Source organism: Mya arenaria, chromosome 4, assembly GCF_026914265.1.
Source record: "Mya arenaria isolate MELC-2E11 chromosome 4, ASM2691426v1".
In the NCBI taxonomy this organism is placed as follows: domain Eukaryota; kingdom Metazoa; phylum Mollusca; class Bivalvia; order Myida; family Myidae; genus Mya; species Mya arenaria.
In genome coordinates this window covers 68284119-68428297 of record NC_069125.1, presented here as the reverse complement: position 1 = coordinate 68428297, position 144179 = coordinate 68284119, and the positions used below count along the sequence as shown (strand labels likewise).

Genomic DNA, 144179 nt, shown 5'->3' with positions numbered 1-144179 from the left:
TTGTTCACTCTGTCTTGCTGCTTGGCCTTGTGTGCCTGTTGCGTGTGGGGAAGAATGAGCCGTGATGCGTGATGCAACAATGGTGACATCCAGGTTATGTGTGACGCAATCGCACCTAGGGTTCGGGCATGTTACTGCTTGCATCGTACGTGGAGGCTAGATTAGTACGTGGAATGCATCGCGTATCGGTGCTTAAAGCTCTCGAGAGCTTGTGTTGTCCTGTTACACATTCCGACATCGAAAATAAAATTTACTTGACTTGCGTTCATAAATCGAACCCTGTTCCTTCGACAGTTTATTATCAGCAATGAAAGCGATCTGAAATAAAAGAAAATCAAGAAAAACTATACAGTACATCAACCACCAGTACGGTAATGACAATAGTGAATACATACACAGTACAAAATGTATATATAATCCTGAAATTTCCCCCTCGTACGGGCGTCTTCAATCACTATTCCAAATAAATAGTGCCTTTTAGCCACCACCGTTACTTCACTTTTTCTTTGACGCTATTCAGTAATGTCTGCCCCCAGCAACATTATTATTAAATAAGTTGTAATCTTTAAAGCAACTGAAAACGATCACAATGTCATTATATTCAAGCCTTGTAGGTTCCCTTAACAGGTTAGTGAAAATATTTTGCTGTCGTTCTTAGATGAGTGCCTTGACCTTGATTGGATTTTGTGAGCGGAAAATCGGATATATAGATTTCGGATAGTCACGCATAATGTTACCATTTGCAAATGGCAGCTACGCATATTTAGTTAGGTGCTTTGGTAATGACCAAATTGTTCTGTTGTATTCAACTTTCGATATTAACTGTTGATTCAGTCACGTCTAAAATAGCTAGCCAAAATGTTTGATTTGTAAATGCTCCTACTGCACTAAGTCTAAAAACAAATCAATATTAAACAATATCACAGTCATGTTAATTTTACAGATTATTGTTTTCCAATACATTGGGGTGTACTTCAAATTCAGTTCAAACCTTATAGTTTACAAATGTATGTCACATTTCTCCTTAGAAAATTTACTGACCTTAAAGTTTAGCACCGTTAATTTTTTAAGGAATCCATGTTGCATCAGGCCGGAAGACTAGTCTAAAATAATAGACATCTTGTATGGGATTCTTCCAATCACTAACGTCTAAACGGGAATGTGCAAAAAACAGGGGTGTTTTGTTCCTGATCGGAACAACTACCCACTTTTGATACTAAACAATTTTTACGTGAAGGATTTGCCATATCAAAAATCTAAAAAAAATCCGTCAACTTACAATTATTTGGACTAGCCGGAAGACATCAATGTTCAAGACCAGCAGAAAAAATTTAATCCCTGAGATATTAATGATTTTCTCTCTAAGTGCAGGTATTTGACCCAGTATAAAGTATGACAACTACAAATTGTGTGCATCACTCGGACCTATTTTTAGCTCCCCTGACATGAAGTGCTGAAGGTGAGCTATTGTGATCGACCTGTGTCCGTCGTCCTTCGTAGTCGTCGTCTGTCGTCAACAATTTGACACTCTAGAGGTCACAATTTTGGCACAATCGTAATGAAACTTGGTCGTATGTTATGCACCAGTCAATTGTAACCACGGCCCTCAAGGTCCGGGGGATAGCCAGGAAATAGGCCGTGGTTTTACCTTCCAGGTGGCCTCGCAGTGCTGGGTGAATGCAGTGGTTTTGTGTTCGCAAAAAAATAGCGGGAATGGGCCTTACCTAAGGTCCCTTGGGTGCGAGAAATTTGGTGGGGGTTTTACCACCTGTTCATCCTTGCAGTGCGGGGATTTTACCCGGGGTTGGCTGGACCGAAAGTCAAAGTCCCCGCTATTCCCCGGACCTGGGGGGGCTGTGGTTACAATTGACTTCAAAGGCGTGTGGTCCTGATGATTGTCACCCCTTTTTCCTGAAGCAGTGCTCAGAGGAACTGTACAAACCATTGAGTACTATATTTCAAAAATCAATAGAGAGTGGTCTTTTACCTCAAGACTGGAAATTGGCAAATGTTTCTTGTATATTCAAGAAAGGAGATCGATCAAATCCTGGGAACTATCGCCCAGTCTCTCTAACTTCTGTAATTTGTAAAATGCTGGAAAGAATCATTAGACAGAATATTGTTGACCATCTCAATGAAAATGGATTATTGTCAGACTGCCAGTTTGGGTTTAGGAAAAACAGAAATACTATTCTTCAGCTCCTGTCGCTACTTGAAGATTGGACAGAGGCGATAGATAAAGATTTGCAGGTTGATACAGTTTATTTGGATTTTAGTAAAGCGTTCGATAGTGTACCGCATCATAGACTTCTGAAGAAGGTTGAATCATATGGAATATCAGGAAAAATACTAGTTTGGCTTCAAAGTTTCCTGAGTGATCGCTTGCAACGTGTTGTATTGAATGGCCATAAATCAAACTGGAATTCAGTTATATCCGGAATACCTCAAGGATCTGTCCTGGGACCAATTTTATTTATAATCTTTGTAAACGATCTACCTGATGTAGTAAGAAGTATATGTAAGATGTTTGCTGATGACTGCAAAATTTATACTCCTCTTTCTTCGAGAGTGGATCAACAACATCTTCAAGAAGATATAGATAACCTGTGTCAATGGAGTAAGGACTGGCTTTTAAAATTTAATGTGCAGAAGTGTAAAGTAGTTTCTTTTGGTCGCAAAAGAGTTGACACCGACTACCATATGACTGACAGAGATGGAAATATACAACAGCTTAAAAGGGAAGACTCTGAGAAGGATTTAGGAGTACTGTTTACTGAAAGTTTGAGTTTTGAAAAGCACATCAGCAATACTTTGAACAAAGCCAACATGATTATTGGATTAATAAGAAGAAAGTTTACTCATATTGACAATGCTCTATTCCTGACCTTATACAAATCACTGGTCAGATCGCATCTGGATTATGGAAACCTGATATATTTCCCAATAACAAAGAAGTGTAAACAGATGATTGAAAACGCTCAGAGAAGAGCAACTAGATTAATTCCGGATTTGAGGGGATTGACTTACAACGATCGCCTACGAAAATTAAACCTCCCATCTTTAGACTTTAGAAGGAAAAGATTCGACATGATTCAAGTGTTTAGAATAGTACACAATATTGATGACATTAGTATGACAACATTTTTCACCTTTGCTGACAATAGTGGTACCAGAGGACACAATTTGAAATTATTTAAACCTAAAGCAAGGAAATCATTACGTCAAAATTCTTTCAGCAATCGTATAGTTTCAACTTGGAATAATTTGCCACATGAATTAGTGAACACCACATCTGTGAATGCCTTCAAGGCAGGTCTTGATAAACTTTGGAAAAACAAACGGTTTGATACTTCTGAAGTATATTAAGTCATACCGAAGGCGGAGAACTTACAGACGAAGCAGTTTAAAGGGATTTACTAGCCTTTTAGGGCCAAAGAAGTTCCCTAGATCACAAAAGGTAGACAAAAGGTAGACTGGTGCATTACCCTCAATAAAATCTTGGACGAGTTCGATATTGGGTCATCTGGGGTTAAAAACTAGGTCACCAAGTCAAATTAAAAGAAAAGCTTGTTTACACTATATAGGTCACATTTATGACTGTATCTTCAGGAAACTTAGTCAGAATGTATATATTGATTAGCTCTAGGCGAAGTAAACTTAAAAACTAGGTCACCAAGTCAAATTAAAAGAAAAGCTTGTTTACACTATAGAGGTCACATTTATGACTGTATCTTCAGGAAACTTAGTCAGAATGTATATATTGATTAGCTCTAGGCGAAGTAAAGTTAAAAACTAGGTCACCAAGTCAAGCTTGTTTACACTATAGAGGTCACATTTATGACTGTATCTTCAGGAAACTTAGTCAGAATGTTAATATTTATAATCTCTAGGTTAAGTTCGGATCTGGGTCATGTGCGGTCAAAAGCTAGGTCACCAATGTTAATAATCTTAAAGTCAAGTTAAATCTGGGTTATGTGTGGTCAAAAACTAGGTCACCAGGTCAGATCATAGGAAAAGCTTGTAAGCACTCTAGAGGTCACATTTATGACTGTATGTTCATGAAACTTAGTCAGAATGTATATATTGATTAGCTCTAGGCGAAGTACGAATCTTGGTCATGTGCGGTCAAAAACTAGGTCACCAGGTCAAATTTAAGGGAAAAAAAATTAAAACTCTAGAGGTCCCATTTATAACTGTATCTTCATGAAAGTTGGTCAGAATGCTTATATTAATAATCCCTAAGTCAAGTTTGAATCCGGGTCATGTGTGGTCTAAAACTAGGTCAATAGGTCAAATCATAGGAAAAGCTTGTTAGCACTCTAGAGGTCACATTTATGACTGTATGTTCATGAAACTTAGTCAGAATGTATATATTGATTAGCTCTAGGCCAAGTTTTAATCTGGGTCATGTGCGGTCAAAAACTAGGTCACCAGGTCAGATAATAGGAAAAGCAAGTTAACACTCTAGAGGCCACATTTATGACCATATGTTCATGGAACTTGATCAGAATGTTATTCTTGATGATCTTTATTGGATCAGGTGAGCGATACAGGACCTTCAGGGCCCTCTTGTTTTGAAGTAGGATTCTCTATTTTAGTTATAGAGGGTATCCTGGACCACATCTGGGCACTTGGTGTTTAGTGATAACAAACCTAGATCACCTATGCTTGTTTGTTTTTTTTATCAAATATTATAATTATAATAACATCTTCATTTGCAATTGGTAACACATTTGGATACAAGTCTAATAACAAAAAATCTAATATCATTTTCATTAAAAAAATACATAACTTAAGTTTAACGTGGCCATCTAAATGAAACAAATAACAGAAATAATTAATCAATGAAAACAACACATTAATAAGTGAAATTTGAACAATAAAAACATTTGCATGTTTGCATTTTTGCTGAAGTTCATTGTAAGTCCAAGGCTACGTAAATCCACAAATGGTGAAAAACAATATTAAATGATGAAGTAAGTGAGGCCAAACAAAAATAGTCTGTGTTTTGGGCAGTCTGACCATACACATACCTTGTGAAACTCTTTTGACCATAAAAAATTATAATCTTAAACTGATGTGTGTATGGAAGGCATTTCTTAAAAATTGTGTTGATAACAAGTAAAAAACATAAATAAATTAGGTCAGATTTAATATACAACATACTGAAATTTATCAAAGCATTCACAACTCGCTGTTTTGATTGGACTTGATAAAAAAAAAACACACAAAGAAAACAATAAAGCTTTGTCCCTACTCTACAAAAAAACACCCATTTTGTCCCTATCACGGCTGATTTTACACAATCTGAAGTTCACTTTAAAGGGTGGTGACCAAGACTGGCAAAAGCAGTACAAAAACTTGGGTTTACTTATGGAAGCATTCAACGTTGTCTTGCTATGGGTGGTCTGATTTGTGAAAAATTCGCTAGGACTACAGTTTAATATCAGCAGTAAAAAATAATAATATAATAGCTTTTATTTTTTATTTTTAGGCTGCCTTCAACAGTCTGTCTTCTATCCAGACGCCCTTTTACTACAAATGGTTTGTTTATGAGATCATGTTGGGACATTGTTTAGCTTCAATTCTTAAAAACAAATATTTAAATATGTTTATCCACATGTATGTAACTGTTGATCAGGTGTGATAGTTGCACCATCATACAGGGAGTAATATAGATTATAAATGATGAACAAAGTATGAAGGACATCATCAAGTTAATGATTTCTAGAAATAACAATGGTATGCTGAAATGGGCTGTTAAAACTCTTATTTTCAGTGGTTATAATTGATTCTTGATATAAGTTCACCATCATTGCCTACCACTATCATGTGTACCATTCTCATTTACCTCATTGTAGGACCTATTCAGAAAATTTTGATCGCCAACAGAGGCGAAATAGCCTGCAGAGTAATAAAAACAGCCAGGAGTCTGGGAATCAAAACAGTCTCTGTGTACAGTGATGCTGACAAAGATTCCCTCCATGTTTCTATGGTAACGAAAAGTTCATGTTCACAAATTGTTGATACATTTGTGTTTGAAGGTTGTTTTTTAGAGTAGAAATTGGTGAATATAATATGTTTTGACTTTTTAGGACATCAGCAGAAAAAGTTATAAGAGACAGATTTTGAATAATAAAAGTTGGTATTTACAGTGACAGTAAAGAATTGAATGGTATGATTTTTCTTGTTGTATACTTGCATAACAATACTTATTGTGCTACAATTCTAAAGACATTTTGAAGATAAATGTGTCTACATATAGGCTGATGAAGCATACAACATTGGTCCAGCTGCACCAAGCCAGAGCTACCTTTGTCAGGATAAGATCATGAATGTGGCAAAACACTCCGGTGCCCAGGCCATTCATCCTGGGTATGGCTTTCTCTCAGAGAATGTTGAGTTTGCTGAACTGTGTAGCAATGAAGGAGTCATCTTTATTGGACCTCCATCCACAGCAATAAGGGATATGGGCATCAAAAGGTAAATAATGTAAACGTTTAGTTGAGGTTTCATTTTAATATACATATGGAGGGTATAAATAAAATAACAGTAAACTTGAAAAGGTGAATTTGTCATAACTGTCTAACTATTAGAATCAAAAGAATCAAGCATTGTTGAAGAATGAATGTGCCATTAAATACCAATTTGAAAAATAGGAACTGTAAAATGTTGTTTTCTGACAGCACATCAAAGGCGATAATGTCAGCAGCAGGAGTGCCTGTTGTACATGGTTACCATGGTGACGACCAATCAGATTCCAGACTCAAGCAGGAGGCTGCTGCCATTGGCTATCCAGTCATGATCAAGGCTGTGCGCGGTGGGGGAGGCAAGGTTAGATTTCAGAGAGAAAAATAATTCTAAAGAGTTTTTTAAGATGAAGAATTTGTTAATAACTATCCCCTTTTAAGCTCTTTTGTTTTGGAACCAGTATTATTTCGGTGTTGTTAAGACATCATTGGAGTCAGAGATATCTTTGTCAAGGCACTATTTAAGAAATTTGTATGAAACTGAAAACCATTTGTTGAATTACATAACACATACATGTACTTCAAGCAATATTTATCATTATGACAAAAACCATACGAACGATAAGCATCCTCATGGTCAGGAAACAATATATATATGTTAATGGGTGTTGGCTTGTTGCAGGGCATGCGTATTGCGATGACTGACTCAGAGTTTGACTCCCAGCTGGAATCCGCACGGAGAGAAGCAATGAAGTCATTCGGAGATCAGGTCATGCTGATTGAGAAGTTTGTGGAGATGCCCAGGTGAATACAGTGTATATGTCAACAGTTCTCTGTTTATTACTAAAAAGAAGCTTGAGTACCATTCTGGCATGCCTTTTGTAACATCTTTATCTAAAACTTGCTCATAAGCTATGTATTTGTTTCCATTCTCCAATCATCATATGTTCTCCGCTGTTTGTTGCTTAAAGAAGTTTAGTCAAATTCTCTCAAGAAAGCAGTTCTTATGTTGGCAGAAAACAGTTTCAATTCATTGGTGTCATTTTTTGACAACATGCATTTACGGTAGTGGGCACTTAAAATTTCAGACATGTCGAGGTACAGGTGTTTGGTGATCACCATGGCAACTATGTTTACCTATTTGAGAGAGACTGCAGTGTGCAAAGAAGGCACCAGAAAATCATTGAGGAGGCACCAGCGGTGAGACTTGAGATTCTGTGCTCTAACTATAAATCTTTATTTAACATACAGTTTACTGATAGTGTATAAATTTCGGTGAATACAGGTTCTTTCTCCTTGATTTTAAATAAAAACTTAAAGGTTGCTGTTTCTTATTATTAACCAAGACTCAGTTACTTTGTCTGTGGTTGAGCAGCATTTTATATCTAATGTTGAAAGCGTATTTAACTGTTTACAGCCCGGACTGAGTGAGGAGACAAGGAGGGCAATAGGAGAGGCGGCTGTGAGAGCTGCACAGGCAGTCAACTATGTGGGAGCTGGTAAGTACTGGTGCCCTGGGTATTCAAGATGGTCTGCAAAGTGGTATTTTGGGCCATCTAATCCAATTAGCGGAGTGGTAAGGCACTCGCTTCTCATCAAGGCAACCCGGGTTTAATTCCCAGCCTGGAAAGTTGTTCCTACAAAACCCAAAAACCTTTGCCAAAGCTGACTTAATTTTAAAACGAATATAATAACTAAATAATTCACTACTCAGAATTATTGATACATACTAGCGATCATATGTCATGTGCAATGAGGAGATGGCCAGCCCCCTGTTCTGAAAAATATTTATTGGTAAAAAGAAAAAGTTTTATACAAAAAAGGCTTCTGGCTTTGTTGGACAATGTATATAGTTTGAATCACTGTCTGTTGGCTTTAATGCATTTGTTTAAACAATGCTAGTCAAATCACACTATTCATGTTGAAAAACAAGATTTTAAACTCTTACATTTCACACTCAAAATCAACAGAGTTTGAATAAAAATACTGAACTTCTTTTGAGGTACAAACCAGTAATTATGTGTGTATTCCAGGCACAGTTGAGTTTATAATGGACCGCAATGAGGATTTTTTCTTCATGGAGATGAACACTAGACTGCAGGTGGAGCACCCAGTCACTGAGATGGTCACTGGAACCGACCTGGTACATTGGCAGATCAAGGTAATGCCTGCAACTATTACACATTAATGTAATATGTTCCCAAAGCTTTTGCTAACCTGTGTGTTTAACATGAAACTCAAGACAATTAGTTTGACATTATGTTATGTGGAATTATTTATGCAATCATTATGAATTAGCTGGTATTTAACTCTCTAACAGAAGAAAAGCTGATTCTTTTATAGTTTATAACAGTTTTCATGTGATTGACACTGAAATTGTCAGAAAACAGTCAATAGCTTGAATCCATTGCTTAGCTTCAAAATACAGAAACTGCCAAATCCCAGGTTTTCAGTAGCATTGCTTTTGGTATTTTCTTGATTTGATCACACATTTTATTTTTACAAAATGCCAAACTTCAAAGTACAACAATTAAAGTAAATTTTTGAAGTAACAATTTCTGAAGGTTCTGTGAAATGTACAATCATTGTTCCGCATTTCAAACATTGGACTATTTATTCATTTTTTTGCAATTAGATGCGGCTCACCTTTATGATTTTAGTTATGTTAAGTTCCGAAACTGGAAAAGAATGCAGTTTTGGCATTTGAAGTGAGCCAACAATATACAATTTATATAAAAAAACTGTGTGTACATGCATTATGTTCATGTTTTCCTGTCCGTTTTCAGTGTTCACCTTGTTCTTATATGGATCTTTTGTCATTGATCTTTTGTCGTCTAGGGAACTTCTTTAGCCCTAAAAGGCTAGTAAATCCCTTTAAACTGCTTATATTAAAGTGCTTTGTGTCCCAAGTGATGATTAATCTCTGTGCCACATGACATTTACACTCACAGGTAGCTGCAGGAGAGAAACTACCAATGCGACAGGAAGAAATCAAGCTGCACGGCCATGCGTTTGAGGCTCGGATCTACGCGGAGGATCCAAACAACAGCTTCATGCCCGGGGCTGGACCCCTGCTCCATCTCTCACCACCCACCACTGACGAGAACACCCGTATTGACACTGGTGTCAGACAAGGTAGAAGGACTTTAATTTATTTTTATAGTTTCAAATATTCAGTTCAATTATGTCTCTGAAATATGCATATAGTAATCACATTGTCCATCTGTTATGTTACAACCTTGTCTCATCATTAAATCAATAACTGTCTTACAAGTGTGTCACATACGATTCATGCTCTTATCACAAAGGTCAAGGTCACATTTGGAGGGCAATGTTATACAATATGGATTTCATGGCAATAAATTGTATCTCAGCTTTAACTTTTTAACCAGGTTTTCAACAAAAACCAGGTTATTAGAGTGAGGTTGTCGTTGGGCGGGCATGGGCATTGCGTCAAACATTGGTTTCTGTTCAATAACTTTAGTTAGCATTGATAGATATTGATGAAACTTGGTGTGTAGGTAGCTTATGGGAAGAGCTAGCTTGGGATTGCTTTTGAGGGGGGTGGGGCTAAGGTCAAGGTCACTGTTACTAAAAATAGAAAAATGATTTCTGCCCAATAACTTAAGTTAACATTTATAGAAATTAATGAAACTTGGTGTGTAAGTTGCTTATGTGAAGAGCTAGCTTGGGATTGCTTTTGAGTGGGGAGGGGCTAAGGTCAAGGTCACTATTACTTAAAATAGAAAAATGGTCAAGGTCACTGTTACTTAAAATAGAAAAATGGTTTCTGCCCAATAACTTTAGTTAGCATTGACAGATATTGATGAAACTTGGTGTGTAGGTAGCTTATGTGAAGAGCTAGCTTGAGGTTGCTTTTGAGGGGGGTGGGGCTAAGGTCAAGGTCGCCTGTTACTAAAAATAGAAAAATGGTTTCTGCCCAATAAATTTAGTTAGGATTGATAGATATTGACGAAAGTTGGTGTGTAGGTAGCTTATGTGAAGAGCTAGCTTGGGATTGCTATTGAGGGGGGAGGGGCTAAGGTCAAGGTCACTGTTACTTAAAATAGAAATATGGTTTCTGCCCAATAACTTTAGTTAGCATTGATAGAAATTGATGAAACTTGGTGTGTAAGTTGCTTATGTGAAGGGCTAGCTTGGGATTGCTTTTGAGTGGGGAGGGGCTAAGGTCAAGGTCACTATTACTTAAAATAAAAAAATGGTCAAGGTCACTGTTACTTAAAATAGAAAAATGCCCAATAACTTTAGTTAGCATTGACCGATATTGATGAAACTTTGTGTGTAGGTAGCTTCTGTGAAGAACCAGCTTGGAATTGCTTTTGAGTGGGGAGAGGCTAAGGTCAAGGTCACTATTACTAAAAATAGAAAAATGGTTTCCGCCAACAGTAATTTTCAGTTCTGTCTCTTTTTGATAAAAGTAAAGATAAAGTCATACAACAAATTAATTGGCTATAATATCTGATTGCCCATAACAAAAACCTGTTTTCGTCGCATTGCTGCGCTTCTAGTTTTAACTATTATTCAGAATACAATTAATTTCAACACATCTGTCGACCTCCATGGAAAGGTTTGTTGTTCATACAATTTGTGCTCTTGTTTCAAAGGTCAAGTTCACACTTGGAGGTCAATGTTATACAATATGGATATTGATTTTATAGTACCGTAATAATTCATGTCTCAGCTGTAACATCTGAGAATGTGTGTTTAGATACATTTTGATAAAATGAAAAATATGTCAATATGTCAGTTTCAACCATCAATTTAATTCATATTATACAAATGAATATCACTCTGACAACTCCAAAGTCGGGTATATGTCACATTTCTAAACAAATGGTTTTACAATTATCTGCTGCTTTTAGTGTCACCTATGAAGCATGGCAGAAACATAGGGATAACTTTGGCTGGCAATTTCTATGTCCAGTTGTCTGCTGCATCACACTTTTGTTTCGATTGATTTTTGTATGACATAGTGTAGAATCTTTCAAATTGGTATGTACATTGATTATGGTCTATGCATGACTCCTATTGATTTTGGGGTTAAAGGTCAATGTCATGGTGACCTTTACTAGAAAGATAACAGGTGTGATTGTTTTCAATCAATCACTTTAGAATAAGTTGGTGTTGAGTCTTTAAACTTTGCATGCATTATTGGGCTTTGTCATGATGACCCTTATTGATTTTGCGGGTCAGTAGGTGGAACATCAAGATCATGGTGACCTTTATTAGAATGGTACAGGCACTTTCATTTCAATTGATAACTTTTCTTATAATATGGTCACTGTCAGTATATGGCCCTTATTAATTTTGGAGTCAGGTGACTTTTACAACAAGGATTTCGGATGTGTTTGTTTCCAATCATTAATTTTTATCAACTTTGATGGAATCTTCAAAATTGGTACGGTATGTACATTGGTCATGGTTAGGAAATGACACCGATTGAATTTCGGTCGAAGAGCAATCTCATTAAAACCTTGACTAGAAAAAAATATGGGGGCTCCCAACAGGTGACACACCGATTCTTGAAATTTTAGTCTGAAATATAGCCATATTCTCTGTAAGCATTCCCTTTCATATCCTACTTGGTTTTGTATTGTCTGAATGTTCAGTAGCGTTGTTAGCAGCAACCTTGTCATTGTTTTCTGCATTGTTGTTGTCAGCAATACACTTAAGTTTCTGATCAATGATTTCTTAACCATTAGGTGCACATTGGTCATAGTCAGTAGATGACCAGTATTGGTTAGGGTTAAATAGGTCAAAGGTCAAGGTCATGATGACTTTTACTAGAAAAATGATGGACACTCAAGACTGGCAACACATTCCATTCGCAGAACTTTGGTTACTAAATTACACACATTATATTACCAAGGTGATGAAGTGTCAGTGCACTATGACCCAATGATAGCCAAGCTGATTGTGTGGTCGGAGGACAGAGACTCAGCATTGAGGAGGTGCCGAGCAGCTCTCATGGACTACCAGGTTATGAAAGGGCCATATTTCTGAACTTAAATTGATTTGCCTTTGATAATACTTTGTCTTTATGTTTTTGTCTTTATGTTGCTCTTGAAAATTAATGTTTTTCTATAGGATCCCTTATTACAAGCTGAAATCATATAAATTATTCTTTATCAAATATGCATGATGAAGCTTTGTCTTTCTTGTACTTTTTAATTGTGTTATGTTGTGCAGGTTTTAGGACTGAACACAAACATCCAGTTTCTGACTGACCTTGCCCAGCATCGGGAGTTTGCTGCTGGCAAAGTTCACACAGATTTCATCCCCCAGCACCAGTCAGAGCTTTTCCCCCAACGGACCACCAGCCATGCGGCCATCTGCCAGGCAGTAGTTGCACTTGTCTTGCAGCAAGCTGAACATAGTCAGCAGCTGGCAGCTAAAACATTGGGTGAGAGTGCCGAGGATTTTCTTGAGTTTGTGACTATAAACTTATGAACCAAATCACCTAACATTAGATAGCACTATCTGATGTGATTTTTTTTAAAAACATATTCAAAATGGTTGTCAAACTTTTAACTATCTCATTTGTCTTACAAAAAAAATGTTTGTATTTCATCAATTAGTTTTGACATATTTGTTTCACAACAATTGTGAAACAAGTTAACTACAACATTATGTAAATCACTCTTGTTGGCATGATGTTCCACAAGAGAGTGGTCTTGTGTTGTGAAAACCTACTTGTACAGCTTGGTGACAACCAACTTTACCATTTAAGCTTCCATTCGCTATTGTTTACAGATCCCCATTCCCCTGTGTGGATGTGCCACGCTCTGCGGATCAACCAGAACCCAACCAGGTGGATCAGCCTCATGGATGGGGACAGAGGTATAGTTTACTAGTTTACTTTGAACCCTTGTAATGAAATATTGGGCAGTCAAGTTTTGAGTATAGATGTTGATGACATCAGGGATTAAATGGATCTTTTAAGTTTTAATACATGTTCCAGTCTTGAATTTCCTCGCTGTTTGTCAAAACATCCTTGACTTTTTCTCTTAAATGTTCTTGCATTTCTGTGGCCAGAGTTGAAGATCCAGATCGTGACTAACAGAGATGGGTCCTACACTGTGATGTTTGATGACAAGAGCTATAGTGTGACAGGCCAGCTGGAGAAGCATGGGGAGAGAACCAGCATTGTCACCACTATAGATGGGGTCAAAACACAGGCCTCCGTTGTACAGTTGGGGAACTCGCTCCACTTGTTCACAGCTGTAGGTGGCCTCATGTAAAAAGTAGAATCTACTTGATGTTTTCTTTGGAATAGATTTGTTTGTTTAAATCAGTTAATTGAAGCTAATGATTTTAATATACTGGTGGTGACAACCGTACATAAAACTTCATTGTTTGTGGAAGTAACAACTACAAGTACATGTATAATAACATTTTCTAGATTTCCTTGATTTACCTATGTCAATTGTTACCAATTCTTGGCAGGATGGTCAGCGAGAACTGAGCCTGCCAGTGCCAAAGTTCATGACCTCGAGTGCAGATGGTGGAAGCCTTGGAGATGCTGTAGCCCCGATGCCTGGGGTCATAGAGAAGGTCAGCGTGGAGCCAGGCACTGCGGTAGAGAAAGGAGACCCTCTCGTGGTCATGATTGCTATGAAAATGGAGGTAAGTAGATTTTTTTTGCTTGCCTTATCTTGAAAAATTTGCCTTAGAGCTTGTTTCAGGAATGTCAGCTTTTGCAGGGTCATGCAAATTGTATGCCCATTTGATATCACTTAAAATATAATATTGTTTATAAAAAGAGTGGCTACAGATGTAAATAAAGTGTTTCAGTTGTTTTTTAGTAAGAATTGAATTGAAACAACGTGACCAAAGTTCAATTAATATTTTCAGTACGTAATTCGTGCCCCTAAGGCTGGTGTTGTGGAGTCAGTGTACTACAAGACCGGGGACACTGTACAGAAGGGTGTAACTCTGGTTCACTTCCAGGAAGAAAGTGGTGACAGTTCAAGCTAGGGTTGGCAATAACTATAACAAAATATATCATACTAACAATATGGCCATGAAGAACAATCATTTATGAAGACAGAATGATGACAATTACTCACCTGGTTTAGATTGTGTCAAGGAGTGTAGGATAGTTGTGTGTAAAACAATGCTCAGGTATCATGCCTTTCTTGGAATATGAAGATATAAGTGATCTGTGTTGTTTTGTTCATATAACCTTTTTTGGAATATCTTGGTTTCTGAAGGTTGACATTGCTCAAAACAGTATGAAATTGGCACTGGCACCGGATTTTCAAACTCAATCATTTTTTAAAAAATCAAAAAAAATCTTATAATTACTCACTAAAAATTATAATACCGAATATGTAAAAAAATATTAATTTTTTTTTATTTTTTTTAAATATGCACTTTGTTCTGTATAATATAATAACATGGTATGTTAGTATAATATACAGTACAAAGTGTATATTTAAAAAAAAAAAATTCAATATTTTTTCACATATTCGGTATTATAATTTTTAGTGAGGAATTATATGATTTTTTTGATTTTTTAAAAAAATGTTTGAGTTTGAAAATCCGGTGCCAGTGGCATTTGTACATGTTTGCCAAAAAAATATACCATGGTATATCAATTTTTGAGTACCAAACAATCTTTGGTTGAAAATTAGTTTGCTAATTCTCTTGTTTCTGATAGAGTGAGTGACACAGTGTGTTTTGCTTTAAATTATTACCAATATTGATAAAAAAAAGGTCTCTGTGCACATCTGTCTGACTTTGGCTTACTGGGAAGAAAAAAATTATGAAATTATTAGGAAAAAATCTGCAAATTTAACAAAACAAAGTCAACAAAATTAAGCATTTATTGACGGCTTACTTTCATGTTCCTTGATTGTCAATGATATTATTTATAAGTGAATAAATTATTTGTTTAAGAGGCATTAGATATAATATTATGTTCATTGTATGTGATATATTTTAATTTGTATTGAATAGAAATTAAAATGTAAAATGTGATATTTTGGTAGCTTTTTTCTTGAAAATTTGAACGTGGCATACTTCCTATCAACTGCCATGTTGCAGCAAGGTAAGCAATGAAACAAAAAAGTATTATCAACAGCCTTACAAACATGTGTTTATACCCATTTGAAAAACCATAACCTGTAACCCATCAGTCTAGAAGCTACCTCCCTTGAAATTGTGGACTGAGATAAGATACCGGTAACAGCTTAGGGATATGTTATTAAACAAAATAAAATGTGTTCACATACTTTTTACTTGAAACAGATGACTAACTGACTTTGGACACAGAATAAGAACTATAATTATTGCATCACAGACATGACTTTCCATATATTTACTGGGCCTGAAAATCGCCTCATCTTCAAGTGTGTAAGACAACTCGGAAGTCACAATGTGCTATCTCAGAATGATATAATATTGTGATATCAATTAAAAGAGAGGTGTTTAAGAAGGGCATAGTAAAAATCATGACATTGACGTCTGCTCACAACTACACAGACACTAATTATTGAAATGTATAAAAACAGTTTAGAATATAAAGGCAATCCCCATTACCAGCTTCCTTAACTGCTCTACATATACTTTATAGATATTTTTTTTCTTTGAACCATACCATTATTTATCATTCAAAGATTAAAAAAACATTTCCAAGAAAATATTGATGATCAATGAGTATCATTTTTATTGTGTGGCCCATATTGTTTTCAGTAGTAGATATGTACATCAAATATATTAATATTTAGTAATAAAATTTTCTTTTAGTTCAGGTAATATTTGCACTCTAATAGAATGAACCTTTCACCGATTTTCCAAATAATTGTACACTTTTGCCAATTATATAAATTTAAAGGGAAAAATACAAAATGGTATGAGACATAAAATCTGGTGTTAACCGGTATTCTATTCATCTAATGCATACCAGTACAAATCCATTTAAGATGTGATTCCGAGTAAACAGTAAATACAACGAATTGTCCTTGGTTAGATTACGTACAAATTCCATTTTCCTTTAAATTAGTTTTTCTTGTAGCAAATTTTCATTCAATGTAAACCCATCAATCACTTAATGTTGTCACAGACCTGGTTTATAGGTCCAGGATATTATAACCCACAATTTTTCATTAAACCCTTATTTGAAAAAAGGTAATATCATAAAGAACTAGATAGCTTACTATCAAAACTTTTGTTCTTGTATATGTACATGTATGACTATTCGTCTTTAGTGAGCTAACTAGGAGAGGGCATTGGGTAGGAAACTGCGAGATGCCAATGATTTAAAATATTGTTAGGGGAGGTCACTGTGTAATAAATTTGGAGATGTCAATGAGAATTATGGTATAATTTAACCTTTGTGTTTTACGGCAGTGTATTTTAGATCACAGCGGTGTATAGTAAGAGGACAATTTTGTCGTTATTTTTCGGCTGTTTTCGAACATAACTTAGGGGCAGCCGTTTTTTATTTTGTTGTGTAATACGAAGTAATAATAATGATTGAATAATTGCTGATAATTGTTCACGAAAACATCCGATACCTCGAAACAGAAAGGATATGTCGGGTAAGTGCATAATATCCTCTTGCAAATAATCCTAGTGAAATTGTTGAAGCAATTGTCAAATCGTTTGCACCTTTAGAAAATCGACTATATGTTTACCCGATAAGCTCTTGGACATTTGAATGCCAAATCAATGAAAGCTGTCGATTAAATATAATTCATTGCTGGTGGTCACATTAGTCATTCTAAAATGCCGTCCAGGCTTTTTTTTTAATAATGGTTAGGCTAACCTTCATTAAAAAAAAAAGCCTGGACGGCATTTTAGAATGACTAGTGGTCACATCTTTTTTTAAAAATTGAGGTCAAGCAGCTACATGATACCAGAAATCATAGCTGCGACCTCAATATTGATATGGCCGTGGTCCATGTTTTTACACAACAGCTACTGTACTGGTTGATGGTACATTTCCGATCAGGGCACAAATCCCGAACACCAGCTAAAACACACGTTTGTTTGCCGGATCGATTATTCGATGATCTAGATCAATACAAAGGCTTGCTTTGGTCTCACTTGCAAAGTTTCATCTTGTTTTGTTGAGTATTTTTCTAAAAAAAATGCCATTCAATGTTAATATGCTTAAAGATCAAAATATAGCACACAGGGGAATGACGTCAGAGGGCGCACGCGCATCACGTCATAAACAATAAATAACTTTGCAGCTAAGTGTTTATTTAATATATAGCATACTTATTAATTATAATTGTATGACCATGTATTTTCGCTTTTCAAGTGTTCGGTATTTGTGCCCTCCATGGCTTAACTTTAAGGGTGATTTACTGTCTATAAAATGAACGATTTTCGACATTAAATTGATGAGATCGTGAATCTGTACTTTGATAGATGTTGTCACATTAACCAAAGATGTTTCATACACAATTTTAATTTACTACAACAAAAACTCTCCAAGATAATTGTGAAAAAGCTCAAAAAGTGTTCGGATTTGTGATGTCAACCAGTATTGTCAAAACAATAAATTTTGTTATTATAAAAGCAATAATATTTCAGTCAATAAGAATAAAATTAAATGAAAATGTTATTTGCCCCACTGTTCCAAAGTCTCAACTTAAGTCAAGATACACCTCTTTTAAAATATCAGTAAAATTCTATTGGCCTAATGAAGAGAACCTCTGTCCTCAAATGGTGTTAGTTATATGGTGATATATTCTATAAGAGTAGTATTCATGCAGTATGTTGGTCAAACCAAAAAGCATTGTCAAAATAAGTCTGTGTTATTTTTGTGTACTTTAGAGGGTGAGAGTGTGAACAGTCTGGTGGTTGTGGTGCTGGACACCAACCCTGCATGGTGGGGGCGGAACCTCAAGGGATCAGACAGACAGGTACCGTAGGGAAAAAACAAGGGGGTTGTTGTTTCATCAAGAAATCTAGGTGCTAATTTGTAATAAACATGTTAACCACTCATCCAAATCTTATTATTCTTACACCAATGTTTGGTTTCAAATTGTTATATAAAAAAACAGAATTTGAATGAAAGCTCAGAGAGCATTTATTAGTGCAAGGCTGGTGGGCTAGTGCTAATGTTGGCCACTGGTTAATTGTTGAAAATCTGTTTTTAGTTTGAAATCATGTTCTTGATGAAAATGTCCCAGTGTCATTTTTCATTATTTTCATCTCAATGACTTGAACCAGCTGACAAATTGCTATCATAATGTTCACCTGAAATGGTATTAAAACAAATATTCTAAAATTTCAAAATTATTATCTTGAAAATGTTTTATGCCGTCAGCATTGTTTCTATGAATTAAAACTACTTGCACTTACTTTTTGGTGACTGGGCAATCTGGTTTGAATTCTTCCTACATGTAACAAGAACGTGTGCAGCTACAAGAATAATTAATAAGTGGTTAATTCTATCAAAGTGTAAAGAACATAGAAGATGGATGTTTGAGCCTTTATACATGTGTTACAGATTACATTGACTAGGTGTGTGGACAGTGTGATGGTGTTTGCCAACTCTCATCTCATGATGAACCACAGCAACAAGCTTGCCATCATCGCAGCTCACTGTAATGCAAGGTATGTCAGGAAGGTGTTAGGATGCACTGCTTACCCTGTCCCAGGGTAAACGATCAGAATACTGAGTGTTTTATTTATTGCTGAAGTCAGAAGTTTTTTTGCAAACTTGTTGCATAAAAGATGTACTGTCAGAAATTGCAGCAGTGAAGAAATGTTGTTTTTGTGACATTTTAAAATTTAAAATAATCCATTCATTTTTCATTGCTTTATACATGTTATTGCCAAATTTTCTTCTTTGTTAAATCTATAATTCTAGAGGTCCTCTCATTGTTTTTCTTCAGCCACTTTTTATACCCGAAGAAGAACTTGAGCACAGAAGATGTTGAGGGAGATGAGCAAACAAATGATGGCAAATATGAGCTGTTTGAGAGAATGAATGATCAGGTGAAGAACGAAATTAAGGACCTCGTCATCAACAGTAAGTCTGAAACACAGCCATACACTTTTCTCAGATAAGTAATAGCTTCCTTTTTAATCAATGTAGAATCAGTCACAAGACTCTTGGTATTTGGGTTAGATTTGGTTTAATATTACTATTGTTATTGATACTACATGTGTTTTGCAAAAGTATGCTTATTTTAATTGGCAATTAAAATTGAAAGTGCTTAATCTGTTCTATAGTATTGGATAATTGATGTAAATTCTGAGGACTTTATATGAAATGCAATTCATTTTATTCAGAAATGTAATTATATTTATATGTGTGTTGTTTCAGGTATGGAAATGGAGTTTGAGAATGATTCATTGATTGCAGGTTCACTGGCAATGGCTCTTTGCTGTATCCTTTATAAAAGAAACACAACAACCCATGTATTTTACACACATAACAGATTAAATGCACAGTGGTTTTCATGTGTAGCTTGTCAGTTTTATTTCTGTCTTAAAATGCCTTCAATTTTATACGCTCATTTTTAAAAAACTGGGAAGTATTATAGTTTTACCCAGGGCTCGAATTTAGCACTCGCACGCTCGCAAAATGTGAGCCAAAATTGGAAAATGTGAGTTGAATTTAAAGACACTCGTAAAAATTTGCGAGAAAATATGCAATCCTTGAAAGAGATATGAACATAATCGGTGATCAATTCCTGCACAATATAGGTATAACACTAATTTAAGAGTTGCCTATTTTTATTTTCCGATAAACATACAGAAATTGATTACGTAGATTAACGGTATGCGCACCGGCAGGTACTTGTTACTATGTGGCAATTACTCGTTACTCTGCAGTTTTGTAGACTGGTCTTTCATTTCCTTTTCTAGCGGCGGTATTTAGCGATAATAGTATCGAGACACAGTCTGTATAATGATGACAAGCAAAAAGATAAGATTTTTTACGCATGTTGATTTAAAATCGCTGATGGCGATGATCAATCAGTTCCCAAAAAGAAGCCAAAATGAAATAATCTGTCCGTTAAAACTGTTTCGAAGTGGAAGAGGGAGTTGTACATTAAATTGACCATCAACACAGATGACAAAAGGAACCTTTTCAAAATATTTTGAACAGACCAATACTGCCATTACTGGCTTTATCAGACTTCCTCAGTATGTACTGTCCATGTTACATATATGATGATATCGTTTATTGTAAAATTACATGATAATTCATTAAATCAATTAAACTATAACTTAAATCATTGTTTTCTATACAATATATATTTTGCCTAGCAAACACAAAGATTTGCCTTAAAAAAATGCGAGTGAGTGTCTGGTTTTGCGAGTTGAAAATATAAGCACTCGCAAAAAATTGCGAGTATCCAAAAAAATTAAATTTAAGCCCTGTTACCTGGGTCAGAATGTGTATGGGCATTATATTTCTGACAAGTTTGATAACCAGCCATATTGCTCTAGTCACTCTGACAAGAGTTATCAACCTTTAATAGTAGAAATCGGTCTTGTCAAATCAATAACTGTAGAATCCTTTGTCCATTGTCCTGAAGTTAAGACAGGTGTATGTTGTGACAGTGGGCACTCTTGTTTTGAAATGATATGGACAAGTATTTAAATATGTTACATCGAACAAGTATGATTCATTCAGGACAGAAACAAAATTATTAGGGATGCAAACGAATGGCAAAACAGATATTCGAATATTCGGTAATTCTTTCGATCGAATATTCGATTAGCGAAATACATATTTTAGAAGATGTAAACTACTATTATTATTCGCTAAAGTAATAGCCGGGGCATTTAAACCCAATTTTGTCGTATCCAGTACGCGCGGCTGACCCTGATTTCCCCAAATGAGCCTTTGAAATTCTCCATTTCCAGGAAGTAAAAAGCAATACATTATAAACAGACAAACAACAAAATCGAATAATTCAATTCCGCTGCCTTTTGTAAACAATGTGAAATTAGATGGATTCCTTGTAAAACAGTGTTTTGCGCCAATGGAAGGTCTTTCCGTAGGATGATCAGCCTCGTTCTGAGATTGACCTCTAAACTGACTAAATATAACTATGGAAAACTCAAACCAACTCGGGAACTAGTAAAATAGTAAAACGAAAACATAAGTGGATTGGACTTATTTATTGTACAACAATAGAGGAATTATATTCAAAAATCCATTTCAAAGCACGAAAATTGTATTGAAAGATGAAAACAGTTTAAAGCACATATATGCAACAACATTATTGAGCACAATATTACATTATTGTGGCATTTATATCATCACCTCGTTTTGCGCTATTTTGCACAGCATAATTTGCAGCCAAGACAACACATTGGTGTTAAAGCCGATCCCTAGCCAGTTATTGTAAAAGTAGGGGGACTTTTTATAGTACCCGACGAAATGTCCCTAAATGACACATGTCGCGTGTCTAGTCATCACATTCACACCTCTGGGATTAGGGGCCAATCGTTGTAAAAACAAGATAAACGAGCTTTATAAACAACATCAGTGATGAAGGCAAAATGTGTTTTGTTCTCTTTATTGAATTTTTTTTTTCGAATATTCGAATACCGATTTTGACATTCGAATACCAAACGTTTGATTGAATATTCGAATATTCGAATATTCGTTTGCATCCCTAAAAATTATGTTTGCATTTTATCAGTAAAAGAAAGTTGTGTGTAAAAGAAAAGTGTTATGCCCTTAACAAGTTGAAGATATTCACAGAATGGAAAAAGAGTGTACCCATGGGGTGAAACTTTCTTCAAGAATACTGGTGTGTTAATTTTCCCTTATTATCATCCTGCATGTTTCTAAATGAACCTCTATCTCAACAGAATGGACTGGATCTTGTTTGCCGTATTTCAAAACATTGCAACCTAATCTATGTGTCATTGATATAATCTAGTTCCGGATACAACTGAAAAAAACTCTCTAACGCTATAGACTTTACCAAACATCATTTTGTCACATCTTTATCAGGTTGTAAAGGCATCACAGGACAACCCAGCCCAGTACATGAACCTCATGAACTCCGTGTTCACAGCACAGAAACAGGTAACTTATGTGTATTCTCAGTTTTGACTGATGAAAAGGGATGAGGTAGAAACTTAACTTTAACATAACATATTTAGTTTCTTGTCACTACTTTAAACATGGAGATGCTGGTTATAAATAAGTGCTCTTTTGAGGAAAGATGGTTCATTCATATAAAATAAAAGGTGTTCTGTATTGTTTGGTCTTCAGAATGTGGTGATTGATGCCTGTGTCCTGGACACAGACTCAGGACTTCTCCAGCAGGTAAGCACCCTTATTGGCTGGTGTGATTTTTGGATTATAAATACATGTAGCATAATTGTCATCATTAATGAAAAACATGTATAAACAAATGGAAATCATCTACATTTATGGTGTTCAGAAGTGCCACAATTTAATCAATCCCTGACAAGCTGGGTCATTTCATTTATAGCATCGATTTGACTCGTGTAAATGAATAACTCTGGTAACATTCATACACTAATTATGGTCCAGAAATGAAATGTATCTGAGTATTTAATTAAACTAAATAAAGGTCCTACATCATTCCAGGCATGTGACATCACAGGAGGCATATACCTCAAGATTCCACAGCCTGCAGGCCTGCTGCAATATCTGCTGGTGAGTAGACGCTGTAAAAATAACACCTTCATATTTTGTTTAGTGGTGTAAACCATTTAAACTGTATATCTCAACACAGGGAGATAAAATAAAGAAGTTCTATAGGTGGAGGTTCCTGGTCATTTTTTGCCATTAGCTTATAAAACTAAAGGCTTTCTGGGGTGGTTTGTAATAAATGTATATATAAATGCTGCCAGATAGTTCAATAGTTTCTTGGCACAAATTACTTTGAACTTAGCTGAAAGCTGCTTCAAGTAATATCATTCAGAAGGCTTCCAATCAAGTCTGAATTTGCCATCCCTTTTCACTACCTATTTATGGTCGAAATTTGCAGTTTGTACCAATATTGAATGTCAGAGCCTTTGCTGGGCCTAGGGATGTGATTTGTCCGCAAATTCGATGGCTAAACCCCCAACCCTCCTTTCCCCAATTCTTTTATTGATTACAAAGATTCAACTAGGTGCTTCCCAAGGATGTTACTTGTCTGCAGATTCACGGATATACCCAGATCCAATGGCTCAACACACCCCATCCCCAATTATTATTTGTTTTTAGTGATTACAAAAAGTTAACTGGCTGCTACTGGTTGTTAGTTTATTTGTTGTTAGTATTGACACTCCAGTTTGCTTCATATTTAAAGTAAGGAGAGCCCTCAAAGGAACTTCAGGCCAGATTTGCCTCTGAACAGGAGGCTTCATCCCATTGGAGGCCTAAAGTGGCCCTCAAATCCCTCACTGAAATTGTTTTACCCCTTCAACTGCTAGTTTAATCATATAACATCTTGTGTCAGTTAAGTATACTAGTCCAACTTGTTGAATTGATCTACTACAGTAAAAACATCAAGTTTTTTTAAGGTGAAGTTATGTTTGTGTATTTTGGTCATGTTCCTACATTGGAGTTGTTTCCCTTGCACCTGTGAATTTTGTAAAATGGAAAATTCCATTCAGCTGTTTAAAATTGAATTTGAAAATAAGATGTTTCATAATGAAACAAAGGTTTACTTAAAATTCATTAATGCCAATGCTTAATGCTGCCATTGTAATGAGATACTTGATAATGACAGTGGTCTTATGGTTAACATGTGTGCCTCTCACCAAAGAATTCTTGAGCCGACCAGTGGCAAGTTCTGAGCTCTCGAAAAGGATAGTAACTATGGCTTTCTTCACAATGGTGATATAAACTACTGCATAATACTTATAATGCTGCTTGTTATTTAAAGAAGTAAAAACAATCAAATACTAAAATCATTTGATACCTTTAAATTCAGTGGTAAATGTATAAAAAAAAAAATTTTTCCTTGTATGACAAAGGCTGCCTTGCATCCACTGACCTGTCCCATATCTGACATTGTACTGAGCCTGTGTAGTGGGTCTCTCTGACCTGTCCCATATCTCACCTTTCTCTGACCTTTCTCACATCTGACCTTGTACTTGGCCTGTGTAGAGGGTCCCACTGACCTGTCTCACATTTGACCTTGTACTGGGCCTGTGTAGTGGGTATCTCTGACCCGTCTCACATCTGACCTTGTACTGGGCCTGTGTAGTGGGTATCTCTGACCCGTCTCACATCTGACCTTGTACTGGGCCTGTGTAGTGGGTATCTCTGACCCGTCTCACATCGGACCTTGTACTGGGCCTGTGTAGTGTGTCCCACTAACCTGTCTCACATCTGCCCTATATGTGGCCTGTGATAAAATGACTTTTAGCGATACTTTTAAAAAACATCAACAGCAGGGATGTGATTTGTCCGCGGATTCGCGGAATTCCGCGGATCTTATGGCCCCAGAGACCCCCCCCCCCCCACACACACACAAAAAAAAAAAAAATATATATTTTTTTTACCTGAAAATTTTTATTTGGTTGCTTTCAGTTTTATAAGTTAATATTCCAGTTTGCTTCAAATTAAAGTCAGGAGAGCCCTCAAAAGAGCTTCTAAAAAGCCATTTTTTCTTCTACAGCAGTGCGCTTTTGACCCAAAGAGCGCCCCATAAACCCATGGCCGAAAATGTTTTAGCCCTCCGGCTGCCAGGTCAATCCCATCCCTGCAACAGTGGTTTTAAAATGATCATTCATGAACAAAATAAAATCAGTTTGTACATTTACATTATTTAAATGTTTCAAACATCATACAAGTTGCAAGGTATCAACAACGGTAATCAATATGTGGACGATTCCATTTCTGTTGGCAATCACAGTTTTCCATTTGACATGTCACATACAGGTGAAAGCTTGACTGTTCATGATTGGAACTGTCTGAACTTGCAGATGGCTGCATGCCAGGCTAACATGTCGCAATACAAGTATAATCATTGCAGCAGCATGAATAGACTTCACCAATGTCAATTCATCTCATGCTGGACAGAGCAATGATCAAGTTCTGTCATTTCAAGTCATTTCTTGTCAGCTGGTCTTAGATTCTGGATTTAAAATGTTGAAGCAATGGCAAATATCTTGAAAGAAGCCATGTTTAAATGTAGTTTAAATATCTTGCTTAATGTCAATAAAATTTCTCAATGGTAAATATATTGGTAATTGTCCATTTAAATAGCTCTGGCTGACTGTTTGGACTTGACAGTTTTCGTCTGAACTTATCAGCTGCAATATCTTGCCTTTGTTGATGTTAAAGCATGTTTTCTGGCACAGGCCCAGTGAAATTGACGTGTTTATCTGAGGCACAGACAATGTCCATTTCTGTCACAACAGGAGCGAACAAGGCTGTGCTTGATTCATCATGTCCAAACACAGTCAGGTTAATCAATTACTCCTTACCTTCAGCCTCTGTGGTACTGATGATTATTTTGCCATTCAACTACTGACCTCATTAGTAAACATGACTTGCAACCACAATAAGCTTACTGAGACCTTACTGGGGTGTTAAAAGTTGATTTAACAGGCATTTAATAGTGCCATTTCCTTGCTGATGTTATTTGGTATCTGAATTTCCCACTACTCGGTTTAACTAGTGTTTTGTAAAACAATTTTGCCATTCAAAACATGTTATTGAAAACAGTCCAAAGATAAGACTGAGACTCTTTAAGAGATATTATCTGAGAGAATATTTGAACAAGTCATTTATGCTATCTTGTTGCCAATTTTGACGCAGTCATTGGTAGGCTTAATTGTCATTCTTGATACTAGTGTGATTGATTATTACTATTGATTATTGAAACTGGTATTTAATCTGATATTGTGGAGTAATACCACTGATAAACCTTGCTAGATAGTTTTAACCAATACTACCCACTTAGTGAATGAAATGCTGTATGAATGAAATGATTGTGGAACAGCATTGCAGGTGTCCGGTATAGGTTTATAAAAAAACCTTTTGAACAATGGTATAAATAATATACTTATTGTGTTGATGGTTTGGATTCAGAATATAATAAAAAAGAATGCTATTCACTAGCATTCACTGGTAAATGTTCTACTTTTAAAGTGTAATCATAACATCATAAGTAATAGTTATTGTATATTAAGACATTAGTTACACTAGGTGGGCTGCTGAATCAATGGTTAAATTGAGCACAAATATTTATGACTTATTAAGTATTGGTGGGAATGCCTTATTCAGAGTTCGCACAGATTTGAAAAGTACTCCAATTTTAGGCTGTTGGATGAAAACTCCTGAAATTTGCAAAAAACTCCTTTAAACTACTTCAATTTTTGTTTTGCCTTGAAATCTTCCTGAAAAGTGCCTGTATTTTCGAAAAAGAGTCCTTAAAGTTGCTTGTTCTTGTCCAAATGGATTGTCTGTAATAAGAAAGGTCCATCTTTACAAAGAAAATTTGGTCTTAGTGAATGCTTTGTTGGTAAATGAAATTGTATTTGCTGTTCAAATCTGTTGTATTGTGTGTAATAATACAGGTTTTAGTCTCAAGTGGATGATTAACATGAGCACTGGTTCAGTCTATTTCCGTTTCCAGTTTTGCTGTTAATATGTCTTGCAATTTCAACAAAAAAGTGTTTGTTTGCTCATCCTTTGCTGGATTATCATGAAAATAAACACAAAGCAATGTGTAAACATTGCATGAAACTTATTGACATCAGGTCCATGGGCGAGTCTGCCCTGAAATCTCTTCTTCAAAGGAGGAAATAAAGAATTATCTATCTATCTATCCTTGAAATCTCCTTGATTTTTTTGCTTGTCTGGCTGTATGAACACATTTATTACTAGCCAGCATGCATGAGCAAACTGCTAAACAGCTCAATCAATAAAACCAAGTAACTACTACATGTAAATGGAAAGTTTGTAGGTTTTCTTGTCAGAGCCTTTTTAAATGGCTAGGTGTAAATCGGTCAGGCAATCCCATTTGCGGAGGCAATAATGTAAACACTTGTTATACTTGCTTTTAAAACTAAAAGATTCATTAAAGGCAGAGTCTGTCAACTAATTTGGTTGTAAAACTTCAATATATGACTGAAAACAGCATTTCTTGTAAACACTCTCTTCCATCTTCCTCAAAATGTATGAATTGTTTTGCCTTTTGAAGGTTTTGCATTTTTGTTTGCTCATTGAGAACTAAATTATTTATCTGTCCAAAAACTGTAACTCCGTAAATTAATGCAATTATAACTTCGTTGAGACTAAGTTATGAATTATTTCAACATAAATGTACTTTATTGATCGCACACTTTTTACATTTATTTAGCTGGTATATGAATGTATGCATGTTTGATATGACTATGCATGGTATAATACGGTAAATTAAGCATGTGATTAAACATTAATTGTACCAAATTAAGGCTCAGTAAAGAAATTTAACAATTGAAACATAGTCTTAACAAATTAAAAATGACATTTGCTGTATGTTACTAATAGCAACTCGAAGATTTAATGGTACTGTCTTTATTGATTAGATGTTATGACAAACATACTGGTATAACATCCATAAGTGAACATATGTATTATTTTTTTTGTCAGTGGGTGTACCTGCCAGACCCAGGGTCACGTGACATGCTGACCCTTCCACCCCGCGTCCAGGTTGACTACCGGGCAGCATGCTTCTGTCACAGAAACCTCATTGACATTGGTTATGTCTGCTCCGTATGCCTCTCCAGTGTGTATTTCAATATTTGTTTGTACATGACCATTCCTCATTCATGTTTACTTTGAGAATATATGTCACTTTTAAGCAGATGACAGATTATTAAGTATTCTTAGTCAATGATATCTTTGTTTAAATAATGGTGCAATAAAGGGTCAATTATACTAGTTTGTTTGGTCAAAACTGGTACAGTAAACTATCTTTAATTGATAGTTTTATAAATGACCTAGTATCATTGATAAATTTCTTGTGCAAAACTGTAAAACCTCTTAAATGACACGTTTACTGTACGTTTAAATTGTTAACAATAATGATGAATTGTCATTTGATTGTCATATTATAATGGCTCTTTATGCCTGTAGTACCATTTCATTATATAAAAAATGACTCGACCTTCACATTTGGCTGATTTCCAGTTCACTTCTATATGACCGATTTTCTATTTTAGTTTTCTGCAACTTCAGCCCAATTTGTTCAACATGCCAGTAAGTGTATTCTCTTGTCTTAACAAAACATTTTAACACATAAGTATGGATAGCTTCATTATTTTGAATTACTACAAAAAAAAGCCTTTTTAGCTGCCAGTTATGGTTTGGGTTTCTGGTGACCAGCAGTGTATTAAAATAACCACTTACTGTAAATGAAGAAAGTACATATAGGTCAATAAGAGCACCGTAAGTGTTATTGCTGGAAACACACCGAATGGTGGTAGGACTTGCATGCATATTCTCATAGTTAACATGTGCATGGTTTTCCAGTTATTGTATAAGGTTCAAGTATTTGCATGACTCCACAAATAACAAAACCTAGAGTATAAGAAGACTTCTTACATGAAATAGTGTTCGAAAGAGAGACATGCTAAAAATCTGTATATTGTTAGAATGTTGGACATAGGCTTTGACTAGTGTCGTAAATGTCACATCCTTCAATCAGAGATACATGTATAAATTCTTTGTTGAACTGAATTGACCTCCATTCCACAAAGTCTTTATTTGAGATTTTTTCCAATTTCAGAACTACATTTAAGATCATGGCTCCTCCAAAGATGGTGAAGAGAAAGATAAAGAAATGAACAGGCCGATCATGTGGACTGAAGACTACAGCTGACTGGACCATAGCATGGCACATGGTGTGCCTTATGATACAGGCAGTAGGAATGGTGCTGAGAGCATGGAACAGTAGGACTGTGTTTCAATATGAAAGGGAAGATTGGTGCTACCTCAGCTAAGTGTACAGCGCTATGAACAAAAAAGGAAGTTTCATTGACATGTGTGCTCTTTTTGTTGATATTGATTATATGAATGATGTCTTTACAAAAAATGTAAAAACAAGAAATATTTTTGGGAACAGTTTTATTTCAGTAAACAGATGATTATCACGTAGATACACATTGACCTTGACATATCGATTTTGATAACTAGAAAAATATATATGAAATCTCTAAATGTTAAAAAGAAACTATATTGTAAGTAACAGGCATTATCAAATGTCTTGAAAAACTTGTGTAAGCTTATGATTATGTACACAACAATAAAATTGTAAACTGTAAAATGTGTAAATTATGGCTTGGAATGTAGTGTAACTGAATAAGCAAATTTTGTTGAAGCACAGCATCAAGACCTATATAGAAAGAATACTCATGCAAAATGATAAAAAATATCATCCATTATTTACAAGTACTAATAAAAAGATTATACATTTTGGTTTAAAATAAATAAAGGTCTTAAGCAACTTCTGAAAGATCACAAATGAGTCTTAAATTAGTGCAGGTTGATTGAAATTGGAATGGTTCCAGATATAACCTTGCTCCAGTATAAATGCATAGCACATGTACAAATATGGACTAGATTTCAACCAATATTGTAGAGGTCATGTTTGGTAAATGTTAAATGTAAATATAATACCATAACAGATATTGAATTCATGCACACATATGTACAACAATATAATTGAATTGAGTACAGACATTTTGAACAAGGCCTCAGCTATAAAAAGGATCTAATACAATTCTTGACTAGTTATATTTAAAGTTTTCTTAACTATTATAAAAAAATCAGATCTTTCACTAAATATTGGAAGATAAAAATCTGCTGTCTTCTTATAGTAAATTGCCTTACACAACTATGCAAAGCCCGTCAAATATACACCTGTGTTTTCAGGCCTTCTAGTACATAATTGTGGAAATAAAATATACATGATAAGCCTGCAGAATGTTTTCAGATCTATAAAGGGATTCTTACACTACAAGGGTTGTATAAGTATACATTTAACCGGAATGAAGACCATCAAATATGGTGGTACAAATACATGACTTTACAACTAGCAAAGCCATTAGCAGACTTCACTTTTTATTTCAATGATGATGGTCAAAAATTACATAATTGATCAAGGCATGTCAACATTGGATATTCTCAGTTTTCAAAACGCATGTTGGCAGGATATGAAAAAAATGTATCGAAAAAGGTTTAAGGTGACCTGATGTTCACTAAACTACTGCAAATTAGGATGGTTTATGGCCAAAAGCAATGCCCTCAGTCCATTTAAACATAGTCATGTCTCCCATTTAGCCTGAACAAAATCATATTATTTTACATGAACATGTACATTTTGAGCAAAGATTCAGAATACTACATTTTGTTTGGACAAGTTGAGTTGTGCTTTACTTTGTTCAATTATAGAATAAAAATGTTCTGTCTGAGAATATATATAACATCAATAAAAAATACACAAGAAACAAACCAATCTTTCAGTCTTTGAAGGCACATGCATGTTTCGCACATATAAATGTAAAGCTATAAGATCTTCTTTGTCTTCACAGCATCAACATTAAGCATCAATGTAAGGCCCCCAATGGCTATGGTACATCATCCACCCTCTATAGCACCCAATGTACAGCATCCACATGGAACATTTTCACAGGTTTCCACGCTCGGCTTGCTCAACCTCAATGGCCTCAAAGAGTGACTTGAAATTACCAACACCAAAACCCTGTAATTAGAAAATAGAAGATGAGAAACGCAATACCACAGTTTCAGGAAATAATCTGCATTTGTAATATATGAAGTAAAAAAAGTATGATATGCTTGAGTTCAGACTTAATCCTGTGACACTTATGCTTGTATAACAACCCTACTGTGAAACTCATCTAGCCTTCAGAGCTATAAGTGGTTTGTCCTCAATAAAAAAAAAATATCATCACTTCTTAGAGTGCCAGCAATTTAAACAATGACTACTTGTTTTGCTTACACTGTTGTTTTTGCGCTGGATGACTTCCAGGAAGAGAGTGGGTCGATCCTGCATGGTCCTTGTGAAGATCTGCAGCAGGTAGCCGTTGTCATCATAGTCCACTAGGATGTGGAGTTTCTCCAACTACAGATATACAAGACTTGCATTAAATAGGATAGATGTTAGTACTGGTTAAATGTATCTATCAAATCAGCTTTAATGTCCATATTGGCTAAAGAGAGTTAGGGTAAACTGTCAAATATAAGGAATGATAATGTTTAATAAACTTTTAACATTAAGTTCTCTCTTGGTCACACCTGTGCAATCTTGTAATCTTTAATTCATTGACTTTGACAATTAAAGCAATCAATATTTAAGCAGAAATTAGAATGATAATATCTTGAAGGCAAATCACAATAATCTATGACCAAGTCAACTCACTATGTCGAGGTCTTCAGTGACCTTGACCTTGGATGCCTTGAGCCTCTCTCGCAAGTTCGTGTAGTACGTCTTGGGAATCAACAAGAACTGCTGACCTCGCTCACGCAACTTTGTCACCTGTGATTAACAAAAAAAATGAAATAATTCTTATGTCTTCCTTATTTTACACTAGGACACCACAGGTATATGTATCAATTGAAAATCTTATAGCATAAGCTACTTCACTTACTGAATCAATGATATCATCTGTATTGAGGGCAATGTGCTGCACACCAGCGCCACCATAGTAGTCGACATACTCCTGAAAACAAAATATATCATAGTACAATATTCACTAGTGCAGAATGAATAATTAAAGCACTTGCATCAAAGAACTGCTAGGACAAATCGTAAGTAGAATTACAGGCGTATGGTAGATTTAATTGTAATTTTTCTATTCCATGTAAGTTTGAATCACATTTTTAGGGCTAGCATACTTGAATCTGGCTTTTGCGTTTTCCAACAGCAGGCTCATTGATTGGCATCTTGATTGTTTCCTCGAAGTTTGTTACCACAATGGAGCGCAAAGCAGAGTATTCAGTGTGGACCTGCTGGTCGTCCACCGACCAGAAACGGTGAAACATCAAGTTCTTCTCGTACCTACAGGGGGTAATGGCAAAAAAAATGTGAACAAAATAATTCATTTCATGACAAGCACTTTGTAATACTGCTACACACTGTTAAGTTTTTAACAGCAATTTAACATGACCAATTTTCAAGTTTAACCAACAAAATGAAAACATAATATGTACTTCTGTTGATACAAGTAAGATGTTTATTGTTTATTTTCAAAGGTGATGCATTCTTTTATATGAATGAATATTTAAAGTTTACCATTCTGCAATTGATGTCATTTCATCATCTGGCTGGTTACCAACTAGGTGGTCGGTAAAGTTCAGTCCCACTTTTGGTCTGTAAAAGTTTTGGTGAAGTTCAATTTAAATATCACATTCAATGTTAAGTCTAAAAAAAAAAACCTGCTTTCCAAACCAACTGTAATTATTACTGATCAACCTTAATTAAGTAATTGTCACCAGACAGAGAGCAGTGAAATCGAACAAAATAAATCTTTATTTTTTAGGCTAACACAGGGAACTTGTGAATGCTTTATATTTAATTGGAATTGAACAGTTTTGATAAAGGTCATATAATAGTGTCTAAAATTCATTTCAATGAAAAGGTATGCTTGAAAAAGTACAAGTAGTACTATTATAACATGCGTATAAAAGATTCATACAAGAGTTTGGTGAGTGGGTCTGTGTCAGGGTCCACCTTCCTGTACCCGGGCAGATAGAAGCCTTTGTAGTTAGAGAGGTCATACAGGGTGTGGGTTGTGTCCCCATACGTCTGAATTACGCAGTAGCGTACTGTCCCGTCATCATCACTCAACTCTGATGGCTCTGTGACAACTGTCGCTCCACGCTCTAGTGCTCTCTGAAAATGAGCATAAGGCTAGTCAAAACAGAAGACAATTTGCCTTTTTAATACTAGTTAATTTAAGTATTTCAGGTTATATTTCTATACTTTTATTTAATCCTGTTGTTTTGAAAATATATTAACATTAAATATATCTTTATTATCTTTTTTAATAAACTGATATGCACACATCACCAGTGTGGCGGTGGGCATATAGGATACAGTGCGTGATTTCTGACAGGCAAATTTTGATAGGCTACCCAGTGAAAAAACCCTGGGGTGTGTCTGCGCCCCTACCTGCTCCCTTTAATGTCACATAACATTTTCTTTTGTAACCAAATTTTAGTAATGCCGCGTTCAAATTATTTCCATTTTCAGAAAACCTTAAAATACAATAAATCAGTGATTCATGAACAGACCATAATGCCTTTATGGAGTTTATCGAGAAAAAACTGCATGTTACCTTGTAGATAGCATCCAGGTCCTCCACCTGGAAAGCAACGTCCTTCACACCATCACCATGCTTCGAGAGGTGGTCACCAATCTCTAAAAGGGAATAATTTGACATGAATAAAGAAATAAGAAAAGTAAAATAAGTTTCCCATTCTGCTTGAAGTCGGGATTTTTTCATCATTTTACTTCTTAAGCTAAATGACAACCTGTAATTTAAAAAAACTTAAACGAACAATCTGACTTAACAACTTGAAAGCTCATCTTACCTTTTGGTTCGTATGGATTCAGCATGTTCTCAAATTCAAAGAGGATCTGAAAAAGAAGCATCATAATGAGTTTACCATGTACTGATGGTCTTCCCAATAAAGTTCATTATTTAAATAACAGATTAGGAGTTTAATCTTTACAAGGAAGATGAAGCTAATGCTGACCTTGTTCTGGCGGATGACGTGAGAAGCCACCTGTCGACTGCCCGTCTCCAAGCCTTTATAAGCCATGGGCTCAAACCCCATACGAGTGACATAGTAGGAGGCAGCCTGAGCAGCAGTGACAATAAAATATAAGTTATATCTTAAAAAAATGCACTTAAACACTTGATTTATTTAGATTCAAATAAATTTTAAAGATAAATAAATTTAATGGGTATACATGTATATACTATTTTACCAATAAGAAAAACCTTTCTCCTAAAATTAGGTATGATTTACCTTGGCAATGATAAAACTGGTGTTTAATGAGCATGTCACCAATTAATATAATTTATGTTAATTCTTCCCAATTGCTAAATGTGTCTTAATTAGCATAATATACAAATATATTTCAGCACATGATTTACTCATAGGGTTAAGAAAGTAAAATTTCATCTTGATTACAGCTACTGTATCAAGGTTTTTATGACAACAAATATAAAGCCGTCGTGTTGTAGATTTGCAGTTGTAATTGAAATGGCGCTAAATTGGATTATGATTGCCCTTGATAATTACCTCCTTTATTCAACAAAAGAATATATTGAATTCAAGTATACATGCTTAACTTTTTCCAGAGTTATCATGTGTCTAGTACATCTTTAAACAGTTATGAATATTTATACATCATGTCAATGACACTGCCTTTGACCCATGGAGTGGCAACGGTAGTCCTTCTCTCCCCCATGCCCAGGAATGATCATTCTTTAAGTTATCCTGTAAAGCTTACCTGTTTTGCATTTCCTACCCAGAACTTGACACGATGGAAGGAAACAAACCTCCCCGACTCTGGCTACAGTGAAATAACAAGCATACATGTTATAAAGAAACTTAAGTTTCAAGTGTTTTTTATTTGAGAGTAATTGTACAATTGTCTCCCACTATTTGTGCTTTTACCTCTCACTCAAACCTAATGCTCAAAGAAAAATAAAGAAATATGGCATACTCTAGACTAATTGTATAGTTATAAGTATAAAATATATAATGTTTTTTCAATGACAGACGTCATATGCATATACTACATACATATAAACAAAATGCCATGTATATAAAATATTTTGTTGGCCGCTATTTCAACCACTGTGTCCTATATTAAAGACATTGACAAGTCAAATTATTGAATAAAATGCATTCAGGCATGTTACAATCGCACAGGTAAAGACCGAACAATGTGCAGTTTACATGTTCTGACTCGACTCAAAATTAGTTTATTCACACATAATACTTAGTTTACATTTAAGTATCGACATGTTTTGTTTTAATTAGATGTATATTCATCCCCCTTAAAACCGATAAACAAGGAAAAAATAACACGCAATAGCATTTCATGGCTTATTGCCAGTTAACAAATTTACATACACATTTACCAAGGTCAAATATTTCATAAATAAACAATGAAAAAAGTATTAATTTAACAGTTGTCACTTACTTTTGGTCCTTTGTTCGTGTATGTAGTCTGGAAAGGAAAAGGAAAAACATAAAGTCACAACTAAGCTATTATGCTATCATAGGAAAAGAATGTATTTAATTGCATAACAATTGCTTCTCACCATATTTCCAAACAGTCACAACACTGACTGAAATGTTATATGTGTTTTAATTGGATGAAGGCCATGAGGTGTGACCAATGAGCGACAAGAATATTGACACACCTCCGTTTAGAGTTGAGGCCCGGCAATATTTCAAACTTCGTTTTAAACTTACTGATTAAGTTTTGTATTACAGTTCTTTCTTAGTCCAGCTTAGATTCAGCCAGATGATTTTTTTATGAGCGAACACTTCAATCTACATTTACTGTTTAAACCCACGTCGAGAATTGAATGCTCTTCCATAAAAGGTAGAGAAAAACTCAACAGGAAACGTTTAGAAAAAAAATCTTAAACATTGTTGAGATTATATATATATTTTTAAACCATAATCATTCGTAATAAATACGCCCACTTGGACTATAACAAAATGTTGAAGTGTGCTCGAGTATGCGTGAAAAGCACTTCAAAACTACATACAACTCACATGACCATGATTTTATTCATTTAATGCAATCAATGGAAATTAAATTGGTTGTTTTCCGTCAAAAACAATCGGAAAATGCATTTAAACGTAATACAAAAGTATTATTATGAAATATATTGAATGTATTATATTCCATATTTAAAATAAACAGATTTCTGTTCTTAAGCAAATTTATTTCTTACTTTTTACATATGTCAAAAGCTTGACGCCAAACAATCTATAGCTATAAATACCAACAATCATATCGGGGCCTCAATCATTCATGTACATTTACGCTTAATTAATCTCATATGTGTGGTTTAACAAAGCCAGCTATTTCAACAAGAATATAAGAACTAAATGTGCCTTTGATAGTCAAGTTGGTTTTCAATAATCTGACCGACATCCAAACCAAGCGGCGTGAGCGGTCATTATTAAAACCTTATTAACATAATCCTATTTAAAGCTATATCCATCTGCCATTGTCAACTTAATTTGAGTGTGTATTTTCTACATAGTTGAGTCCATCGATCACACTCGTGCACAATATATTAATTGTATCTGTCCCACCACTTATTTCCCTTGCTATACATTACCCTCGCACAGGACTATGATGGTAATTGAAAGAATACATTTTGAATCATTGCAGCCGGATTGCATTTTAATTTCATGGTCCAAATGATCTGAACACTGTATTATTCTACAAATTCATGTTAAATACGAACTTGATGAAAAATGCATTGCGCTTTGTGGGAGCAATTGCTGACCCACAACTGCTACTAAACGCATGAAAAGGCATGTTTGGGGCTTGCCTATGGTTTGATGGCCGATTCTGTTTTTAAAAGGCGAAGTAAAATGCCAACAAAGGGATCTAAATTGTTTGATCATGCTTCGCAAGTATTATGAACGTGTTGCATATTGTGTATGGCAATGTTTTGCAGACTGATGCCTTTAGTAACTTCCTCATGTACAAGCCCAAGAAATAGGCTAGGGTGTGGCATGTTACAGAAATTGAAAGTCCTTGAAAATGAATCCGGACAGGTCAGTTTCCCGGCAGGCGGTCGCATCAGGCCTGTCAAAAAATCACCATCTCTCTAAACGTCCCCTGTAGAACACTGATGGGTGCATCATGGAAATATACGTTGACGCCACTGTGTTGAAGCTCTTGTACTCGGAAAGATTTCAATTTCAGACTATCATACGGCTTGTATGTGTATTTGCATGAAAATAGAAAGATATACATTGAAATGTATATACATGGCGTTGGACACGATTTCAGCATGTGTCCAAGCCTTTTGGTCTGAATATTCATACTAAACTAAATATTCAGGATTGGGATTTTCGGTCTGTTATCATACGTGGAGTTTAGTTTGATGCAAACTTTTGCTGGAAATACCTCTTGTATTTGGAATTTTATATTTATCAACAATTTGCCCGCGTGTATGGGCGGTGAGGACTACATTCCTATACGAGAGCTGTTCAAGAAGTTGGTAGACTACTTCTATAACTTCTAAATGTTTTGACATATCTATTAATTTTTGAACAGCACACACACACCAAAATGTCCATTTTTACCTAACATGAGCAAAATGCTAAACTTGCGTCGTTCTACTTTAAGGAAGACAATAAAGACGTGTAACGTCAGGGCGGCAAACACCATAATTATATGGGATCAAAGTTATACATGCATGATTATGTTATACATCATTCATGGGTGATTACCATTCTTCCATATTTTATCACATAATTCCTAAATGATAGAATATGTTGTCCCAAAATAATGAATGTCATCAAAGTATTTGATTGTTTGGACAATTTCCAGTTGTAGTGTTTCAACAAAGTGATACAGCTCATATCAATAGTTAATCCACAAGGACCTGTATAATCCCATCTCGTTTTCTGGATGAGTGCGCTGAAGAGATATACCCAGCTCTCGTGCTAGTCCTCCATGCCTTCCTTCAACTGCGTACATTCACCGACGGCTGGAAATAAGCCCTAGACACGCCCATATTCAAGACGACAAAATTTCTCCAGCCAACTACAGGCTAATCTCCCACGCCTCCATTGCTGCAAGTTGATGGAACGCAGCATCCACAGTAATGGAGCACATTGACGCCTCTTTATCCGATCTCGGCCGAGACCTTCTACGACAATGTGACGGTCTGACAACTCACTCCAACAGTAGGCTTCCTTTAAGAAGTACATGACCAGGCCTAAAAGGTAATTGGGCTGAATTCACCCGGCACCGCGACAAACTGGTGATGATGATGCAGGCCAGCCGTCAGGGATCTTTTAAACTACGTGTTGCACGCCTCATATAGACCTTAAACATACTTCATATATGCATGAACGACAATGCTTTAGAGCCAGCTATGCGTATTAAAATAAATGCAAGAAAAAGAAAGAGAAGATCACTGCGGTTGAGTGTTATCGTTACTGAAGCCCGATTTGCTTATTTCACGTAACAAATATTTGATGCGAAGTAAACAATTTCTAGCAACACAAAAATTAGGATTTACTTCAAATCCTTGCTATGGATGATGACGATAATTGGTGCCAACTTGTCAGTTTGACTGACTTTGAGAGTGAACCATATGTTTCCAAGGAAAAAATGTTTCGTATTGGACGATCGTTAGGTATATTCTTTATGGTGCATTTCGGATAGCCTTTTTCGGATGGATATGAGATAATTTAATACACTTGTACTAGCAGAGTTCTCTCTTCTAACTTAACTGAGTTATGGGTTCTTTCCTTCTTACACTTCACTCCCGTGCTCATTTACTTTACAAATGGCGGACAATGTGACCTGTCACATACATGGCTCAGGTTTAATGGTTCAGATTGGTGGAGTATATGGCTCGCTTCAAAAGACTTTGTAGACACAGTTTTTGTAATTATCCAACTCCAATAATATGACCTTGATCAGCACATCTTATGGTCCTGATTGTTGCTTTGAAACTATTATACACATGTATGATCAAACTTTCAATCTGGCCTGTATCACCTTATACATTGGGTCATAATCTAGGCCATTGAGCCTGAAGTTTGGGTGGTATTGGCGATGTACTGTATCATCTGTTACCAATATATATACAGTTGAACAACCCTATTCCAAACATCGTTTTTCCGAAATTATCGCTATTTCGAAATTATTTTTCGGTCCCAATTTGATTCCTTCTTTGTTTAACTAATTTTTTAATCTATATTCAGTAATCGCCAGTCAAAAAATATAACTATTTCGAAGTAAAAATTATGGTCCGAGTTTGGTATTTCACACCTATTTATCAATTACACCATACTACCAATGCATTCAGGCATCGGCTTGTCAATGGAGCAAAATTAGCACTTGTTAAAGAATAACATGAGCACACGTATGTTACAAACATTGATGTCAGAAAATGAGCGACTCATTTGGGTGATGTAGTGTGTATATAATTGCTGGTTACCACAACCTGAATATCATTCAAAAATGTCTGTCTCATCAGATTCGATTGCCGCATTGCTCTATCCACCTGCTATCGATACTGAGTTAAACAATGTGTAATTTCAGTGCTATTTAAACACGCTTTTTATACACTGTGCTATGTTCCAAATGCATACATGTGCTGTCATTTGTTTTAAGTGTTTAATGTTGTTTTAATAAAGAAGTATAATAACGAATTATTTGTCATTAATTGAACAATAATTCAACAAACATGTAAACGAAAGATCACTCAAACCGAATGTATTGTATTGGTAACGTGTAACTGACATTGCAATCTTCAGGACTATATACTTTACGTCATCTTTAATTCGCGAACACTGTCATTTTCTGAAAATTGTTAATCCAAAATATCGCTATGTCGAAATAAATTTTTGGGTCCCTACGATTTTAAATTAATGGTGTTCAACTGTTCTTGGTATACCCCTTTTTCTCTTGATAAATTACACTTAAAGTAAAGCAAACCTTGGAGAAAAGGTGTCACCAGTGTGTGGTTAATCCAGGACAGCCTGAACATAGCTGTGCCATATATGACCTATATGGTAGTTAGTTTTCTAAGCATAATAGAAAGTAAAAAAAAAATCTGCTTCTTAAGAATCCAGTTTTATGACATTTTATTTGCTAACTTAAATTTGAATTATTCTTTTTTTATTTATACATCATTATGTTACAATTGATTTCAGACAATGATATCAGCTTGCCAGAAAATAAATTGGTGTCTGGACACCATTGCTACATTGAGCGAGATGAATCCATAGGGAAAGTCATATTACATGATACAAGGTTTGTTTCTCAGTCAAGTTGGTGTGCCTCAAGTATTCTTCTTAAAACATTATTATTAAGATATCAACATTAGTTGAAAATGTTCAAGATTATGGTTTGTCTGTTTTTGCTTCTTTCATTTGGTGCTTGCAATTCCATATTCTTTCAGCACTAATGGAACATTGCTGAACATGGTTCACAAGTTGACAAAAGGAAAGGTTAGTTCATTTGACTTTTGTACTTAATATAGTAATGTTGTTTTAACTTCTTATTTTGCCTGTGTATTTATTCGTAGAATGCAATCATTATTTTTAACTTTAGTAAACAAGTTAATAAACTGTGCAACACATATGTTTATGATTTATTTAACAGTGCATAACTTTAATATGTTTTGGGTAAATGTGCATGAAGTCATTTGGATTATAAAATATTGATGATATACGAGGGTTGATCCAGAATTACGTGGACTTTTTTAATAATTTTAATATTGTTGCACATAGAACTAAGAAAATTCACATACAATACATATGACATATCTAGTATAATTCCTGAAATTTTCAGAACAATACATATTTTTTTTGCTGAATTATAATGCATTAATGACATATGGTTAAACCCGACCGGCGCATTCTTATGACGCTAGTGACGTTGCGCTCATTAAGCGTCACATTTTTTCGATGTATTTCCCACCAACACTGACACACTTACATGGCGCGTAATCCACTGCGTATAAACATTCGAATACCACTCTCTGCAAAACGTGGATATCGCGTTATGCACATTAACTTGCAGTTGATGGAATGAATGAAAACGATGTCATCTAAGCTGACTCTTGATTTCTGGGAATACCGGCGCAATCCATTGGCGAAAGATCTGGCGACTGTGGCGGGTGCGCCACGGTCTCCAAGTCCAACAACCGAGGGACCTATCTCGCACAAACCTTACGCATGCCTAAATCGTCTGTTAAAATTCTTTGCACACCTCCGTACCCCGCCCCGACGACGCTCGTCACATCACGGACTGTCGAACGGTGATCCCCGTCGAAGATGTTCTTCACCGACGTCATTAACGTCGTGCCCTCGTCTTCTTCCGTCCTCTTCCCTTATCGTCTTCTATGGAATCTTACCATTCTCTAAAACGTTAATGCCAGTTGAATGCTAATGAACGGCACACAGGTTACTTCAATTTTGCCTCGGCCAACATTTCCATAGTCTGTGCCAGTGTTTTCCCCAATCCAACACAAAACTTTATCACCGCTCGGGCTTCTACAAAGTTTGATGACGCCATGTTGTATCACAGACTGTACGTGTAATCAACCCAGAACAAAAAGACTTAAAAACGGATATAACATCAGAAATTTGAACAGTATATAAATATGACGTCAGCGTGATATGTGACATAATTTGGCGGAATTTCGTAGATAAACGTTGAAGAAAAGCGTGTCGTAAAAGATACATAAAAAGTTTGTAAACGTAAATTTTAGACGGTGTGCCGACCGTGCGTTTCTGTTATTTTAAAACCCGTAATTTTTCAAAACTCATTAAATTAACATACCTAAAATTCATATCGTCTATGTAGAACACTTTGAATAAGATATTCATGAATTTTTAAATGATTTAGACGATAAATATAGAAAATATGTAAGAAGTCCATGTAATTCTGGATCACCCCTCGTACATTAAATGGATGTAGTATGCAATTAATTTTCATCTATTTGTGTATACACAAAGACAATAATGCATTTGTATCTTCTTATTTCAGTCCAAAGAACTTGCACATGGAGATGAAATCTACTTGGTTTACAAAAAGGACAACATGGACCTAAGTATAACCAATTACTGCTATGTTTCCTTAAAAATGAAAACACATATTCCAACTGTAACTTTTGTCATTTTGTTATTCAAATAGTGTAGAAGAAAACAAGTTTATATGAAAGAACTAAAGCATAGATTTAATGCAAAATAGATGATACAAATAACAAACAGTAGCATGTCTTAAATTAAACTATAACACACTGTCTATTCTAAAAGTGCAGGAATTAGTTCCTTGGACTGGCATATTTTATAGCGATTGGTCTGGAGCAAAAACTGGAGTAGATATTCACATTAGTTAAAGAAAATGCACTCTGGTAATAAAGAGGTTTAAGAATATAGGGTCTTCAGGACAAAGACCAACATGAATTACTATATTATTTGTGCGAATGAATCTTTCTATTAGCTTTGTGTTATGCTGCTTATGCTTGTAGATGTGGGCTATATGTACCAGGACATGGCTGAATTGAGAAGGGCGGAAATATCGGAAGAAAGCACTCAGGAATACAACGCCCCGGACCTCTTGGATGCTACACTAGAAGGTAAGATAATGTACACTGAGAGACTCAAAATACCAATTACATGTACTTTTTTGTTTAACGAAAAAATATTCAACCAAGTTAGCTGCTGTAGATATAAGTTTCACTGCCTTGAGATTTTTAATTTTCTCAGTGTAGGTTCTCCTGTTTGGCACAAATCCAGGGAAGGATGTATGTAGGTTCTTCTTTTAGGGACATTTCCAGTGAATGAGTCATGTAGGTTCTCCTGTTTGGCATATTTCCAGGGTATGGGGTCATGTAGGTTTTTCTGTTTGGCACTCATTGTGGGTAGGGGTCATATAGGCTCTCTTGTTAGGCATATTTCCAGTGTAGGGGTCATATAGGCTCTCTTGTTAGGCATATTTCCAGTGTAGGGGTCATATAGGCTTTCCTGTTAGGCAAATATCAAGGGTATAGGTCATGAAGGTTCTCCTGTTTGGCACATTTCCAGGGTATGGGTCATGAAGGTTCTCCTGTTTGGCACATTTCCAGGGTATAGGTCATGGAGGTTCTCCTGTTTGGCACATTTCCAGGGTATAGGTCATGAAGGTTCTCCTGTTTGGCACATTTCCAGGGTAGGGGTCATGTAGGTTCTCCTGTTAGGCACATATCCAGGGTAGGGGGCATGTAGGCCCTCTTATTTGGCACATAACTTGGGTAGGGGTTATGTAGGTTCTCCTGTTAGGTACATATCAAGGGAAAGGTCATGTAGGTTCCACTGTTAGGCAAACATTCAGGGAAGGGGGCATGTAGGCTCTCCTGTTTGGCACATTTCCAGGGTATGGTGTCATGTAGGTTCTCCTGTTTGGCACTTATCAAGGGTATTGGTCATGTAGGTTTTCCTGTTAGGCACATATCAAGGGTATTGGTCATGTAGGTTCTCCTGTTCGGCACATTTCCAGGGTATGGGTCATGAAGGTTCTCCTGTTTGGCACATTTCCAGGGTATGGGTCATGAAGGTTCTCCTGTTTGGCACATTTCCAGGGTATGGGTCATGAAGGTTCTCCTGTTTGGCACATTTCCAGGGTATAGGTCATGAAGGTTCTCCTGTTAGGCACATTTCCAGGGTAGGGGTCATGAAGGTTCTCCTGTTTGGCATATTTCCAGGGTATGGGGTCATGTAGGTTCTCCTGTTAGGCATATTTCAAGGGTAGGGGTCATGAAGGTTCTCCTGTTTGGCACATTTCCAGGGTAGGGGTCATGTAGGTTCTCCTGTTAGTCATATTTCAAGGGTAGGGGTCATGAAGGTTCTCCTGTTTGGCACATTTCCAGGGTGTGGGGACATGTAGGTTCTCCTGTTTGGCACATTTCCAGGGTATGGGGTCATGTAGGTTCTCCTGTTTGGCACATTTCCAGGGTATAGGTCATGAAGGTTCTCCTGTTAGGCACATTTCCAGGGTAGGGGTCATGTAGGTTCTCCTGTTAGGCACATTTCCAGGGTATGGGGTCATGTAGGTTCTCCTGTTAGGCACATTTCCAGGGTATGGGTCATGAAGGTTCTCCTGTTTGGCACATTTCCAGGGTATGGGTCATGAAGGTTCTCCTGTTTGGCACATTTCCAGGGTATGGGTCATGAAGGTTCTCCTGTTTGGCACATTTCCAGGGTATAGGTCATGAAGGTTCTCCTGTTAGGCACATTTCCAGGGTAGGGGTCATGAAGGTTCTCCTGTTTGGCACATTTCCAGGGTATTGGGTCATGTAGGTTCTCCTGTTAGGCATATTTCAATGGTAGGGGTCATGAAGGTTCTCCTGTTTGGCACATTTCCAGGGTAGGGGTCATGTAGGTTCTCCTGTAAGTCATATTTCAAGGGTAGGGGTCATGAAGGTTCTCCTGTTTGGCACATTTCCAGGGTGTGGGGACATGTAGGTTCTCCTGTTTGGCATATTTCAAGGGTATGGGGTCATGTAGGTTCTCCTGTTAGTCATATTTCCAGGGTAGGGGTCATGAAGGTTCTCCTGTTTGGCACATTTCCAGGGTGTGGGGACATGTAGGTTATCCTGTTTGGCACATTTCCAGGGTATGGGGTCATGTAGGTTCTCCTGTTAGTCATATTTCTAGGGTAGGGGTCAGGAAGGTTCTCCTGTTTGGCACATTTCCAGGGTAGGGATCATGTAGGTTCTCCTGTTAGGCATATTTCAAGGGTAGGGGTCATGTAGGTTCTCCTGTTAGGCATATTTCAAGGGTAGGGGTCAGGAAGGTTCTCCTGTTTGGCACATTTCCAGGGTGTGGGGACATGAAGGTTTTCCTGTTTGGCACATTTCCAGGGTAGGGGTCATGTAGGTTCTCCTGTTTGGCATATTTCAATGGTAGGGGTCATGAAGGTTCTCCTGTTTGGCACATTTCCAGGGTAGGGGTCATGTAAGTTCTCCTGTTAGTCATATTTCAAGGGTAGGGGTCATGAAGGTTCTCCTGTTTGGCACATTTCCAGGGTATGGGGTCATGTAGGTTCTCCTGTTTGGCATATTTCAATGGTAGGGGTCATGAAGGTTCTCCTGTTTGGCACAATTGCAGGTATGGGGTCATGTAGGTTCTCCTGTTTGGCATTTATCCAGGGTAGGGGGCATGTAGATCCTCTTGTTAGGCACATATCCAGGATAGGGGTTATGTAGGTTCTCCTGTTTGGCACATAACCTTGGTAGGGGGCATGTAGGCCCTCCTGTTTGGCACATAACCATTGTATGGGACATGTAGGCTCTCCTGTTTGGCACATAACTTTGATAGGGGGCATGTAGGCTCTCCTGTTTGGCACATAACTTTGGTAGGGGGCATGTAGGCTCTCCTGTTTGGCACATAACTTTGGTAGGGGGCATGTAGGCTCTCCTGTTATGAACATATCCAGGGTAGGGGTCATGTAGGCATTCCTGTTTGGCATATATCGTGGGCAGGGGTCATCTTATGAAAGCATCATATGACTGATCTTTAAATTCCATTATTTCTAAATAAATATTGAAGTAGCTACATTAGACAAAGATTTATTTCAGTAAACAATTTGATTAATGTATTTTGTAGTTCTATTATAACACGTTTACTTTGAATTATTTTATTGATTTTAATTTTTTTTTTATGATTTTTTTTTATAAATGGCCCCATTTTGGTTATAATGTCAAATTAGGCCTAAACATTAGACAATCTAGGTAACAGAAATGCCGGGTTTTAATGTAGATACAACTTTTCTTAGGATTTTTTCATTCTAAAGGCTTGGTACAGTGATTTTTGATCTCACTTAATTAAATTACAGACTCCGACTGCAACCATTTAAGTACAGAGAAAATAAATAAAAAGCGCAGCCTTGACTATGAGAATGATATCGAAGAGAGCTCTAAACGTTGGAAACCTGAAAAGCATGGGAAAGATGAAAAAGTAGGTCTTGTCGGTACTTGAACTAGTAGTTGGTATTCAATAATAAATATATTACCTTATATTTTAACATATTTACTTCAAAATATTGGCCTAATAATTATTCCATGAAATGTGCTCATACAAAACTTTTGTAGTGAAGTGTGTACTGTATTGTCAACAGAAACCTAGTGACTTGCTCTCAAAGCCTTCAGCCTTTGGTGATCATGACACAAAATTGGTTGAAAAAGATGCAAGCAAAACAGTTACATCTCTAGCAACACCAAGAACCATAGCAACAACATCAGGAACAACAACAGCAGCAATAGAACAACTGGCAGCAACTACAACAGTATCATCAGCAGCAGAAGGTAGTCAGGCTGCAACGCCCAGGGGTGGGCCGAGCAAGGCGGGGACCGTGGAGGCTCCGGTAAAGGACGACATTGAGGAAAACCTTCTTTGCATTATCTGCCAGGAGATCATGCAAGACTGCATCAGGTAAGAGACCACCTACATGTAAACTGATTTCATAGGTTGAAAAAGATAGAGGAAGCCTAAATTTTTTAAGATGAAGTTATATTTTGTACTCTAATGTTTTATTAATATTAGTAAAATTCACATGTATGCATGCATGATTTGTCTTTAAGGCTAATTTTAGAGTTGATTTTTGCATGACCAAAATGTTTCAATAATTTCCCGTTTCACAAGATGATTTGAGTCTGTAATTGTACCATTCAACTGCCATTGTACTCTTTAGCCTGCAGCCGTGCCTGCACTCTTACTGTGCAGGCTGCTACTCCGACTGGATGGCCCGCTCACAGGAATGCCCTTCAGTAAGTTCTTCAATCATAGAATGAAACTTATAAATATTTTATTTTTTTTATATAAAAAAACAGTTTTATATAATTATTAAATTTGTATAATGTTCAGTTCAAGAATTAAGGAAACATGTTAACATTAAAATGATATTTTAATGATGTTACAGGATTGATCTCATACACATTGATTATGATTTTTGAAAAATTGTTTTGAACCAAGTAATGAGTTTTGTATTTCAGTGTAGGAAGAAGGTTGAGAGAATCAACAAGAACCACATTGTCAACAACCTGATAGAGGCTTACCTTAAGGAACACCCAGGTCTGTTATACTCTCCTTCCCTGCTGGCTTATCAGCTATAATATATACATGAAATTCACTCTTAAACAATCTGAGATAATAACCAAAATGTGCATCATATGTTTATGAATACTGCGTGCCAAAATGAAAAACACATGCTGTCACAGGAATGTGACAAATGCCCCCAAAAAGGCCTTGTATGATTTTGACATTTTGAAAGAGCAAAGTATGAACATGAATATGAAAGTCATTGCAAGATGGAGAGGATGTCAATTAGTGTCTGCTGAACTTGTAAATGAGATTGTTGGGCATTATTAAACGTGTATATGTATGTTAACACTTTGCACAAAGTTAGAGATATTTTGCAAGGATTGAAGTTTTTATTAAAAAACTAAAATAGAAGAAATGGTATGAAAAAAAAGTTTATGTAAAAGAGATGTAAAGAAACAAATAAACAAGCACTGAATATCCTCAAGTTAACGATGTAGGTAAATGATTGTGTTTACCTTATTGAAATCCTGGAATTCATTATTCACTGTCAGCTTATGATATAACTGATGCTCCAATTATGGTCACTGTAATAGCAGTCAAAAGCTCTACAAAAGCCCACAACTAACCTTTACACTACTGTTCTCTTTATCAAAATGGGTCATCTGCTGGTAGTGTTCAAATTGCCTACCAAATAAGCTGTTCCTTTGACCCACTGACCTCAAAGTCAATAGAGGCCATGTGCAGGTCTTGACCAAACTGCCTCCTAAGTTTAAATCCCTGGGCCCCAGCGTTCTCGGGTTATTAATTGGAAACATTTTTACAGCTCAAGGTCACAGTGACATTGATCTTTAATTCACTGACCTTGCAATCAATTGCGTTCATCAACTGGTCATGGCTAACTTGCCTACAAAGTTTGAGGTCCTTAGGTTCCAGCGTTCTTCATTTATTTATCAGAAATAGGGATGCCAAATATGTGTATGCTCATTTGTGCTTTCAGCAAAAAGAAGACCTGATGAAGATATTGCTGAGTTAAATAAGAAGAACAAAATTACTACAGATATGGTAATTGAAAGGAAATTTTCCATACTACAAATAAAATAGCATTGCTACAATGTATATAACAATTTACTAAAGCAATTAAATTAAGCAATAAAAAATTTGAATCATATGGTGTGTGTAAAAAAAGGTATAAAAAAACAATTCAGTATAACTTAAATTTGAAACACAACTGGTGTCAATAAAGATCCAAACAAATATTGCAGCTATACCCAAAGACAATTGTGCCCAATGACAGCAGCGAATACAGTGACTCAGATGAGGATGATGGTGAGCAAAGATCTGTGAGCCCAGCCTTTATCGGCCACCTCCCCCCTCCGGTATTCCCACCACAACAGCCCGTACTGTTTGGCTTTGGCACTCCCCTGTTTGGGGTGAACAGGTGGGCTGGTCTTGTTTATTTTTCCAACAACTTTCCCAGGGTCTCATTTGCTATTGTTACTGAAGAGCAGCTCTCAAGTTTTTGTCCTGTACTAAGATAAAGTTAGATCAGATAATACTTAAATGATTTGTTTAGTCGGCATGACACTAGTACACACTTAAATATCTCACAAAAGTACACATAATTTTCAGCTGTTGGTCCCATTTCTTCAGACTATGATACAGAAATTAATTATCCTGGTGGTAATCTAACTTGCTGTATTCTGCGGTTAATTTTTATAATTGAATGAAGTAAATTGTAGGGCCTTTAAGACTGTTTGCCGACAATGTCCAGAGTACAAAGACCCGGATGAGAAGACAGGAATTCTTGGGGGAATCAAAAATGGTAACTCATCCATTCAATAACCAGTTGCCCTACAGCTTAAATAGAAGGGCCTTTTAAAAATGTGTAGACACTGTCACACTGTACATACCTCAGGAATCTTCAGAATCTTTTTCTCTTAATGTTTAAAATACATTGATTTTGCTTGATGTAGTTGTATTTTAAAACAGATGAGATTAATCAGTTGTGCGCCAACCAATGATGTCAAATGGCATTGTTTTCATATATGTTAAAAGACCACCATTCGGCTTGAAAAATTAATGTAGTTACATTTTATTTTATTTTTTAAAGATTTGTCTACTGATTTATAGATGTCTTAACAGTATAAACATTGCATAATTACACCAATCGTACAGTTCCTTTTAATGTGTGTTAGTGTGTTTGCATATCAAGCACTGCGTCGTTATTTCATGTATCTAAATTTAGCCGATTTAAAAAAGCCAAAATTGTCTAAAACAGGTTCAAATTTTATATTTAACAAATATAGAAGTGATATTTCTGCACATGTGTGTATATTTTTATCATTTTTAAAAGGATGACAGGACAGAATGAGGTTATTATGAAAAATACAAAGCAAATGTTGTTCATACGTATTTTGACATCATCTTTTTCTATCAGCCTGATTTTGAGAAATGTTTGGATCAGATTTATTTATCACTCTTACATTTTTCCAATAAGTTTACATTTGTTCAATAAAATGCAAGTGCATACAGTCACAAAGTTTGGTTGCATTATACGCATGCATGTTTAAACACTGAAACATTTACATGCAACCCTCCATTATAAACCATGTAGCTTTTGATTGTAGAACAATCATCAAAACACCCAAAAAGTCGATGAATTTTGTCTATTTATCTTGCAATTTCTTTAAAGAATACCTTAGTTTCACCAAATATTATGAGAAGAAAACGTAAAAATGTTAGGAAGCTAAAAAGAATGTCTACCGGTATTTATTTTTAGCTCGACTATTCGAAAAATAAGGAGAGCTATCCTAGTCACCCGAGCGTTGGCGTCGGCATAACCACTTATGTTAAAGTTTTTGTAAGAGTTTATGTACCACCTCAAATATTGACATCTGGCTTTGAAACTTTGCACACTTGTTCACCATCATGCCCCCACCCTGTACACAGGAGGAGGTAACTCAACCAAGCATTTTGACAAAATTATGCCTTTTCTACTTAGAATTTACGTTAAAGTTTGTGTACCACCTCAAATATTTTCAAAGTCCATTGACATATGGCTTTGAAACATTGCACACTTGTTCACCATCATGCCCCCAACCTATACCCAGGAGGAGGTAACTCTATCAAGCATTTCGACAAAATAATGCCCCTTTTTCTACTTAGAATTTACGTTAAAGTTTGCGTACCACCTCAAATATTTTCAAAGTCCATTGACATCTGGCTTTGAAACTTTGCATGCTTGTTCACCATCATACCCTCAACCTGTACACAGGAGGAGGTAACTCTATCAAGCATTTTGAAAAAAATATGCCCCTTTTTCGACTTAATATTTACGTTAAAGTTTGCGTACCACCTCAAATATTTTCCATTCAATTTATGTAAATATCTCAGCACATCATGTATTGCATTGAAATCTAATCTAACAGTGATACATGCATGTTTCCCCAAAACGTTTCAATCCATACACCGAAAAGCGGCGGAATAGTCGAGCGCACTGTCTCTGTGACAGCTGTTGTTAGCATGACTATTAGAAGAATAAGGAGTCTATACTACTTACCCTAACGTGGGTTTCACATCTTGGTTTAGGTTTTGCATGTAAGCACCTTTAGGTCACTATCTCAGCAAATACATCATGTATTGCATTGAAACTTTAAATATGTGTTCCCAACTATCTATCCTACTTCATTAATGAAGTTTGATAACACTAACTTACATTTAATGTAAATTATGGGCCCATCATGGAAATTCTGGTTATGGGTTTGCATGTAAGTACATATAGGTTTATATCTCAGCAACTACTTGATTTATTATATTGAGACTTATACAATGGTACTCAACTATGTTTATTCATAAGAGAATATATATTATAAGCTGTATGTTATTAAGTTTTGAATAGATGGTTGAAAAACTCTTGAATGATATTTTATCCCCTCCAGAACCAAAAGTTTAGGGAGCAGAATTTTGTTTTGGCCAATTCCTCATTCTGTCCATCCGTCTGTCCATCACATTTTTCTTTCCTGAATCATATCTTTATACGGATTGGTTAAGTAATGTTCAAGCTTGGTCAGAATGTCTCACTTGATAAAATCTTGACAGTTTGTAAATGTGTGTCACATAGAGTCAAAAACTAGATCATTGGGTCAAATCTTAGGAAAGTATTTGGAACACGCTAGAGACATTAATAAAATCAATGACTACCGGGAAGTTTGGAACTTGGTCAAATGAGGTTGGAAATTAAGTCAGAACGTGTCCTATGATGTAATTTTGGCAGACTTTAAAAGTGGCTCACATGGGGTCAAAAACTAGATCATAAGGTCAAATCTTGTCAAATAGAACTTGTGAACAAACAGAGGCAATAATTATGTCCCCTCAAATCTTCATGAAACTTATTAGAATTTGCCACCATGAAATCTTTGCTAAGTTTAAAACTAGGTAAAACGGGTTCAAAAACTAGGTCACTAGGTCAAATCTTGGAAAAACCATTGGAACACTCTTGAGGATATGTTTTTTGCAATATTGCTGGTGTAATCTGGCCTTGATGAAATATTTTATTACTTTGAAGCTTGGTAATGTGGGTTCAAAATATAGTGTAATGGGTCAATTTTAAATACTACATTTTATACGATATTCTTTTGTTTTCACCAGTTGCAAACAAATTCATATCTCATATCCAATGTTCGTATGAGCCAATTACTCTGCAGACGTATTGCATGTTTTGGGAGTATTCACCAATACATGACTTCCATACCATCTACTGGGTACTTTGCCTTATCTGGCAGGGGATGTAAATTCAATGAAACTGCTTGTTTGTTTACAGCTGTGATGGGAGTTGTTAAACTTGTTGCAGGGGATAGGTTGCCAGAGGGAGGGACGTCAGGAGAGGAACGGATCGCTGATCAGCCAGGAACATCCACAGGTAGGTACCATATAAAGATGCCTAATAATTCAGTTATTTTCATATGCTTAACAAATTGAACACCACTCAATTGTGAAGTTATTACATTTCAATCAATTATATCAATACAAAATTATCATACCAAAAAATTGTAAGCATTATTATGTTATTGCTTTTCAAATTAAGGTCACTCTTGGTTATAATATTTTAGGAAGGTGCAAGGGATCTTCAAAAAGTTCTGTTTAATGGTAAATATCATGCAAACCACAATAGATACACAAAGCATGTCAGTGACTTGTTACCCATCACTGTACTAAAATGCCATCCATACAAAGAAACATTTCTGTATTATGTCTAACTTTTGTCTAAATAACTTATTAAATACTCCATCAATTTCTACGAATGTTCATGTCTCAAAGATAATCACTTGACCAATATGTTTTATCTGAAGTTTATGTAAAATTGCAAAGTTAAACATGTTATATAATTTATATCAGAACCTTTTAAAGTATTCTCTTAAGTACTGTTAAATTGATGCCAATACTGTGCAGATAATTCCTCAAAAAGCATATTTTGAGCTCATATGTTTTTCATAGAAGAAAAAGTAATGTCATTGCCTTGGTGCCAGCATGGTTGTCAATGTTGCTGTTGCTATAAATGTCGCTGTTGCTATAAATTGAAAACTGTAAAAGATATATACTGCAGCAACTTGGTTCTATATCCTCTCAGACAATATGCTTATTTGTAATAGGTCCTATAACTCTGGATAGAATTTGTGGGGTTTTGCACCTTTATTATCAGGAAAAAGATGATTATTTAATATTCTTGCTGTGTTATAAAATGATGGTAACAAACACTTTAGGAGATGGAGAATCCAGGAGTAAGGATGACATCAAGGATCTGCCAACTCCCCCAAACCATAAGTGTGGACCCAACCAGAACCATGTATTGTGCCAATGCTGTCTACATCCCATGCCTGACTTCAGGGTCAACTGGCCACTACCAGGGGAAAAACGACCTCAGCAATGTTAGAATCCTTTACCTCTTTAGCCTTTTCCTATATTTAAAACTTCTAGTAATATGATAACCATTGCTAAAATAATGAAATTGACTACAAAAAGGTCATTTTGCAAGACATTTATTGATCAGGTGCAGAATTTAAACCACTGTGTGAAAAACGACCTTAGCAGTGTCAGACTCCTTTACCTCTGTAGCCTTGAGCTATCTTTAAAAATATAAATGTGAAACTTGTATGGTATAAATTATAACTTCATTATGATACATATTATGCTTCCAGTTAAATACAAAGTCAATGATTGTTTCTAAAACAGCTATCAAGTCTTTAAAGTGACCCTCATATTTAAAATCAATACATGTACATGTATAACAAATATAAATATGGAGTGATAAACCTTTAACTACTTACTAAATAATGCATTTATGGAAATTATTAATTACTGATAACAAGATTGTAACTGTGTATTTAATAGCTGAAAACGCACGTTATTTTATGACTGGTGGGTCTTAAAAGATTTACAGTGATCAACTATCGTCTAATTAGGCAGAAATACCATGCTTTCTGCAAGGGTGCTTTCTTTCAAATTAGACATGGTATGCTTCATTGTTTTTGATATTTTTTCATCCTTTTGGGTAAAATAAAACAAATGTAGTACACCTTATTTGGGAGTAAGAGTGCATCTTTAACGTCCTTCACTAAACTTGTATATCTGTATTGCAGGTGGAATATGTTACCGTGCCTACTGCCACGCCTACTGGGGATGTCGGAGACAGGATTGCCTCGGCTGTATCAACACATTCAGAGGTAGCTATGATCATATACTTGCAGGCTGACTGTGATTTCCATAGACACTATAAATGTAATGTGCTTTTCAAGTATGGTTCTTGGATATTTGTTACATTGTTTTCATTTCCATAAGGTCTCAATATAGATTGTTGTCAGTTGTTACGGAAACACAGAGGAAAGATACTCATACAATTAATTAAATGCAAAAAACATTGCCAGGAATAATATTAGTTTTAAGACAAACTTGGTTAGGTTACCTTATAATTAAAGAAAATTGAAGCACAAGAAGCAGAAAAGGGTCTGATAGTCAATATGACATCAGCAGCAAATATAAATTAATGTCATAGTTTTCTGTGGCTGAACATAGAATGGTGCTTTCCATGGTTTTGCATGTTTTGAAGATCATTTGCACATGCAAGTTAATTTACATTTCTTTATATGCAAAATTTAATTCACAGAATACCTTAAACTGTCCATGTCATAATTTTAATATAAGACCGGGCTGGCTGGCTCCTTTTGTTGCGGTTGGTCATGTAGTTTTAAATGTTTCGATCATTAAGTTCATTACAAATAAAGTATAATATTTTCAGTGTTAATTGTATTAAACTATCATAGTTCATTTGCTTATTATCGTCTGAAACAACCAGCCAGTTCTATCTGTTTCAGAGATGAACTTTGGAAAGAAATGTTTACATGGACTGATTTTGGAAAATCAGGTTGAATCTGATATATTCAAGGTAAATTTTTATAAAACTTCATTTTGGTCATAGTTATATGACTGTATAGCATATATATATGTACTTTGTTTGTTTAATGTATTTCATTAAAGAATTCATAAAAAACTTGTTCTGAGCATAGCCATTGCTGCTAGTCATGAATACTTATTTGGCATAAATACAAAGTATCTTATCATTAGTTAATATTTAATCAAATTGTATATGATTGTTTTTATAATGCCAAAAATATAAATAAGTGATAATTGTGACATTGAGTATTGTGTTTTTAGGAGTACCTAGAGGTTAAGGGTTTGTCTGTACGGGACGTCGTCCAGGAGTGCTGCCAGAAACTGGATGCTGGTGTCTTCACTGTTCCAGGTAAGCAACCTCTTGTAGGGGCTCATTACACATGCAGTGCAAGTATATACCTGGCTGGGATGAAGCTGGGCACCAGTGCCTTCACTGATCCAGGTAAGCAGCCTCTTTTGGGGGCAAGTATATACCTTGCTGGAGTGAAGCTTAGCACCAGTGCCTCCACTGTTCCAGGTAAGCAGCCTCTTTTGGGGGCAAGTATATACCTGGCTGGAGTGAAGCTGGGCACCAGTGCCTCCACTGTTCTAGGTAAGCAGCCTCTTTTGAGGGCAAGTATATACTTGGCTGGAGTGAAGCTGGGCACCACTGCCTTCACTGTTCCAGGTAAGCAGCCTCTTGTAGGGGTACAGTACACATGCAGTGCAAGTATATAGCTGGCTGGAGTGAAGCTGGGCACCACTGCCTTCACTGTTCCAGGTAAGCAGCCTCTTGTAGAGGCTCAGTACACATGCAGTGCAAGTATATACCTGGCTGGAGTGAAGCTGGGCACCACTGCCTTCACTGTTCCAGGTAAGCAGCCTCTTGTAGAGGCTCAGTACACATGCAGTGCAAGTATATAGCTGGCTGGAGTGAAGCTGGGCACCACTGCCTTCACTGTTCCAGGTAAGCAGCCTCTTGTAGAGGCTCAGTACACATGCAGTGCAAGTATATAGCTGGCTGGAGTGAAGCTGGGCACCACTGCCCTCACTGGTCCAGGTAAGCAGCCTCTTGTAGAGGCTCAGTACACATGCAGTGCAAGTATATACCTTACTGGAGTGATACTTACACCCGAGATGGGTCTTTTAAGTTCTTGACAGCGAAACAGACTGTAAAACATTAAACATATCCTATTTACCATTTCTTTAGTTTAATCTCAGTTTTAAGTTGTTCCGTAACAAAACTTTCAGTTTAAAAGTGAAAAAAGTGTAGTCTGGTGTTTATGCCCAATACAGCAGTTTTCACAGCTGATTGTATGTTGTTACTATTTCAGCCCAGGGCACCCACCGCTTCACGGCAGACATGCCTGTCTGTTATGCATGTGGCCTCAACAACTTTAGACAACTGGCGTTCCAGTACAGGAAAGCCATTTCCAAGGAAGACCTGCCTGGTAATTAATTTAGTTTAAAGATCTACACACATAATACCCAAGACTTCAAGATTTGACTGACATTAAGTAACATTGCAATAATTATTTTTGTGGTATACAATTGATATCTGTTTTGTCTAAGTTGTCAGGAACATGAGATATATTTAGAAAAAGTATATAGTGCAATCACATTCACATGTACTGTTGTTATTTGAAGTAGACGACTGAAAGAAAAAGTAGAATTCACACATATTGCATGTTCAAACAGATAATGATTGTATATGTGGTGTAACATATTTAATCCTAATTCTATTCATAATCATCAGGGTTGTATACTTGTATAATATTGCAGAGGCTTACAGAAACCGACAAGATTGTTACTGGGGCTCCAAATGTCGAACACAGAAGAACAAGCCTCACCATGCAAAGTAAGTGGGTCTTGTTAAAGCTATTATAGAAACTGAGGGTGCCCTGTCCGTTTCACAGTCAGTCGGTTTCTCTGTCTATTCGTCCATCTGTCTGTCTACATTTAAAAAAAAAATTAATAAAATATTACGTTTAAAACTATATGATTTATCAACATCAAACTGTTTTCATAATTCCCCATTGGCTGACAGGCATAACTCTTATATGACAAATAATGACAACTAAAATTTAAATTCTGTCAGTTTAATGTCCCTTTGTGCATTCAAATTCAGCTAGTTTAAATTAGAAATTGTTTTTATGAAGGAATGGAACTTGGTGCCTCAGTTGTTTGTTTATAAAGGATTTTAACTGGGTGCCTTAATAGGTTGTTTATAATGGAATAAAACTTGGTGCCTCAGTTTTTTGTTTATAAGGGATTTAAACTGGGTGCCTTAATAGTTTGTTTATAATGGAATGAAACTTGGTGCTTTGATAATTTGTTAATAAGGGAATAAAACTTGGTGCCTTAATAATTTGTTCACAAAGGGAATGGAACTTGGTGCCTTAATAGTTTGTTTATAAGGGAATGGAACTTTGTGCTTTAATAGTTTGTTTACAAGGGAATGGAACTTGGTGCTTTAATAGTTTGTTTACAAGGGAATGGAACTTGGTACTTTAATAGTTTGTTTACAAGGGAATGAAACTTGGTACTTTAATAGTTTGTTTATAAGGGAATGAAACTTGGTACTTTAATAGTTCATTTATAAGGGAATGAAACTTGGAGCTTTAATAGTTTGTTTATAAGGGAATGAAACTTGGTACTTTAATAGTTTGTTTATAAGGGAATGAAACTTGGTGCTTTAATAGTTTGTTTATAAGGGAATGAAACTTGGTGTTTGGTGATTTCGCAAGAAAATCAAGGGAGAAAATGAGAAATGTGTATGTAAATGGTTAAAAAATGTATGACTATGAACCCATTTGAAAAACAATAACCCTGTGCTAAAAAGACTCCCTTAATATTTATTGATTGAGTAGATGACCGTTGTTTCTGCATGGGTTTAAAACTGCATACTGGAATGAACTCTGTTTGGAGCATTAAATGCTATAATTTAAAATTAAATTAAAACATTTTTGGGAAAACATTTTTCATCTATGAGCAACAGTTTTTACAGCATTCCCCATGTTTGCATAGTACCTGCATTGGATTTCAGGCTTCAAAATTCTCCCCTTGTCAAAAATGTTATCATTTTAAGAAATCGTTCTTTTTTAAGAAATTGTTGTAGACAATATTGAAGGATGTCTTTATATATATTTGAAAATTTTTAAAATATTTTTTAATTAATACAAGAATCTTCAAAGTTTGACTATTATTCATCATTGCCATTGTTTTACTTGCAGGAATTTTAACCATGTTTGCGACCAAATTCGTCAATTCTGAGTGAGATAGCAGCTGATCAGCATGTTTCATTGTCCGGGGCAAAAACAAATTTAACATGTTTGTTAGAAGTATTTTTGTCCATATGTTTCCTGTTGCAAAAATTGTGATACATTTTTCATGAGCATGTTTTGATTAGTTTTTCTTCAATTTACAATGAATGTTTTATGTTTTAGAAAAGCATACATGTACTTTTATTTTATCAATAAAAATTCATTTTGGTGCCTTATTCAATTTACTTCATGGGTACCTTCTATTATCAAACATTTTATTGGATCACTTTTTCAAATTTGTAATTTTCAGTAGTAATATCATTTATTTCCAAACAAATTGTGTTAAAGACACAACTACAAACTACTACCTGTACAGTACAGTGATCACTACCACCATACAAATCATGAGACCACAAGTCACTATATATCATATCGGTAAAGACGGTAAATTATCTTGAATTTCTAATATTTTTTTGTATTTTAACCTCAATGCACCTTGAATAATTGAAAATAGATAGAAACTACCCAAAATAGAGAGAAGGAAACACATTTCATATTTTTTTTACAAGGTTTTACTGAAATCCAGCTTTGTGGCAGAGATCTATTCTGTTCGTCAAGTCAGATCTCTGTGTAGGAGATTGACTCAACTACTGTGAATTTGAAAATAATTAATACCCGGTACTTCAATTTATTTTTAATAACCTTACCCAAATATACAACTAAAATGTAAGGTCCTAAGATAAATAGTCACAAGCTCATTGAGAAGACAGCCCCCTTATCCTAATCTTAAGCTGTGTATTGAATATAGCTTTAGGCCCTGAGAAGATTGAATGTAGAAGTAGTGAACTATCATTTAAATTAGTGAACTACATATGTGCTGGCATCATTATATATTCATTATGTCTTGGAGATTGCTGTTCCTGTAGTGTAGAACAACTGGGTTCATGTTTCTGTCATTGATAACACAGAATATGGATGTTTTGTTTTGGATGAAACTTTTCAAAACCTGTCTGCAAAATGCAGCTTGATGCCTCATGAATTGTTCTTGTGTAAATGAAATGTTTTTGAGATATTTTAAAATAAAAATAAAAATGTTTTCTAAGCTTTTTGTTGTTGTTTTTTACCCGTGTATAATTGCCATTTTTTTTTAAAAATATGGAAACTCATCTTCATTTGCAAACCCTTTTTTTCCATATAATTATGCACAATGTACATCCATCACTTTAAAAGTTACCTGTAACTTTGGTTTCCTGCACTACTGCATAAATATATGTGCACCCCTAGACATGTACTATTGAAGGTGATTATTATCCCCGCCGAACCGAAGGTTTCGGGAGGGGGATATTATTTTGGCGTTGTCCGTCCGTCCGTTCGGAGCCATATCTTGGTAGGCATTGATCAGAAAATGTTCAAACTTGGTCAGAATGTTCCCCTTAATCAAATCTCGACCATTTGTAAAAGTGGGTCACATGGGGTCAAAAACTAGGTCACTAGGTCAAATCTTAGGAAAATCTTTGGTACAAACTAGAGGCATTATACATGGTTTAATATTCATGAAACTTAATCAAAATGTTTTCCTTGACGAACTCTTGGATGTATATAGAACTGGGTCACATATGATTGAAAATGAGGTTACTAGGTCAAATCTTACAAAAATCTTGTCAGGAACCATATCATGATAATGATTGGACAGATTTTGTTGAAACATGGTCAGGATGTACCCCTTTATGAAATATGGACTGCTTGTAAAAGTGGGTCACATGGGGTCAAAAACTAGGTCACTAGGTCAAATCTTAGAAAAATCTTTGGAACAAACTAGAGGCATTATACATGGTCAAATATTCATGAAACTTAATCAAAAAGTTTTCCTTAATGAACTCTTGGAAATAAATAAAACTAGGTCACATATGATTAAAAATTAGGTCACTAGATCAAATCTTAGAAAAATCTTGTCAGGAACCATATCATGGTAATGATTGGTCAGATTTTGTTTAAACTTGGTCAGGATGTACCCCTTTATGAACTATGGACCGCTTGTAAAAATGGGTCACATGGGGTCAAAACTTAGGTCACTAGCTCAAATCTTAGAAAAATCTTTGAAACACATTAGAGGCATTATGTATGGTCAAATATTCATGAAACGTGATCAGAATGTTTTCCTTGATGAACTCTTTGACAAGTTTAAAACTGGGTCACATGTGATAAAAAATGAGGTCACTAGGTCAAATCTTGTCCGAAACCATTTCATGGTAGTGATTGGTCCGATTATGTTCATACATGTATGACTGAACACATGATAATAAATATATGTATTTAAGGAATGAATTGCGGGGTTGATGTCATTATCGGGGTATGAACGCAATTGGGCTGGTCTAAGTGTGTGGAGTCCGAAATCATTCAAATTCAAAGAAACTATTACAAATGTTACTCTATATACAAAACTTTTATTTCAAATAATTCAAATAAACTCAAACTTATATCCAAATTTCATAACGGTCCATTTCTCTGCAGCCATATTACATGTTAATATAGGAATATTCCACCTACTTTTCATTTCCAATCCATGAACTTTGCCTAATCAGGCGGGGAATATCAACAAATTTGCTTGTTGAATTCAATGTGCCTGTTTATTGATCATTTTTAGCTCACCTGAGCACAAAGTGCTCAAGGTGAGCTATTGTTATTGGTCTATGTCCATGTCTGTCGTCCGTCGTGCGGCGCCAACAATTGGTTATAATCATCATCTCCTCCAAAACCTCTTGGACAATTTAAATGAAACTTTATAGGGATGATCCTTGGTTGGTGCTTTTTCAAAATAGTTCAAAAAAAAGAAATTCATGCAGAACTCTGGTTGCCATGGCAACCTAAAGGATAAACTACATAACTTTTTTTGGCAAATACTATGAGGCCTAGTGCTTAAATATTTGGTGTGTAACATTGTCTATTGGTTATCTACCAAGTTTATTCAAATTATGCCCCTGGAGAAAAATTGGCCTCACCCCATGGGTTACAAGTTCATTATAAATACATGTTGTTAAAATCTGATAGTTATGTAAAGTTTACTCTTGAAGCTTGGGCAGCAAGTCTTGCTATATGGTCTCCCTTTTTGTTGGAGATTGCACTACTTTCTATTTTTAGTAACACGAGAATAGATTTTAAATTTTATTAAGTCTTCAACATAGTCACTTCTAAGGTAATTATTGTTCATTTTTTTAGGTTTATAGATTCAAATAATTATTATACACTTTATTCTTAAGAAGAAATTTCAGTTTTACTTAATGATAAATTTAATAATCAGACTTTTCCATTGAATTTCATGTAGATTATTGTAAACTCCATGTAGAGTATTCTAAGCTTATTCTTATCTTTTGTGTGGATAGTGAACACGGTGGAGAACCCACGTGACTTATTTGGTAAAGTGCACGGCAACAAATGTCAACAAGTCTCGATTCAGGTAAGGTTTTTAAAGATAACTTTCTTAATTTTTGGAGAATTTTTGTGAAATAAAGACCATAAACCCCACAATTAAGAGCTGTATCCACGGTAATAAAGAACTTTCTCTAATATCCCAAAGTTTTCCTGAAAATCTTGACCAACTGATTTCTCAGAGTTGAAATCTAAGGCAAAGTACACGGCTTTTGACAAATCGATCGCTTTACTTCATGTTAGCCGTAAATAATTCATACACACATCTTATCTTAAGCAAATTTTATGTATTGTATAGTTTTCAACGTGTATTGTTTAACTTTTAGTTATTTCAGAGGTAAAAATGAACTAAAACCAAATTGATAAAGTACACGGACATTTTAGGATGATAAAGTACACGGTCATTTTAGTTTATGTTTAAAAGTAGAGTGCGGTTTACAAACTAATTGTTATATAAGCATTTTCTATTCGTGAAGTCAGAATGTATAGTGTTTAGTTTTTATTTAAGTTGTATCAATAAATTTTGCATTATAACGCACACCTAAATAACTAAATATTTAGAAATCATATTTAATGAGGAGTTGAAAGATAGTCTATGGGATAATTTAAGAGAAAGCCTGCCATTATAAGTTCGATTACTTTTAAATATACAGATCAATACAGAATCATACATACATTTCTTCAAAAATCAGATAGTTTTACTTATAAATTATAATCTGGGTCGATAGTTTTACTTATAAATTATAATCTGGACTGACTATCAATAAAACATCTCAGTAGTTAGCGGCCCGTTTGTGGTGATTATAAATTTCATGAATGTTCCTATTTTGATGTGATATAAAACAATACAATAGGCACATCACAATTAGTTTATACATATTTCCACATTTAAAGCATATTGTTCATACCTTTCAGGTAACGCTGAATCTTTTATTTGGTTCAGTCTGAACAAATATTATCTGATCTACATCAGTAAAACTGCGGTCGTTCGAACAATACAGGAATTCATTGTAAAGATGGACGCTCGGAGTTAGATGGGAAACAGCAAGGAGGAATGAGAGCACACTATATTACCAACTTACAGGCTAGGACTAAGACTTGAACATCTAGATAAGAGCTGAGCATGGAACATTAGAATGATCTAGACTAAAGGCTGAAATGTGATTACAAAATAATTGTGTTTCAAAGCTTGCTGAATTATATAAGATACATGCAGAACTTTAAGAGTTTATAGGACATCAATGGGAAAATGACAACAATGCATCTCTAAACCTTGTGAAAATGTTTAATGCTCAATCCGTTTTCATATTAATTTTACACAGCAATTTTTTCAGTACTGTAAGACAAACGAACATTTTGAAAGAGCACCATTTGGTAACAGTACGTTTTGCTATTTATCTTAATAACATGTTAAACTCATCAAAACGTTATTTTAACTCGGCAACATACTGGAATGCACTTCTAACTAGACCATTGTGATCTTTCAATGTGTCCTGATTAGGTGTGTTTCGCCTTAACGTGCCTGCTGAGTCCAGATTTAAACTTGAATCCTGAGCGACACTGTAGACATTTGTGACGCGTCATTCCCCTGTGTCTAGTAGAAATCTGGTCACTGAGATCGGTCGTGTAACCCAATTTGAACCCACACACATCACAGGTTAGCGTCAATTGGCCGCTTTCGCGTCTTTCGTGTATCTTCAAGTCTTGCAAGAGCAGTTTTGCCACAATATTTGCAAACGTGCAACTTTGTCTCGCCGTGATTGCTGCACCTATAAAAAAGACATGTACTGTCACAAGTTAGCGAGAAATGCTGGCAATGTCAGTACTTGAATATAATTTATAAAAAAAAACACTATATTGCTGCCACGCAATCAGTATTTGATCGTGTAATCAGCATCATAAAACTAAACGACCCTGTCCACTGGAACACGGACCACATTATTATGTGAAAAACGCAACCCTAAAAAACGTTGAAAACGCAGTCAGACGACGGCAAATCTTAACCTCTACACGAGGGGAGTCATAATAAAAGTATAACTGTTAGTATATTCTTATTTCTCTGCGAAAAAATAAAGCTAAAAACTAACCTGTGTCTGTGTAAACACTTTCCCGCAAAAACGATGGCAATTGACCAGAATGCCTTCTATCGTGGTCTACTAGATGTCGTTTTTTTTTATTTTGAAATGCCATTCTGCATTCTTTGCATAAAGAATCATATTCATATTCTGAAATGAAACAAATGTCACAAAATCATAAGTCTATCAAATCAGCTAGCAATCGAAGACATTAAAAGTACAAGAACACTTTTCTTTCTCAAAATTGACAAAATGAAGAGTTATTAAGCAGTTATGTGTTACTGTTTACCATGTATAATGAATACAAACACGTTTTACATATACGATACGAAAAAGATTAGGAACACCCTTTACAAAAACTTCAAGCCCTTTATATGTCAATTGCGAATATACTGTTAATATACGGGGCTGAATTTTAGTGTTATAACACATGTTTCACTCCGTCGGTTTAACTGTTAAAACGCGTTCATTCTTTCATTGCCACTCCATTACAATGAGTCTTTTCAAACATGGAGCAATGTTCAATAATGAATTTGAAGAATAGAAATAATAAATAAATTTATAATAACTCGTTTTAACACCAGTCAGTGAAATAATGAATATATACACTGAAGGTTGTAAACGACCGTGTACTTTATCAAACCTAAAATGTCCGTGTACTTTATCAATTTGGTTTTAGTTAATTTCGCCTTTGAAATAACTATAAAAAGTTCAACAATACACGCTGAAAACTATAAAATACATAAAATTTGCTTAAAATAAGATGTGTGAATCAGATAAGATGAATTATTTACGGCTAACATGAAGTAAAGCGATAGATTTGTCAAAAGCCGTGTACTTTGCCTTAGATTTCAACTCTGAGAAATCAGTTGGTCAAGATTTTCAGGAAAACTTTGGGATATTAGAGAAAGTTCTTTATTACCGTGGATAGAGCTATTGTGGGGTTTATGGTCTTTATTTCACAAAAATTCTCCAAATATTAAGAAAGTTATCTTTAAAAACCTTACCTGAATCGAGACTTGTTGACATTTGTTGCCGTGCACTTTACCAAATAAGTCACGTGGGTTCTCCACCGTGGTGAATAAGCCTTAAATAAAAAAGAATTTGATATATTAATAGTTGAAGGAAGGTGATGTTGTCCTAGATGGTCGAGGGTGCAGAATGTGCACTGATAATTGATTTTTAGAGCTTAAGGCAGTTTATTGATTTTATTGGATGGTGCACTGTCTGTTGTTATAAATAGTTTTGTCAGTGTGCAAGCAATTGAACAAAGTTCTGTCAGTGTGCAGGCAATTGAACAAAGTCCTGTCAGTGTGCAGGCAACTGAAAAAAAGTCCTGTCAGTGTGCAGGTATCTGTATTAAGTGCTGTCAGTGTGCAGTCAATTATTAAGTCCTGTCAGTGTGCAGACAACTGAACAAAGTCCTGTCAGTGTGCAGGTATGAGAATCAAATTTTGTCAGTGTGCAGTCAATCATCAAGTCCTGTCAGTGTGCAGGCAACTGAACAAAGGCCTGTCAGTGTGTAGTCATGCAATCACCAAGTCCTGTCAGTGTGCAGGAAATTGTGACAAGTCCTGTCAGTGTGCAGGCAACTGTGACAAGTCCTGTCAGTGATTATCCAGGCAACATGTTTGACCAGTATGTTTTTCATTATTATTTGAGAACAAATATCAAGCTATATGTTACAAAGGTTAAACTCTTTTACTCAGGTGAGCGATTAAGGGCCATCATGGCCCTCTTGTTAAGATCACTATTGTCACCTGGTTTGTTGAAGAAATGCACAAAGTTAGTGAGCACACAAGGTTAATGCAGACAAAATTTGACAATGCAAGGGCCATAACTCTCATATGAACTTAGCGAGATTGCTGTTTTTTCAACTTTGTTGAGGTATTATTAACCAAGCTTGTTGTAAATATTTGATAAGAAAGGCTGAGTTGAGAGAGCGGACATGATGATGTGGATAACCATGATCTGGATGTGGCAGCCATACGAAACACTCGTTATACGTCTTCATGCTATGCATGTTGACATCTGGGAGAAGGATTTGTGATTGTTCCCATGTGACATAAACTAAAGATAATGTTTTCAAGTAAAGTTAAGATTTGTTTTTGACGGATATCATGTATAACATATGAACATAAGATCTGTATAGATTTTTACAGAGCATGCAAGGATTTTATATGGATATTTGAAATGCATGCGGTTTATTTGGTTTAAACAAAATATGTAAGCATTAACAGACAATAATGTCTTCCCCTTATGCAAACATGTTAGCTTCAAGACTGCACTATGAGCAAATTCAAAATTTGTTGTTTGTTTATTCGAGTTTATCAAGGTCTGTGCCTGCGCCTATCGCTGTAGGCGCATGTGCATTCATAGTATAACATTCCGTTATAGACGGACGTACATTCATGGTACATTGATGTACATGGTTGGTTATATGCATATTAGCAAAGCCTGGGCTCAGGGTGGATTGAGAATTTACTGTATATAAAGACTAGTGGACCCCTTCAGGGTCAAGCATGCCATGCTTTTCTCTATAGCGATCTGTTGCGTCTTTGACGTTGCACGTTACATAATCAAATTAATGGAAGACTTGAAGAAACAGAGTAAGATACAAGAGATCCAGTATCGACACCACAGTTATGTGAGGAGACCTCTTGAATCTTTAACGTGCTCGGTGTATTGCACCGATACAAAGGGTAACCCCCACCCCCACCCTTCCCCGTCCGACCTTCCTCACCCAAGGCTTTTCCTCTGAGATATCGGGGTGGTAATTTAAAGTTTAGTTGAATGTAACCTCGAAGTGTTTCATTTTTAAAGGGTATTCTTACACCATCTCCATTGGTTAAGATTGGATTGTTTATTCATGTAGCACATGAAAAAGGTTAAAGCAATAATTAAATAATTATAAAATAAACCAGACGATCAAAGCATAAGTTATCTAACTCTTGATTAATCTTCAAAAAAAATAGTTCCGGAAGTCGGATGAATAAAAAATGGTGTGTGACGTGGATCTGCCAAATCAGAAAAATATGAGTCAGGTTTTGTGAATATCAGCCCAAAACACACCACTCAAGCAATGTCAGAGGGTAAACAACAACAGTCTACCTATAAGGGGTGGCTATATAAGTGGACAAATTATTTAAAAGGCTATCAGAAGCGATGGTTTGTGCTTCAGAATGGTCTTCTGTCTTACTACAGGTGAGTGATGAAGGTGGGTGGGGAAGTATTGATTAAGTTATTGTTTCATTCGCAGTCGCTTGGATGATTGTCATTCACAGCACTGACAGGAACTTGAGTATTGACATTGAATTTTATGAACAGTTATATGATATATCCATCTTAAGTCCACATGCATACTCATTATAGCGCAAAACATGCTAGTTCTGGCTTCCATAACTTTAATGTTGATATTTATTTTTTTGATGTTTACAACACATTAAAGTTATGGCGTAACCGCCATAGTAAAGTCAACCAGAATCAATTGAGTGTGATGATGCAATGCAATCACATGACCATGATGACGTCGATGGATTCTATTTATAGCATCGGATTCACATTGTTCATTTAGTTGAATCCAATTGCAGTAAGGCTGTAAATACCTTTTGATAAGTAAAAACAATTTATTTATTCCAAATTTGTTATTAGTTATTTATTAATTATTCGAAATAGAAAAAATAACAGCAAAATAAACACTAGGTCACATGTGTATTTTCTGAAAATCTTGGTGTCACGTGATTAAATTTAAACACAACTATGACCTAGATAAGGAATGCTTGTAATAGCATTTATTAAAATGCTAAATCAACTATCTTTAAAGCGTTTTTTGGTTTTGAAAATGAGTTTGTGAACTACATTTTACTTCATTATCCTAAGGATACAGCTATTTTGTCTGTACAATGCATACAAGTGAAATAGACAGCGTGACATAAAAATGTCACGAATTCTGGAAGGGTATGGATACGGCGTTCTCTTCAGCGAACACATCCAAAAAGGTAATATATAACATGTTCGCTGAAGTTCTTTAGCTAAAAACATGCAGGTCATTGAAAAAGGCCAACTTCCAAAAAGGTCTAGTACAAGAAAAGCCCTATTCAAATCACAGTAGATTGATGGGAATAACTCCTGCATTGGTGTCATATGACCTTTTTAAAAATAGTGGCATTTTACCCAAAATATTTATTTTTTCCTCAGATTTATTAAAGGGGTCACTCCTACCAACGATGAAGCATAAAAAAATGAATAACTGCTGTTTAACAATGTCAGAAAGTAACAAAAAGCCCAAATAGCTGAAAGGAAAACTACTCATTTTAGCGCAAAACATGCAGGTCAATGTCAGAAAGTCACTAAAGGTCCAAATAGCTGAAAGGAAAACTACTCTTGTTACGTACGTAGATTCATGGGTACGAAACACATATCTTAAAATACTTAACAAACAGATGCAACCACAGTGATTCCCACCACAGTGGGAATGAACACCTGCTTTGGTGTTATTTGACCTGTACAAAATTAAGTGACATTTAACATTTAATTATTATTTTTTTCTTCAGATTTATCAAAGGGGTCACTCCTACCAACTATCTAGCATAAAATACTATGAATTACTGCAGTGTCAGAAAATCTCGAAATGCCTAAATATATGCCTAATCTAATGCCTAATCCTCTATTTAGGCATTTCGAAATTTTCTGACATTGTTAAATTGCAGTAATTGCAGACAAGATCCATTATATCTATTTCATCTAATTACAGAGTTATTGCCCTTTGCAGGGTTTCCACCAGGAAATTCTTAAGGCATGTCGGGAGGGAAGGGTTTGGGAGGGGTGTCCCCTCCTGACGTCGATGTTTTTTTATTTTCGTAATCAAAATGGTGCAATTTCCTGCATTTTAAACCCGTTTACCGTTATGTTCCTATGATTTAGAATTAACAACTCAAGTCTGATTTGCATTAAAAATATTGCGAAAAGGTTTAATTGTTACTCTTCATTTATTATTGGTATTTCTCAAGTATTCCGACAATACAGTATCGACGGTATTGATCGTAAACCGTATTGATCGACTCATGTTTCGTTTAGTGCAGGTATTATTTATATTGACACCGTTGATGTCACAGCAAAATGTGTAAAACACGCTTTCTGCATGCTGGACACAAGAGCCCGGAGCAAAGCGACTGCTTGTGGGTGTATTTAAAGCTGCAACAGCTAAAAAATTTAAAGCCTGGTCGGCTAAATAATATCTAAAAGGGAATGTAATGATTATTTTCATATTAATTTATCTTTTTTCAAAATAAATTAAAAGAACGATAAAATAATCAAAGTTTAATAATAAGCAACACAAAATATAATATTACACAAAACTAAAGACGGGAACGCGACTCAATTACATACGACGACATAGCATATAACCCTTGTTAACACAGATATCTCAACACGGTTTTCAATTACAATTTAATAATTGGTTAACAAAAGAACAATTAACAAACGGTCAAAAATAAAACGACACATAATTTATGTTACCAAAATCAATTAACACTTATTGTTTACTAAATGCATTCATAGTTGATTATAGAGAGGAAGGTCACAATTACGACAGTGGTGTTTTTCAAGTCCAGAGCATAACTTGAAAACAACTGGATGGAATTCAGTAAAACCTTATACAACAATGGAACATATTGAAAGGAAGTGCAGTGTACAAGAACCATAGCTCTATATCAGCCAATTACAGAGTCACTGCCCATTGTTAATTTCTTGTCTGGAGCATAATTTGAAAAGTACTAGATGGAATTTGATTAAAATTCATACAATGGTAAAGCACAAGGAGAGGAAGTGCTGTGTATAAGAACCATAACTCTATTTCAGCTAACTACAGAGTAATTTCCCTTTGTTAATTTTTCTTTCAGCAGCGTAACTTCTTAATTACTCAATGGAATTTAATTAAACACCACACATTGGTTAAGCATGATAAGTGGAAATGCAGTGTACAATAACCTTGTAGTTATGGCCTCTTTAAAAAAGAAAGAGTTTGCCATCCCTGTTTTAGGTGAATTCGGGGTATTCATCACTCCTGTGAAAGCTCTAGTTATGTTTAATTATAAACACATTCAAACTTTATGGATCTGGCATCTTAAACCTAAAACTACTAATTAAACACAAACATAAAATTTGTTGTCAAATTGATAATATTTAGGTTCTTCACAGCACGGTACAATGTGGTCTTTTAACACTTAGCACCCTGTCCCTGTTTCTGCACCACCCTGCCCTTTTAAATCTTTGCTAAAACCCTATAACAAGTCAACCTTTTAAGGGTGAGGAGCTATATTATTTTTTTTTACCATTGTTTTACTGCATATTGAATATATAATTGTATTGACATGTTGTATTCTTAAGCTCAATTATAATATGTTTAAACCAAATATTAAGAAGCTAAAAAAACGAAACCCTTATCTTTTACTGTTAGGTGGTATGTTGACAAGGCTTAGAAGGGTGCTCTTTATTTTAACATTTATACAGATACATATGTCTAGTGATCATATGTATGTACCAAGAGGAGAATTTTAAAGGTATTTTAGGTGCTAACATTTACTCCCATGTTACATCTGAATTGCTGTTTGTTCAGGTTGTCAACTTGGATACTGTTAAACAAATGTAACAGTAGTGTTAAAAAATATGCACAGTGGAAATGGTTCATTACGATGCTCAACATTCAATTTACGCAATAGGCTATTTATAGTCCAAACCACTATTTCCTTTTTTAAAATGAAAACATGTCAAAAACTTTAAAGATGCACTCTAACTCCCAAATAAGATTTACCACAGTTAATAATGTTGTTTAAATATTTCAAAAAGGATGAATAAATATCGAAAACAATGGTTCTTATGAAGGATACCGAGTTTATTTGAAAGAAATGAGGACTTAGCACGGTATTTCTACCTTATGAGACTATAGTAGACCACAGTAAATCTTTTAGCATTCACCAATCATTTAATATTTTTGCGCTTTCTGCTATTATATACACGGGTACAGTCTTGTTATCAGTAATTAATATTTTCCGTAAATGCATTATTAAGTAGGTAGTTAAAGGTTTATCAGTCAAAATTGATGTTTGTTATACATGTGTATGTAATGATTTTGAATAAGAGTGTCACTTTAAATGGTAAAAATCAATTCTATTTAAATAAAACTTCTTTGCAAGTTTCTACAATCTCAGTGTCATCACTTCCCAGCCGGTTCCACTTGGATCTTTATTGTTTGAAGCATGATTCTGTTTGACACTGTTTCTTTGACTCACTTGTTTGTTTGTGTCTTATTTTAGGAATCAGGCAGAGATGACCCACACATGTCGGGGAACCATCAACCTGGCTGCAGCCTTTATAACAACATCCGATTCCTGCACAATAATTATCTCCAGTGGGGGCAACCACACATTTCACCTGAAGGCTACATCAGAGGTTGATCGTCAGAAGTGGGTCACTGCCCTTGAACTGGCAAAGGCTGATGCTCAGCGAATGCTGGAGCCAGGTAAGTTGTAGAACTTTTGTTCTTGTCATAAAAATCCTACTTTCTCCAACTACCCAATATCTTGTTAAAAAGTGCTCTTATGTTTTCCTACTAATCTATAAGACAGTGTTAGCAAGTCACGTAACTTGACTTAAGTATTCTCGAGATTTGCTCCTTCACCAACAGAGAAAAATGGACAAGCTTTGGGATTTGCTTCCAGTACATTGAACAGGCTAAATATCAAAATTTATGAATGGGTAAATTTATTGTTTGTTCATCCTTTGTTACAGTTAAAACTCATTGGCTCAATATTCCAGGGAACGGCTAAAATACATTGAGCCTTGGGAATATTGACCCAAGCATTAAAGCTTACTGAATGTATATTTTTCATTGAAAAGTTAAATAAAGTCATGTTTACCTTGTTTGTTATTTTCCTACATTATCTCAGATAAAGAAGAGTATTTATATGACATATTTCCCGCACCCAAATCGTACGGTTAGAAACATGACACATTTGATACTAAGACAATACTATATTATTATGCCCTCCTTCGAAGAAGAGGGGTATATTGCTTAGCACAGGCATGTCGGTATGTCCGTCGGTCCGTCGGTAGACCAAAGCTTGTCCGAGTGATAACTCAACAATGCCTAGACCTATGGTCATCAAACTTGATATGGAAGTTGGGCCTGACCAGAAGATGACCCCTATTGTTTTTGGGGGTCATCAGGCAAAAGGTCAAGGTCACAGTGACCTTGAATGGTAAAAGGTTGTCCGAGTGATAACTCGACAATGCCTGCACCCATGGCCCTCATAATTGACTTGGAGGTTGGGCTTGACCAGTAGCTGAACCCTATTGTTTTTGGGGCTCATCGGGTCAAAGGTCAAGGTCATAGTGACCTTGAATGGTAAAAGGTTGTCCGAGTGATAACTCAACAATGCCTGCACCCATGGCCCTCATTATTGACTTGGAGGTTTGGCCTGACCAATAAATGACCCCTATTGTATTTGGGGGTCATCGGGCCAAAGGTCAAGGTCACAGTAACCTTGAATGGTAAAAGGTTGTCCATGTGATAACTCAACAATGCCTGCACCCATGGCCCTCAAACTTGACTTGAAGGTTGGGCTTGACCAGTAGCTGACCCCTATTGTTTTTAGGGCTCATTGGATCAAAGGTCAAGGTCATAGTGACCTTGAATGGTAGAAGGTTGTCCGAGTGATAACTCAACAATGCCTGCACCCATGGCCCTCAAACTTGACTTGGAGGTTGGGCCTGACCAGTAGCTGACCCCTATTGTTTTTTTGGCTCATCGGGTCAAAGGTCAAGGTCACAGTGACCTTGAATGGAAATAGGTTGTTTGAGTGATAACTCAACAATAACTTCACCTATGGCCCTCAAACTTGACTTGGAGGTTGGGTCTGATCAGTAGATGACCCCTTTTGTTTTTTGGGGTCATCAGGCAAAAGGTCAAGGTCACAGTGACCCTGAATGGTAAAAGGTTGTCCATATGATAACTCGACAATGCCTGCACCTATGGCCATCAAACTTGACTCCGAGGTAGGGCATGACCAATAGATGGCCCCTATTGATTTTAGGGGTCATTTGGCCGAAGGTCAAGGTCACAGTAACTTTGAACTATAAAAGGTTGTCCGAGTGATAACTCAACAATGTCTGCACCCATGGCCCTCAAACTTGACTTGGAGGTTTGGCCTGACCAGTAGATGACCCCTATTGATTTTAGGGTTCAAGGTTACAGTGACCTTGAAAGCAAACTTGACAATTCCTGGACCTATTGTCATCAAACTTGACATGAAGGTTGGGCCTGACCAGTAGATGACCTCTCTTGACTTTGGTGGTCATTGGGCCACGGTCAAGGTCACAGTAACCTTTATCACAAGAACGTTAACAAATCTTCTCCCAGTGATATCTCAACAATGCCTGAACCTATGATCATCAAACTTGACATGGAAGTTGGGCCTGACCAGGATATGACACTTATTGATTTTAGGAGTCATTGGGTCAAAGGTCAAGTTCACAGTGACCTTGAATGCGAAAATGTTTCAAGTGATAATTCGGCAATGCACCCATGGCCCTCAAACTTGACTTGGTGTTTTGTCTGACCTTTAGATGACCCCTTGTGATTTTAGGGGTCATCGTGTCAAAGGTCAAGGTTACAGTGACCTTGAACGAAAAAAGCTTGTCTGTGTGATAACTTGTCAATGCCTGCACCCATGGCCCTCAAACTTGACATTTAGATTTTTGGTGACCAGCTGATGACTCCTATGGATTTTGAGGTCATAACACACTCTATCCTCAAACTTTGAATGGTCATAATCTTAAAACTGCCTCAACGGCATCCAATGTCAGTGACAAATCAGTTGTCATTTCAGTCCATGCGTATTTCATTCAGTTGACCATATAATCCTGACAACATGGCGCTCCGGGGGGGGGGGGGGGGGGGGGGGGGGGGGGGGGGGGGGGCATAATGTTTGACAAACATCTCTTGTTTTTTTTCTGATTTATTTACACAATACAAATATAAACACATCTAAAAAAAAACAACAACAAACAAGCATATTATATACAATCATATGAATAATATGAATGATTAACATAAAAACATAGCACATAAAATACAAACAGCACTGAACTTAAAGATAACACATTAACATAATTTGAACATTAAGCATGTTTTACAATTTAAAAATAATAGCACTATTAAGATTTATACATGTACCGGTAATGACATAAAAAGATTAAAATGATGGCATGTTTATTCAATCTTTAAAGCCTGTTTCAATTGATAATAATTATGATACCAATCAAGCAAATCTAATCGATTAGCGCCAAGCAAACAAATCAAGGTATGAAATTCTGACCTTGGACAAAATAAAAAGAAATTGAGTCAAGCAAACACAACAGAACATGACATTCATGGCAAAGAATCGACACTTGAGAAATGTAGCCATCTGATCAAATTTAATATGAACATAAATTTAATATGAACATAAAGTGAAAAAAAAGAGAAGAGGTCCTTTCAATTTAGTCCAAGCAAATGAAGAAATCAAGCCAGGCTTTATTAAGCCTATGGTTTTTGACTGTATTTTGATGAACAGTTGCTACATTGACTTGTGTTCTTTCAGACAGTGATGAGGAGGAGCAGGACAAGACAGACATACAGACGACTATCAAGACACTCGGCTCCAAAATGGAGGATCTGAACACGTGTAATGACCTCATCGGCAAGCACGGCAGCGCTCTCCAGAGGGCCCTCTCAGAGCTTGAGCAGCTGGACGGCACCCCAGACGTGTCCAGTAAGGTCAAGGTCATCAACGAGCGGGCAACCATGTTCAGGATCACATCAAATGCTATGATCAATGTAAGTTGAAGTGCTTCAGCGTAAAATATCTGCTGTAATAATACTTTATAATTGTGATTGTCATACATTAAATTGGTAAACAGTACGTCTTGTACATGTGAACATAGATATTTTAAGTTGTCGTTGAATTGAGGTTTGGCAGGGTCAATGGGGTATTGTCTAAGAACTAGGTTTCTCCACAGTATAAGACCACTTCCTTGGGTAGTATCATGCCATGAAACATAATTTTTAATTTATTAATACAATGATTATATTGTTACAACCTGTTTCACAATCGTTTTTAAATAAATGAGTAAAGTAAACATAATATGTGATAAGACACTCTCATCAAGATATGTATTTTTGTTATTGAACAAACCAATCCTGTAATAATTTAAGATGAATAAAAATCATGCAACTTCAGATTTTGTATGTTATCATAAACATAATAAAAAGTGATGACATTTGATTTCAGCTTTATTTCATCTTTTATCATGATTGTTCCACTTCCTTAGTGTTAAAGATTTAATCTGCAGATAAGTGTTGCTAATATAGATATCTTTCAGAGCTAAAAATAAATTAATAAGTTCCTACAGTAATTAAAATACAATTGAGCATGACTTTTATCTCCTGTACATTCATTACTTGAGCTGTATAGAAGTGTATGATAACAGATTGACTTAGATACCGAGCTTGTTAAACTACACTGACAATCAGGCAACTGGGTACAAAGTCCACATTGTGAGTGCTTAATGACAGTGTTCCACTTTGGGTACTTAATTTCCCACTATAAATATGGAATATAATGTGATCTCAGTTGAAATCATCTGGCCATAATGGACATGTATGTTATATTAACATAAAACAACAAAATTCAATTGTTTTTTAAGATTGGGAGATGCCATATTGTATTCATCACAGTTTTGCAAACATATAGTATATTTATATATATATATATGTATAGTGTTTGTACATGCACGTATTTGTAATTTGAACAACCCAATAGGTTGTGGGTTGGACCCCCAGGAGGGGTACCTTCTCATGGCCTAAATGAACACCAGTATTGGTTTCTACCCTCAAATGGACACGAGTGTGATTGTATAAGCTGTCAGCTTTCATCACAATTGAGATCCTAGGAATTTGTTTAAACTAAAGAACAACCATAATCTTAGTTCAACAACAAATAAAAAGCTTATTATGTGTCTTAATGTTGTGCAACAATTATATGTCATGTTAGCATCAAGATCATTGTTGTTAGATGAGTGCAACAGTGCTCATTTTACACAGGCACTTGTGTGCCAGTAGGAAGTAGTGATCTTGAAGACATTCTAAAATCTGCTAGGATGTAGAAATAAGTTTTATACCAGAATTATGTGTGTATTGAACAGAGGAAGAAATTGTTATGATATGGAATTACAAAGCTGGCTGAATATCAGTTGTTAAGAGAAATAAAGGAAATGTCTCTTGCAATAAATGTATTTTTTATTAAACAGTTTTACATGAACTTTAAAATTTTAAACTGGTTTCATGTCTGCTTTTCAAATGAGGATCCTCTAATGAAGAAACATTACTTCGTGAACCAATATAATTGAGTATTTTCTGAATACTGTATGGAAAAAAGGTTTGGTTGTAGGATGCTAATGTGAGAGTGGAATCCAGATAGAGTATTTCAGACTTACACCAAGTGACATGTGTATATATATATATATATATATATATATACAAAAAAAAATGGATATACATTTTACAATTTTTTAACTTTGATCAAATGCATTCTTCAGGCATTTGGTGTTCAAAGTTTGTTTTATGGTTATTAATTAGTGTTATTCTATGTACTGAACTAGATGTGATATGAACACCTATATGCTATGGTTTACCAGGCATGTGCAGAGTTCCTGGAGCTGTGTCAGACAGATGGCAAGAAATGGTACAAGATGCTGGAACACGAGTACAACCAGAAACTGAAGCTGCAAGAGCTGCTGGAACAGTGTGCCAAGGAGCAGAACACTCTCGAGATGCAGGCCAAGAAGATACGGCCCGGAGCCGAAAGCCCAGGTAAGGATTGGGCAGTGGCAATAAGGAAGGGCCTTTTGTATTTAAAATTGTGAAAAAAGAGCCATGGGCAATTTTGGTGTTCATTTCAGCTGTAACTCCAATGTCTGTTGTACAATGTTTGACAGTGAACCTACTCTTACTTCATAGAATGTTAAAGTACATTTGTTAATTTGTGACAGTGGTATATTTTTTTAATGCCTGTTTTAAAAATAAGTGCCATATTATAGTTTTACCTGCTGTATACAGCTGGTGGCGTCCAGTATGTTGTGCGCTCAATAACTTGAGAAGCCTTTGTCCAATCACCATTTAACTTTGTCAGAATGTATATTGGCATATTATCCTGGGACAAGTTTTGATTACTAGCCACATTGCTCTAGTCATTCGAGATTTATCGTCCTTTAATAATAAAAATTACCTAAAACAGGTCTTATCCCCTCAATAACATTTGAAACTTGTCCAATCACCACCAATCCCAATTTGGTCAAGATGTGTATTAGCATTTTACCATGGGTTCCAAATGCCAAAAATTAGCAAAGGGTACATTTCTAACTGTATGTTGTTAGAATAGAATTTTTTCTTTCTTGCTATGTTTGATCTATCCCTTATGTGTACATTAAAGGAGGGTTTATGTCAGGCTCGGATGACGATGACTGGGAAGACGCACAGGATGTTGTGGACACTACCCCCATGACGGCCACCCAGCCAGCTGGACACAGGTATGCATGAGTAACATGTAACAGGATAGGTTCAGTGCTTAACTGTTACTTTAGTAAATTTGATCATATGAGTAAAAGTTCACATTCGAGCACAAATTTAAGCAGTTTTATAATGATATAGATAGATATAAACCTTTTAAGGATGGCTGATATGATATTGAACCATAAGATTGTTACTTAAACCATATCATTTATAAGAGGCTTGTCCAAAAGATCTACATGTAAATATTCATTTTAAGTTCTTATATAAGTATGGTTTAAAACTTAACAAAAATATTTTGGGACAAATGTGAGGCCGCTTTCAATAAAAGAGGTATATTATTTCATCTATGAGCGTTTCAGTATACACGGGTTGACCGACTCATGACCTAAATCATTGTTTTTTATCAAAAGGTTTGCCCATACTCAAAATTCTTTCATCTTGGTTTATGATACAAATTCTTTCAGTGACATTGTGTTTATAATGGTGTTATTACACAATGACTTGTGTATTAGAAACTAGATATGAATTTTCTACATTGATATATGTGAACAATATCCTTGGACAACCCTTGTATTTGTAGAGATTTATGAACGATGTTGGTATAGTTGAACACTGCTATTCCGAACACCGTTTATCCGAAATTATGGCTATCAGGAAATTAGTTTTCGTCTGATTTTATTCCTTCTTTGTTTAACTATATTTTGTTTAACTTTAATCTGAAATCGCTATTCCGAAATAATTGCTATTCCGAAGTAAAAATTACGGTCCCGATATGGTATTTCACACCTATTTATCAATCCTTATTTCGAACTCGATCATCTCATGGTTTTTCATACCATACTGCAAATGCATGTGGGCATTGGCTCGACCCAAGGTGACAATGGTGCACAATTAGTGCTTGTTTAAGAATGACATTGAGATCATCGCGTATGCTACAAACATCGTTAAGACAACCACAATATCATTCAAAATTGTCTTATCAGATTTGATTGCCACATTGCTCACTCGACCCGCTAGCAAACAATCTGGAAAATAACCAACTCGGGAGGATACGATTTGCATATATGTGCTGGCATTTTGTTTTAAATGTTTAATGTTGTTTTAATAAAGAAGTTTAAATAACGAATTACTTGTCATTTATTAATTTAAAAACAATAACTCAACGAACATATTTACAATAGATCACTCAAACCAAATGTATAGTATTGGTAACGTCCAACCAACATTGCAATCTTCGCGACTTAATCCGAAATATTGCTATTTTAAAATAAATATTTTGGTCCCTCCGATTTCGGATTAACAGTGTTCAACTGTATTTGAGTTTATCTTATAAATGTTGCCGTTGAGTGTACTTGTCTAGCGATTTAACTAAAGCGTGGGTCTCATCTCTTTATGGTTTATGGAACTTAAGCAGTCATTTTTGAGGTTTTCTCAAGAATAATATCAGATTTTTTCAAGCAATTGTATGGGTGTAGACATGATCACAATCACTAATAATGGATAAATGTCATCTGATGTGCTGTTGCTTGTAGGCGGACTGCGAGCGGTGTCAGCCTGGAGGTGGAATGTGAACAGTACAGTGACGCTTCAGACACTGACGAAACAGATGCTGTTGAAAATAACGAAGTTGGGGTCTATGAAGCTAAAACAGTAAGCTTCAAACATTATTGATAATGTGCATAGCTCTTACTCAAGTGATCAAGGCTGGAATTTGTATAGTTCATGGTCAAATTTAAATAGCTTTACCTGAATGATGGTGAAATTTATCTTTTTATGTCTCGTTTTGTCTTTAAAAGAAAGTTACAGGAATTGTTAAGTACGATTTTTTTCTTATTATTTGCTCTTAAACTCTGAATACCTTGAACAATTTACTTCCTGCACTTAACATTTGTCAGAGTGTTACAAAGTGCTTTAGAAAAAGAATGACATAAACAAATATATTTGCATTTTCTTAATTTGATACTTATTGTTTACAGAAAAAGACAAAGAAAAAAACCAATAGGACAAACACATCAAATCATGGGTCAGCTCCCGCCGAAGTTCCAAATGTAGCGGACCCGTCAATACCAAGGAAAAAGAGGCGGCAATCAATTCCTCACAGACCCAACTACAGTCTCAATTTGTGGGGAATCATGAAGAACTGCATTGGAAAGGAGCTTAGTAAAATACCAATGCCTGTGAGTGATATTGTCATGGAGTTTGTTAAGCTCCATTTAAAGCATGTTATTACCATAAATCATTTTATATAGGATGCTATCATATGCAGGCAAAAAATACAAGAAAATTTAAGAGAAAAAACTTAATACATGTACCACTTATAGCAAATATACATGTAGGACGCAGTGATAAAATGTTAAAATGTTCTCTATACCTAAATTTTTCAAACATGTGGTAGAGCGGAACAAACAAGACTGTTTCGAAGCAGTTTGTACTGTTAGTGGTAAGGCAGCGGCCGTAAGGTAGAGGGAGTTTTCCACACATTCACACATCAACAGTGCACAATGATGCCACTTCACATGGTGCATGTCTTGTTTTTAATACAGAATCACATTACATAAAAACTATCTTACAATATTTGAAACTTGAAATTAATTTATTACTCTTATATTTTGTCTTCTGCTAATGCTAACCATACTTGATTTTCTACTACTGTGTTACTAAATCCATCAATTGATGTGAGTAGCATCCCTTTGAAGTGAAATATTAACAAACATATTTTGGCCTGAAATGGACTTTGTCAAAATACATCAATAGCCTAATACAGATGAGAGTTGCCAATCCATGGTTTATAGGTCCATGGCGTAACCACTTATGTTAAAGTTTTTGTAAGAGTTTGTATACCACCTCAAATATTGTCATATGGCTTTGAAACTTTGCACACTTGTTCATTATCATGCCTCCACCCTGTTAACAGGAGGAGGTAACTCTATCAAGCATTTTGACAAAATTATGCCCCTTTTTTTACTTAGAATTTACGTTAAAGTTTGCGTACCACCTCAAATATTTTCAAAGTCCATTGACATCTGGCTTTGAAACTTTGCACACTTGTTCACCATCATGCCCTTAACCTGTACACAGGAGGAGATAACTCTATCAAGCATTTTGACAAAATTATGCCCCTTTTTCGACTTAGAATTTACGTTAACGTTCGCGTACCACCTCAAATATTTTCCATTCAATTTATGTAAACATCTCAGCACATCATGTATTGCATTGAAATCTAATCTAACAGTGATCCATGCATGTTTCGCCAAAACTTTTCCATCCATACACAAAAAAATAATTCCCAATTTGATAAGATACACATTACGTTAATGAATAAAAAAGCAATATAAAAAAGCAATAAATTTCTTGAAAAATTAACAAAACCTTCACATGACTAACTCTTCAACAGCATAATGTATGCCTAACAAACATGCATATTTGCCATTTTATTAGCTATTTTGGCTTCATTTTGTATTTTTTCCAAAGTCAATTGTATTCACAATTTGCAAGGCACAGACAGTGAAAATTATTAAAAAAAACACAACTATATGTATAAGATGCTGGCATTTTATTTATAAGAATTCCAGGGAGGGGTGGGGGATGTGTCCAGACGCGTCCTTTACACATTGATTTACAGTGATGTAAAACGAAATTATGATTATGTCTGCATTGTTGAAAAACATGAATAATATTTACAGTTAACAGTATTAAGACTCACTTTCTCATTTTAACAGGTAAACTTTAGTGAACCATTGTCAATGCTGCAAAGAATAACAGAGGACTTTGAATACTCAAGTCTGCTGGATCAGGCTGCGATGTGTGAGGACTCCACGGAGCAGCTCGCATATGTGACGGTGTTCACCATCTCCTCATTTTCAACCACCATTAACCGGACGACGAAGCCATTCAACCCCCTCCTGGGGGAGACGTATGAGTGTGACCGGCGGGATGATATGGGCTGGAGGTCACTAGCAGAACAGGTATGCTGGCCATATGCAATAATATATTTGCATTTGTCTTAACTTTTAAAGTATACATTGTTTAACTATCTGAATTTTGATGTAATAAGCTCATTTTCACTAAAGATATAATGATTACTGATTTATTCCAATAAAAAAGTAGATACCAAAATTCAGTCTTGTATATATAGTTATTTAACTTTATATATTGGAGATGATAATACAAATATAGCATTGCTGTATACTTGAACAAGGTGTATTTTATTAATTATGTACAAATAACAGTTTATAACTAATGAAATGATTATAAAATTATCACATGCTTCCCAGAAAAGCGCACCCATTAAATTAATGCATTACATATACTCAGGGTTTCCATTAAGAATTTGAAACTGGAAGTATAAACTTCCTGTCCATCAATATTGGAAGTTTTTCACTGAAATGTGGAAGTTTAAGTCTCCCGAATACAATATTCTTTTCTGCTATTTTTCAACTACATGTTAAAAATAAAAAAAATTGCAACTTCTTTACCTTGCCAAGTTCACAGATTTATATCATAATACTTCATTTTACAGCAAGACTGATCGGAATTGTGACTATAATAGTAATTTTGACAACAGGTTTTAATATTTTGAGCTTCCAAGCATTCAAGTTTGGAAGTTTTCTTCAAAATTATGGAAGTTTTTGTACTTCCAAGGAATCAATTTTGAAAGTTTTTACTCATTTTAAGGGAGTAATTTACTTCCAAACTTCCTTTAACGGAAGCCCTGCTCAAGTGCTATAATTCCCAATCCCTAGAGTTAAGCCCTGTATGCAAGTTCTCCCCCCTGCACCTCTCCCCTGCCCATTTCCAGGTGAGCCACCACCCCCCTACTGCTGCCCTGGCCACTGAGAGCCAAGAGTGGACCCTGTGGCAGGAGTTTACCATGGGCAGCAAGTTCCGTGGCAAATACCTTCAGATTATACCCACTGGTGAGTGCAATGCGGTATATTTGGTATGTGTTTTAAATGTCTGAATCACAAAATGGAGAAGGGATTCTCATTGGCGAGTGCAAGAACATGGTAAGTTATATGAAGATATATGTCTTGAGGCTCATTATAAGCAGGTCAGCACAGCAGTCTACGTAATGTCATACCGTATGACGAGTGCTAGAATGTGGTGTGTGTCTTTCAAAGACTTGGTTTGTTTTGTATAGAGGACACAACAGAAAAAATATGGTAAATATTGTGGTTGCATATGAGTCTTACATTTCACCAGAGTAACACAACATTGCTGCAATATATTTGACAGATTCTAAGAAATAATGATGCATAGTCTTAGTATATTTTGTCCTTAGTTGGTAGTAGTATTTACTCAAGTTTCCTTGCACTCTGACCAATGCTCTTTCATATGTAATATGCATATGTGGTACAATCTACTGCCAAATGTCACATTATTTTATCTTTGCAATCTATAATCACATGTAGTAATGTTAAGTCACCAAACATGTACCTCATACACTATCCCTCTATGTCCTTCCTGTGACCAGCTATTACCCAGAATGACCTCTTCTTTAATGGTAAGTTACAATATTCCCTACCTGCCACATGTACACTTGGACGGAGCCATTGAGCACGTAAATTGTTGTCAAGTGGTCTGTCCCCACATCAGGTGGCTCACCATCCTCCGACATGTGCCGTTAAGACGGATGGGCGTACGTGGACCCTGTGGCAGGAATTTACCATGAAGAGCTGTATCCGAGGGGTCTACCTTACCATCGTACCCACTGGTAGGCACAACATAGGGTTAGCTTAGTTACGCAAAGCCATCAGGGAACAGGGCTGATGGTGTTGATATTGCTATATTTTCATGTATATCTGTTCATATGTAATTTATTATGCAAGAGATATGTTTTCGCAAAAAAAGATTTTATTGGTTAAACTGGATGTTAGTATTTTAGATTAATTTCAAATAACAACTGGAATACCTGGTTTACTACAAAGAATTATCATTTTGCTTCGGTTATTTTGTTACATTTCACATTACCCATTTCCAGGTATAGCTCATCTCGTCTTTCACAAGTCCCAAAACCACTACACATGGCGTAAGGTGACGACGACAGTACACAATATCATTGTGGGCAAGCTCTGGGTGGATCACCATGGAGAGATGGACATTAAGAACCACAAGACTGGTGACAACTGTCACCTCAAGTACTACCCTTACAGCTACTTCTCTCGGGAAAAACCCAGGAAGGTAAATACCACTGTACTAGTGGTCATTATTGGATGAACTTTTGGCATTTGAAGAAACATGTATGTGTAATTTAAAAAAAAAAAAATCATTTTGTTATTAAAATGATTGATAATTTGAGTAAATGGACACTTAAAATGGGAAACAACCTATTTAAGGTTGTAATTTTGACTCAAAATCCACAGGAGGTTGCATTTGCAGTAGTAAACTCATAAAGAATGGAATGGTTTTGCAATCTGATATTCATGTTACAGTGGTTTACAAAGCCAAATAAAGGTAGCAATGTAAGGATTTGAACTTATTGATCGGAATATCAATTTGAATGGCTTGTGTTTATGTTTAGGTGACCGGTATGGTGACAGATGCAAGCAGTGTGGCCAAGTGGTACATCACTGGGACGTGGGACACCCAGATGGACATTGCCCAGGTTCTACAGGTGGACGAGTCTGCAAAACGACCTGTTATCGCTCATGGACCCAAACGGACCATATGGAAAAGAGTAGAACCTCCGTATGTACCGTATGATATATTGTGTTACGTTTTTTACTGGTACCTCAATGTACATATTTGTTGAAATTGAAATGAAAAAGAAATTCAACCATTCAGCATTTCATAATGAATGAAATGATTACCATGAGCCATTATTTTCTTTGGCGAAAGGTTTTGCATTTACATGTACCCCCAAATCTTGAATAAACTTTGTTATCTTGTTTATAAAATCCGGAAAGGGAATTTCAAAAATGATATTAAGTTAAGTGTTGGATACTTTATAATGTACTAAGGTATATAATACTTCATCGTTTTCTATCACAGGCCGGGGGACAAGATGTACTACTTCACGCAGCTGGCCCTACAGCTGAATGAGCCAGAGGAGGGCGTTGCCCCAACAGATGCCCGGAATCGCCCAGATCAGCGTGCCATGGAGATTGGGGCATGGGACGAGGCCAACAGAATAAAGGTCCAGCTGGAGGAAAAACAGAGAGCTAGGAGAAAGAAGATGGAGGCCGAGGCTGAAGCTGCCCTCAAACGAGGTAATAGATGTATACTGATCTGTGTTGCCATCATTTTGTGCAAAAGAGTTAAAAGACTTATGGTCTAACACTTATATGGCATTTCCTTAAAGTTTCGGATGTCTGTACAGTAATTGTAAATTTGATAACAATGTGTTCTCATTGAATTTTATTTCTATACTTTTTTATACTGCATAAAGTAGGGATGCAGACGAGTGGCAAAATTGATACTCGGAATATCTAGTAATTCTTTTGATCAAATATTAAAATATTTGATTTCCAAAATGAATCTTTAAGAAGTTGTAGTAAACTAGTATTATTTGTTATAGTAATAGCTGGGGCCTTTTAAACCCTATTTGTCTTAGGCGGAACCTTCGATGACGCCTGATTTTCTCTAAAATAAGCTTCTGAAATTTCCCATTTTTATAAAAAAAAAAAGGCAACACATTTTGAATAAACAAAAATCAAAATTGAATTATTTCAATTCCACAATATTCAATTTGTAAACAATGCGAAGATTGTAAATTCTTGGTCGAATGATGTTTATGCACCAATGGAGGGTCATTCCGTAAGACGATCCACAATACCTTGCAGTCTTGTTCTGGGATTGACCTTTACTAAATATAACTTTGGAAAAACCAAACTAACTTGGGAATAAGTAAAATAATTAAACAAAAACAAAGGTGGAAATACAGGAAATGTATTCTAAAAAGCTATACATTACAGTTATATTTCAAACCAGAAATGGTACATTGAATCATGGAATGCAGTTTATAGCACATACATGTAACGAGCTCATGTTGCACAGCTTAATTGGCAGCCAAGACAACACTTTGGTGTTAAGGCTGATTCCTTAAATCCTTTATTGACATGATCATTTAAATGTACGGAAAATAATTGAAACTTGTTTGATGTCACTCTTGTCTAATAGTGAGGTATTGTAAAATTATAGGAACTAATTATACTACCTGAAGATATGTCCCTTTTGACATTTGACACATGTATAGTGTATTGTCATCACATTCACGCCTCTGGGATTAGGGGCCAATGGTTGTAAAAGTAAACAAGCAAACTTTATACACAACATCTCAGTTGTAGTTGAACGGTTATTTTATTTATACAACAAAACACATTGAATGTTTGAATGCCGATCTTGATACATGTGATAGAATATTTGAATATTTGTTTGCATCCCAAGAATAAAGCATTCCTGTAATGCAAGACCCACCTCCCTACGTCAATGGTAATGGCCACACTTACAGGTTTATCATTATGAAATCCTTTATCTGCATTTATTTAAGTAAAGTTGAGACCTTGTCATGCACAGAGGGATGTAAAATGAATGGGCACCTGTGTTAAGTTATGATAGCTCTTCCCCACTGTAGGCATATCAGTAATTGCATAATCCATTGAATTGGATGCCGATTCGGGGGGCATTCTCCACTTACTGTGACAGCTCTTGTTCACATATCTCTTGAACTCTAACAATGGCTATCCATTTGACAAGGTCCAATCAGCGGCATTTGTCACGAGACTGTTACAGCTCTTGATAATTTGATCAGTAATCTAATCTCAGTAACCAGAGCATGCTACTAGTTCAGATTGTGTGATAATGACTGTGTGATTGTTATGTGCAGGTGAGGAGCCTCCAGTCCACAAGCCCATGTGGTTCGAGCGTTCTAAGGACCCGGTAACCGGTGAGATGGTGTACATGTCAAACAACCGCTACTGGAAGTGCCGCGAGACCCAGGAATGGGCCGGATGCCCGGACATCTATCTGTGATAAACCCCCCCAACATACACACACACTCACACTTACACAAATGCGGAGAATACCAACTGTTAAATCCAGCAGCCTCATGTTGAGGTTGTGGCGAGGTTATATGGCAGACTGCTTGGTGTGCCTTGGACTTACAGGGCTATGGTCTATGGAACATTACTACCCCAGTTTACAGCAATAATGGGAAAAATCATTATGAAATCATGAAAAGCTGGCTAATTCTCATGCATTTATAATGGGATAGTGTTTGTTAAAAGTCTGAATGAAATATGTTCACTGTTCATCAAAAGGAGTTGAGGAGCACAAGTTTTACATATATTGCACCAAGTTGGATTTCTCCTGTGGAGATCAATACACATGTGCATGAAGTCGTTACTGAAACTGTTATATGTGGTCAACACATTTTCCATGGACTGTATTGAATTGCATGTATGTTTTCACAAACTTGAATATGATATTGAAAGGAAATGTGATCAATTAAACTGCTTTTCATGGCATGAATGGTTTAAAATGTTTACACTTGAATGCTTTGTGCTTGCATGTGGACTGTGCCGTAGAGAGATGCCTGTGATTGTTCACATCAATTCACAGTGTACTATAGAAAAATAAATATTCTATAGCTGTTATGAAATCATCCAAAATGATCTTTAAATTGATAGTGTGCTATGTGATTTATCATGTTACTGTTTAATTTTATTAATTCGGAGTGTGTTTTTTTCCTGCATTTCTCTGTTTCAGTCACTGATGTTTTTTATTCATGAACTTTATTTATTTTTTTCATGAACTTTATTATTTGGTGTTGTTTTTTTCTACTTTGATATGCATAACCTTATATTTATTGATGATACTCTCTGGATGCTTACCTGACAACTAAATTCTTTTATTGCATAAATATTCAATTTACTGCACGACCATGGACATTTAATGTGTTTTTTATGATCATTTTAATGGCATTGTGCATTCATTGATACTTGGAGGGTACATGTTAACATGAAATAATAAGCCTAGCAATTTAATTCAGAGTGGTTTGTACTGAACTAGAACGCAAATATGTGGCACAATGGAGCTATTTTGATAGTTGAAGAAGTGCTTGCCATGCCATTCAGTGATTTTTTGCGAATAACATCTTTTTAAAACCAATCATGCTGGCACATAAATGTTCATGTAGTTCATTTTTGAATACATTTAAACTTTTTAATGCTGCAATTTACATAAAGTTATCTAAACAGTTTATGGGCGTTGAAAATAGGTTTTTATGATTTTTGAAATAAGAGCACTAGTTATGTGAGGAACTTGATTGAGAATGTTTATGGTTGTTTACAAAAACATTGTATTGTAGGTTACTGGTATATGTACACATGCACTATGTGTTTGAGCGTAACTGAGCATCGAAAACATACACATTCACGCAAGTAGCATTAATATGCATGTAACATTGGTGTTTTATAGGATTAAAGGATTCAGTATCATTTGTACTGACATAATCTAAAGTTTGACCTGATGCCTGGGGAGGGTCATAATGTCTTTATTCAAGCTTATCTCGTTGGGGTCCCCTTGGCTTCTCAGTAGAGGAACCCCGGTCTCTCTGCTAAGTAACCTCAGCTTCTCTGTTGGGTTACCTCAGCATCTTTTGTGAGGGTAACCTCGGCTTCTCTTTTGAGGGTTACCTTGTTTTCTCTTTTGGTGTAACTTCAGCATCTTTGTTGGATAACCTCGGCTTCTCTTTGGGATACCCCCGACATCCCCTGTGGGGTAACCTCAGCTTCTCTGTAGGGTGCCTTCAGGTTCTCTTCTGGGGTACGCTTTGCTTCTCTTCTGGGGGTTTCACTGTTTAGTAACCTCAGCATCGGTTGGGGGTAACCTCAGTTTCTCTGTAACCTTGACTTCTTTGAAGAGGGTAATTTTGGCTTCTCTGTTGAAGGTAACCTCCACTTTACTTTGGAGTAACCTCTTAGTTTAACAAGTGCAATGATTTGTTGTTACATTGAATATGTTATTTATAAATGATTACTAATGTACATTGTATGATGTTCAGATTTGAACCATTTGTCATTAAAACTATTGAAATATTGCTAATAAATGCAATTAAATACCCAGGTTTGTGTTGATTCTCTTTGTCCTCTGCATACAAAAGTGGCCATGGTACTGAATTTTCTAAAACCAACAATGGTTATTTTATTTATCTTGCACAATTATTAGGAAAGTATGACAAAATTGCATCATTGTAGACCAGCAGTATGTAGTTGTTATAATTATGCCCCTGAAAGGATCTATAAAGTAACCCCGCTTTCGGGAGACCATTCAAGCTCTCAGCTCGAACATAATGACATGTAATAATGTAGCAGTAGGGGTTTCAGCCAGGACATTTGTCATGTGTTATAGTTTTTTTATTGGACTTGAGGCTGATGGAGTCGGCCTTTCCCCTGCCATACCTGTTGCCACAATGCTGGTACACCCAAGAATACATTGGCCTCCTTGACCGGACCACCTGAGCCTCATACTGAGTTATAATAGCAACAGTTGTGTCTGCTCAGTCTTGGCACAGATATTCCACACCAGTGGCCTTGTCACCAAAAACACATACTTAAAGCCACAGATTAATTTATTTCCGTATATTTAAATTTATCAGCCAAAGTTGTATAAGTTCTGATATGACACTACTGTAGATTGTTGTTCACCACTTACCAATACCACTATTGTTCACCACGTACCAATACCACGATTGTTCACCACGTACCAATACCACTATTGTTCACCACGTACCAATATCACGATTGTTCACCACGTACCAATAGTACTATTTTTCACCACATACCAATACCACTATTGTTCACCACGTACCAATACCACGATTGTTCACCACGTACCAATAGTATGATTGTTCACCACGTACTCATAGTACTATTGTTCACCACATACCAATACCACTATTGTTCACCACGTACCAATACCACGATTGTTCACCACGTACCAATACCACGATTGTTCACCACGTACCAATAGTACTATTGTTCAACACATACCAATACCACTATTGTTCACCACGTACCAATACCACGATTGTTCACCACGTACCAATAACACGATTGTTCACCACGTACCAATACCAAGATTTTCACCACGTACCAGTACCACGATTGTTCACCACGTACCAATACCAAGATTGTTCACCACGTACCAATACCACGATTGTTCACCACGTACCAATACCACTATTGTTCACCACGTACCAGTACCACGATTATTCACCACGTACCAATAACACGATTGTTCACCACGTACCAATACCAAGATTGTTCACCAGGTACCAATACCGCGATTGTTCACCATGTACCAATACCACGATTGTTCATCACTACCAATACCTAAATTGTTCACCCCGTACCAATGGCAAGATTGTTCACCTCGTACCTTTGGCAAGATTGTTCACTACTACCAATACCACGATTGTTCACCACATCCCAATACCACGATTGTTCACCCCGTACCAATCCCACGATTGTTCACCACGTACCAATACCATGATTGTTCACCACGTACCAATACCACTATTGTTCACCACGTACCAGTACCACGATTGTTCACCACGTACCAATAACACGATTGTTCACCACGTACCAATACCAAGATTGTTCACCAGGTACCAATACCGCGATTGTTCACCATGTACCAATACCACGATTGTTCATCACTACCAATACCTAAATTGTTCACCCCGTACCAATGGCAAGATTGTTCACCTCGTACCTTTGGCAAGATTGTTCACTACTACCAATACCACGATTGTTCACCACATCCCAATACCACGATTGTTCACCCCGTACCAATCCCACGATTGTTCACCACGTACCAATACCATGATTGTTCACCACGTACCAATACCACTATTGTTCACCACGTACCAGTACCACGATTGTTCACCACGTACCAATAACACGATTGTTCACCACGTACCAATACCAAGATTGTTCACCAGGTACCAATACCGCGATTGTTCACCATGTACCAATACCACGATTGTTCATCACTACCAATACCTAAATTGTTCACCCCGTACCAATGGCAAGATTGTTCACCTCGTACCTTTGGCAAGATTGTTCACTACTACCAATACCACGATTGTTCACCACATCCCAATACCACGATTGTTCACCCCGTACCAATCCCACGATTGTTCACCACGTACCAATACCATGATTGTTCACCACGTACCAATACCACTATTGTTCACCACATATCAATACCACGATTGTTCACCACGTACCAATACCACGATTGTTCACCACGTACCAATACCATAATTGTTCACCACGTACCAATACCACTATTGTTCACCACATATCAATACCACGATTGTTCACCACGTACCAATACCACGATTGTTCACCACGTACCAATACCATAATTGTTCACCACGTACCAATACCACTATTGTTCACCACATATCAATACCACGATTGTTCACCACGTACCAATACCACGATTGTTCACCACGTACCAATACCACTATTGTTCACCATGTACCAATTCCACGATTGTTCATGATTGTTCACCACGTACCAATACCATGATTGTTCACCACGTACCAATACCACTATTGTTCACCACGTACCAATACCATAATTGTTCACCACGTACCAATACCACTATTGTTCACCACATATCAATACCAAGATTGTTCACCACGTACCAATACCACGATTGTTCACCACGTACCAATACCACTATTGTTCACCACGTACCAATTCCACGATTGTTCATGATTGTTCACCACGTACCAATACCATGATTGTTCACCACGTACCAATACCACTATTGTTCACCACATATCAATACCACGATTGTTCACCACGTACCAATACCACGATTGTTCACCACGTACCAATACCACAATGTTCACCACTACCAATACCACGATTGTTCACCACGTAACAATACCACTATTGTTCACCACGTACCAATACCACAATTGTTCACCACGTATCAATACCAGGATTGTTCGCCACTACCAATACCACGATTGTTCACCACGTACCAATACCACTATTGTTTACCACCTACCAATACCACGGTTGGTAACCACGTACCAATACCAAGATTGTTCACCAGGTACCAATACCGCGATTGTTCACCACGTACCAATACCACGATTGTTCACCACTACCAATACCTAAATTGTTCACCCCGTACCAATGGCAAGATTGTTCACCTCATGCCTTTGGCAAGATTGTTCACTACTACCAATACCACGATTGTTCACCACGTACCAATACCACGATTGTTCACCACGTACCAATACCATGATTGTTCACCACGTACCAATCCCACGATTGTTCACCACGTACCAATACCAAGATTGTTAACCTCATACCTTTGGCAAGATTGTTCACCACTACCAATACCAAGAATGTTCACCACATACCTATTGCAAGATTGTTCACCACGTACCAATACCATGATTGTTCACCACGTACCAATACCACGATTGTTCACCATGCACCAGTACCACGATTTTTCACCACATACCAATACCACTATTGTTCAACTTATACCAATACCTAGATTGTTCACCACATACCAATGCCACGATTGTTCGCAACGTACCAATACCACAATTGTTCACCACTACCAATACCACTATTGTTCACCACTACCAATACCACGATTGTTCACCACGTACCATTGTTAACATTGTTCACCTCGTACCTTTGGCAAGATTGTTCACCACGTACCAATACCATGATTGTTCACCACGTACCAATACCACTATTGTTCTACACATATCAATACCACGATTGTTCACCACGTACCAATACCACGATTGTTCACCACGTACCAATACCACTATTGTTCACCACGTACCAATACCACGATTGTTCATGATTGTTCACCACGTACCAATACCATGATTGTTCACCACGTACCAATACCACTATTGTTCACCACATATCAATACCACGATTGTTCACCACGTACCAATACCACGATTGTTCACCACGTACCAATACCACAATGTTCGCCACTACCAATATCACGATTGTTCACCACGTACCAATACCACGATTGTTCACCACGTACCAATACCACAATGTTCGCCACTACCAATACCACGATTGTTCACCACGTACCAATACCAAGATTGTTCACCGCGTACCTATTGCAAGATTGTTCACCATGCACCAATACCACGATTGTTCACCACGTACCTATTGCAAGATTGTTCACCACGTACCTATTGCAAGATGGTTCACCACGTAACAATACCACTATTGTTCACCACGTACCAATACCACAATTGTTCACCACGTATCAATACCACGATTGATCGCCACTACCAATACCACGATTGTTCACCACGTACCAATACCACTATTGTTTACCACCTACCAATACCACGATTGGTCACCACGTACCTATTGCAAGATTGTTCACCACGTACCTATTGCAAGATGGTTCACCACGTACCAATACCAAGATTATTCACCTAGTACCAATACCACAATTGTTCACCATGCACCAATACCAAGATTGTTCACTACGTACCTATTGCAAGATTGTTCACCACGTACCAATACCACGATTGTTCAACACGTACCAATACCACGATTGTTCACCACGTACCAATACCACGATTGTTCACCACGTACCAATACCACTATTGTTCACCACGTACCAATACCAAGATTGTTCACCCCGTACCAATGGCAAGATTGTTCACCACGTACCAATACCACTATTGTTCACCACGTACCAATACCACTATTGTTCACCACGTACCAATGGCAAGATTATTCATCACGTACCAATACCACTATTGTTCACCACGTACCAATATCACGATTGTTCACCACGTACCAATACCACTATTGTTTACCACCTACCAATACCACGGTTGGTAACCACGTACCAATACCAAGATTGTTCACCAGGTACCAATACCGCGATTGTTCACCACGTACCAATACCACGATTGTTCACCACTACCAATACCTAAATTGTTCACCCCGTACCAATGGCAAGATTGTTCACCTCATGCCTTTGGCAAGATTGTTCACTACTACCAATACCACGATTGTTCACCACGTACCAATACCACGATTGTTCACCACGTACCAATACCATGATTGTTCACCACGTACCAATCCCACTATTGTTCACCACGTACCAATACCAAGATTGTTAACCTCATACCTTTGGCAAGATTGTTCACCACTACCAATACCAAGAGTGTTCACCACATACCTATTGCAAGATTGTTCACCACGTACCAATACCATGATTGTTCACCACGTACCAATACCACGATTGTTCACCATGCACCAGTACCACGATTTTTCACCACATACCAATACCACTATTGTTCAACTTATACCAATACCTAGATTGTTCACCACATACCAATGCCACGATTGTTCGCAACGTACCAATACCACAATTGTTCACCACTACCAATACCACTATTGTTCACCACTACCAATACCACGATTGTTCACCACGTACCATTGTTAACATTGTTCACCTCGTACCTTTGGCAAGATTGTTCACCACTACCAATACCGATATTGTTCACCACGTACCAATACCACGATTGTTCACCACATCCCAATACCACGATTGTTCACCCCGTACCAATCCCACGATTGTTCACCACGTACCAATACCATGATTGTTCACCACGTACCAATACCACTATTGTTCTACACATATCAATACCACGATTGTTCACCACGTACCAATACCACGATTGTTCACCACGTACCAATACCACTATTGTTCACCACGTACCAATACCACGATTGTTCATGATTGTTCACCACGTACCAATACCATGATTGTTCACCACGTACCAATACCACTATTGTTCACCACATATCAATACCACGATTGTTCACCACGTACCAATACCACGATTGTTCACCACGTACCAATACCACAATGTTCGCCACTACCAATATCACGATTGTTCACCACGTACCAATACCACAATGTTCGCCACTACCAATACCACGATTGTTCACCACGTACCAATACCAAGATTGTTCACCGCGTACCTATTGCAAGATTGTTCACCATGCACCAATACCACGATTGTTCACCACGTACCTATTGCAAGATTGTTCACCACGTACCTATTGCAAGATGGTTCACCACGTAACAATACCACTATTGTTCACCACGTACCAATACCACAATTGTTCACCACGTATCAATACCACGATTGATCGCCACTACCAATACCACGATTGTTCACCACGTACCAATACCACTATTGTTTACCACCTACCAATACCACGATTGGTCACCACGTACCTATTGCAAGATTGTTCACCACGTACCTATTGCAAGATGGTTCACCACGTACCAATACCAAGATTATTCACCTAGTACCAATACCACAATTGTTCACCATGCACCAATACCAAGATTGTTCACTACGTACCTATTGCAAGATTGTTCACCACGTACCAATACCACGATTGTTCAACACGTACCAATACCACGATTGTTCACCACGTACCAATACCACGATTGTTCACCACGTACCAATACCACTATTGTTCACCACGTACCAATACCAAGATTGTTCACCCCGTACCAATGGCAAGATTGTTCACCACGTACCAATACCACTATTGTTCACCACGTACGAATACCACTATTGTTCACCACGTACCAATGGCAAGATTATTCACCACGTACCAATACCACTATTGTTCACCACGTACCAATATCTCGATTGTTCACCACGTACCAATACCACTATTGTTCACCACGTACCAATACCACGATTGTTCACCACGTACCAATACCACGATTGTTCACCACTACCAATACCTAGATTGTTCACCCCGTACCAATGGCAAGATTGTTCACCTCGTACCTTTGGCAAGATTGTTCACCACTTCCAATACCATGATTGTTCACCACATACCAATACCACGATTGTTCACCACGTACCAATACCATGATTGTTCACCACGTACCAATACCACAATTGTTCACCACGTACCAATACCACGATTGTTCACCTCGTACCTTTGGCAAGATTGTTCACCACGTATCAATACCACGATTGTTCACCACTACCAATACCACGATTGTTCACCACTACCAATACCATGATTGTTCACCACGTACTAATACCACTATTGTTCACCACGTACCAATACCACTATTGTTCACCACGTACCAATGGCAAGATTATTCACCACGTACCAATACCACTATTGTTCACCACGTACCAATACCACGATTGTTCACCACATACCAATACCACGATTGTTCACCACGTACCAATACCACTATTGTTCACCACTACCAATACCCAGATTGTTCACCACGTACCAATACCACGATTGTTCACCACTACCAATACCCAGATTGTTCACCACGTACCAATGGCAAGATTGTTCACCACGTACCATTACCACGATTGTTCAACACGTACCAATACCACTATTGTTCACCACGTACCAATACCACGATTGTCCACCACGTACCAATACCACTATTGTTTACCACGTACCAATACCACGATTGTCCACCACGTACCAATACCACGATTGTTCACCACTACCAATACCATGATTGTTCACCACGTACCAATGGCAAGATTGTTCATCTCGTACCTTTGGCAAGATTGTTCACCACGTACCAATACCACTATTGTTCATCACTACCAATACCACGATTGTTCACCACTACCAATACCATGATTGTTCACCACGTACCAATACCACTATTGTTCACCACGTACCAATACCACTATTGTTCACCACGTACCAATGGCAAGATTATTCACCACGTACCAATACCGAGATTGTTCACCATGTACCAATACCACGATTGTCCACCACGTACCAATACCAAGATTGTTCACCACGTTCCTATTGCAAGATTGTTCACCATGCACCAATACGAAGATAGTTCACCACGTACCTATTGCAAGATTGTTCACCCCATACCAATGGCAAGATTGTTCACCACGTACCAATGGCAAGATTGTTCACCACGTACCAATACCACGATTGTTCACCACGTACCAATACCAAGATTGTTCACCACGTACCAATACCACTATTGTTCACCACGTACTAATACCAAGATTGTTCACCCCGTACCAATGGCAAGATTGTTCACATCGTACCTTTGGCAAGATTGTTCACCACGTACCAATACTAAGATTGTTCACCACGTACCAATACCATGATTGTTCACCACGTACCAATACCACGATTGTTCACCACGTACCAATACCGAGATTGTTCACCACGTACCAATACCACGATTGTTCACCACTACCAATACCCAGATTGTTCACCACGTACCAATACCACGATTGTTCATCACTACCAATACCAAGATTGTTCACCACGTACCAATGGCAAGATTGTTCACCACGTACCAATACCACGATTGTTCACCATGTACCAATACCAAGATTGTTCACCACTACCAATACCACGATTGTTCACCACGTACCAATACCACGATTGTTCACCACGTACCAATACCAAGATTGTTCACCACGTACCAATACCACTATTGTTCACCACGTACCAATACCACGATTGTTCTCCAGGTACCAATACCAAGATTGTTCACCACGTACCAATACCAAGATTGTTCACCACGTACCAATACCACGATTGTTCACCACGTACTAATACCACTATTGTTCACCACGTACCAATACCACTATTGTTCACCACGTACCAATGGCAAGATTATTCACCACGTACCAATACCACAATTGTTCACCACGTACCAATACCAAGATTGTTCACCACGTACCAATACCAAGATTGTTCACCACGTACCAATACCAAGATTGTTCACCACGTACCAATACCACGATTGTTCACCACGTACTAATACCACTATTGTTCACCACGTACCAATACCACTATTGTTCACCACGTACCAATGGCAAGATTATTCACCACGTACCAATACCACTATTGTTCACCACGTACCAATACCAAGATTGTTCACCACGTACCAATACCACTATTGTTCACCACGTACCAATACCACGATTGTCCACCACGTACCAATACCACGATTGTTCACCACGTACCAATACCGCGATTGTTCACCACGTACCAATGGCAAGATTGTTCACCTCGTACCTTTGGCAAGATTGTTCACCACGTACCAATACCACGATTGTTCACCACTACCAATACCACGATTGTTCACCACGTACCAATGGCAAGATTGTTCACCACGTACCAATACCACGATTGTTCACCACTACCAATACCACGATTGTTCACCACGTACCAATGGCAAGATTGTTCACCTCGTACCTTTGGCAAGATTGTTCACCACGTACCAATGGCAAGATTGTTCACCACGTACCAATACCACGATTGTTCACCACGTACTAATACCACTATTGTTCAACACGTACCAATACCACTATTGTTCACCACGTACCAATGGCAAGATTATTCACCACGTACCAATACCACTATTGTTCACCACGTACCAATACCACGATTGTTCACCACGTACCAATACCACGATTGTTCACCACGTACCAATACCACGATTGTCCACCACGTACCAATACCACGATTGTTCACCACGTACCAATACCGCGATTGTTCACCACTACCAATACCACGATTGTTCACCACGTACCAATACCAAGATTGTTCACCACGTACCAATGGCAAGATTGTTCACCACGTACCAATACCAAGATTGTTCACCGTGCACCGATACCAAGATTGTTCACCGTGCACCGATATCAAGATTGTTCACCGTGCACCAATACCAAGATTGTTCACCACGTACCGATACCAAGATTATTCACCGTGCACCGATACCAAGATTGTTCACCGTGCACCGATACCAAGATTGTTCACCGTGCACCGATACCAAGATTGTTCATCGTGCACCGATACCAAGATTGTTCACCGTGCACCGATACCAAGATTGTTCACTACGTACATTAGTACATATTGCTCCTATAAAGGCCACATAATGTATGATTGTGACATCGTAACGCTGAACCAAACATTTTAACCACATTATCCTGCTATTAATTCAATGAAAACACGAATTGTCATTTTTGTAGTTTATTTGAACATCATTTGTAAGTAACATATGTCCTGTAGTTTGCTAAAAATAGTATACAACAAAATATATAAAGATTAATTCAAAATATAATATAAGTACAATTACATTGCATCGAGGCACTCAACAAAAACGAAGTTGAACTTGTCAGAAACCAAGGCGCCGAACAAATATTTTACTCCTCATGATTTTCATTTTTCAATGAAAAACGTTGGAACCCCTTTCAAAACTGCCCTGTTAGGGTAATATCCGGGTTATTAAGTTAGCTACGCCCCAGCAGGGAATCTGCACTGAATACTGGCACACTAATATACACATGGACAATGATTATGAGGTAAAAGTAACAGGCATGTATACATGAAAGATGCATGACTTGAAGAAGAGATAGAATAGTGGTTAGAATATATCCGTGTTATGAAGCAGTAGTCTTGAGTACATATTAAAATTATAGCTTTAAGACTTTTGTAATGCTAATTAACTTGTGTTGGAAAACCTCGTGGACCAATCCCTTCGCATGTTCTTTATTATATGAACGTTAACAATGTTTCATTGCACCGTTTCTGTTTCTCTATTGTTTTCTTCATCATACATTGTGTAAATATATCATCATGCATTACAATATGATTTAACTTATATAACACAATTTAAACTTTAAGATAAATAAACGACATGTATGTATGTTTACTTATTGTGTTTTAATCTGGAAATGTCTATAATTTCAAATACAAATGTAATGCATATTTTGATGAATTATTACATTACTGATTGTCAAGAAAATATGGTTGGTTCATTCCTATACACGTAAGCATATTACACGAATTAAAAACAGCAACATTCTTATTCGTCACAAACAGATCTTAACCAAACTTGATATATAAATAATCGTGCACTTAACATACGTACATACATTTCGTCATCTTAAATACTTCTAAAGCACATTCACAGATTTACAGTTTTGACTTTTTTTTCTCGGATCCAGCTTATTTTGGCATCAATGCCTTCAATTCAGTTTTGTAAGTTAACTCACAAAAATAACAGATTTTAGTTATTTGGAAAACTCTTTTCTTTCTTAAAGCGTTAGAAACGCTTTTAGCCATAAAACATTTTGAAAGTAAAAATATATAATTAATTGCGATCTGGTCTTTTGTCAGCAGTCTTATATCACTGGTTTCAAAACATTGACGCAAAAAATGGCTCATTCCACAACAGATAACAAATTGTCATAACAGTCAATCTGTGAGAGTGCAGCCTTTAATCTCCTTTCCACAGACGTAAACCTGGACACATTTTCAGACCTCTACTTCCTATGAGTGGAGGAGCATGGACACGAGAGCCAGAGCGATGACCGACATGAAACCGGGCACAAGGACGGCGGATGCGCCGGCGGTGGGGCTCAGATCGTAGCTCATGTAAACCCTTCGGGCACCCAAAGGCTGCACGGGTCGGTAGTTCTTGTCAATTTTGTCATATGCCACGGGAGTGTAGCCCGACTTCTCTGCTACATGGTACACCTTTCTGAACTCCTCCAACTGCAACATTATAAAACACATCCAAGTCTGTTATACCTTGCAGTAGACGAAAGCTTGTCTTTCAGATACAAACAGTCATACCATAGAAATAGCCATAGTGTCTGTAAATGTTTATTTTAGTAAAAATATAATTATAATTAATAAAAACTCTTGCGAACCTGTCTCTCGCTGATTTTAATTGGCGGGATAAGGACGGTCCACGTGACAATCTCAAAGCAAGGGGGCGTGGTCAGACTTCCCTGGTAACGGAAATAGGGCACGTGAGTCCCGTTGGAACTGCCAAGGTCATGGAAGGTCAAGTTCCTCAAGTTGACATTGACAGTCGTATTTCCACCTGAAACCACACAAAGTGTGGTGTTAGTTTTATTAAAACAATTTGACTCAATTTATACAGATTGACTTTTGTTTAATTCGAATTGAGAACAATCACCAAAACACACTATAAAACTAGTTCAAAACGACTGTAAAGCAACCGTGATTACCTTTGTATGAAATGTCACTGAATGCACTGATGAGGTCTACATAGTTGTCGTTGTCATCACTGGTTACCTGCATATAAATGTGCACATGTTTACAATACAGACTATCAAACAGGCGATTAAACACGATATATAGGCAATAAAACCGTACTTAAACAGCAACTGAAGAAATAATATAGCCCAGTTCCAATTGTATATGAAGATAACAGAATAAAAGTCGCACATTATCACATGTACAACATATAGACTCGCATCGTGCATATATTATAAGCTACGGGGTAAGTAGGTGACCCGATATGGGATATACGGGGCAATGGAAACCATATTAGGCTGCGCCCCGTGTATCCCATATCGGGTCACCTACTAGCCCTGTACACTGTGGCCCTGTAACGTATATATCCCGTCGACAACCTGTTTACATGTTTAAATGTTTCATTTATTCATCGGAATCGGAAAAAAAGACGCCAATATGGTACAGTATAAATTTGGTGACCCAATATGGAAAAATATGGGGTCACCGCGTGACCAGTCCTGGACCAAGGCGTGGCGTCATTTATGTTGGAGGCGTGAGATATATAATACTAGAACCGTGCATATAGACTCGCATCATGCATACATAGACTTACATCGTGTATGTATAGACTAGCATTGTGCATATAGACTCGCACCGTAAATATATAGACCCGCATCGTGCATATATAGACTCGCATGGTGTATATAGACTCGCACCGTGGATATTTATACCAGCATCGTGCATATATAGACTTGCATCGCGCATATAGACTCGCATCATGCATATATAGACTCGCACCGTGCATATAGACTCGAATCGTGCATATATAGATTTGCACCGTGTATATAGACTCGCATCATGCATATAGACTTGCATCGTACATATAGACTCGCATCGTGCATATTTATACCAGCATTGTGCATATGAAGACTTGCATCGTACATATAGACTCGCACCATGCATATAGACTCGCACCGTGCATATAGACTCGCATCGTGCATATATAGACTTGCACCGTGCATATAGACTCGCATCATGCATATAGACTCACATCGTGCATACTTATACCTGCATCGTGCATATATAGACTTGCATTCGTGCATATAGACTCGCATCATGCATATAGACTCGCACCGTTTATATTGACTCGCATCGTGCATATATATACTTACACCGTGCATATTGACTCGTACATATATAGACTCGCATCGCGCATATTCATACCAGCACCATGCATATATAGACTTGAATCGTGCATATAGACTCGCATCATGCATATAGACTCGCACCGTGCATATAGACTCGCATCGTGCTTTATAGACTAGCACCGTGCATATAGACTCGCATCATGCATATAGACTCGCATCGTGCATATTTATACCCACATCGTGTATATATAGACTTGCACCGTGCATATAGACTCGCACCGTGCATATATAGACTCGCACCATGCATATAGACTCGTATCGTGCATATATAGACTTGCACCGTGTATATATATACTCGCATCGTGCATATTTATACCCGCATCGTGCATATATAGACTCGCATCGTGCATATTTATACCCGTATCGTGCATATATAGACTCGCATCGTGCATATTTATACCCGTATCGTGCATATAGACTTTCGCCGTGCATATTTATACCCGCATCGTGCTTATATAGACTCGCATCGTGAATATTCATACCCGCATCGTGCCGCGATATATAGACTTGCACCGTGCATATTTATACCCGCATTGTGCATATATAGACTTGCACCGTGCAAATTTATACCCGCATCGTGCAGGTATAGATTCGCATCGTGCATATTTATACCCGCATCGTGCATAATTATAAAGACTTGCACCGTGCATAAAGACTCGCATCGTGCATATTTATACTCGCATCGTGCATATATAGACTCGCATCGTGCATATTTATACCTGCATCGTGCATATATAGACTTGCACCGTGCATATAGACTCGCATCATGCAAATAGACTCGCATCATGCATATAGACTCGCATAGTGCATATTTATACCCGCATCGTGCATATATAGACTTGCACCGTGCATATTGACTCGCAACATGCATATAGACTCTCATCATGCATACATAGACTCGCATCTTGCATTATAAAGATTATCCTCGTGCATATCACGAACTCGCACCATGCATATATAGACTCGCATCTTGAATGATAAAGACTCGCATCGTGCATATGACGGACTCGCACCGTGCATTTCCTAGCACCGTGAATATCGATAAGCATCTTACATATATAGACCAGCATCGTGCATACATAGACCAGCATCGTACATATGCAGACTCGAATCGATCATACATATACTCGAATCGGCATACATAGACTCGAATCTTGTATTATATAGATTCGCATCGTGCATACATAGACTCGCATCTTGTATCATTTAGACTCGCATCGTGCATACATACCCTCGCATCTTGTATTACATGTATATAGACTCGAATCGTGCATACATAGGCTCCCATCTTGTTTTTAAAGACTCGCATCGTGCATACATAGACTCGCATCTTGTATTATATAGGCTCGCATCGTGCATACATAGACTCGCATCTTGTATAATATAGACTCGCATCGTGCATACATAGACTCGTATCTTGTATTATAAAGACTCCGGCATCGTGCATACATAGACTCGCATCTTGTATTATAAAGACTGCATCGTGCATACATAGATTCGCATCTTGTATTATATAGACGCGCATCGTGCATACATTGACTCGCATCTTGTATTATATAGACGCGCATCGTGCATACATTGACTCGCATCTTGTATTATATAGACGCGCATCGTGCATACATAGACTCGTATCTTGTATTAAAAAGACTCCGGCATCGCGCATACATTGACTCGCATCTTGTATTATATAGACGCGCATCGTGCATACATAGACTCGTATCTTGCATTATAAAGACTGCATCGTGCATACATTGACTCGCATCTTGTATTATAAAGACTGCATCGTACATACATAGATTCGCATCTTGTATTATATAGACGCGCATCGTGCATACATTGACTCGCATCTTGTATTATATAGACGCGCATCGTGCATACATTGACTCGCATCTTGTATTATAAAGACTGCATCGTGCATACATAGACTCGCATCTTGTATTATATAGACGCGCATCGTGCATACATAGATTCGCATCTTGTATTATATAGACGCGCATCGTGCATACATTGACTCGCATCTTGTATTATAAAGACTGCATCGTGCATACATTGACTCGTATCTTGTATTATAAAGACTGCATCGTGCATACATTGACTCGCATCTTGTATTATATAGACGCGCATCGTGCATACATAGACTCGTATCTTGTATTATAAAGACTGCATCGTGCATACATTGACTCGCATCTTGTATTATATAGACGCGCATCGTGCATACATAGATTCGCATCTTGTATTATATAGACGCGCATCGTGCATACATTGACTCGTATCTTGTATTATAAAGACTGCATCGTGCATACATTGACTCGTATCTTGTATTATAAAGACTGCATCGTGCATACATTGACTCGCATCTTGTATTATATAGACGCGCATCGTGCATACATAGACTCGCATCTTGTATTATATAGGCTCGCATCGTGCATACATAGACTCGTATCTTGTATTATAAAGACTGCATCGTGCATACATAGATTCGCATCTTGTATTATATAGACGCGCATCGTGCATACATTGACTCGCATCTTGTATTATAAAGACTGCATCGTGCATACATAGACTCGCATCTTGTATTATAGACTCCGGCATCGTGCATACATAGACTAGCAAAGACTGCATCGTGCATACATAGACTCGCATCTTGTATCATAAAGACTCTGACATCGTGCATACATTGACTCGCATCTTGTATTATAAAGACTTGTGCATACAACACAACGTAAGGCTGGTGAACGTACGTCAAAGAAAACTCCTATAACGGCGAGTCCGTCCTCATAGAAGAGCGCGTTGTTTAAGCTGCCATACGCCTTCTTAAAGTGGACAATGTGAAGCTGAAATATACAAACACCAGTGCATTGTTACTGACAAAGGTCCGGCTCTTAGCATTTGATAGAGATAAGTAACTGATATTTTTTTTCACAAAAAGATAAAACATTAATATATGACATGCGCTTGTGTAGTTTAACACGGATAAATAGGCTTTCTTAGAAATTAAAGGATAACTATCCTATTGATATAGAAAACATATTGTTTAATGATTATGTCCAAATTTTACTTTTTAAATTTTACACAAATCATGTTTTTATTTCTGAAATAACGCATTTTTCTAAGAAAGATTAATAACATGACTTTGTATTCCATTTTTAGGCTTATAATAAAAAAATATCTTTGTTTCAGTGTATGATCGTAATATAGTTCACCATTTCACCTAGTGAACACCTAAAATGAATATTTCACTCGTGGCTACGCCAATCGTGAAAAATAAATTTTGGCACACATGTACTCTCTCGGTAAAACATAAAACGATCTAACACTGAAACGTACAATTATTCTCTGATGTAGTTACCTCTAGCGGGTACTTGCGTCCCTCGCGCGTGTGCTCGGAGCCGCTGCGGCTATCCTTGCCCCAGTGGAAGTGGAACTGGGCCGCCGTGTACTCCGCACCTAGGCCGCCCTGATCAATGGCCAGACCCGCATCCGCAGGAATGTTCACCTGAACTAAACGCGAAATGCAGGTTATGGTATACCGGTCATACTACTTTGTGTTTGCCAGATTAGTTCTTTATCTAATCTGGGCACTTTAAAGGCTCAGTGCAAAGGTAACATATTTTAAATACATTTTGTGTTTTTATTTTATTTCTAACAAAAAAATAATTATGCAGCCTATGTCAATATACGCGAACCGGACAGGGTGGAAATTCATATAATTATTTTGCAAAGAGCCCGGACTACTTACTGGCATGCCCGTTGTTGAAGAGCTCTCCGTCGAAGTTGCTTGCGTAGTTGTGATATCTGAGAGTGTCCAGGTCCATATTGATGTCAAACTCCAGCTGCTCTGGGGCTGGGATGTCGATGGGAGACTGGTGGTCTTTGGCGCACTCCGTGTGGTACATGCCCCAGCTAGCTGGGCCTTCGTATCCATGGTAACCCCAGTGGTAACTACTTGGAACGGCTGAAATCGTCAGCGGAATATTTATGGGCGTTTTTCAATGTCAACATGACCAAAATCGGAACTTTGACCAACAACAGTAGAAACAATATATCGTACAAAGATGTTGAGGTCCAGTGTTAGATCGAACTGCATACACCGTCTGGTACTATTGGCTCTAAGCATTGGAACGAACTGTCTATGGGCCTTAGTTAACGTGAGTAACTAAACATTTTCAAGAATCCTATAAAAACTTACCTTTTCAGAGATTATTATGCATTGTTCTAAAACGTATAACCATGAACTATTTACCAATATATTGATGTGTTGTTGTCTGTTGACACGTTGGTGAACACCTATTATGTATATACATGTTGTACATCAGTTATATACTATGCATTGAACTATGTATATGATGTACTGTGTGCTCATTTTCATGTTGTTGTTTTTTCATTGATTAGCCTTACTGGTTATTTAATGCTTGTGTCGGCATTGCTGCATTGCTTTTATTATCTTCTAACTCATTATTGAACAACGTCATATTATGTATTTATATGTAGAAATATGCGTTAAAGTAAATAAACAAGTTTCAAGTTTCAATGATAACAAAAGCAATATTTTTACGAATGGTGCACCAGCCACGAGTGAAAATAACACCAGTCACGAGTGAAAATAACTCAATCTGTGATCACGAGTAAAACATGAGTAAAATGCATTTTCATCTTACACCGCATTTCAATATTTTTAGTTGTCTTAAAGCTGCACTCTCCGAATTGAACGTTTTGACAACTTTTTTTTTGTCTTTATAAGGAGCCAATTTTGCGAAATTCCATGGAAACCAGTGATACAAGACTGCTGACAAAAAAATAGATCACAGATTTTTATATTTAAGTTCAAAAAATGATGTTTTATGCACTTTTCTTTAACCGTTAGTAACGGTTTAAGACATAAAACATAATTTTCCGAACGGAAATATGAAAATCTTTGATCTGATTTTTTGTTAACAATCTTATATCATTGGTTTGTAGATAATTACGCAAAATTTGCTCTTTCCAAGACATAAAATGAAAAAAGTTATAAAAAATGTTATATCTGTGAGAGTGCAGCTTTAAGCTTTAGAACAAAGTCTCTTTAATTGGATGATGATTAACACTATGACTTCATTTTGATACGGTATAGGTGACGCTGCGTTACATTTATTTTAGCAACACTGGGGTGATTTATATTTTCACAATAGAATAAATAACATGATACTAGTATTTCCCCGAGAAACATATAAGAAACCTAGGCTACTATTTGTATATATGTTTGTGTTAATAACTCACTATTTTCTAAAATGCTAGGGGTAGTGTTGCCTTCATGTACTCATGTTTGGTTTGGTAAAAAATGCAATAACCGGGCAGGGGCTGCATGATCCAATAGATGATGAACATATATTTGGCCGCTTTGTCACTCGTTCGCGTATATAAGATTGAGACTTACCCGTCTGGTAGTTTTTGTAGACAGTACGGCGTCGGATGTCCTGCACCGGCCGATAGTTCATGGTCATCTTGTGGGCCGTTTGGCCCTCCTCATTCTCGTACAGTGTCCGGAAGGCCGCCATCTGGTACAAAAACAACATGTGGTAATAGAATTATCGGGGGTGGCGGGATCCAGGATTCGACGTTAGAAGGGCATAACTTAGAAACCTTTTGAGATGCGCCTCTTCCTCAGAACCGAAACATATTTGGTTTAGTGTTGGCAGGGGTTGGGGATACTCCCACAAGAAAGTTTAAACTGTTTCTAGTCCGAAAATGGTGATTTAGGACGCACTTTATTACTTTTTCTCCTATTTTGAACGAAAAGTAAAAATTGACAATTTTTTTTGATTTTTTTTTTTGGGGGGGGGGGTGTTGCGCACCCCCACCCTGGATCCGCTAGTGAATACTGTTTGACATGCGTCTTTACAGGAATAGGAGAAAGAGGATTGCATTGGCTGATTTTCTCCAAGCTTGAAATGCCGGTTCGAAGACTGCATGGAATATTGTGTCGTATACACACACCTGTCTGGTGGAGAGCGTGTTCTTGTTCTCAAACACTGTCCACACGACGGCTTCGTTACAGGTGGGCGTGGTTAGGGAGCCGTTGTACCGGTAGAACTCGCTATGCTCTGTCGTCGGCATCAGTGCGGAAAAGTCAATGTTCAACGGCCGCGATTTACCTGTTGAATGTTAACATGATAGTTAACTCAATTGCATACCATTCATAATGTAAGGTAGTCCGCGATGTAACTAATACATGTTTGCAGTAAATCAAGAAGTAAAGCTTGATGGTTTCTTTCACGAAAGGCCGTTCCAGTTTAAGACATAAACACATTACGATGTCATTGCTCGAAAGTTTAAATAGGGAAGAGTAACTATGACAAAAGGTTCACAAGAGTGTTATAAGGTCACTTACCTTTAAATCGGACGTTCTCCAAGGATGTAATGAGGGGTTCCAGGGCGGCGTTGTCCCTGTCGTAACCATCAATCTGTCAATGACATTTGAAATTCGTTTTAAGTATAATAGAAACGGGACAGGAGTTCAGTTTCATACATACCTTTATATAGGATAGTAAGAAATATACAGCCTACCAGCCATGAATACCATACTAGTATGTAAATATCAGCTAATTTTGGTATAAAAATACCGTAACAAACACACATATGCTGAGATTAAGAACCCCTCTTCACCCCGACCCTCACCTCCCCGACTCCCCCTCCCCCAGGTAGCATTGTCTAGCGAAGAGAACCAACTTACGTCGAAGAAGAATCCGAGAACTGCCAGTCCATCCGACATATTCGCAGCCGCTGTAATGTCCATTGCGCTCCGCTTCTTGTGCACGATGTGAAGCTGAAAAACGAAACACGTGTCAAAATTGGGCGGTCAATATGTGTAACAGGACACACGTGTCAGAACATGGCAGTATATCTAGACAGACGGGGAAAGCAGTGTACGGAACGTTTCAGAACTGGGCGAAATTGGTCAGTAGCGTAGAACACAGAACTAGGCGGCATATCCGAGAGATCCGGGAATGATGAGTTACATGTCACAAGTTACACGTCACACGTGTCAAAACCTTTGGTATTTACTATGTTTGGGTTTGGAAAGAACGTTTCAGCGATTTAGCTTACCGCAATTGGTAAGTAATGGAGAGAACGTGTCAGGATTCTGGAGTTATAATAGGTGGGAATCAAAAATCATCTGAGAAAACCATACTCGATATAAAAATATCATTGTCCCTGTAATATTTAATTTCATTTTCAGTGTCGATTTGCGTGCCGGCAAATTAAAAAAAGAAGAGCGGTATAGTATTTCCTTGTTGATATTTGAATGTGGACTTTCTACATTAATTTTGTATTTAAATGATCAAATTACTGATACGCATACGATTTTTTTCAACAATGAACTGTTAAGTTATGGAGTCTTTGATAAGTTGCTGAGTAATGACACATAATATACCCTACATTCCCTACAAGCATTCTTTGTTGACGAGCCAAGGAGATCTGAATGTGATCATTGTTATCCAGCTGTTCTTTCAAGGGTTGACCTATTCAGGTAGACTATAAACCATTAGGTAGTCTCGTACAGTCATTAACCCGACTTCATTTGGGCGCTTTCGAGCGCACAGAAAAAATATGTAAAATATATTATTATTTAAAATATATAATTATTTAAAGTAACGTAAATATTTCAACTGGAGGTTTGGTTCAGAAATATTACAACATTTTCGAATTTACGTTTGATTACAATGGAAATATTGAGCAAATAAATACTCCATGTATTCGATGTATATAACCTTACATATGAGATAAATCTCGTTCAAAGGACACGAGTTTTACATGGACCACCATTGACGTACATTCCACAGCATCATGAAAAGCATACCTTAATGTGTGATGGAACACCTTAAAAAATGAATCCGGAACAAATTATTTTTTCTAATATAGTACCAGCCGCGTTATCTTTTTCACTGACAAACTAATCATCCAGTGGCGTAGTCAATTTCACTGCAAATTGAGTTATCTTTTTTGCTTAAAAATTATGATGCCTTGTCATGCAAATGCACGTGTTTTACCGCTGTGCGTGACATATGTTTCATATCAACCACGCAGGAACTCGTCTTTCGCCGACGAAATTACCAGTTTGGCGTATCTGTTCAAATCCCACTTAATATCTGCTGAATGAGTTGAAATTTACAATGAACTAGCATTATTTATGAAGTTCTTGGAGAAAACGACATTGGGAGGAGCTGCAATGATTAAGTATGGGAAAAGTCTACGTTGATAGGTTTGCCTCTTATCATTTACTATTTTGTCATTAAATGGATATCTTGATGACTATAATCTGATAATCTTATGTTTTGTCAATAAAGTACAATTCTAATGAAGCAACCCAGACTGCATGCAGTTGCTGTATTACACTTCAGTTACATTGTACGACATATTCGTCACGATTCTGCCTTACAGAGGCCATTCTCCGCGTACCTCGAGGGGGAACTTGTGGCCTCGGAATGTGTGTTCGGAGCCCTCCATGTTCGTCGGTCCCCAATGGAAGTGGGCTTGCAAGGCGTCATACTGCTCCGCCAGTCCACCGCCCGTGATGTAAGTCCCTTGGTTGTCCAGAATACTCAACTGAACTGTATATGACAGAAAACAAGGATTGATTTAAGCATTCCTCACTCACTTCTGACATAGTGTAACACTTATTTTGAAATATCTATAACGAGACATTATACCTTCAAGCATAAAAGATACAATACTAATTTGAATACATAAATTATATCACTTTTGCAAAGGCCATTTTTCAACGTCTGTAAGGTGATATATTGTTCTTCCACTTCATGCACGGCTATTAAACCAACATTCCGCACTCCTTCTGTCTTTATAATCCATTGTCTTGGAGATGTATACTCCTTATTTGAGATATCCGATATACAATTTTTCAATTTTTGGATGCTTGGTGACCCTATAGTATTTTGGTACCATTTGAAAGGGTTTTACGAGTAAAAAATGTAATTACGAGTAGAGAAAGGGATTTACGGGTAGAGAATGGGTTTTCTTGCAAACCGGACGCGTGTTTCCGGCCATGTGACCAGTGCTGGATACCCCGTTTTGCACAGAAGAAGAAGAAGAAGAAGAAGAAGAAGAAGAAGAAGAAGAAGAAGAAGAAGAGAAAGAATATGTAAAAATATATTTAACAAACAAGCTTTTTGGCATAGAAATATTACGAAAAGGGTAATTCCACTTTCGATTTCAGTTAAAATAAAGAGGAAAATATGCTTACTACAATAGCCTTTATCTGTAATGTGTTTTGATAACTTGTTTTACGTATAAGTAATCAGCATGGAATACCCTTTCAAATGATAGCAAACATCAAAATTGTGTTTGGTCACTTGTTAACAAAAAATAAAATTATAGCCGATAGTCCGATAAAATTGACAATCGGATACCTTACAGTACAGTCATAATTGTGGCCCAAGTTATGTTGAGAAAGTAAACACAACAGTTAAAATTGTGGACGATCATTTTATTACGTCTTTTGGTGAAATAGATACAACCAGATAAAACAATGTTGTCACTAAATCTCATGATGTGACATTTCTGGACGAAACAAGATATGGGCGCTATAATAGCATAATACTTTTTATATACACCAGCACGACCACATATTACAAAGTATATAAAAACAATTAATTGCATATTTTGATATTCATGCTTGTAAACAGACACATCCAAGCCATAAGAAAATTTGCATCCGTTTATATTCGCGAAATATCTTGTACCTCCCTTAAATCCAGAGCAGATAAGCTGTCATCTGTCTGCCGTAACGAACCTGTTACCTGGATGCATTTAGGTTTAATTACGCAGAAAATCATAAATCGACATTATATTATATTAAAAAAAAAACCTGAACAGAATATTTGCCTGAAAAGTATTGGTAGTTAACCATAACAATCCAGTTTGTTGACTGTCGATGAAACAATCGTAGACCAACTTTAGATCAGATTGATATCATTCGTTGTTTTCAAACCCACGACACAGGTAGTAAGTGTGGTTATTAAAATGTTTTTATATTCTAAAAAAGAGTTAATTGTTATCGAGCAAGGACCATATACATGTGAACATCTTATTGAGATGTGTGCACACACAACCTAGAGATGGTCCTATACATGTTAACCTGTTATTGATATATGTGCAGACCCAACCCAGCGATGACCCTATACATGTAAACCTGTTATTGATACGTGAGCAACCCAACCCAGCGATGACCCTATACATGTGAACCTGTTATTCATGTGTGCAGACCCAACCAAGCGATGACCCTATACATGTGAACCTGTTATTCATGTGCGCAGACCCAACCCAGCGATGACCCTATACATGTGAACCTGTTATTGATGTGTGCAGACCCAACCAAGCGATGACCCTATACATGTGAACCTGTTATTCATGTGTGCAGACCCAACCAAGCGATGACCCTATACATGTGAACCTGTTATTGATATATGTGCAGACCCAACCCAGCGATGACCCTATACATGTAAACCTGTTATTGATACGTGAGCAACCCAACCCAGCAATGACCCTATACATGTGAACCTGTTATTCATGTGTGCAGACCCAACCAAGCGATGACCCTATACATGTGAACCTGTTATTCATGTGTGCAGACCCAACCAAGCGATGACCCTATACATGTGAACCTGTTATTCATGTGCGCAGACCCAACCAAGCGATGACCCTATACATGTGAACCTGTTATTCATGTGCGCAGACCCAACCAAGCGATGACCCTATACATGTGAACCTGTTATTCATGTGCGCAGACCCAACCAAGCGATGACCCTATACATGTAAACCTGTTATTGATATGAGTGCAGACCCAACCAAGCGATGACCCTATACATGTGAACCTCTTACTGAGATGTGTGCAGACCCAACCCAGCAATGACCCAATACATGTGAACCTGTTATTGATCTGTGCAGAACCCCAACCTAGCGATAACCCTTAACATATGAACCTGTTATTGAGATGTGTACAGACCTAGCCTAGCGATGACCCTATGCATGTGTACCTGTTATAGAGATATGTGCAGACCTAACCCAGCGATGACCCTTTACATGTCATTAAGGTGTGTGCAAACCCAACCAAGCGATGACCCTATACCAGTGAACCTGTTATTGATGTGTGTGTGCAGACCCAACCCAGCGAACACCTGATACGAGTGAACCTGGTATTGATATATTTTCAGACCAAACCCAGCGATGGTCCAATACATGTTAACCTGTTTTTGAGGTCTGTGCAGACCCAACCTTGCGATGACCCTATACATGTGAACTTGTTATAGATATGTGTGCAGACCCAACCCAGCAATGACCCTATACGTGTGAACCTGTTATTGATGTGTGCAGACTCAACCCAGCGATGATCCAATACATTTGAACCTGTTATTGATATGTGTGCAGACCCAACCGCCAGCGATGACCCTGTACGTATGAACCTGTCATTGATATGTATGCAGACCCAACCCAGCGATGACCCTATACGTATGAACCTGTTACTGATGTCTATGCAGACACAACCAAGCGATGACCCTATTCATTTAAACCTATTATTGATATGTGTGCAGACCCAACCCAGCAATGACCCAATACGTATGAACCTGCCATTGATATGTGTGCAGCCCTAACTCAGCGATGACCCTATTCGTATGAACCTGCTATTGATATGTGTGCAGACCCAACCCAGCGATGACCCTATTCATTTGAACCTGTTATTGATATGTGTGCAGACCCAACGCCGCGATGACCCTATAAGTATTAACAGCTTTTGATATGTGTGCAGCCCCAACTCAGCGATGTCCCTATACGTATGAACCTGTTATTGAGGTGTGTGTAGACCCAACCCAGCGATGACCCTAAATATGTGGACCTGTTATTAAGATGTGTGCAGACCCAGTCTAGCGATGACCAAATACGCCGTGAACCTGTTTTTGAGGTGTGTGTAGACCCAACCAGGCCATGACCCTAAACATGTGAACCTGTTATTAAGATATGTCCAGACCCAACCTAGCGACGACCATATACATGTGAACCTGTTATTGAGGTGTGTGCAGACCCAACCAGGCCATGACCCTAAACAGGTGAACCTGTTATTGATATGTGTTCAGACCCAACCCAGCGATGACCCCATACACGTGAACCTGTTATTGAGATATGTCCAGACCCAACTTAGCGATGACTCTATACACGTGAACCTGTTATTGATGTGTGTGCAGACCCAACTCAGCGATGACCATATACATATGAACCTGTTATTGATGTGTGTGCAGACCCAACCTAGCGATGACCCTATACATGTGAACCTGTTATTGATGTGTATGCAGACCCAACCAGGCGATGACCCTATACATGTGTACCTGTTATTGATGTGTGTGCAGACCCAACTCAGCGATGACCATATACATATGAACCTGTTATTGATGTGTGTGCAGACCCAACCTAGCGATGACCCTTACCATGTGTACCTGTTATAGAGGTGTCCAGATCGACCCAGCGATGACCATATACATGTGTACCTGTTATAGAGGTTTCCAGATCGACCCAGCGATGACCATATACATGTGTACCTGTTATAGAGGTGTCCAGATCGACCCAGCGATGACCATATACATGTGTACCTGTTATAGAGGTTTCCAGACCCAACCTAGCGATGACCCTATACATGTGTACCTGTTATAGAGGTTTCCAGACCCAACCTAGCGATGACCCTATACATGTGTACCTGTTATAGAAATGTGTGCAGACCCAACCTAGCGATGACCATATACATGTGAACCTGTTATAGAAGTGTGCAGACCCAACCTAGCGATGACCCAGTACATTTGAACCTGTAATAGAGGTGTGCAGACCCAACCTAGCGATGACCCTATACATGTGTACCTGTTATAGAAATGTGTGCAGACCCAACCTAGCGATGACCATATACATGTGAACCTGTTATAGAGGTTTCCAGACCCAACCTAGCGATGACCCAGTACATTTGAACCTGTAATAGAGGTGTGCAGACCCAACCTAGCGATGACCCTATACATGTGTACCTGTTATAGAGGTTTCCAGACCCAACCTAGCGATGACCCTAAACATGTGAACCTGTAATTGAGATATGTCCAGACCCAACTTAGCGATGACCATATACATGTGAACCTGTTATTTATGTGTGCAGACCCAACCTAGCGATGACCCAGTACATTTGAACCTGTTATTGAGGTGTGCAGACCCAACCTAGCGATGACCCAGTACATTTGAACCTGTAATAGAGGTGTGCAGACCCAACCTAGCGATGACCCTTAACATGTGGACCTGTTATTTATGGGTGCAAACCCAACCTAGCGATGACCCAATATATGTGTACCTGTTATAGATGTGCAGACCCAACTTAGCGATGACCCAGGCCATGTGAACCTGTTATTTATATGTGCAGACCCAACCTAGCGATGACCCAATACATGTGTACCTGTTATTTATATGTCCAGACCCACCTTAGCGATGACCCAATACATGTGAACCTGTTATAGAGGTGTGCAGACCCAATTTAGCGATGACCCAATACATGTGTACCTGTTATTTATATGTCCCGACCCAACTTAGCGATGACCCAGTACATTTGAACCTGTTATTGAGGTGTGTGCAAACCCAACCAGGCAATGACCCTAAACATGTGAACCTGTTATTGAGATTTGTCCAGACCCAACTTAGCGATGACCCTATACATGTGAACTTGTTATTGATGTGTGTGCAGACCCAACCTAGCGATGACCCAATACATTTGAACCTGTTATTGATATGTGTGCAGACCCAATCAGGCGATGAACCTATACATGTGTACCTGTTATTTATGTGTGCAGACCCAACCTAGTGATGACCCTATACATGTGAACCTGTTATTGATATGTGTGCAGACCCAACCAGGCGATGACCCTATACATGTGAACCTGTAATTGAGATATGTCCAGACCCAACTTAGCGATGACCCTATACATGTGAACCTGTTATAGAGGTGTGCAGACCCAACTTAACGATGACCCAATACATGTGTACCTGTTATTTATGTGTGCAGACCCAACTTAGCGATGACCCAGTACATTTGAACCTGTTATTGAGGTGTGTGCAAACCCAACCAGGCAATGACCCTAAACATGTGAACCTGTTATTGAGATTTGTCCAGACCCAACTTAGCGATGACCCTATACATGTGAACTTGTTATTGATGTGTGTGCAGACCCAACCTAGCGATGACCCAATACATTTGAACCTGTTATTGATATGTGTGCAGACCCAATCAGGCGATGAACCTATACATGTGTACCTGTTATTTATGTGTGCAGACCCAACCTAGTGATGACCCTATACATGTGAACCTGTTATTGATATGTGTGCAGACCCAACCAGGCGATGACCCTATACATGTGTACCTGTTGATTATGTGTGCAGACCCAACCTAGCGATGACCCTATACATGTGAACCTGTTATTGATGTGTGTGCAGACCCAACCCAACGATGACCCAATACATTTGAACCTGTTATTGATATGTGTGCACACCCAACCAGGCGATGAACCTATACATGTGAACCTGTTTTAAGGTGTGTGCAAACCCAACAAGGCGATGACCATATTCGTGTGCACCTGTTATTGATGTGTGTACAGACATAACCTAGCGATGACCCTATACATGTGTACCTGTTATAGAGGTGTGTAGACCCAACCCAGCGATGACACTATACATGTGGACCTGTTATTGATGTGTGTGCAGACCCAGCCTAGCGATGACCCTATAAATGTGGACCTGTTATTGATGTGTGTGCAGACCCAACCTAGCGATGACCCTATACATGTGTACCTGTTATAGAGTTGTGCAGACCCAACCTAGCGATGACCCTATACATGTGGACCTCTTATTAAGGTGTGTGCAGACCCAACCTAGCGATGACACTATACATGTGTACCTGTTATTGATGTGTGTGCAAACCCAACCAGGCGATGACCATATACGTGTGAACCTGTTATTGATGTGTGTGCAAACCCAACCAGGCTATGAACTTATACATGTGAACCTGTTATTAAGGTGTGTGCGAACCCAACCAGGCGATGACCATATACGTGTGCACCTGCTATTGATGTGTGTGCATACATAACCTAGCGATGACCCTATACATGTGAACCTGTTATAGAGGTGTGCAGACCCAACCAAGCGGTGACCCTTTACATGTGTACCTGTTTTTGATGTGTGTGCAGACCTAACTAGCGATGACCCTATACGTGTGAACCTGTTACTAAGGTGTGTTCAGACCCAACCGAGCGATGACCCTATACATGTGAACTGTTATTGATATGTGCGCAGACCCAACCCAGCGATGACCCTTTACATGTGAACCTGTTATTGAGGTGTGTGCAGACCCAACCAGGCGATTACCCTAAACAGGTGAACCTGTTATTGATATGTGTCCAGACCCAACCCAGCGATGACCCTATACATGTGAACCTGTTATTGAGGTGTGTGCAGACCCAATCAGGCGATGACCCTATAAGTGTTAACCTGTTATGGGGTGTGTGCAGACCAAACCCAGCGATGACCCTATACATGTTAAGCTGTTATTGAGGTGTGTGCAGACCCAACCCAGTGATGACCCTATACATGTGAACCTGTTATTGATATGTTTGCAGACCCAACCCAGCGATGACCCTATTCATTTGAACCTGTTATTGATATGTGTGCAGACCCAACGCCGCTATGACCCTATACGTATGAACCTGCTATTGATATGTGTAGCCCCAACTCAGCGATGACCCTATACGTATGAACGTGTAATTGATATGTGTGCACCCCCAACTCAGCGATGACCCTATACGTATGAACCTGCTATTGATATGTGTGCAGATCCAACCCAGCGATGACCCTATTCATTTGAACCTGCCATTGATATGTGTGCACCCCCAACTCAGCGATGACCCTATACGTATGAACCTGCTATTGATATGTGTGCAGACCCAACTCAGCGATGACCCTATACGTATGAACGTGTTATTTATGTGTGTAGACCCAACCAAGCGATGACACTATACGTATAAACCTGTTATTGAGGTGTGTGCAGACCCAACCCATCGATGACCCTGAATATGTGGACCTGTTATTGAGATGTGTTCAGACCAAACCTAGCGATGACCAAATACGCTTGAACCTGTTATTGAGGTGTTTGCAGACCAAACCAGACGATGACTCTAAACATGTGAACCTGTTTATTGAGATATGTCCAACCCAACCTAGCGATGACCCTATACATATGAACCTGTTATAAGGTGTGTGCAGACCCAACCTAGCGATGACCCAATACATTTGAACCTGTTATTGATATGTGTGCAGACCCAACCTAGCGATGACCCAATACATTTGAACCTGTTATTGATAGGTGTGCAGTGCCAACCTAGCGATGACCCAATATATTTGAACCTGTTATTGATATGTGTGCAGACCAACCAGGCGCTGTTACTGATGTGTTTGCAGACATATCCTAGCGATGACCCTATACATGTGTACCTGTTATAGAGGTGTGCAGACCCGACCAAGCGATGACCCTATACATGTGAACCTGTTATTGATGTGTGTGCAGACCTAACCTAGCGATGACCCTACACGTGTGAACCTGTTACTAAGGTGTGTTTAGACCCAACCCAGCGATGACCCTTTACATGTGAACCTGTTATTGATATGTGCGCAGACCCAACCGAGCGATGACCCTATACATGTGAACCTGTTTTGATATGTGCGCAGACCCAACCCAGCGATGACCCTATTCATGTGCACCTGTTATTGATATGTGGTCAGACCCCCCCAGCGATGACCCGATACAGGTGAACCTGTTATTGATATGTGTTCAGACCCGACCCAGCGATGACCCTATACATGTGAACCTGTTATTGAGGTGTGTGCATACCCAACCAGGCGATGACCCTATACGTGTGAACCTGTTATTGGGGTGTGTGCAGACCCAACCAGCGATGACCCTATACATGTTAAGCTGTTATTGAGGTGTGTGCAGACCCAATCTCATTAAAATCAGATCCCCAATACACGCTTCACGACGTTACGCTATAACGTAATGGAATGAAGTGAACGTCACGATATGATTTTAATGAGATTGGTGCAGACCCAACCCAGCGATGACCCTATACAGGTGAACCTGTTATTGGGGGGGGGGGGGGGCAGGGTAGGGGTGCAGACCCAACCCAGCAATGACCTATACGCGTGAACCTGTTATTGATGTGTGCAGACCCAACCCAGCGATGACCCTATACGTATGAACCTGTTATTGATGTGTGTGCAGACCCAACCCAGCGATGACCCTATACGTATGAACGTTTTATTGATATGTGTGCAGACCCAACTCAGCGATGACCCTATACGTATGAACCTGCTATTGATATGTGTGCAGACCCAACCCAGCGATGACCCTATTCATTTGAACCTGTTATTGATATGTGTGCAGACCCAACACCGCGATGACCCTATACGTATGAACCTGCTATTGATATGTGTGCAGCCCAACTCAGCGATGACTCTATACTTATGAACCTGTTATTGAGGTGTGTGCAGACCCAACCCTGCGATGACCCTAAATATGTGGACCTGTTATTGAGATGTGCGCAGACCCAACCCAGCGATGACCCTAGACGTGTGAACCTGTTACTCAGGTGTGTGTAGACCCAACCCAGCGATGACCCTATACATGTGAACCTGTTATTGATATGTGTTAAGACCCAACCCAGCGATGACCCTATACGTGTGAACCTGTTATTGGGGTGTGCAGACCCAACCTAGCGATGACCCTATACGTGTGGACCTGTTATTGAGGTGCGTTCAGACCAACCCAGCGGTGACCCTATTCATATGAACCTGTTATTGAGGTGTGCACACACAACCCAGCGATGACCCTATACATGTGAACCTGTTATTGATGTGTGTTCAGATCCAACCCAGCGATGACCCTATACGCATGAACCTATTATTGATGTGTGTGCAGACCCAACCCAGCGATGACCCATACATGCGAATCTGTTATTGATGTGTGTGCAAACCCAACTCAGCATTGATCATATACATGTGAACCTATGATTGAGGTGTGTGCAGACCCAACCTAGCGATGACCCTATACATGTAAACCTGTTATTGAGGTGTGTGCAGACCCAACCTAGCGATGACCCTATACATGTAAACCTGTTATTGAGGTGTGTGCAGACCCAACCTAGCGATGACCCTATACATGTAAACCTGTTATTGAGGTGTGTGCAGACCCAACCTAGCGATGACCCTATACATGTAAACCTGTTATTAAGGTGTGTGCAGACCCAACCTAGCGATGACCCATACATGTAAACCTGTTATTGAGGTGTGTGCAGACCCAACCTAGCGATGACCCTGTACATGTAAACCTGTTATTAAGGTGTGTGCAGACCCAACCCAGCGATGACCCTGTACATGTAAACCTGTTATTAAGGTGTGCAGACCCCAACCTAGCGATGACCCTGTACATGTAAACCTGTTATTAAGGTGTGTGCAGACCCAACCTAGCGATGACCCTGTACATGTAAACCTGTTATTAAGGTGTGTGCAGACCCAACCTAGCGATGACCCTGTACATGTAAACCTGTTATTAAGGTGTGTGCAGACCCAACCTAGCGATGACCCTGTACATGTAAACCTGTTATTAAGGTGTGTGCAGACCCAACCTAGCGATGACCCTTACATGTTAAGCTGTTATTAAGGTGTGTGCAGACCCAACCTAGCGATGACCCTGTACATGTAAACCTGTTATTAAGGTGTGTGCAGACCCAACCTAGCGATGACCCTATACATGTTAAGCTGTTATTAAGGTGTGCAGACCCAACCTAGCGATGACCCTGTACATGTAAACCTGTTATTAAGGTGTGTGCAGACCCAACCTAGCGATGACCCTATACATGTTAAGCTGTTATTAAGGTGTGCAGACCCAACCTAGCGATGACCCTATACATGTAAACCTGTTATTAAGGTGTGCAGACCCAACCCAGCGATGACCCTGTACATGTAAACCTGTTATTAAGGTGTGCAGACCCAACCTAGCGATGACCCTATACATGTAAACCTGTTATTAAGGTGTGTGCAGACCCAACCCAGCGATGACCCTATACATGTTAAGCTGTTATTAAGGTGTGTGCAAACCCAACCTAGCGATGACCCTGTACATGTAAACCTGTTATTAAGGTGTGTGCAGACCCAACCTAGCGATGACCCTATACATGTAAACCTGTTATTAAGTGTGTGCAACCCAACCTAGCGATGACCCTGACATGTGAAACCTGTTATTAAGGTGTGTGCAGACCCAACCTAGCGATGACCTATACATGTAAACCTGTTATTAAGGTGTGCAACCCAACCAGCGATGACCCTAGATGTGAACCTGTTACTAGGTGTGTTAGACCCAACCCAGCCAGATGACCCTTACATGAACCTGTTATTAAGGTGTGCAACCCAACCCAGCGATTACCATATACTATGACCTCTTATGAAGATCTGTGCACCCAACCCAGCGATGACCCTATACATGTTAACCTGTTTTTGAGGTATGTGCAGACCTAATTTAGTGGTGATGATTCTATACCTGTGTGACCGTTGTTGTGGACCGAGATGTTTGACGTTGCCATGTTTTCATATCCGTGGTACGAGAACTCCGCCAGGTTGGCGTCATACTCCATGGCTGCATTCTGTGGTAGGTCGATAGGCGACTGACTGGCGCCGTCACACACATTCTCAGGTATCAGGTCCTTCCAGAATGGCGGGGCTGCAACATATACACAGACGGACGTATATACACGGGAAACGATAGCGGACAGTCGTGTGGTTATATAATGATTTATAATAAATACATCGATTACTGAATGTGTTATCGTATACTGAATGTGTTTCTACGGTTTTGTGGTACTTTAATATGCATATCTTATAGTTTTTGTTTGTTTGAAGAAGGAGAATCAGTCAACTTACCTATGTCTCCTACGTATCCCCCTGAAAGAAACAGAAACATTGAGATATATTTATTACAACATGATACGTGTTATATGAAATGAAACGGACTAGGGCATTCTATTATCGAAACGTTTTAAAGAATTAAACTTCATTTAATGAATTAAATACTACAAAATTTACATTACACGATGAATTCCAGGGACGAAGCCAGGACACCATAGTCATTCATTTTCTGTTTAGTGTAAATTAAATAAGGTAACAAAATGAAACTGTTCTCAACGTCTCATGTCGATCATTCACGACAGGAACACGGGTTTTAAATGCCATTTAAGGGTGTTCATAGGTGTTTAATTTCGAAAAATATATTTAATGTCCTACATTACTGTATTTAGATCAACCAAGTGCAAATTATTCGACGTTATTTACTGTTATCATAAACAAATTTTACATATTCAAAAGCCATTAAATTAATTCAAACCTTTTTAAGTCTAAAATCTTAACATTTAAAAGGTAAAATTATCACTTTTGAGTTCATTGAAAGTAGATGATGCTTGCAGAAAATGACAGTTAAAAACTTTATCAGCAAACTAAAAGCTTGTTTGAAATAAATGTCTGCGAACTGGTTCATGCGAAATGTCATTATAATTTACTATAGATTATTGCTGACGGAAATCAACATGGTGGTATTTTGTAATAGTCATTATCATCTATTGATATTTGATTCATTGACGAAATCAGAAAAAAACGATCTCACGGGCGGGTCCGGATTTGACGATTTGGCGTAAGTAGGGGCGCAAACTTTTCATGTGTGTCCCCCCCCCCCTCAAATCCAATTTGTTTAGAGTTTATGCGGTGAATGTGAATGTATAATATTTTGAATAAAACTGCACAGGTTTTTCAATCGTTTTACAATGCTTTGTGTTCTGTGTGTGTATTTACTCTGACTACTAATAGCAAACCTCTTTCTTTGAAAGACACGTGAAACTTAAAAGCACTTAATCTTTCATTTCGAAGTCTAATTATTTCCAGTTCGTCTATATGCGACACTTTAACCATAATTGTAATATTCGTACACAAGTAGATGATGAATCACATAACAAATTACATTTAAACAAACACTAAGCATTTAGCGCAATGAAATTCAATTTTGTTTTAGAAATATTGACACAAGAACGTACTAAAATCTCTGTTCCTCAAACACAGACGCGTGATGAAAAAAACGGAGCTACTGGTACAAACTCTACCGAAAGGCGTGAAAACCCTTTCGCATGTACATTCTAGTATCAATTAACTTTTTACAAATGCTTTAACAAACACTCAATATTCCAGCGACCTAATTAATTTAAATATTGAATTGAATTATCAGGTTTGGGAAATGAGATCGGGTGAAAGCCATTCTGCGAGCACGGTACAATTTAGAATCTTGAATTTGTACCAATGGTGCCTGTTAAAAAAACCTACATATCGCGGCGATATGCCGCGTGCATGTTTTTGGAAGTCGTACGCGGTAGCAGGAGATGAACGCGGTGATAACGCGCACCACCGCGTTGGCTACCGCGGAATATAAATACCCTTGATTAAACGCTATGACACAAGCTCCCCCGCGATGGCAACGCGTTTTTGGAAGTGTACTTGTCAAATGCTCATTTCAATTTGATAACCAATTCAAGTAATCTTTGTCGAAACATTTTGATATTTGCAGAATGCATAGCATTTGATAAAAGAATAAGACCTTAGTATATACAATAATACACCCCGGTAATATCACAAATGCACGAACTATTTGCTTGTGCTCGTAGGCTCATTATTTTGCCATTATTAAAATTGAAATAGGGCGTCCTCTCAACTGTTCTACAAACCTTGGTCTATAAAGCTTCAAGTTCAAGTGCACACAAACGTGCACATAAGCACACCACTATGCCTTTCATAAAGTAGTTAATTCAGAATTATGCATGCATGTGGTTCTTAAAAATATATAATTTCAGGTCTTCAACAAGGATATGGCTTTATTTAGAAGCATGAAAACAGAATTAGGGCCATAAATAATGCTAACAATCTTCAGGCCAGACTTTATTTCTATTTTGAACAATAACTTATCGCAGTATTTGAAATAAAATAACAACAAAAGAGATCATAAAACTATGAATCAATGAATACATCAATCACTACAAAGGACTGAACACCTCAAGTCTGTGCACATACAATTCACATTATGTATCAAGTTTAATAGGAAAACATCTTCAATTGACACGTAAGGCCAACGGCCAGGGCAAGCAACGGCTAATCATATGTGTCCCAGATAGTAGAAATAATGTCCACTTCATGGTTAGATAGAAAACAGTGTAATGCAGATTTTGGGGACGTTCCTTCTGAGAGTCCACGTTACCAATTCATTTTGATAGTCCAAGTTAGCAATTTCATTTTGATAGTTCACGATAGCAACTCATTTTGATAGTTCACGTGGGCAATTCATTTTGATAGTTCACGTTAGCAATTCATTTTGATAGTTCACGTGAACAATTCATTTGATAGTTCACGTGGGCAATTCATTTTGACAGTTCACGTTAGCAATTCATTTTGATAGTTCACGTGAACAATTCATTTTGATAGTTCACGTGAACAATTCATTTTGATAATCCAAGTTAGCAATTCATTTTGATAGTTCACGTGAGCAATTCATTTTGATAGTTCACGATAGCAATTCATTTTGATAGTTCACGTGGGCAATTCATTTTGATACTTCACGTAACCAATTCATTTTGATAGTTCACGTGAGCAATTCATTTTGATAGTTCACGTAACCAATTCATTTTGATAGTTCACGATAGCAACTCATTTTGATAGTTCACGTGAGCAATTTATTTTGATAGTTCACGATAGCAACTCATTTTGATAGTTCACGTAACCAATTCATTTTGATAGTTCACGATAGCAACTCATTTTGATAGTTCACGTGAGCAATTCATTTTGATAGTTCACGATAGCAATTCATTTTTGATAGTTCACGTGGGCAATTCATTTTGATACTTCACGTAACCAATTCATTTTGATAGTTCACGTGAGCAATTCATTTGATAGTTCACGATAGCAATTCATTTTGATAGTTCACGATAGCAATTATTTTTTACTGTTCACGTGAACAATTCATTTTGATAGTTCACGTTAGCAATTCATTTTGATGGTTCACGTTAGCAATTCATTTTGATAGTTCACGATAGCAATTCATTTTGATAGTTCACGTGGGCAATTTATTTTGATAGTTCACGATAGCAATTCATTTTGATAGTTCACGATAGCAATTATTTTTTACTGTTCACGTGAACAATTAATTTTGATAGTTCACGTTAGCAATTCATTTTGATAGTTCACGTGAGCAATTCATTTTGATGGTTCACGTTAGCAATTCATTTTGATAGTTCACGTGAACAATTCATTTTGATAGTTCACGTGAGCAATTCATTTTGATAGAACATAGCAATTCATTTTGATAGTTCACGTGGGCAATTTATTTTGATAGTTCACGATAGCAATTCATTTTGATAGTTCACGTGGGCAATTTATTTTGATAGTTCACGATAGCAATTCATTTTGATAGTTCACGATAGCAATTATTTTTTACTGTTCACGTGAACAATTCATTTTGATAGTTCACGTTAGCAATTCATTTTGATAGTTCACGATAGCAATTCATTTTGATGGTTCACCTGGGCAATTTATTTTGATAGTTCACGATAGCAATTCATTTTGATAGTTCACGATAGCAATTATTTTTTACTGTTCACGTGAACAATTCATTTTGATAGTTCACGTTAGCAATTCATTTTGATAGAACACGATAGCAATTCATTTTGATAGTTCACGTGGGCAATTTATTTTGATAGTTCACGATAGCAATTCATTTTGATAGTTCACGTGGGCAATTTATTTTGATAGTTCACGATAGCAATTCATTTTGATAGTTCACGATAGCAATTATTTTTTACTGTTCACGTGAACAATTCATTTTGATAGTTCACGTTAGCAATTCATTTTGACAGTTCACGTGAGCAATTCATTTTGATGGTTCACGTTAGCAATTCATTTTGATAGTTCACGTGAACAATTCATTTTGATAGTTCACGTGAGCAATTCATTTTGATAGAACACGATAGCAATTCATTTTGATAGTTTACGATAGCAATTCATTTTGATAGTCCACGTAACCAATTCATTTTGATAGTCCACGTTACCAATTCATTTTTATAGTTTACGTAACAAATTCATTTTGATACTTCACGTAACCAATTCATTTTGATAGTTGCCCATAGTTCTCGTGGGCAATTTATTTGATAGTTTTGGTAGTTCTCGTGGGCAATTCATTTTGATAGTTCTCGTGGGCAATTCATTTTGATAGTTCTCGTGGGCAAATCATTTTGATAGTTCTCGTGGGCAATTCATTTTGATAGTTCTCGTGGGCAATTCATTTTGATAGTTCTCGTGGGCAATTCATTTTGATAGTTCTCGTGGGCAATTCATTTTGATAGTTCTCGTGGGCAATTCATTTTGATAGTTCTCGTGGGCAATTCATTTTGATAGTTCTCGTGGGCAATTCATTTTGATAGTTCTCGTGGGCAATTCATTTTGATAGTTCTCGTGGGCAATTCATTTTGATAGTTCTCGTGGGCAATTCATTTTGATAGTTCTCGTGGGCAATTCATTTTGATAGTTCTCGTGGGCAATTCATTTTGATAGTTCTCGTGGGCAATTCATTTTGATAGTTCTCGTGGGCAATTCATTTTGATAGTTTCTCGTGGGCAATTCATTTTGATAGTTCTCGTGGGTGGGCAATTCATTTTGATAATTCTCGTGGGCAATTCATTTTGATAGTTCTCGTGGGCAATTCATTTTGATAGTTCTCGTGGGCAATTCATTTTGATAGTTTTCGTGGGCAATTCATTTTGATAGTCCACGTAACCAATTCATTGAGTGACTAGGAATCAAGAGACGTGCACCAGTTCTCAACTGCAAATAATCATTTCAAACTCTTGTTTTGTATATTATTAACTATTTGTTTATGGTTAAATATTTTTGGCGCATTCATATCAGAACAGAAATTAACTAATTACATTTCAGAATGCCTGTGTATAGTCTATGATTATGAAACATGTCAACACAGGGAAGCCATCCGTCTGTCAGGCCAGAAGTACCAGGGTTATATGAGACGGGCAAGCCATCCATCTAACGGTCAGACCAGAACTGTCACGGTTAAGTGAGACGGACAAGCCAGCCATCTGTCAAACCAAAACTGTCAGGGTTATGTGAGACGGCAAGCCATCCATCTAACGGTCAGACCAGAACTGTCACGGTTAAGTGAGACGGACAAGCCAGCCATCTGTCAAACCAAAACTGTCGGGGTTATGTGAGACGGACAAGCCATCCATCTAACGGCCAGACCAGAACTATCACGGTAAAGTGAGACGGACAAGCCATCTATCTATCGGCCAGACCAGAACTGTCACGGTAAAGTGAGACGGACAAGCCATCCATCTAACGGCCAGACCAGAACTATCACGGTAAAGTGAGACGGACAAGCCATCCATCTAACGGCCAGACCAGAACTATCACGGTTTAAGACGGACAAGCCATCCATCTAACGGCCAGACCAGAACTATCACGGTAAAGTGAGACGGACAAGCCATCCATCTAACGGCCAGACCAGAACTGTCACGGTTAAGTGAGACGGACAAGCCAGCCATCTGTCAAACCAAAACTGTCAGGGTTATGTGAGACGGACAAGCCATCCATCTGACAGACCAGAACTGGCAGGGTTATGTGAGACGGACAAGCCATTTATCTGATAGACCAGAACTGTCAGGGTTATGTGAGACGGACAATACATTCATCTGATAGACTAGAACTCTCAGGGTTATGTGAGACGGACAATTTATTCATCTGACATACCTGAACTGTCACGGTTATGTGAGACAATTGCCAGTCTCACTTTCCTACAGACAAATCTGAGACCTGACTTGCTGGTATGTAGTCTGTTAATTGGAGCGGTCTTGAGTGTTTACATAGGCGTTTGCCACAGCCATGCATACCGACTATCCAGACGGCGTCAATGTAAACAACCGCCAACATCTGCTGTAAACACAAGCGCGCACAATAGCAATACTTGTTGCTAAAGCATTCTAGTTTCAATTTATTGCTACTTTAATTTTTTGTTATACAGTAGTCATTTCCGCGAATTGTAATTACTCGGATAATGTCTGTATACAATTGTAGGCTTCCTAACTAGCGTTGACAAAACGATTCATACATAATTATCAACACACTTAATTTAGATATTGAGTTATCGGGGATATACTTACTAAATATGTTTGTATGTACACGTAAAGAGCATTTATAATTGAGTTAGGAAGACATGGCGATATGCACGTTAGCCACATTCCTCACATTCATGTATGGGTCTCCAAGTGCCATCCAGCAGGCGCGAGATGGCGCGAACACGCATACGTGTCGGTACAATTTACCCGTGCTCGTAGGAGATCACGCTCCAGAGCTCGACAAAAAGCCCAAACAGTTGAATTCAGATAAGCTTAATGAATAAAGACACTTTCTCTGACTGCCGATACGTGACTGTTATGTGTGCGTTCATTCGATGTGGGTTTTTTTTTATAAAAGGGGGAATTGAAAGATAAGTTTGTAGTTGATGATTCAGTACTTTGATGTATCAACTCTTTAAAAAAAATGATGATTGATGTCCTACATAAAAATAATTCCAAGATATTTCGCATGCATAGCAAAACCTCTAATCGTGCTGTAATCGCACTGGTCCGTGGGGCGCGAAACCCATGGTGTAGATTTCGACTATATGGTATACATATTCTGCTGAACCCACCCAAAGATCTCAGACATGATCTGTTACGCGGAAGTCACTTTTTAGGTAAGATAATGTTTTATTTATGAATCATGATTTGCTGAAGTTCACTTTTTTATGTAGGGAAACAAGTGCAAACAAATCGTCCACAGTTTGTTTTTATGTATTTCCCCCTCTTAGATAACGAGTGGCGTTACAAGACGAGCTTTTGAGACTGTCAAGTCGAGTGGTGAAAACGAAAAGGTTCTATCTTCTTCTTTATTTAATGTCACTTAGAACCTTTTCGCATTCACCCCTCGATTAGTGTCATAGTGAAGCTCATACAGAGCAGATTTTCGGAATTCAATAAGGGCACAGACGCAAAGTTAACAGTGCCAAGAAAAAATACATTAAGTTTAACTTCTGCACATGCAATATATATGCTATATATAAGGAATAAGACGGTAAAGAGAATATCGAACTGTATCGGTACTTGTCGTCGCCCATGCGTATCGATATACAATCCAGGCGCATCGCGATACGAGTTGGTCGAGCCACTAGAGAAATAGCTCCATACCATCCCGTTACTTGGCGACGTTTTATTTTTTTCGAATTACCAGTATTAACAGTTTATATTGCATGAAGCATCGAACTTTTTAATGTTGTTGGTGTAGTCTTTAATGACATTTTAAAAGAGTTCTGATCAATAACTTGTGAAGTCTTTGTTTGAGAGTCACCAAACCTTGTACGCACATGTGTCACAGTCAGTCGAGTATGGCGTCAGATGGTCAAACGTAAAGGTAATTCTAACGTTTGTCATAAAGCAGTTTCCGATCAAAATCTTATACAAAAAATTGTAGTCATCAAACTTTGGAAGCATGATAACGGTCAGTGTCAGTAGATAACACTATCGAATTTATGGTCAGTATTAAGTCAAAAATCAAATTCAACATGACCTTACTATATATCAGTTGTCGATCAATATCTTGTGAAGAACTGTATTTAATGTCCTCAAATTGTGTACGCATATTGGTCACAATCAGTAGTAGAAGATCCGCTTTTATGTAAGTAGGTCAAAGGTTATAGGGTTTTAACACCATATACCCAATGCGTTTGATCTGAAAGTTCTTAAACGTACCAAGGTAACTTATCATGGCCAATAGACGACTCCTATTGGTTTTAAGTCACTTACCTCAAATGCCAAAGTTGTTGTGATCTCAATTAATAAAAGAGCCAATATGTCCATAAAGTTGTATCATATTGTCATCAAATTTGGTAGGAATATTCGTTATGACAAGGAATGACTCGTTTTGAGGTTGGAACATAAATTGGTCAAAAGTCAAGGTCACGATTACCTTTATTCCGAGGCACTTGACCGGAAGCGACTGACATCACACTTCGTAGAAGGTATATAAGTTATAAACTTTATTATAACCATAATATGAGCCATAATGTTTCTGATGTCGATATAAGTTGTATCGGCCTCTACTTAAAACCGGAATTCCGCTGATCGTACTTGTCGTGTGTCGGGAGTGCCGATATTGTTCGAGTAAAGGTCACTAAGACATTTAGCCCCCAAATGTGTAAGGGTCTGTAACTGAGCATGATTAATGTGCTTACCAAGTTTGAAGACTCTGCACAAAGTTGTTCAACGTTTTGATAGGAAAGAACAGTGTGACGCCGATGGATTTGTTTCCTATGTAAGCAATGCTTTGAATGAAACACAATAAAACACCGGTCCACACTCAATATATCCGTAACGCTTAACCCAGCTGTCGTCCAATGTTTATTGAAGGAATATTAATCATGAACTGCATGGAGCTTTGTTGTGACAAAAATGTACTATAGCCTGGACCATTGTTTGTTCATGCATGCATATATGACCCTTTGGGCGATACATACACGGGCATGTGGACCTTTGGGCGATACATACTCGGATATATGGCCCTTTGGCGACACGTACACAGACATATGGACCTTTGGCGACACGTAAGCGGACATATGGACCTTTGGCGACACATACACGGACATATAGACCTTTTGCGACACATACACGGACATATGGCTCTTTGGGCGATACATACACGGACATATGGCCCTTTGACGACACATACACGGATATATGGACCTTTGGTGATACATACATGAACGTTATCGACCTTTGGCTGGGTACATGCATCAACTTGTCGGTAGATGCATTAACAATATTTATCTTTGGTGGTTCATACATGAACATATAAACGTGGGCAGTGCACGGATAGACACATATAAAACTTTTATGTGCATGCATGGATAAATAAAACTTCACTTATTTATTGTTTTCATAATCGGACATATAAAACCTCGGTGTAGGGACAAAAGTAATATTTTATGCATGCGTCGACAAAGGAGTCTTCAACGGTATCGGATGAAGTTAGTACTTCCGTACAAATTTGTTGAAACATCTGTTAAACGATATCAGAGGATATTTTGTTCAACTGCAGGCCGTACATATCAGAGTTATAAAAATCCGTAAGAAATAATGCAATGTTAATGGAAGGTGACCCCCTTTAATTTGAGGACACTAAGTTAAACTACAAGGTCGTAGTTACCCATTTACATTTCAATTCGATCTGACCATGATGGGCGCTCCCATGCACCAGGCGGCACATCGGAATAAATCGAAATACCACTGACTTTCAATTACTTTGTATTAGAACCTCAATCGTTTGACTCAATTGGTCTAACCAATTATTTGATAGTTCAGTTCAATGACATTTCAGTCAGCAATACTTAACATATTATGAATTGATGATGGTATCTCTAAAATTGAACGTTTTTACAAGTGAGCCATGCATAGCGCTTTTTGTATATTCAGTCACACACTGCATGATGTTGTCAAAATAGTATACTAGAGAAATAGCTAACTAACGTGTTAATATTCCAAAGAAGTATATACAAAAGACATATTTGCTATGGAAAGTTCACAAACATAAGATATTGAATTATCATTAATCGTCAAGAAAATGAGCACGTGACATTTTTTTAATGAATGAAGTTTGGAAGAAATTGAAACACTTCGAACAATGCATAAGTTTTGGCATTTTTAATGATTATTTCATTTGTAAAAATTATGCCCGAAGGGCTAAAATTTCCCGATTCAGCTTAATATAGAGGTACAATACAGGTGCTACTAACCTAGTTATTTTCTTCAATATATAGCCGTCACAATTAATGCGTTTGATAGGCATGTATTATCTATCATAACAGATGGAAATCTCGACACAGGGCGGGGAAGCATGTGAGACATGCTGCTTTCAACCCGATACGCAATGATTGAGAGCCGTTAACCTGAACTCTGGCGGATTTTCTTACCAATAATGATGATAAATACATTTAAAAATAATTCAGTGCTGAGTTTTGTGGCAAAAATGCAATAAATATAAGATTTAAGGACAAATATTCACGGTGCCGGCGATTATTGTCCGCTACATTAAATGACTGACTACATGTACCTAGCAGAATCCTGTTCTTCTTAGAAGCTAGAAGAGCAGCTATACACTGGAATGAGCATAATTTTAGCACCTGGACATTGTATTACGGCATATTTATAGGACGCATTTTGAGGCTTTGACCTTTGTTTAGTTTTCAGTCTTGAGGTTCTTTTATTTCCCTCTGTTCTTCCGGAAGAATGCCGTGTCTAATCGGTTTAAGTATTTTCATAATGTACATGTCTATTCTGTATTTGTTGAATATCGTGACTAGCATGTGTCCTTTTATTGCGCGTCATTGTTCAAAAGCTATAGTATTTGTTTCAAATTACAATTGTCCTTTTATCAGGTATATCACTGCGTTTCTATTCATGGAATGAAACTGATACTTTGTGGCTTTTTTTCCATGTATAACGTTGGTCCTGTCCTTCTTTTTCACCTAATGGAACTGTTAATTGCCATCTGGCCAAACATTTGTGACATTTGATTTTCCTCCTATTGGGTTCATTTTTTCGGTAGTTTCTTGATTCAGAAAGAAGCGAAATGTATTGTTTTTATAAAGACATTTAGGTTGTAATTGTTAATACAGACCGAATTGCGCCGTTTTGATGGAGGAACAATGATATGCAGACGAAATTCACCTTCAATGAATAACATTTAAAATAAAAAAAAATCCGACCTGACTATCGCATCATATTCAGTATGTGAAATAGGACACACTAAAAAATCCGGCCTTGGTGTATAATAATGTTTGCTTTACCTCACTATCATTCTGAGAACAACTAGCGGGAGCGCCCATCGTTGGCAAACCAAAGTTCATACCAATATTAATGTAAAATAGTCACTACGACCTTGACCTTTGAACTATTGACCTCAAACTCATCTACTGCTGCAGTCTTATTATATTTATAGAGAGTAAGATCATTATTGGTGAATAGATTAAACCGAATCCAAAGTAACGGCCAATTTTAATCCACTGACATCAAAATCAATGGAGATTAGCTATAAGTCGTGCTCAATAACCCGACTTCTTCAAATCGGACATATCGTGCAGAAACCCGTTTAAGTTTAAATGTTACCCACGACCTGGATCGGGATTCATCTGCTGGTCATCATGGATCAATAGTCATACTATATGTAAAAGCATCTTGGATATATGGTGACAGCATGTCCTGACCTCAGTCTATTGGTATGACCTACATTGCTACCAAGTTTCAAGACTGTATGATTAAGCGTTTTATATTAAGCGAAAACCATTTTTTGATGAAGGGTCACCACGTCAACCTTTATTTTTAATCTACTCACCTCAAACTCAATAGCGGTCATAATCAGCAAATTCACAAAGTGTGAGGACTGTAAGATCAAGCGTATCTCTACGTAAGGCCAGTACGACCTTGACTTTTAATCTACTGACCCCAAAATCAAAACAATTATAGTCATCTACTAGCCACGACCAATGTGCATACAAAGGATTCTTCAACAAGTTTTTTGGAAGCCATTTCTCTAGCAAAGCTCACCACGACCTTGACCAGTATCATATTGACACCAAAATTGATAGCGGTCAACCAATGACTATGACCATTGTGAATTCAAAGTAGGAGGACTGTACAACAAGACATTCCAAAGAATATGAGACACAGATTCCGCCACCGCCGACTACGACGTACATATTTCTGGTGATCCCTATTGCGTCAGCCATTCTAACCAGTCGACACCGAAGTAATAAAGGCAAGAAGTCAAGAAAATATTAGATTTGTAGTCAACGTAATAGTAACGGCTTACTGCTGATTTACTGAACACTTTTAAGTATACTGTCTCCACTAAATGGAAGTCAGCATATGAAATGCTTTAAAGTCATGATAATTACGGTTAGGTATATCATAATTTCGCCGGCGAAACATTAGCGCAAATACGAATATTAAAATGAATTATGAGATTTCACTTTGATAGTTTTGATTGCCGACCCGAATACCAAAGCCGATCTGGCATTTCATAACACAGATTGATTTACCAACAGTTAAACACTCATCATACATTCACGTGTTTAAATCATGTGCAAGTCACGGGCTGTAAGCTTATATATTGTTAATAAAAGAATCCTTGTTTTATTCTGATGGTGAGCATAAACACCTTAGTACCTAACTATGATTCTTATTCTAAGGTTGAATATTTAGAAAACTCCAATGTTTCGACTATGTAAGGTAACAAACCGTTTTCGCTCTGAAAGCCTTAAATCACCGACATCACAGTTTGAAGACCAAGTGTTTGCGAAATAAAATATTACCTTTACATCAAAGATGCATGGAGGGCGCATTATATTTATGACAATAACGTTGTACAGCAAACCAAACACAAATCTATTTGGAAACACACTTTCAACCAAAATTAGAAAAAATCAAAGAAACCCAGTGTCATGGAATGTGATCTTGGGTTAATATTGTTAATAATGATGCTTCTTGAAGAAATGCTAAAATATTCAGTTGTAAATCCTTCTACAGAACCACTTTATGCATTATCATGTAAACACCCGGACAAACTCGAAACAATTCACAAATGGTTTTTTATTTGGTCCATTATTGTAGCCATATTTGATTCACAGTGCAACGTGAATGCTCGTAAATGTGCATCATGTATTTATGATTTCTGTCCGATTCCCAGTGCAAAGGGCATGCTCGTAGCTATGTACGCCCGTAATGACTGAGTCCCAGTGCAAAGGGCATGCTCGTAGCTATGTACGCCCGTAATGACTGAGTCCCAGTGCAAAGGGCATGCTCGTAGCTATGTACGCCCGTAATGACTGAGTCCCGGTGCAAAGGGCATGCTCTTAGCTATGTACGCCCGTAATGACTGAGTCCCGGTGCAAAGCGCATGCTCGTAGCTATGTACGCCCGTAATGACTGAGTCCCAGTGCAAAGGGCATGCTCGTATCTATGTACGCCCGTAATGACTGAGTCCCAGTGCAAAGGGCATGCTCGTAGCTATGTACGCCCGTAATGACTGAGTCCCAGTGCAAAGGGCATGCTCGTTTCTATGTACGCCCGTAATGACTGAGTCCCAGTGCAAAGGGCATGCTCGTAGCTATGCCATGTCAGAGTCCAACGGAACAACCGTGTATGTGCTTAATGTATACATGATTCCTGCCATGTCCGAGTATTAGTGCCGGGGGCATGCTCGTAGCCGAGCATCAAGTATTCCTGCTAGTGATGGTCCGATTTATCAATTATATCCCGATTGATCAATTGATTATTTTTTTTATCAGATTACCTTTAATAAAAGAAAACCGGTTAATCGGACATTTTTGGGTCAGTTATACTTCGGCAAAAACGCTACCGGTAACTAGACAACCGGTTATCGTCCTAGCACTGGCCACATTCTACGTATTTCTCTTCCCTGGGAAAGAGGCCAGGTCCAAAGTACAAAACTGGTTTGGCTTTACCCAGATACGCAGCTCAAATATCTTGAATACTGGAAAAGCATGGTGTGTTTACTACACGGCTAACCTGATAGCACAAATATGTGTACAGCATCTCTAGTGCCAGCTGAAAGAGTATTCAGTCTTGCTGGACAATTACGCCAACAAGAAAAGGGGCAGCCAAAGCTTATCACTTATTCCTGCCATACCCGAGTATGTTCGTAAACGCGCATCGAGTATTCATGATTCCTGCTATGTCCGAGTGGCCGTGCCATTAAGGGAATACTTGTAACTGCGAATAATATATTCATGATTCCTGCCATGTCCGAGTGGCAGTGCCATTAAGGGAATAATTTTGTACGCAGTTAAAGGTTTATCGCTCAAAATTTATGTTTGTTATACATGTATATGTACTGATTTTGAATAAGAGTGTAACTTTAATGCCAATGTTACTCCCTGTTTTGTGTCCAAATCTTTGACTTCATGTATTTGTTGTACCAATTGCATCATATCCATTAACATATTTGAACAGGCATACCGCCAACCGGATTTAAACATAAATACGAGATTTCTTTTTTTCAAGTGTATTGATCCATGCAAATTGTGCTACCACAAATTGTTAAGTATGCAGTATGCTTAACACGGATACGAACAACTATAAATGCCTGCCATCGTTGGATTTAAAAAAAAAAAAAACTTTGAGCAAAGCCTTCCTAAATCAACGAAAATTACAGGCATCCAAACGTGATATTGGGGGGGAGGGGGGGGGGGGCTAATTTTGACGGAGCATTGGTCACCAGATCATGCAATGCATTTAGTCGTTCAATATCACTTTAAATGTAAAGTTCATGTACAACAGTAGTAGGAGTCAACACTAATGAAACGTAAAATACATGTACTAGCACGTACTACGCAACATCAATCGGTGTTTGACAAAGGCTGTGCTGCGTTTTCTTATGAAACATTTTGGCCCTTGTTTGTTGTCAGTGTGCTGACCTTCTCCTCTTGTACTTTGATCGTTCTGACTTACTTTATGATAAGTACAAAATTATGCACTGTTTAGAGATCAGCCGGATCGGCGTCAACCATTCACCTCCAATTATCCCCGTTTTGAATGAAAGATTTCTATAACACAATGCCGCTTAAGGATATACATGTAGGATTAAGAAAATAGCTTTACATTTGCATTGAACTTGTAAAATTATTTGCAACAACACTATTGGAGCTGAACTTTCCCTATTGTATGATTACGAACCATTTTTAAACTAACCAATTATTGATAATTGCAAACCGTCACCCCATCACGACACAGACTGACCTGCCTAGCTCAGCTTGGGAATTTTAGCCGAAACTTCGTGTATTAACACACACACGAAAATTGGCTTCACAAAAAGTTCAAGTTACATCATATACCAAATCGAGGCCAGGCGACTTGCTTCTCCATAAAACATTTAGGGAATGACGAAGTCCGGTGGAAGATCACACACAGACACTGCCAAACAACCAGATTCGGCAAATCAAACGACTGTATATACTGAACACATTGAAGGGTAGTTTATTCTCCAAAACAAGTGTATAATGATTATGTGAAACCTGTTCTAAATAAAGAAAAAGGAAGGTTGCAGGATTTTTTTTTACAAAAAAGCAGTTTTTCACCAAATTTATAATAAAAAAATCACGCATTAGGCTTTCAAAGAGAAACCTACTATTTAAAGCGATAAAGACAGAGTGATCGTATGTTTACCTTACTGTACAAAACCGGATGACGCTGGCGAAGGTGATCTACTTGTCGGACGCTAAGCACCCTAGGCGACGGACCGCCTCTGATAACCGACTAGATGTAGCCACCTCGTTGAAAACAAGTAACGTATATGCCATGGTCATCAGGTTGGTTCGAAGTTTCAGACATTAAGGATTGGAGGAAATCAAGCGGTCTCTCCTTGCCAGAGGGAACGCGGGAACCGAGAGTCAATTATTAAATGATAATTAAGTCAAGCAGCGGTCAATTCATGACTTCTGACTCTCCTTTCCTTCTCAATTATTATGATGAAGTTAATGTAGCGGCTCGAATTAAAAAAAATGCATAGATACTTCATTCCCTTGATCCAATTATATGTTTCCTTGAGGTTTTAAATATTTAGATAGTATCTTTAAATATTAAATGTGCCAGAATATTTTCCTGTAACTCTGTCTTCAGAGTGATATTCATCCAAGTTGTATCTGATACCCAGCGAGGTCACTATTTTATGCATGTTTGACCTTAATTTCAGAAAGCTAGGAGGTCATCGTGTTTCGTCGACCTATTGTTTCTATTTCGTCGATCTTTTGTTTATTAAACCAAACATAACAATAGCATAAAGCTAATGACTATATCATTTTGTAAATCATACAATAGCATCTCGAAATGAATAGAATACGACATGGCTAGATCATTTCGTGTATCACGGTTAAGGAGGACGGTCAGGTGGTAATCATTAAAGCTAATATTTCTGGAACGATTCCCTGACAACAAAAATGATGGAGAGCAATATTTAAGGTCGAATAACACGCCCAAACATCTGAATGGGCGGGTGTAACATACCGAAATACCCTTCCCCACCCACCCTATTTTCAGCGTTATCATCTTCTGTAAGAAAACGCATTCCACGGCCCGTATTCACTCATGAGTTTGGGATTCCGGCTCAGAGAACTGAATTCTAAATGGTTTTGATATATATATATAATACTGTATTTGCCTACTCAGACCGTCTAGACGATAGCGCATTTAGGCCTAGGATCTATACACATGAATATGAGTATTTATAAGTGCATTCTTACCCATTTAAGGTTTTTTTTATTCGGTTTAATGCTTACTATGACTAGCTGTGGGGCGTAACCCATTAAAAGAAACAGCCTGTTGCACTTTGTGTTAAAAAGCAGGTTTGACTTAAAATCGGCATAACCCTACACGTACTGAAGATAATACAACCGAAACAGTTTGTAGATGTGCTACTTACACATGTTTTGCCATAATAATACATATCCGTTGTTTGAATGTTACGGACACTACACATCTAATATTTTCAAATTCTTTATAAATTGAATATTTTAAAGTGTGATAGTGATTGTACGGGTCTTGAGCTAACCTTCGACTTAAGTTATTAATTTCTCATTAATAAATCGAATACATCAGGGTGAACAAAAGATGCATGTCCGTTGATTATTTCTTGAGATAATGCCAAAACCAATTGTGCGTAAGGACTCTATAAACACTACAGTAAAGCAAAGCATAGCAAGTTAACAGTCACTGTTTAGTGTTTATACAATGACGCACAATCAGCATAAATAAGGTGTGAATCCCTAAAATAAATTACCCAAAATGCAGACATTTTATTGAAATATGTTACATACAATGATTTTAAGTCGACTGTTGTAGGGATAGAGAGGGGTACTACAGTCGCCATCAACTCAGCTTCACTGTACACGTTAAGTTAAACGTTTCAAGGTGCTTTCATGCACGTATAGTAGTTATGGCGTTGATGCACCACTAGAAGCAGTCATGTATCTTAGTTATGGCGTTGATGCACCACTAGAAGCAGTCATGTATCTTAGTTATGGCGTTGATTGCATCACTAGAAGCAGTCACGTATCTTAGTTATGGCGTTGATTGCATCACTAGAAGCAGTCATGTATGTTAGTTATGGCTTTGATGGCATCACTAAAAGCAGACACGTATCTTAGTTATGGCGTTGATTGCACCACTAGAAGCAGTCATGTATCTTAGTTATGGCGTTGATTGCATCACTAGAAGCAGTCACGTATCTTAGTTATGGCGTTGATTGCATCACTAGAAGCAGTCATGTATGTTAGTTATGGCTTTGATGGCATCACTAAAAGCAGACACGTATCTTAGTTATGGCGTTGATTGCACCACTAGAAGCAGTCATGTATCTTAGTTATGGCGTTGATTGCATCACTAGACGCAGTCACGTATCTTAGTTATGGTGTTGATGGCATCACTAGAAGCAGACACGTATCTTAGTTATGGCGTTGATTGCATCACTAGAAGCAGTCACGTATCTTAGTTATGGCGTTGATTGCATCACTAGAAGCAATCACGTATCTTAGTTATGGCGTTCATTGCATCACTAGAAGCAGACAAGTATCGTAGTTATGGCGTTGATTGCATCACAAGAAGCAGTCACGTATCTTAGTTATGGCGTTGATTGCATCACTAATAGCAGACAAGTATCGTAGTTATGACGTGTCATCACTAGTAGCAGACAAGTATCGTAGCTATGACGTTGATTACATCACTAGTAGCAGACAAGTATCGTAGCTATGACGTTGATTACATCACTAGTAGCAATCACCGAAGTGACAAAACACTTCAGACTCGTGTACGATTTCTTTTTTAAATTGTGCATGCAAATTTACTGTCTTAAAACTAACTGGGTTACTGCCACTGATACTTATTTTGGAACTGCAATTTTAGAGAAAGAATCAACAATTAAGGTTATATATAGGTTAAATTAAATTAATTGAACTAAGAGAAATTATTCAAGCCTTGTTTGCAAGTCACTATTTTATGGTTAAAATCCTTCATCTCGTCAATTTTGGAGGAATAAAAGAATCTATCTATCTATCTATCTACCTACCTACCTATCTCTATCTATCTATCTACCTACCTACCTATCTATCTATCTATCTACCTACCTACCTATCTCTATCTATCTATCTATCTATCTATCTATCTATCTACAGCGTTCGTTGAATGCATTAGCCAACATTTTATGTAATCGAGAATGACGTTCACAAGGTAATTGACACTGCGTACATGTTTGAGATTATAGCAATAGTTTTGAGTTTGCACAAACCATTGATCTTATGGTCAACTCTTACAAGGTCAAGGTACACATTTGGACTCAATAAGTAAGGGCACTGTCACCAAATTCTAAACGATTAACGTGGTATAACAGTTAAGTATTTAATCGTTATGGTTTACCAAGCACATTTTGATGATTAGTTTTATTTTTAAAGTTAAGTACATTTTGTTTTGTTTGTTTATGAATTGAGGCCACATTGAGTTTAATTTCTGTGACGGACACTACATTCTTATTCAGCTTATTATAAAAAAGAATTGGCTATATTTATTCAATACTTTTTAAATGCTGTACCGATAAATATAGAAACAAAAAATATCCTAAAACATATAAACCGAATACTTCAATTAAATATACAGGACGTGTATTAATGTCGTCAAATTAAAGGAGAACACGTGATATGAAATTATCACTTAATTACAATATATCTTGGTCAAAACTCATCTCCATTATTCATGGATACAGCAGAGCTCATTATATATGTCCGATAGTATACACTTTTAAAACATCAAATACAATCATCAGCAAAAAAGGGCGGGGAGTTAGATAACGGACACTGTAGGGGAATAACTGAAACTACAGGGGGTTACGGACACTACAGGGGGTTACGGACACTACAGGGAGATTACGGACACAACATGGGGATTACGGACACTACATGGGTCACGGACACTACAAGGGGATTACGGATACTACAGGGGGTTCACGGACACTACATGGGCTACGGACACAACAGGGGAATTACAGACACTACAGGGGGTTACAGGTACTACAGTGGGATTACTGACACAGCAGGTAGATTACGGACACTACAGGGGGCTATGGGCAATATAGGGGGTTACGGACACTACAGGGGAATGACACTACAGGGGGATTACGGACATTGAAGGGGTTCCGTATTGTTCGTAAGAACATTTCATCAATTGAAACGAATGAACTTCCTCCTTATTCTTTCAGCTATTAATTTTATCTTTATGGACAAGCTAAGAGTAATCAAACTATGCAATATTCTTTGAACAAGAAAAAATACACATTGGTTTTAGGTCACATTACAAACACCCGCGGGTCAAGTGGTAAAGCTGCATAGTAGGATTTAAACAATGAGCACACATAATTCCTAATTAAAATTTGTTCTATATATTTTATGTGCAACTATCCCTATCTTGTATCCATATCTTGTTCATTGCATAGGTTATTCATACATATATATGCCTGCGAGTGGTTTATTGTTACACGAAGTATGTCAAACTGCTTTGTTTTGGTAAATTCAATACCTTTAATAAATGTTTGCATTTACACCCGTGCCCTTCTGCCAACAATGGAGAAATATCACCATGAACATTGGTATGCATGCCAAATGTTTTCAAGATAGAAGAAATTTCTGTTCATATCAACTTTACTTCTAACAAGAGCAGACACAGACTGCCATATATCCCGCCGAACAGCACCAACTACGCCTTACGTTATGGTTTCTATGCACTGCACTTCTTTCAACTGAAAGGAGTTGAATATGAAGTTTAAGGTCAATACCTCAAAGACTGTGCAAGTTCCGTCCCGCACAATTTTTTATGAACATTAACAAAGGGTATTACTAAATTAATACTACAACATAAGCTATGGTTTATATGCTACTGCCCTACTCAATAAGATCTATCTTTACTTGAAGTTTGAAGTCAAAACCTAATAGACTTTTCAAGTAATGCTCCGACAAAAAATAACAAAGGGCGATAACTGAAAATACTGCACTCAGAGTTATGAATCCTATGCACTTTACTTTTCCTCAATGAGATCTGTCTGAACATGTAGTTTGAATTCAATACCTCAAGGATTTTTTTTCAAATTAAGTCCCTGACAAAATATCAGTATGGAAATTACCAATGGGACCAAAACAAAATGGTATGGTTAGGGTACATCTTTTTTAAAAACAGGAAGGGTAGGTAAGCTTTTTTTAAAAATGTAATCTTTTGTATAATGCTTTAAAGGTTTTTAACTACAAATTAAAACGCACACTTAAAACAACAACAACTGACTAAGAACTGTAGGGTCGGCGCCCATTTCGTGCGAAGTCGGTAACCCAAACCAAATGAATTTTTTGCAGGCCTGGGTAATAACTAAATAAAAATACTGCACCTTATGTTATAGATCCTGTGGGTTGCACTTTACATCAATGAGATATTTCTGTATATGAAGTTTCAAGTCAATAGCTCAAAGACTGTAAGTTATGCTCTGGACAAGATTGACCACACACACGCATACACTATATCCCCTTCGCCTTTCGGCGGGGGAGTATTAAAGTATAGCGTGGATCACCAATGATGACAGACAGAAAATGATGACAACTGTTCGATTATATAAATACAATGTAGTAAGATGTTGATTTAACATTGTTTCAACAAAAAGTAGGTAACTTCTAAACATCAATATGCTCAGCACATGTACTTGCTGGCTTCATATACATTTGCTTGTTAATTGCAATCTTTTGTGTATTTGTCCAATATTATTAAAACCAGTGAACAAATCGCAGAAGGAAAGGCTTACAAGAAATAAATCGGGTAAAAGTACGGACACATAATAAAATGAATGAACAATAAAATGAATGAAAAAAAATAAATAAAAAATAAATAAATAAAAATAAATAAATAAACTAAATGTCCCATAAAGATAAAAATAATAATGAATGAATAATTGTTATATATTTTTGTTAAATAAAGACATAACAAATAAGTATATAAATAAATATAACTTACATTCCGCCGCAAATGTATATCCTAGGACAGAAAAAATAACAAAAATTTTCATGCTGTATGTTTATATGTGAATATCTTGGAATTGTTCAAGTATAGCACACGACGAGGACAAGAAGATAGACCGTTAAGTTTGCGCTGTGGAATTACAACTGAAAAACGGGTAGCGCAAAACATACACTAAGACGCAAGCCACGCGGCGTGAACATGTACAAGGTGAGTGATATGTTTACAATCGATATCATGTACCCGCCCTGGCCTAATCATATTCGCCATTCATAGCCGTTCAACTAAATATCTAAATCAACAATGACATTGTCTGTGTTATTATTGTTGTTACTGCTATAATTACTACAACCATTGCTAATATCTCAGCTCAGATACCCAGGAAGGGGCTTAGACTCCCACCAACTTAAAATGATGCCAGAGTATAGCCTGCCCAAAGTCAATGCGTCAAAAAAGGCTTTAACCGAGTCATGGAAGCCATGACTAGGAAGGGCTCAAACGCATGTTGCTGTACGTAGCGGCCGCCAACTCATTTGTTTACAAGTATGTATATTTAACAGGGGCGGATCCTGAATTTGCGTTAAACTTGCGTTCCTCCCTCAGAACCGAAATTTGCTTGGTTTAACGTGTTGGCAGGGGGTCGTGGGGTACACTTTCCAATATTTTATTAGCAATTTCTAGTCCGAAATGGTCATTTTTCTCCTAAATTGCAATAGAAATAAACTTGATCGGATTTGGATCCGCTAGTGTGTAAGTAAATTAGTCATAGCCATATATTCGCAAAACGTATTGTCAACATGTCACGGATGCTGTTTTCTTCAGCTTTTGTTACCGAAACTTGTATTTTACGGGCGGACTGTCACCTTGAAACGCAATGATATTACATTTTAGTTTATTTTAAAAGGACTCGTTCACATATTGAATGTTGGCAACATTCTTTAAGATAAATGTTAAAATAGAGTGATTTCACTTACTTCCATAAACAATGACCAGACAGCAACTGCCAAATCGTCACTTGAACAGAATTCAGTAAACTTACACTATTTATAAATGATTTTTAAAATGACAGTGTTCCTACGCTTTTCGGCAAAATAGAGCACATTTTAACTTTTGCAGATGTTTTATCACTGCTACAAGCATTTTTTTCACATTTCACACAAAATTAAATCGATGTCTGATCGTAAAAAACATGATCGTAAAAAAACATGAACGAGTGTCTTTAAATGTCGTAAATTGCTTGGATTAGTGCATTGAAGCATGCAAGGAATTTACCCACATTGTGTGTTTTGTAATTTTGTGAACTTTCATAAATTGTGTACATACGTAATGGTAATTTTCTATGCTCCAGAGTAATTAATACGTATATAGGTACATCTTCTTTCCTTTATTCATTGTTTTTGATACCAGTACGGCAGTAGTATAAGTATATAAGCCCAGAATTGGAGGGGTGAATGCGAAAAGGTTCTAAGTGACATTAAATAAAGAAGAAGACAGAACCATTTCGCTTTCACCCCTCGAGATGAAAGTACTATT

At 37.4% G+C, this 144179-nt stretch overlaps 6 protein-coding genes across 7 annotated transcripts; 4 read left to right on the top strand and 2 right to left on the bottom strand.

Annotated features, from left to right (window-relative positions):
- The first annotated feature begins 510 nt into the window (after positions 1 to 510).
- Positions 511 to 14804, top strand: LOC128229721 (methylcrotonoyl-CoA carboxylase subunit alpha, mitochondrial-like). The gene is made up of 16 exons (XM_052941527.1): positions 511 to 627; positions 5495 to 5544; positions 5862 to 5995; positions 6266 to 6483; positions 6687 to 6834; positions 7153 to 7274; positions 7559 to 7670; positions 7888 to 7969; positions 8504 to 8631; positions 9422 to 9605; positions 12361 to 12470; positions 12681 to 12894; positions 13245 to 13331; positions 13527 to 13714; positions 13938 to 14117; positions 14346 to 14804. Exons 1-16 carry the CDS (start codon positions 590 to 592, stop codon positions 14466 to 14468), a joined length of 2118 nt encoding a protein of 705 aa, XP_052797487.1. The 5' UTR covers positions 511 to 589; the 3' UTR covers positions 14469 to 14804.
- A 2054-nt stretch (positions 14805 to 16858) lies between these two features.
- Positions 16859 to 29515, top strand: LOC128231546 (general transcription factor IIH subunit 3-like). The gene is made up of 12 exons (XM_052944539.1): positions 16859 to 17035; positions 18282 to 18370; positions 18961 to 19067; positions 19349 to 19485; positions 19783 to 19845; positions 22173 to 22231; positions 22438 to 22512; positions 22702 to 22755; positions 23044 to 23112; positions 28033 to 28168; positions 28605 to 28641; positions 29171 to 29515. The coding sequence occupies exons 1-12, from the start codon at positions 17029 to 17031 to the stop codon at positions 29226 to 29228; spliced, it is 891 nt and encodes a 296-aa protein (XP_052800499.1). The 5' UTR covers positions 16859 to 17028; the 3' UTR covers positions 29229 to 29515.
- Positions 29492 to 35795, bottom strand: LOC128231545 (4-hydroxyphenylpyruvate dioxygenase-like). The gene is made up of 13 exons (XM_052944538.1): positions 35745 to 35795; positions 35624 to 35650; positions 34925 to 34987; positions 34162 to 34266; positions 33997 to 34042; positions 33741 to 33823; positions 33099 to 33295; positions 32696 to 32773; positions 32299 to 32461; positions 32052 to 32123; positions 31823 to 31939; positions 31403 to 31525; positions 29492 to 31144 (listed from the first exon to the last, which is right to left on the bottom strand). The coding sequence occupies exons 1-13, from the start codon at positions 35745 to 35747 to the stop codon at positions 31070 to 31072; spliced, it is 1152 nt and encodes a 383-aa protein (XP_052800498.1). The 5' UTR covers positions 35748 to 35795; the 3' UTR covers positions 29492 to 31069.
- Positions 35796 to 38657: 2862 nt separating this feature from the next.
- LOC128233025 (E3 ubiquitin-protein ligase CHFR-like) lies at positions 38658 to 59013 on the top strand. 2 transcript variants are annotated; one of them, XM_052946880.1, is made up of 20 exons: positions 38658 to 38822; positions 40351 to 40450; positions 40599 to 40647; positions 42191 to 42254; positions 42675 to 42782; positions 46019 to 46140; positions 46301 to 46614; positions 46874 to 46949; positions 47175 to 47253; positions 48221 to 48285; positions 48486 to 48661; positions 48963 to 49045; positions 52073 to 52141; positions 52983 to 53147; positions 53859 to 53942; positions 54591 to 54661; positions 54931 to 55018; positions 55983 to 56099; positions 56431 to 56506; positions 57882 to 59013. In XM_052946880.1, the coding sequence occupies exons 1-20, from the start codon at positions 38720 to 38722 to the stop codon at positions 57919 to 57921; spliced, it is 2049 nt and encodes a 682-aa protein (XP_052802840.1). In that variant the 5' UTR covers positions 38658 to 38719; the 3' UTR covers positions 57922 to 59013. The 2 variants fall into 2 exon arrangements, with proteins under 2 accessions (XP_052802840.1, XP_052802839.1); XM_052946879.1 differs by having other exon boundaries at positions 52043 to 52141.
- A 7376-nt stretch (positions 59014 to 66389) lies between these two features.
- Positions 66390 to 88085, top strand: LOC128231561 (oxysterol-binding protein 1-like). The gene is made up of 13 exons (XM_052944559.1): positions 66390 to 66616; positions 70726 to 70931; positions 74053 to 74288; positions 76148 to 76322; positions 76942 to 77038; positions 78554 to 78671; positions 78998 to 79198; positions 80741 to 80986; positions 81820 to 81937; positions 83002 to 83201; positions 83542 to 83708; positions 84012 to 84229; positions 85846 to 88085. Exons 1-13 carry the CDS (start codon positions 66495 to 66497, stop codon positions 85989 to 85991), a joined length of 2250 nt encoding a protein of 749 aa, XP_052800519.1. The 5' UTR covers positions 66390 to 66494; the 3' UTR covers positions 85992 to 88085.
- A 9976-nt stretch (positions 88086 to 98061) lies between these two features.
- Positions 98062 to 142803, bottom strand: LOC128232340 (uncharacterized). The gene is made up of 14 exons (XM_052945841.1): positions 142644 to 142803; positions 121333 to 121353; positions 120953 to 121132; positions 109741 to 109892; positions 108014 to 108106; positions 107672 to 107744; positions 107278 to 107435; positions 106718 to 106838; positions 105044 to 105259; positions 104654 to 104805; positions 104046 to 104138; positions 100087 to 100153; positions 99763 to 99938; positions 98062 to 99604 (listed from the first exon to the last, which is right to left on the bottom strand). The coding sequence occupies exons 1-14, from the start codon at positions 142693 to 142695 to the stop codon at positions 99380 to 99382; spliced, it is 1779 nt and encodes a 592-aa protein (XP_052801801.1). The 5' UTR covers positions 142696 to 142803; the 3' UTR covers positions 98062 to 99379.
- Between the last annotated feature and the right edge of the window lie 1376 nt (positions 142804 to 144179).

What these genes read in the sequence shown, in the direction of transcription:
- LOC128229721 (XM_052941527.1), top strand. Translation starts at nt 590, where the DNA reads ATGTCATTATATTCAAGCCTTGTAGGTTCCCTTAACAG. An exon ending in AAGTTTGTGGAGATGCCCAG is followed by an intron (nt 7,275 to 7,558) that starts GTGAATACAGTG and finishes TTAAAATTTCAG; the next exon opens with ACATGTCGAGGTACAGGTGT. An exon ending in TGGTACATTGGCAGATCAAG is followed by an intron (nt 8,632 to 9,421) that starts GTAATGCCTGCA and finishes TTACACTCACAG; the next exon opens with GTAGCTGCAGGAGAGAAACT.
- LOC128231546 (XM_052944539.1), top strand. An exon ending in TGTTCACAGCACAGAAACAG is followed by an intron (nt 22,513 to 22,701) that starts GTAACTTATGTG and finishes TTTGGTCTTCAG; the next exon opens with AATGTGGTGATTGATGCCTG. An exon ending in CTGCTCCGTATGCCTCTCCA is followed by an intron (nt 28,169 to 28,604) that starts GTGTGTATTTCA and finishes TTTCTATTTTAG; the next exon opens with TTTTCTGCAACTTCAGCCCA.
- LOC128231545 (XM_052944538.1), bottom strand. An exon ending in GAATCCATACGAACCAAAAG is followed by an intron (nt 33,824 to 33,996) that starts GTAAGATGAGCT and finishes ATTCCCTTTTAG; the next exon opens with AGATTGGTGACCACCTCTCG. An exon ending in ACCTGGATGCTATCTACAAG is followed by an intron (nt 33,296 to 33,740) that starts GTAACATGCAGT and finishes GCTCATTTTCAG; the next exon opens with AGAGCACTAGAGCGTGGAGC.
- LOC128233025 (XM_052946879.1), top strand. Translation starts at nt 38,720, where the DNA reads ATGGATGATGACGATAATTGGTGCCAACTTGTCAGTTTGACTGACTTT. An exon ending in GTCATATTACATGATACAAG is followed by an intron (nt 40,451 to 40,598) that starts GTTTGTTTCTCA and finishes ATATTCTTTCAG; the next exon opens with CACTAATGGAACATTGCTGA. An exon ending in TTACCTTAAGGAACACCCAG is followed by an intron (nt 47,254 to 48,220) that starts GTCTGTTATACT and finishes TTGTGCTTTCAG; the next exon opens with CAAAAAGAAGACCTGATGAA.
- LOC128231561 (XM_052944559.1), top strand. Translation starts at nt 66,495, where the DNA reads ATGTCAGAGGGTAAACAACAACAGTCTACCTATAAGGGGTGGCTATAT. An exon ending in CATCAAATGCTATGATCAAT is followed by an intron (nt 74,289 to 76,147) that starts GTAAGTTGAAGT and finishes ATGGTTTACCAG; the next exon opens with GCATGTGCAGAGTTCCTGGA. An exon ending in TTAGTAAAATACCAATGCCT is followed by an intron (nt 79,199 to 80,740) that starts GTGAGTGATATT and finishes TCATTTTAACAG; the next exon opens with GTAAACTTTAGTGAACCATT.
- LOC128232340 (XM_052945841.1), bottom strand. Translation starts at nt 142,695, where the DNA reads ATGAAAATTTTTGTTATTTTTTCTGTCCTAGGATATACATTTGCGGCG. An exon ending in GGAGAACGTCCGATTTAAAG is followed by an intron (nt 107,436 to 107,671) that starts GTAAGTGACCTT and finishes AACATTCAACAG; the next exon opens with GTAAATCGCGGCCGTTGAAC. An exon ending in CTTCAACAACGGGCATGCCA is followed by an intron (nt 104,806 to 105,043) that starts GTAAGTAGTCCG and finishes TTTCGCGTTTAG; the next exon opens with TTCAGGTGAACATTCCTGCG.